At 52.2% G+C, this 102,204-nt stretch overlaps 1 protein-coding gene across 2 annotated transcripts; it reads right to left on the reverse strand.

Annotated features, from left to right (window-relative positions):
* Positions 1-8,109: 8,109 nt before the first annotated feature.
* Positions 8,110-50,580, reverse strand: L1CAM (L1 cell adhesion molecule). Of its 2 annotated transcripts, XM_038747840.1 has the most exons (28): positions 50,309-50,579; positions 34,839-34,853; positions 33,291-33,396; positions 32,324-32,520; positions 30,876-30,998; positions 30,197-30,367; positions 29,187-29,298; positions 28,337-28,521; positions 27,534-27,665; positions 27,286-27,429; positions 26,810-26,921; positions 25,851-26,017; positions 25,467-25,623; positions 25,086-25,210; positions 24,682-24,783; positions 22,755-22,952; positions 22,472-22,542; positions 21,970-22,192; positions 19,843-19,958; positions 19,443-19,647; positions 19,209-19,331; positions 18,729-18,899; positions 17,099-17,209; positions 16,040-16,207; positions 11,397-11,531; positions 11,169-11,241; positions 10,912-10,923; positions 8,110-9,866 (listed from the first exon to the last, which is right to left on the reverse strand). In XM_038747840.1, exons 1-28 carry the CDS (start codon positions 50,397-50,399, stop codon positions 9,635-9,637), a joined length of 3,777 nt encoding a protein of 1,258 aa, XP_038603768.1. In that variant the 5' UTR covers positions 50,400-50,579; the 3' UTR covers positions 8,110-9,634. The 2 variants fall into 2 exon arrangements, with proteins under 2 accessions (XP_038603768.1, XP_038603769.1); XM_038747841.1 differs by lacking the exon at positions 10,912-10,923 and having other exon boundaries at positions 50,309-50,580.
* Between the last annotated feature and the right edge of the window lie 51,624 nt (positions 50,581-102,204).

Below are 102,204 nucleotides of genomic sequence, written 5' to 3' on the forward strand. Positions count from 1 at the left end.
GGAGGAAGGACGGGGAAGAAGGGAGAATGGAGGGAAAGGGGAGAGATGGGGGAAGGAGGAAAAGGGGAGAGACGAGGGGGAAGAAGGGAGGGGGAAGGAGGGAAAGGGGAGAGATGGGGAAGGAGGGAGGGGAGGAAAGGAGAGGGAAGAAGAAGGGAGGGGGAAGGAGGGAAAGAGGAGAGATGGGGGAGGAAGGACGGGGAAGAAGGGAGAAAGGAGGGAAAGGGGAGAGATGGGGAAGGAGGGAAAGGGGAGAGATGGGGAAGAAGGGAGGGGGAAGGAGGGAAAGGGGAGAGATGAGGGGGAAGAAGAGAGGGGGAAGGAGGGAAAGGGGAGAGATGGATGAAGGAGGGAGGGGGAGGAAAGGAGAGGGAAGAACGGAGGGGGAAGGAGGGAAAGGGCAGAGATGGGGAAGGAAGGATGGGGAAGAAGGGAGAGGGAAGGAGGGAAAGGGGAGAGATGGGGAAGAAGGGAGGGGGAAGGAGGGAAAGGGGAGAGATGGGGGAAAGCGAGTGGGGAGGAAAGGAGGGAAAGGGGAGAGAAGGAGGGAGGGGGAGGAAAGGAGAGGGAAGAAGGGAGGGGGAAGGAGGGAAAGGGGAGAAATCGGGGAAAGAGGGAGTGGGGAGGAAAGGAGGGGGGAGGAGGGAGAGGGGAGGGAGGGAGAAAAGGGAGGGGAGAAGGAAAGAGTGGGGAGGGATGGAAGGGGAAAAAGGGAGGGGCGGGGGAAGGAGGGAGGAGGCTCTTCAGCCGCCCTCTCCCACCCTTCCCCGCCCCTCAGGTCTCGGGCAGCCTCGAGGCGCCCTGTCCTGAGGGGAGAGGGACAATGGGAGCCCAGAAGTCCTGCTCCCGGCCCTGCTCTTCACCCTCTCTGTGATTTTCCCTCTTCTTCATCATCGCCCCTCTTCCCTTCCTTTCTTAATTGCCTCGCCTCCATCCCAAGTCTTTCTAGGCGGCCGTTCCCCTCCACCACTGCTCCCCTCTCGTCCTCAGCTGGCTGGCGCGGGAGGCCGGTGGAGCTGTCCAGCTTGAGACCCTCACAGCTATTGACATGTGCTGAGGGCGGCAATTTTTTTTTCCCCCTTTCACATCCAGAACCGGCCACCACACGTAAGGCAAGACCTGTAGCTGGGTGGGGTTGGGAAAAGGGATTTTCCGTGTGGAAAGGCAGCTCGGTCCTTCTCCCTCCTGTGAGAGTATTTGAGATTCACATTAGTCAAGCTACCTGCTGGCTAGGGACGTGGCCGCTTCCCAAGCTCGAGATGATGATTAACGTCCCATACATGCCCTCGAAGCGGCCGTTCTCCCTATTTTTCCTGCCTTTTTTCTCAATCCCCAGCCCCCTTCACCACCTCAGTTAATCTATTCCCCTTCCCTTTGTTGCCAGTGGTACGCTTGTGTTGCTTGGGGAAGGAAGGAGCGGGGAGATGGAGGGGAAATACCCCTGCGGGTGACCATAGCTTCTGATGGGAGATGGCCCTCCCTTGAGTTGTCCCGAGAGAGCCGAATGAATACTTGCCCCGCTCCGCCAGGATCACTTGATTAAATCGCTCCATGCTTCATTTCCAGGCTTTGGCAAGTGATGGAATCATTAACTGCACAAGGCAGAGACTGTTTAATTACATGGCAGTGGCTTTAATGAGCCTGTTCCTGCAGCCACCTCTTTTCTCATCTCCCTTCTCACATCTCCCTATCCCGGTTAGGCTCAGAAACAAGAGGGCAGTGGTCCTGAATCCCAGCTGCAGCTTTAGCCAAGCGACTGGTTATCCAGGCTGGGGTGATGGGGTATGTATGTGTGTCTGTGTCTGATGGGGATTTGGGGTTGTGGATCTGGGCATTCCTGGAAAAACTATGTACAGCAAAGAGTGGGTGTACTCTGAGACAAATCCATACAGACTGCCTTACCTACCTCTCCACCCTCTCAAGGGTCCAAGATGGTTCACTGCTTAGCTGAGAGCTCTCCCAATTCATTACATCCTCCAACAGAAACCCCTTATCTGGCACTCTGACGTGAATCCGTACAGACCATCTGACCTGCCTCTCCACCGTCTCAAGGTGCAAGATGGTTCACTGATTAGCTGAGATCACCTCCAATTCATTACATCCCCCACTCAAAGTCTTGACTTGGAAAAAAAGACACTAATTTTTGTTAAACAAATAACTCTCAAGGTAAGCTCAGCTTCCAACGCCTCGCGAAGTTGAAAAATCAGGGCTATATGTGAAATAGGGAGCAGGTCTGGGTGGTGGAGGGTTGAGGGAAAGATGGAGTAAGGGAGAGGAAGGAAGGGATCATCTGAGGATTCTGGGGAGAGAAGCTAAGAAAGAGAAAGAGGAGGGGCGGGGGAGCGAATGAAGAACTAAAATAATAACGGCATTTATTAAGCGCTTACTATGTGCAAAGCACTGGTCTAACCGCTGGGGAGGTTACAAGGTGATCAGATTGTCCCACGGGGGGCACACAGTCTTCACCCCCATTTTACAGATGAGGGAACTGAGGCACAGAGAAGTGAAGTGATTTGCCCAATGTCACACAGCTGACAAGTGGCAGAGCCGGGATTGGAACCCATGACCTCTGACTCCAAAGCCCGGGCTCTTTCCACTGAGCCGGCGGAGGTCAGATTCCTGAGGAAGTACAACCTCAGAGTTGTTTGACAATTCCAGACAGGTACCCGTGAGCTCAGGAGTTCCTTAAGAAGCCCGTTCCCAGGAAGCCAGTCTCAGAAAGTGGGATTAGTTGGAGCTGGGAAAGAGTGTGAGAAAAAAAAAATCAAAAGCATTAGGCGGTGCCTTGTCAGCCTGTATCTGTCAGCCTGGGGCACTTCTGCCTTCGCTGGAACGATCCAGCAGCAGCAAGTTGGAGGTGGAAACTGAGAACTGACCTTGTTTGTGCTGTAACGGCTCAGGGAGACGCAATTTTAGGGAGGGGAGGGGTGGAGATAGAAGAGGGAGAGTGACTTGACAGCTGTGACCTAGCTAGGGTGGGTGAGCAGGGCAGCTGTGTCAGATATAGCCTAGGAAAGGGCACAGAGATCAGACAACGACCGACCGTGCTGTGGCTTTACAGAAAAATGTGAGGGTTCTGACTGTGAAACTTGTCACAGGGTGAATCTCTTCTTACAGCCTCATGGCTTGAAACCCTTCAGTGCAGCTGACTAAAAATCAGGGGACCATATTAGGAAGAGGCCAAGTTGGGCCACCCACCCTGCCCCCTTTGTAGCCCAGTTACCAGAAGCCGTGGATTCCTCAGCAGGGGAGTGAACAGTGACGGGAGTGGGAGTTAGATGTGTGGGAAAGACCAGGTCATCTCATTCACTTTGGAAGGAGCCCAAAATCAGAGCAGGATGGCAGTGGCTTTCACAGGAAGGGTCTCTATGGTGGGGGCCTCGGTTCCTTCTTGTTCCCATCTTCTAGGAGCCCCCTGGGGACTTACAGGATATGTGAGATTAAGGGTTATGTGGGATCACTCCAGCACAGAGTGCTCCAGGCCTGATATAACAAAGCTATTCCCTGGTCACTCCTGGAGTTATTCTCCAGGCCCTGAACATAAAGGACTTAAAATGACTTCTCCTTAGCCCGGCAGTGAAGCAATGAGCAGTGCCCATAGGTTATATCTTTTTAGAGAGTAAATTGTAAGCTCATTAGGCGCAGATAAAAGGTGTTTGGCCTTTGTCATACTCTCTCTCCCCAGCACTGTACAGTGCTTTGCACTGGTAGGTGCTCAATACATTTCACTTATTGATCGATCTTTTATTAGGTGAAGCATCGTTATTGCATATTATCCACCGTCAAGTGGGGAGGAACTAGGAGATCTCTGACTGCTCCAGTTAGTTCCTTCACAAGCCGTGAGTAAGTATCTGGACCAGCCTCTAAGGGCTCTTGTAAAGATGAGGAGTCATCCAGAGGAGTGTATAAGGGCTGAACCACTTCTCAAAGAGAGTTGAGAAATGTTTGCTCAGCCGCAGTATACAGAGAAGCATTAAAGAGGACCTAACCAAACGGAAATAGCCCTACCATTTCAGGATTATGAACTTCACAACGGACAGGGAACGTGTTTAATTTCCACTTCTGTATTTTCTTTCAGCACTTAGTACAGTGTTCTGCACAAAGTGTTTAATAAATACTATTATTACTACCATCGGTCCAGTGGAAAGAGTACAGCCCTAGGAATTAGATCAATCCATCAATCAGCTGTATTCATTGAGCACTTATGGTGCACAGAGCCCTGTACTAAGCGCTTGGGTGAGTGCAATGCAACAGATTTTGTAGTCACATTCCCCGCTTACAAGGCTCTGGGCCCTATTCCCAGATGTGCCAGGAGGAGAATTTCTGATGGGGATATGCCAATAGTGGTCAAGGTGTCTGACTAAAAGACCACTTAGGGTGTTCTGTGAGGTGGACAGGCCCAACAGAAATCCTGAATTACAGCTGGCTACAGTGGGAGATAAAAACTTCCAGAGAAGCAGCGTGACTCAGTGGAAAGAGCACGAGCTTTGGAGTCAAATCCCAGCTCCACCAATAATAATAATAATAATAATAATGGCATTTATTAAGCACTTACTATGTGCAAAGCACTGTTCTAAGCGCTGGGGGGATACAAGGTGATCAGGTTGCCCCACAGGGGGCTCACAGTCTTAATCCCCATTTTACAGATGAGGTAACTGAGGCACAGGGAAGTTAAGTGACTTGCCCAAAGTCACACAGCTGACAATTGGCGGAGCCGGGATTTGCACCCCTGACCTCTGACTCCAAAGCCCGTGCTCTTTCCACTGAGCCACATTGCTTCCCTTCTGTGTCAGCTGTGTGACTTTGGGCAAGTCACTTAACTTCTTGTGCCTCAGTTACCTCATCTGTAAAATGGGGATTAAGACTGTGAGCCTTCCCGTAGGACAACCTGATCACTTCGTAACCTCCCCAGCGCTTAGAACAGTGCTTTGCACATAGTAAGCACTTAATAAATGCCATTTTTTTAAAAAAAGACCGTAACGGCTACTGAGACACCACCAAGGCAGTACTTACTGCGCTCTCGGATAGTGTTTTCATTATGCTGCAGTCTCCAGCCAAAATTGTGTCAAAAACCTTTTCGGTGTGCAGTTCACAGCAGGCTGCATTCTTTTCCTCCTATTCGCTCATTGTATTCTGTGCCCCAGTGGGAACGCAATTGGCAGGGATGAGAGAGTTTGAGTGATGCCACACCAACTACTAGCTCTTTAATCAAGTCCTTGGTGTCAGCTTCCAAGGAATCCCCAGAAACAGGGTCCTCTCTTGCAGTTATCGCTTCTGAGTGCCGAGCATCTGGACGAGTCGAGCCGCATCCCGTGGCTAGTCCTGCTACTCCTGTTTCTTCCTGGATTGGAATTGTGGGCCCTCAATGAGGTCTTGTCCAGCCCCCAAAGCTTTTCATACCTTGTCTCTCTCACCCCAACCAAGGGAACTTGGTTGTATCCAAGAAGAAGACAGTGTTAGTCCTTGATCTCCTAAATAACCGGGATGTTTTCTGTGGCTTGGGCTTCTTACCCTTTGTAGGCCACAAGTACCTTGTGGGAAGGGATTGAGTCAACCAACTTTATTGTGTTGTAGTTTCCCAAGCACTTAAATGCAGTGGTCTGCACGTGGTACATGCTCAATAAATGCCATTGATTAATTAAGTTTTGCCCAGCCAGGTACTCTAATTGCCTCCAGCTGTTTAAATTATAAACTTGCACCATCTTGGCCCTGTCCCCACCACCACTTAGGGATGAACTAAGAAAGAAAATATGAAGGAGCCGGAGAGGATAGACATCTCTGTTTTTTGTTGTCTCTCTCTCCATTTAACCTTCCTGTCCTCCACCCTCAGGTCAGAGAGCCACCAGACAGGAGGCAATCTGAGATTGGAGAGAGAGGTACAGAAGTGAGTGATCTGGGAGAACAAGAGGTCATCAGACAAGATCTTAGATACTTATTTGGCATTCAGTTTAGGAGACTGGGTTAAGTGAAAGGGGCCTGGGACTGCCAGGCTGCCTCTGTAGCACTGATTGTGTTTACGGTTGCGTCAGCGAACTTTGAGCAACGAGGAGCCTGAAAGTCTGCTTCTTATTTTTTTTATAATGGCATTTAGTAAGTGCTTACTATGTGCAAAGCACTGTTCTAAGCACTGGGGAGGTTACAAGGTGATCAGGTTGTCCCACGGGGGGGCTCACAGTCTTAATCCCCATTTTACAGATGAGGTCACTGAGGCACAGAGAAGTTAAGTGACTTGCCCAAAGTCACACAGCTGACAAGTGGTGAAGCCGGGATTTGAACCCATAACCTCTGACTCCAAAACCCGTGCTCTTTCCACTGAGCCACGCTGCTTCTCTAGCAGCAGCACCTTAAAGATCTTCTTTTTTTGTCTTTATGTTGTCTTGGTGACTTTTTGTTTTTTAATACAGTGCTCTGCACACAGTAAGTGCTTAATAAATACGACTGAATGAATGTTACGTCCGTATTATGTATCAGGCACTAAGCACTGTGGAAAATACAGAATAACCAGGTGGACACAGTCCACATTCCACGTGGGGCTCACTGTCTGAACCCATTTTATAGATGAGGTAACTGAGCCCAAGAGATTAAGTAGCCCAAGGTCAAGCAGCAGACAAATAGCAGAGTTGGGATTAGAACCCAGATCCGCCAACTCCCAGGCCCGTGCTCTTTCCATTAGGCCATGCTTCTTCTCATCTTTCCTTATGTATTTCTCACTAGTCTCCTCTCCACATTTTAGTTTGTGAGCCCCGTAAGGGACAGAGAGAGTGATCAATTCCCACTTGTGGACTCTACCTCCCAGCGCTTATTTTAGCGCTCTGTACTCATTAAGCACTTATTAAATACTACTGCTACTTTTACTATTAAAAGAAGCAGCATGGCCTACTGGATAGAGCAAGGGCCTGTGAGTCAGAAGGATTTAGGTTCTAATCCTCGTTTCGCCACTTGTCTGCTGTGTGACCTTGAGCAAGTCACTTCACTTCTCTGTGCCTCAGTTACCTTATCCGTAAAATGAAGATTAGGGCTGCGAGCCCCATGTGGGACAGGGACTGATGACCTAGTATCTTCCCCAGCGTTTATAACAGTGCCTGGCACATAGTAAGGGCTTAACACATTTTTTTTTAAAAAAAGGTGAGAGCCATGAGGGTGGCTATTAGAGAACCGTTCCGGCCTTTTCTCTAATCCACTCCCACACATGCTTGTGAACTCTCGGAGCTGCAGAGCTGGGAGAGGAGTCCTGGAGCAGGCTGGAATTTTTTTTCATTTTCCTGGAATAGCGGGAAGGCATCCGTGGGGGGTCGGGGGGAAAAATCCATCTGCGTTGGAGTCAATCCGGCTGGGCTCAGGCTGCCCTCTGCTGGCAGACACGGGGTATGACCGAAGCCCGATAAGATACGCGATGGAAAAATCGATTAAGCAGGGAGGGAGCCAGGGGCAGAATCCCTCTCCTGTGGACCCCACTGCCAGCAGGACCTAACTAGTCTTGGGTCAGCTGGAAGGAGGGCGAACTTTCTCAGACTGTATCAAAACCTGGGGGCTCAGACCCGGCTCAGTTCCAGGACGCTGAGCTCCCAGGAGGCTGTGAACACCAAAGAGGATTGATGTGCTCAACGAGGGGAGCCTGGGTGCTCGGGTTCCGAATGCAACCCAGATTTAAGCCACCTTTTCTAGGACTCTAATCCCTGGGGGAGTTCAGGGAGGTGCTGATGTCCATCACCTCACAGCGCTCTCTGAGCAGATGTGGGGACAGGAGCAGAGGGGTGCGTAAATGAGGAGTGGGACTATGAGCCCACTGTTGGGTAGGGACTGTCTCTATATGTTGCCAACTTATACTTCCCAAACGCTTAGTACAGTGCTCTGCACACAGTAAGCGCTCAATAAATACGATTGATGATGAATACCAGTTTCCCAAAAGACCACTTGTCTTTCCCTCATGACTGACCGGCACTCCGGAATCAGACTCAGAGCTATGGAAGGATCCTCTCAGGGGGCCTCCAGAGATGCAAGAGGGCTGAATCCCTCTTCTCAGCTATCCTGCTCACCCCTGCAGACAAACCTTTCTGATACAGACCGTCCCTACGGAGCAGAAGCCAGGTTGGGGCAATTGTTGTCGTTTCCATGTCCAGGTTTTATTTACCTGTTATAATTCTGTTATATATACATATATATATATAAAAACAGAGCGTGTCGGAGTTATCGACAGACCAAACGGACACACGGGGAAGAGAGGGTGCAGCGGCGGAAGAGGGAGAGTCTATTTTTCTTTTTTCTTTTCTTCTTTTTCTGGTATGGGATCATCAAGCTAGTTGCTATAGAAACCTAGAAATCACCTAGAGACTCAGACATTGGCCTACATACTAGCGGGACGGGGATTACAAACTTTCAAAAATCACCAGGTATTTACATTCAGAAAGGGTGCACTGGGGGAGATGGGGAAGCCTGTGTGAGTGAGTGTGTGTGTGCGTGCGTGTGTGTATGTGTGTATATGCATGCGTGTTTCCTCCTCTACCCACCTCTGCCCGAGTCTGGAGCCCAAGAAGTGGAGGAAAGGGGAAAGACTGGGGCTTGGAAAGGGGGGGAGAATGTCAGACGCTCACGGACGTTTGACCGAGGCCACTTGAAGTGTTATCCAGCGTTGTGTGTGGAACAAAGGCAGCTTGTGTGTGAGATGCACCTGGAAGCAGTGTGGGACGTGGACTAGGGTTGTTTTGTAAGGGATGAAAAGTCTGGGGTGGGGGGAAGCGGTTTCCTTTGTTTTCCTGAGCCCCTTGGGCTCTCCGGATGGGCCAGACCAAGAGCATCACCTCCTCTCTGGTGAACGGCCCTTGGCTTCCCCACAATCCCAAGGAGCTGAGACAGGGAGGAGAGGGTAACTCAGAGGGGTGGGATAATGAGGCAGTGCCCCCAAGCCTGCCCTGTGAGAAAGTCTGATGGGGGAAGGGGGAAAGGGCTATGGGAGACTAGCAAAGTCAAACTGTACAAAGCCAAACCCTCCCTGGCCTGGAAGCAGGGTGGAGGGACAAGGCAACAGCCCCTGCTTTGGGAAGTCAGATATATCTGAACCTCCAAATCAGCCTGACAGGGGCCTCCAGCCACCCTTCCTGGGGTAGAGAGTGTGAGGGACTTGGAAATGTCCTCCGGGATGAGAGGCCTGTCTTCCCCTTCCCCCTCCCGCAACATGCTCTCTGGTTTATGGTGAAAGTGGGTGGTTGTGGGGTCGGGAGGGGGGGCAGACACAGCAGGGAGGGTCAGGCCAAGGTGGGAGGAGAACATTTTTAGGGGAGGCCTCTGGAAGGGAAAGGGACAGATGGGGGTCATGGGCGGACCAGGTTTTGGCAACTGAACGGGAATGGCCATGGTATCCAGAGCCACGGGGCCCAGCTCTGAGCCCATTTACCCGCCCCCCCCCCCCCAAATCTGTGTCTGCGGTTTCCCAGTCCCCTACAAGGGCTGAGAGAGGGGGTGACTTGGTGCTTTAGTCGCTCCCCCCAGGGGCAGAGGCAACGGGGAGGGAAGGAGTGGGGGAGACTCTGATTTTTGTCCTCCCTCGGCTGTCTCCGGGGGAGTGGTCCCCGTAGTCTAGAGGCGGGGAGGAGGGCAGGGGTGAGCTCCCCTGTCCCCCCTCCCAGCCGCTGTCCCTTTACTCCAGAGCTACAACTGGGTTGGTGGGAGAGGTAGCCCCTGAGCTGTCATTGCCCCCCGCGGCCTCCTTCTCCTTCTTGCCGCTGTACTGGCCGATGAAGGAGCCGTCCTCGTTGAACTGCACGTCCACGCTGCCCCCATAGTCAGCCAGACTGTCGTCGCTGCCCAGAGGCTTGATGTCTCCGTTGAGAGAGGGCTGGCTGCTCTCGAATGGCTTCTCCTCATTGTCACTGCAAAGAGGAGAAGGCGAGATCGAGTCCAACAGTGGCGGGAGGAGGGGGGGGGGGGGCGGTGGTGGTGATCAGCGGAGGGCAGATCCCAGCAGGAGGGGGAAAAGTGGTTCCCTTTATCCACGTTTCTGAGGAGCTTAGTTTCGTACCCATGCTGCCAATGGGGAGTGAATTGGGGCATTCCCATGCAGTGCAGCAGAGACTGCTGGAGCGGGACCTGGGATGGAGAGGCACGGCTACAAGGGGGTAATGTGCTTTAGTTGGCATAGACCGGGGAAATCAGTTTATGACTAGCATGTGGGCAGGTGTGTGTGCGGGCGTGTGTGTCTTTTTGTGATCACGTGTCCATGCCCGTGTGGTCATGGGCATCCATATGATCCCCGGGATCATACGATGGTGCGAACATGCTAATGGGATTGTGTGGGCATTCCCGTGTGATCACGTCCACAGTCACGGGAAATAGGACTGCAGGTTTATAACCAGAGGGCAGTGTCATCCCCCCGCGGTCACTTACCCCACTATCTAGAGAGAGGGACTTTGAACACATCGCGTGGGGAAGAAGGGCTGGGAGAGAGGAGTTGGGCCTGGCTTCAAGATGGTGGGGAACAACGGGACCGGGTGGGGAGCGGGAAAGCATGCAGACCCAGAAGCTCAGGTGCTGGGAGGGGAGGTGGCATCTCCTGAAGTCAAAGGGAAGCAGAGGCAGGAATCCCTCGCCTCTGCCTCCAACCCTCAGAGAGCCGTGCGAGGCAGCAGGGAGAGGCGGCCCCAGCGGCTGTTACCTATACTTAAGGATGGAGATGCTGCCGTGGGCGGAAGGAGAACGAGAAAGACACGTGTCAGAAAGAGCAGGAAGACCTAAGCCCATGAAGGCCACGTTGCTCGCTTGACTCTTGCCCTCCCGCGGAAGGAAGATCCCTCCTCTGCCAAACTCGTAGCCTCTCTCTATCCCAAGGAACTCCCAGGTGGGCAATGCCCACTGTAGCCAGGGGTCGACCCTCTCAATGTGCCCACCTGTGCCCACCATCCAGCTATATTACCTTACCTCTCAAGGGACCTGAAGGGCCCAGCAGCACAAGGAGGAGAGAAAGAGACAGACAGACAGGGTCAGTGGCACCCACCCCCATCCCCTCCCGTGCTCCGGATGTGGAGGGTCGAATTCTGACTGACCCACTCCGACCGGCTCCAGTTTTACCACACAGAAATGCTCCCTGTGATTACTCACTGGCCTCGTCAGCCTGGCTCCACGGCCTCTGAGAGCCGGAACTATTGTCCCACCGTCCTCTCTGCCCCACCAGTTACCTGTACTCCCCAAACGTCTCATCTTTCATGGGTCTGGCCTCTGAGTCCACCTGGGTGTCTTCCTTATCCTTTACTGTGGACACAGAGAGAGTGGCTTCAGCCCTGCCACCCTTCCATCTGTGCCCCCTCCCCTGCAGCTCTCCCGACCCCTCCCAGCACGTCCTCCAGTGGCCCTGTCACCCCGGGTCCCTTTCCCTCCTTCCCTGCCCCCAGGGAGAAGAGTGTTACCTGAATATTTGCCACCTTTGCTGCGCTTGATGAAGCAAAGGATGAGAAGGATGAGGATGAGGAGGACAATGGCGCTGATGAAGCCAATAAACCAGCCCTCTGTGGCAAAGTTCCCTTGTTTCACTGGCACAAGTCCTGAGTCGAAGAGAGTCAGAGAAGGAAAGAGACAGAGATAGATAGAGAGAGAGAGATCATGGCCTAGTGGAAAGAGCACGATCTAGGTGCCCAGTTTCTTGGGTTCTAACCCTGGCTCTGCCACTTGTCTGCTGTGTAGCCTGGGGCAAGTCATTTAACTTCTTGTTGCCTCAGTTCCCCTATCTACAAAATGGGGATCCACAACATGTTCTCCTTCCTACTTAGAATGTGAGCCCCTTGTGGGACCGGATTTTCTTGTATCTTGCATTGGTACAGTGCTTGGCACACAGTGCTTAAAAAATACCACAGTTATTATTACACTCAGTCAACCACACTAGAATGCTTACTGTGCACAAAGCACAGCACTAAACACTTGAGAGAGGACAATAAAGTAACTACACTTGATCCCTGTCCTCAAGGACCTTTCAATCTAACAGGGGAAATGTTCCTCAATAGAAGTATCGAGAGGCAGAGAGAGAAGACACCAGCCCCTAAGGGTTTATATAATATAGTACTGCTAACACAGCCAACTTGCAATTATCCACCCATGTAGGACAGGGATAGTATGGCTAACTATAATCTATAAGTAATCCCATACTTCATTTAAACTGTTAGTTTCCAACCTTTCCCCTATCAAACACCAATAAGCATATGGAATTTGTTAGCACAGAAAGTTGTGTAGGCTGAAAACAAGAATAGGTTTGCATTAAACTCATAAATGAGAGTTCCATAATGGGTTATTACAGGGAAAATTAAAGATGGTAGCTCATACAACCCCAGTCTCAAGGATAAATGTCCTTCCAAGAATACATTAATGTCACTATTGGAGACGGAGTCTGTGCTGGATGTACTCCTGGTCAGACCCAGAATAAAATTTTTACATTCAAATCTTTTGCCAGAGCTGTTCACAAAGAATAAAATGGGGCCCTGGCCCCTCACTCTGCCCAAGACCCTGTCAATCTGTTTTCTGATGGAAGTGCTATCGCACAGAAAACTCCCCACAAAACAGGGAGCAGCAGCAGCAGCAGCAGCAGCAAGAAGTCAAGGAAATCTCTAATTGATCAATCTGGCTTTCCCTAACTGAGAGTTGATGCCTGATTATTCAGGGTAGTGATTTGGCTCCTTCCAACTACAGACAAACCACCAAGTTGCTAAATATGGCACCCTTCATTGCATTCATTACCATTTCCCCATCTAGTCATTCAGCTGAATCTAGTAGTAAACACTCAAATCATCCCTTTTGTAAACAGCTTCACAAACCGTCTAGCACAGATGAAAACCCTACTAAGCAAACTTACCCTGACCAACAGGCAAGAGGGATTCTTCTTCCTACAGTTGGTCTGGAAAAGTTCAGGGTCATTAATGCCAGACTTACCTCTAAATAGCCTGGGCTACCCTTATGAATCCTTGGCCTGGCTAGTAATTGGATGGGACTGACAGTGTTGTTGAACTACTTTAAGTCAGTCAGTCAATCATATTTATTGAGCGCTTACCATGGGCAGAGACCCGTACTAAGCGCTGGGGAAAGTACAATATAACAGACACATTCCCCGCTTACAGTTCAGAGGGAAGTAGGGCACTGGGAAGCAGCGTGGCTCAGTGGAAAGAGCCCAGGCTTGGGAGTCAGAGGTCATGGGTTCAAATCCCTGCTCCACCGCTTGTCAGCTGTTTGACTTAGGGCAAGTCATTTCACTTTTCTGGGCCTCAGTTCCCTCATCTGTAAAATGGGGGTGAAGACTGTGAGCCCCACATGGGACAACCTGCTAACCTTGCATCCTCCCCAGTGCTTAGAACAGTGCTTTGCACATAGTAAGTGCTTAACAAATACCATTATTATTGTTATTATTATTATCTCCTGAGGCCCCTCCAGGATGGTCAGCGACTGGAGAGAAAGGTTCGGTTGTGAACAGAGTCTTGCTCTTTCACCCTTTTCATGGCACAGCCCCACGTCCCCATGTTTATCTTCCCTCCCCAGCCTTGCGACTGGGGAGAAGGGTTCGGTTGCGAACAGAGTCTTGCTCTTTCACCCTTTTCATGGCACAGCCCCACCTCACCCACAATCCTTCCACACTCCAGCCATGGATCTTTGGCCCCATAGGTCGCCTTGGTTATACTGCAGAAGGCCTGTAAACTCATTATGGGCAGGGAACGTGTTCACTGGTTCAGTTATATTGTACTCTCCCAAGCGCTTCGTACAGTGGTCTGTACATAATAAGCGGTCTGCACATAATAAGCGCTCAATAAATACCACCGATGAAGAAGAATGCCGCACAAAATGAAAAGGCTCCAGGCAGCGAAGTTGGGCCACCACTCAGCCCATGACCGGCCAGTTTATGACTCTGCTGGGCCCTGGACAACTGAGAAGTGAGAAGCAGCAGCTGCTGAGAACCTTTCCTTGTCCTCTAAACTACAAACCCATTGTGAGCAGGGTATTTATCTTCTAACTCTGTTGTTTTGTACCCTCCCAACCACTTAGTACGGTGTTCTGCACGAGAAGCAGCGTGGCTCAGTGGAAAGAGCACGGGCTTTGGAGTCAGAGGTCATGGGTTCAAATCCCGGCTCTGCCAATTGTCAGACTTTGGGCAAGTCACTTAACTTCTCTGTGCCTCTGTTCCCTCATCTGTAAAATGGGGATTAAGACTGCGAGCCCCCCGTGGGACAACCTGATCACCTTGTAACCTCCCCAGTGCTTAGAGGAGTGCTTTGCACATAGTAAGCGCTTAATAAATGCCATCATTATTATAGTAAGCGCTCAATAAATACCACTAATTGATTGATTGATCGATCGGGCTCAGAGACCAGTGAAAATCAATTAGGTGAAGCCACAATGTTTTCTCCTGCACTGTTCACAGGGACTCCTCCATTCATTTGCTTTTCCATTGCCGCAACCGCCCCACCCACCCCGGACTCCCGTGGGTAGTGAGGGTCACACCCCAACGTCCTTGCTAACGGTGGAGCTGTTGCCAGTTTATCCATTAACAGGAAGCGAACAAAGTGAAAATTGTTCCTTTTCCCGGGAGACAGCAGGGCCCGGTGGAAAGAGCAGGCAGTTGGGAGTCAGGTGATCCGGGATCTAGTCTCCGCTCTGCCACTTGCCTGTTTGAGAGCCTTGGACAATTCGTTTAGTGTCTTTATCCCTCACTTTCCTCATCCGTAAAGTGGGGGTAAGATACCTCCCCTGCTTCCGCTCTTAGACTGTGCGCTCTTTGTAGGACAGGGCCTGTGTCCCATCTGATAATCTTGACAATCTACCCATCAATCTAGGGCTTTTATTGAGCGCTATGTGCCGAGCAATGTACCAGCGCTTAGAACAGGTCTCCAGCGCTTAGAACAGTGCTTTGCACATAGTAAGCGCTTAATAAATGCCATTATTATTATTATTATTATTATTATTATTATTAACAAATACCATCGTTATTATTACTAAGCACTTGGGAGTGTACAGTACCACAGCCAGCCCAGAGTTTGAAATAACTGAGAGAACTCCTGGTGGAGAGTTTGTAACCTATTGTTACGAATGGCCAGAGGGCATCCAAGCACTGAGTACAGAGCTCTGAACGGAGTAAGCGCTCAATAAATACCACTGTTTGATTTGACTGGTGGGGTCCCTAACCGCTATAATCGCCATGTACACAGAGTGTTCCGAAGGGGATTTTAGGAATTATAGATTGGGAAGTCTCACTCCTTTCACTTGCCCACATCCTTCCAAAAATGTTGAGATACTAGATCTCCTCTGCAGTTTCTAGAGCGGTCTCTTTCCCCTTTTGCAATCTCAGCACCTCTCTCACCTAGGCCCCGGAGGCACAAACACTTAATTAGCCCTCATTATCAGCTGGGTACCGACGCCTCTGCCTCTGTTCGGCTGCAAGTGGCTCTGTCTGAGGCGGGCTGATTCCAACCTTCCCTGTCTATCTGGTCGGTGGCAGTGGACAGAGTGGTGTTTTAGCAATGTTGGCTGCAGAGTTGAGTAGGACTGGTTAAAGTCACTGGTCTGGTTGTTTCCTTGTTCTTTCTCCTGTTCCCATTATTTAGCTGCTTATCTTCTCCATTAAATCACTTCACACACTCACACACATTCACATATATCCGCAGTTGAATTGGACTGAAGACTATTAGCCCTTTGTGGGCATATCTACCAACTCTGTTATATTATACTCTCCCAAGCGCCTAGTAATAATAATAATTATGGTACTTGATAAGCACTGGGGATGATACAAGTTAATCATGTTGGACATAGTCCCTGTCCCATGTGGGGTTCACAGTCTTAATCCCCATTTTCCAGTGAGGCCCAAGGAAGTTAAGTGATTTGCCCAAGGTCACACAGCAGACATGTGGCGGAGTCGGGATTAGAACCCAGTACCTTCTGACTCCCAGCCCCGTGCTCTATCCACTAAACCACGCTGCTTCTCTGTGCAGATAAGCACTCGATAAATACGTTTGCCCCTCTGAAAGATAAAAGCTGGGCCATGCTTGATGGGAAGCCATAAAGAGGTCGAGGAGACACTCACCCATCCCATTGGTGTCCACCTCCATTTGGTGGAATTGCTTCATTTCCTCTGAGAAGTTGTGGCCCAGGAACTTGATGTAGTAATGGGTACTGGGCTGCAGGTTCCCCTGAGTGTGGAACATCTGACTGGAGTTGACTACTTGAGTAATCACATGATCCCTCTCGGGGGCTGGAAGGAGATAAACAAGGAGAGGAGAGTGAAGGATGGGAGCACTCGTGGGTGCACTTCGAAGACCAACTGAGCCGCCCTCTCCCTCACAGGTGGAGATGTTGGCCTGGGAATGCCCTCTCTCCACACATCCGCCAAACTAGTTCTCTTCCTCCCTTCAAAGCCCTACTGAGAGCTCACCTCCTCCAGGAGGCCTTTCCAGACTAAGCCCCCATTTTCCTCTCCTCCTCCGCTTTCCCCCTCTGCCCTACCTCCTTCCCTTCCCCACAGCACTTGTATATATTTGTACAGATTTATTACTCTATTTATTTTACTTGTACACATTTACTGTATTTATTTAGTTAATGATGTGCATATAGCCATAATTCTATTTATTCTGACAGTTTTGACACCTGTCTACATGTTTTGTTTTGTTGTCTGTCTCCCCCTTCTAGACTGGGAGCCCGTTGTTGGGTAGGGACTGTTGCTATATGTTGCCGACTTGTACTTCTCAAGCGCTCAGTACAGTGCTCTGCACACAGTAAGAGCTCAATCAATACGATTCAATGAATGAATGAATGGGTGGCCTGGAGCTAGAGAGAGAGAGCATCTGCACTGGCATCACGCTGGCTCTATGCCGGCAGCCAAGGGAGGCCTCCCGCCGTTGGGAAGGGACTGTCTCTATATGTTGCCAACTTGTACTTCCTAAGTGCTTAGTCCAGTGCTCTGCACACAGTAAGCGCTCAATAAATACGATTGGATGAATGAATGAATGACTCCAAGCCAATGTCCTACTGACCCTCTCCAAGTTCATAGTTGTCCCAGCAGTGCCAGCAGGCGGGGGCCGCACTCCTGTCTCTCCCCCTGGGGCCAGAGGGTCCCAGGGGCCGACAGACTCACAAACACTCTTACTTTCAAATAAGATCTTGAACTCGACATTGCGCTGCCCCTCCTGTGGGACCCAGGAGACGACGGTGAAATTCTTCCCCACTTCGGTATTGAACTGTTTCAAACGTGGGAATCCTGAAAGGGCGAGGGGTGAGGGGGCATAGGTCATGGAGAAATGTCAGCCATCAAACAACGGCGCCCACCCTCCAACGTGGACCGGCCGTTCCCGCCAACCTCAAGTAATGGAGAGCAGAACTGCCCTGAGCCCCCAGGAGGGCCCCTCCATAAGCCGGCTTTGGGGGACAGGCGAGCCCCCCGGCTCACAGAGGCAGAGCGGAGAATGCCCAAGTCATCCCCACTTATGTATGGATTTATATTTATGTCTGTCTCCCCCTCTAGACTCTAAGCTCCTTGTGGGCAGGTAACGTATCTACCAACTCTCCCAAACGCTTAGCACAGTGTTCCAATAATAATATAATAGTATATTATTACTATATTAATTATAATATATAATATAACAACATACAATACATAATATAACATAATTATACTACATTAATAATTAATATATTATCATTAATATATAATATAATAATAGGCACTGGAGTGGATACAAGCAAACCAGGTTGGATACAGTCCCTTTCCCACATGGGGCCCACATCTGAATTCCCATTTTACCCATGAGGTAACTGAGGCACAGAGAAGTGAAGTAACTTGCCCAAGGTCACACAGCAAACAAGTGGCCGAGCCGGGATTAGAACCCATGACCTTCTGCTCTATCCACTGTGCCATACACTGTATAAATACCACTGATCGATTGACTGATGATACGCACTCGGATCTATATGCTTTAAACACTTGATATTCACCCCGCCCCCTCAGCCCCAAAGCACTTATGTACATATCCATAATTTATTTTAATATCTGTCTCCTCCTCTAGACTGCTCCCATTTCCTGTGGGCAAGGAATGTATTTCCCAACTCTGTTGTACTGTACTCTTCCAAGTGCTTAATACAGTGCCCTGCACACAGTAAGCGCTCAATAAATACCATTGGTTAATTAATTGTAAGCCTGTTGTGGTCAGGGAACATATCTCCTAACTCTGTTATATTATATTCTCCTAAGTGCTTAGTACAATGTTCTTCACACTGTAATCACTCAATAAATACCACTGATTGATTGATGATATGCACTCGGATCCGTACCCTTCAAGCCACCGATAGTCACCCCACCCTAAGCCCCACAGAACTTAGGTTCATATCCCTAACTTATTTTAATGTCTGTCTCCCCCATCTATACTGCGAGCTCCTTGTGTCCAGGGAATGTCTCTACCAACTCTATTATATTACACTCTCCCGAGCTCTTAGTACGGTGCTGTGCACACTGTAAGTGCTCAATAAATGCCACTGATTGATTGACGTGGACACCAACTGGACCCAACCTCCCGGTTCCCTTTGTCCTCAGCCCCCATCCTGGGGCTAGAGCCAGGGGTTCGGTGGAAGTGGTGAGAGGGTCTGCCCCCACTCCTCAGGGAGGGCTGACTTGGTGAAAGGGGACATCCCTCCCCCCTCCTCCATGCCCTGGTGGCAAGGGACCAAGGAGAAGGCTTCTTGGGCTCCCCCGACCCTAGGCCGAGCCCTGCCCCAACACTCACCTAAATGCAGAATGGTGCTGCCTTCCTTGAGGATGGCTTCGCCCTCCCCCTGACTGGTGGTAGCTCGCAGGGAGAAGCGGTAATGTGTCCGGGCTTGGAGGCTGCTCAAGTTGTACTGCAGGGCCTCGGGGTCCTTGAGCTCGATTTTGGGTGACTTTTCCCTGCTCACAACTGGGAGAAGCAGAGTACAGGTCTCAGCAGGAGTCTCCCCGCTCTCCCGGCAGCCCCCCAAGGGGCCAACATTTCCCATTCCTGAGCAGAGCCTATGGCCTGGTCCAAAATCCTGGGATTTTCCTCCCCACCGGCGCTCCAGGGGGAGCCGGCTTGATGCTGTCCCAGAAATGGGAACCCCAGTAAAGTGCCCAGGGAGAACAAGTGATCTCCAAGGAGTTAGGGTGGTCCCGGGACTCTGATCAGGCTGGCCAAGAGGCAGGTTGGTCCCGTGACTGGGGCAAGGGAAGGAGGGCAGTGGGCTCTTACCTTGTTCATGTTCAATCACATAGCCAGTGAGGATGCCGTTGGGTCTCAAGGGTGGCTGCCAGGTGAGCTTCAGTTCCGATTCTGACAGGACTTCTAGGCTCAGAGACTCTGGGGGGCCAGGCACTAGGGGAAGAAAAGTGGGCCCATGGAATGAGAAGTAGAGCAGGGAGATGAGGGAGACGGGGTCAGAGAGGGAAAGAGGACAGAAGATGAGAGGCATGGCAGGGGGCTCACCTCCCTCGGGGGTTTGGAAGGCTATCTTCTCGCTGAAAGGCCCCGGGCCCTTCCCGTTGAAGACACGCACTACGAAGCTGTAGTTACTGTAGGGCCACAGGTTGCCCACGACGGCCTCAGTTCTATCTCCGGGCACTGTTAGGTGGCTCTCGTGGATATGCCTCTTGCCACGCCTCCATGAGGCCTTCTCCCGCCAGTAGGAGACCTGGGGAGGAAACCGAGGGGCGTTAATCAAACATACCCACTCTCCTCTCCCCTGACTCCCAGGACACATGACCCCTGGGCTTCCACAGCCAGCTGGGCTCTGGGGATACTCCTTTCTGGCTCCTGCAGCTCCCCCCTCACCCGCTTTCTCTCAACCCTACCTCGGCCCCTCCCCACCGGCCCCCTTGACCCTCACATTGTAGCCTCGTAAGTGTCCGTTGAGCCCCGTCCGGTTCACAGGCCGCCAGCTGATCTTCACCGCGCTGCGGTTCACACTGTTTATCTCTTTGATCTGGGGGGCCACCTGGGGGACTGGCACACAAATGGTGGGTTAATACACTGCCTCTCCCACAATGCCCCCACCATTCCTGCTGTTCCCCAAGCACGCTCCCATGCTGGGCCGCAGTGCTCCGTGAGGGAGCTCCCAAAGCCCAGCAGCCCTGGCAGCTCGTACTCCAAGAAGCAGCATGGCCCAGTGGGAAGAGCACGGGCCTGAGAAACAAAAGTCCTGCGTTCTAGTCTCTGCTCCACCACTGGTCTACTGTGTGACCTTGGGTAAGTCATGTCACATCTCTGACAAGCAGCCACATCTCTGAGAAGCAGTGTGGCCAGTGGAAAGAGCGTAAGTCATGTCACATCTCTGACAAGCAGCCACATCTCTGAGAAGCAGTGTGGCTCAGTGGAAAGAGCACGGGCTTTGGAGTCAGAGGTCATGGGTTCAAATCCCGGCTCCGCCAACTGTCAGCTGTGTGATTTTGGGCTCGTCACTTCACTTCTCTGTGCCTCAGTTACCTCCTCTGCAAAATGGGGATTAAAACTGTAAGCCCCCCGTGGGACAACCTGATCACCTTGTAACCTCCCCAGCGCTTTGAACAGTGCTTTGCACATAGTAAGCGCTTAACAAATACCATCATTATTATTATCTCTGGGCCTCAATTTACTCATCTGTAAAATGGGAATTAAATGCCTGTTCTCCCTCCTACTTAAACTGTGAGTCCATGTGGGTCAGGAGTTGTGCCCAACCTGCTTATTTCCTGTCTACACCAGGGCTTAGCACACGGTAAGTGCTAACAAATTCCACAGTTATTATTGGGAGAGAAGGAGCAGAAGCTATTGCTGGAACTTCTAATCTTCCATGCTGAGCCCATTGTCCTATGTCGCCCTGTGCAGGACCCTGCCCGCCCAGTCCAAGACAGCCTGCCAGTCTGCCTAACTCATCAATGTTTCAGGGCCCTGCAGGAACCGGTATAAGGCTTGGGGCAGAGCTGGATGGGATCTGAGCAGGGGAATGTGGGCAAAACAAGGCTGAGGCCAAAGACTCCCTGAGGGATCGCTCCCCTCCCTACTTCCTGCAATCTCTTCTTCTCCTCCTCCCTCCCTCCTTCCCTCACTTGCTCCTTCTCTCCCTCTCTCCCTTCTTCTTCCTTCCCTCCAACCCTCCTCATCCCAGTCCACTGGGGTTGCTGTCAATGGGTGCCACTGCCTGGGCTAGAAATTTATCTTGGGATTTGAGACAGAAGCTCAATTGAGAACCAAAAGGACTCACTCTCTCTCTCTCTCTCTCTCTCTCTCTCTCTCTCTCTCTCTCTCTCATCTGTGAAGTGCTTATATGTGCCAGGCCCTGTACTAAGCACCAGAGTAGATAAAAAATAATCAGGTTGGACAGAGGCCATGTCCCACATGGAGTTTACAGTCTTAATCCCCATTTAGCAGATGAGGTAACTGAGACACAGAGAAGCTAAGTGACTCACCCAAGGTGACAAACTAGTGGCAGAGTTGGGATTAGAACCCTGCTCCTCTGTCCCCCAGGCCCGTGCTCTTTCCACTAGGCTAGGTTGCTGCTCTCTCAGTCTCCATTCATTCATTCAATCATATTTATTGAGCGCTTACTGTGTGCAGAGCACTGTACTAAGTGATTGGGAAGTACAAGTTGGCAACATATAGAGACGGTCTCTACCCAACAGTGGGCTCACAGTCTAGAAGTCCATTCTGACCTTCTGTCTGAAATAGCCTGAACAGAGATGCCTGGATATAGACACAGACATGCCCTCACCCTCACTCGGTCACACCACACGCCACACCCTCCTCAACACCCCCCTGCACACGCACTAGGAACAACATTCTCCAACACAATCACACCCACCCACATCTTGCCTCCTTCCCTCCTCCCGCCCAGACTGTAAGCTCTTCAGGGGCAGGGACGATCTCCATTGCAGGCTTCCAAGTACCCAGGACTGTGCTCTGCCCACGGTGTGTGCTCGGGCAAATCTGATGACGATGACGACGACAACAAGAGGGTGAAGAGCGGAGATGAGATACTCACAGTCCTCCCCAGAATAGCCGATGATGACGTGGGGCTCCGGCCCCTTGCCCACTTTGTTGACCGCCTGGACCTTGATTTCGTAGGGCACAAAGGTGGGTGTGTGGGGCACAACCAGCTCTAGGCCGCTCACCGTCTGCTCCTGCCAGCGCTCTGCCTTACCCTTCTCCCGCCACTGCACCCTGTAGCTCAGCTCGGGGGCATTCCAGTCGATCCATTTAAGAGGCTGGAGAGGTGGACGGTAGAGTCAAGGCCCAGAGGACCCAAAATAGTAGTCATATACATATTAAGGGCTTAGTGCATTTAGTGCACTGCACTAAGCGCTACGGTGACAGGAGAACGTCGTCCCCTCCCTCCTAGAGCAGTATGGTTGCTTGGAGACCACGTCACCCCAGCCTCCTCTGCCTGACCTCTTTCCAGTGAGACCAGTCCTGGTCGGACCCCCTGTTTAATCCTTGGGAGTGAGGATTAAGGAAAGAAGTTCCCCCTTCCCCAGCCCAATTACCTTCCAACTGATTATCATGTTGTTGGTCTCATTCCCTTCCCCCTTGACATCTTTCGGGTTCTTCTCTGGCACTGGAACATAAAGGGTTCACAGCCTCAGTGGGCCACCGGGCAGCTACCGTAGAGGGAGGGGTCCCACAGGCCAAGGTGGTCGCCGCCTCCCCGGGGAAGCCCCCGGTTTCTCTCCTCCTGCCCGAACCATCCACCCATGAGGCCCGTTTAGATGGAGGCAGTGAGATCTGTGTGAGGTCCCTTACGGGGTCTCGGGGAGGGTGTGGACTCACCCGCCTCGGGGGTGAGCAGAGTGTCCGAGCGCTGGCTGGGCTCACTGGAGCCGTATTTGTTGGTGGCTTTGACCCGGAAGTTGTAATGGACATAGGGGGAGAGCTGCAGTTTGGTGGAGGTCTGATTGCCTGGCACTGAGGAGAGGAAATGCCAGTGGCCGGGCTCCATGGTCTCATCTTCAAATTCAATGATGTACTCTGCAAGAGATGGCCAGAGCTGACCCCGCTCTGAAGGCCAGCCCCTCCCCCTGGCATCCCCAATCCGAATCATCTGGGCTCTCAGTCTTGTCCTAATAATAATAATAACAACACATTTCACTTCTCTGAGCCTCAGTTACCTGAGTGCTCTGCACACAGTAAGCGCTCAATAAATATGATTGATTGATTGATTGATTGATTACCTCATCTGTAAAATGGGGATTGAGACTGCGAGCCCCATGTGGGACAGGGACAGTGTCCAACCCAATTTGCTGGTATTCCCCCCAGTGCTTAGTACAGTGCCTGGCACATAGTAAGCACTTATCAAATGCCATAATATTAATAATAATAGTGGTACTTTTTAAGTACTTTTTTATGGTTCTTGTTAAGCACTTACTATGTGTCAAGCACTGTTCTAAGGGCTGTGGTAGATATAAGTTAATTAGGCCAGGTGCAGTCCCTGTCCCCGGGGGGCTCACAAGTTTAAGTACAAGGGAGAACAGGTATTGAATCCCTCTTGTGCAGTTAAGGAAACTGAGGCACAGAGAAGTGTAACCATGGGCAAGTCTCTTCATTTCTCTGTGTCTCAGTTCTGTAAAATGGAGATTCAATACCTGTTCTCCCTCCGACTTAGCTGTGAGCCCAATGTGGGACCTGATCAGCTTGTGTCTTCCCCAGCTCGTAGTTCAGTGCTTGGCACGTAGTAATTGCTCAACAAATACCATAAAAATTATGATGCTGATGAGAAGTAACAGAGGAAAATTGGACGGGGTTGCAGCAGGACCTGGGAGAGGTATAGGAAATTATAATAATTCTTATCATAATAATTCCTTGAGAGGGTAAAGTGCTTTTATTTTACCGAAGCACTTTTCACAATAATGACTTCATATTATCCTCACCCTGTGAGGTCAGGAGGCGGGTATCATTATCCCCATTTTACAGGTGAGGAAACTGAGGCCCAGTGAGGTAAAGTGACTTTTTACCTGAGGCCACACTGCAGAAATAAGTAGGCATAAGACCATGAACTTCCTCTGTTTTTTAAGATCGGGGCAGACGACCAACCATCTCAGTAGATGAGGCATAGCGCAGTTGCTCAGGGCTAGGGGTGGGTAAGGATGACCCTCTGAAGGCTAAGGATTCTGGGGGGGCTCTAAGACTCCTGCCTCAGTGAAAGCTTTGCCATGAGCAGTTGAAGTCCCTGGCTCCTTGCTAGGGAGCAGAGTGGGAGCTCCCCGTGGGTTTGGCTTGGAAGTCCATCTCATCATCATCATCATCATTATTGTTATTATTATTACTTGTTAAGTGCTTACTATGTGTCCAACACTGTTCTAAGCACTGGGGTAGATATAAGCTTATCAGGTTGGACACACTCCCCGTCCCAAATGGGGCTCATAGTCTTAATCCCCATTTTACAGATAACTGAGGCATAGAGAAGTTAAGTGACTTGCCCCAGGTCTCCCAGCAGGCTAATGGCAGAGCTGGGATTGGAACCCACATCTTTCTAACTCTCAGGTCCATGTTCTACCCACTAGGCCTTACTGCTTCGTAGTGGCTGGCCCTGGCCAGGCTCCACCATGAGGGCTCCCACTGCAAGCCCTGCTCTATGTCAGAGGGAGCCCCTGTTACCCCACCCCACCCCCCACTGTCTGGAATGGGCCCGGGCTGGGCCCTGAGGCCTGTCTGGTGAGGGGAGGAAGAGGGCGGGGAGGAGGGAGGAAGTGGGCCTTACTCTCGATGGGACTGTTGTGGTCCTCTGCTGGGTCCCAGGAGAGCTGAACCTTCCAGTTCCGCTGTTCGGACAGCTCCAGTTGGCTCACAGGACCAGGGCTCCCTGCAGAAGAGGGGCGGGATGTGGGCACGGGCTCTGGAGTCGACTGATGCCCCCTCCCCCAGCCTCATCCCAGTGCCTCACCCTCCCCCAGGTGGCAACCGTTGCCCCGGCTCACAGAGGTGCCACCCCCAGTGGAGGTTGGGAGGGGCTGTGGGGTCTATCCCAGTTCTGGGATCAGCTTCTCCATTGCCCCCCACATCCTCACGGGGCACGGTGGCAAGATGAACCACTCCTCCCTACCCACTCCCCCGGATCTAGGCCACTAGCTCCACCCCCTCATTTCTCCTGTCCCAGGGACTTGCCAACCACCAGCAGCTCAGCAGTCTTCTCCACCAAATCCACTTCTGTCAGGGCCACACAGCTGTAGTTGCCCTGATCTGAGTAGTCCAGGTTGGTGATAGTCAGCCTCCCAGACTCCAAGAAGAACCTGGCATGGAGGGGATGGCGGATGGGGAGGGCAAGGAGAGTGGAATAGGATGGCACCTGTCTGCCTCGGCTCCCACCCAGAGCCAAGTCCTAGAGGTGGGCTTCCATCCTTCGGCTTTGGCACCAGAAGCCAACAGGTATGGTGTAACCCGGGTGAGCCTCTTCTCCTAGAAGTCATCCTACAGTCCACCCCTCCCCACCACCTGAATGATGTCCACTCCCCCCCCCCCCCCCCCAATGGTGCCCAGCCCTCTCACTTGTCACTGTCTGGGAGCTCCTGGATCTTGTGGCCATCCCTGAGCCAGGAGATGGTGCCATTGAGGGATGGGTCAAACCAGGCTTGGCACTGGAAGGTCACATTGGACAGCTTCTTTACCGTCTCATTCCGGGGTCCCCGCTCGATTCGCGTGGCACCTGGGGACAAAGGGAGAAACTTAACTCTGGAACCCTCAGGCCCCACCCAAGTACCCTTGAATCTTGCCCTAGCTGTGGCAGATTGCCAGTGAGCTGCCCTGGGCATCTTCTGTCTCTGGGGCTTGGATCCACTCTCCCAGTATGCACCAGGTCTGGCTACAGGATGGCCAAGAAAGGGTCTGGACACCAAGCCTGCTGGGGAAAAAAAGCCTCTCCGGGCATCAGACCTTTGACCTCAAGGTTGGCAAAGATGGTGACATTGTTCTGGTCATTGGCTGCCAGGCAGAAGTAGGAACCCGTGTCATTGTGTCGCACATCGCGGATCTGTAGGGTCCCGTTGGTGAAGGGAAAGAAGCGGTCATCCTGAAGGACTGTCACCCCACTCTCGGCCAACCTGAAGAGTATCCACAAGAGAAAAAGTGGGCCAGGGAGAGAGAAAGAGAGAGCTCCACTTAAGAGAGAATTGTTAAGCTCTTACTATGTGCCAGACACTGTACTAAGAGCAGGAGTAGATACAAAATTATCAGGTTGGACACCATCCCAATCCCATAGAACTCCTAGGCTAAGTAAGAGGAAGAACAGGTATTCAATCTTCAATCAATCAATCAATCGTATTTATTGAGCACTTACTGTGTGCAGAGCACTGTACTAAGCGCTTAGGAAGTACAAGTTGGCAACATATAGAGACAGTCCCTACCCAACAGTGGGCTCACAGTCTAAAAGGGGGAGACAGAGAACAAAACCAAACGTACTAACAAAATAAAATAAATAGAATAGATATTCTATTTATCTATTCTTAGGTACAAGTAAAATAAATAGAATAATAAATATGTACAAACATATATACATATATACAGGTGCTGTGGGGAAGGGAATGGATGAGGAAACTGAAGCCCAGAAAAGTTAAGTGACTTGCCCAAGGTCATTAAGAAGACAAGTAGTAGAGCTGGGATTAGAACCCAGGTCTTCTCCCTCCCAGGCCTGTGCTCTGCCCATTACCACTCTGCTCCTATGTCTCAGCCAACTGCTTCCACCCGCATCGCCTTCAGGAAGCCCCCAGCCTGTTGTCCCCATCCTACCCAGGCTCCCCCAGCCCTGGAATCCCCAGCAGAAGCCCGGCAATCCCTAAGGACAGGGGTCCAGTGGGTGAATTAGTGCCCAGCCAACTCCCGGATGCCACTCTCACCACTGCACGCTGGGTACGGGAGCTCCAAAGGCCTTGCACTCCAGATGCACAGTGCTTCCCTCCACCGTCTTGTAGGTCTTACCATCCTTGGTCAGAATCTTAGTGGGCAGCTCTGTGGGGGCGGGGAAGATGGGCACCAGGAGGCGAGAACCGTTAGGGAGGCCAGAAAGGACGGGGGCACTGGAAGGGTTGCAGGGACATGGGGAAGCAGAGGCCCAAAGGGCCAAAGATGAGAGATTTTTGGAGGTGAGAAGCTTGGGGTGGGGTGGAGGAGCCTGAGGTGGGGATAGAGGAAGAGTGTTGGAGCAGGGGAGAAGAGAGAGAGGGTTGGCTGGAGCAGAGGAGACCACCTAGAGGACCAAGGGTGAGGTGGCCCCTGGAGAGATTGTTCCCAGCCAGGACGGAGAACTGGGAATTGGTGGGATGACGGTGGGGGATGGTGCGGGCGTCGGGGGGGGGGGAGAGTCGCCACTCACTGATTACATAGACGAAGGCATTGGCCAGCAGCTGCCCATGGGTGTTACGGGCTTCGCACTGGGTCACCATGGTGTCATTGGGCTGCACGTTGCTGAGGATCAAGGCGCCACCCTGCACCTTCCGGTTCTTGTCCTTTGTCAAGTCTGCAGGCACAAGGGCCGGGGTCAGTGGGCGTGAGGCTGGATGGCGGAGCAGACCCAGCAAAGCCTCCCCAGGGCCAACCCCCCCCCCCTCCACCGCTGCTCACCATCTAAGGGGACCCCATTTATCTTCCAGGTGACCTCGGGCCGGGGTTTGCCTTGCACCTGGCAGTCAAGACGGACGGTCTCTCCGGGGCCGTAACATCGGCTCTCTGGTTTCTGGGACCAGTATGGGGCAGCTGGAGAGTGGGGAAGGAGGAACAGTCTTTAAGTGCGTGTGGATCCTTTTTGGACAGAGAGTGCAGCCCCCTTCCAGTTCCCACCAGTTACCAAAACGCAGAGCACGGGCCTGGGAATCAGAAGGACCTGGGTTCTAATTCTGGCTCTGCCACCTGTCTGCTGCGTGACCTTGGGCAAGTCACTTCACTCTTCTGTACCTCAGTTACCTCATCTGGAAAATGGGGATTAAGAATGCGAGCCTCACGTGGGACAGGGACTGTGTCTACCCTGATTAGCTCATATCTACCCCTACACTAAGAACAGTGCTTGACCCATAGTAAGTGCTTAACAAAAGCTATTATTATTATTACTATTCTTATCATTATTATTATCTTGTCTGATCCCCCGGATGATGCTTTAAAAAGCCAGGATGGGCTGACAGGGCTGGGCCTCAGAGGCACAGGTTGAGCCAGTCACATCCTGTGACCCACGATTCCCTTGACCCTGGGCTTCTCCAAGCAACCAGGGCTGGAAACAACCTGCTCAGAATCAAGGATGAGGGAAGAAACTCACCCAAGCCTTCTGCCACCACGTGAAGGGGTCGCCCAGCCTTACTCTGAGCTGAGTCCTGTCCCCTCCTTGCCCCCACCACCCCGGGTTGGGTTGGGGCAGGGCTGGGCCGGGCACCTACCCTCGACGGAGACATAATAGGTGTGCTGCGTGCTGCCCTCCGTGTTCTTGGCCAGGCAACGGTACTCCCCGTCGTCCTCTTCCTCCACCTTCTCCAGCCACAGGGTCTTATTGAAGTTCTCAAAGGTCACACGGCCCTTCTGCAGCTGGGCGCTCGGCCGGGACCACGTGATGCTGGGAGTGGGCCTGGCCAGGGAGAGGGGGTGGGGGACACACTAGCCCGGGGACCATTTAATCAAGGGGCGTCAGACGAGTGGGCATCCTGCCCCCGTCCTAGGCTCACCCCCACCACCCTCCATTGGTCCTTCAGCCCTGGTAAGTGTCAAAACAGAAGGACCCAGAGGAGAGGCCATTTCCCCTCATTCTGACAGTGTCCCCTCAGAACAGGGTCAAGACGGCAGGGGAGCACTGTATCAAGGTGACTCAAAGATCAGCGTCCTTGCCTGGAGAGGGAGAGTCCGTTACCCAGTCTTTCATTCTGGAATAGGGCTGCCTCCATTCAAGGTTCCAAGACCACAGGCAGAGCCCTAGCCAAGATGGTCCCTAAACTTCCAGTCCTCCTGTAGACTTTCTTGCACTGGGAGAGTCAGGAGTACCCCCAGCTCTCTCTCCGGGAGGCCTGGGGGTAGGCTAGGCAGCCCCCAAGGCTATCGATCAATCAATCAATCAATCAATCGTATCTCAGTGTTTACTGTTTGCAGAGCACTGAGTGCTTGGGAGAGTACAGACGCATTTTCTGCCCATAACGGTCCAGTCCAGAGCAGGAGACAAACATTAATTGAATCAATTTATAATCAATTATTTATAATACTACTCCCTTCCTCCCTCTCATCCCCCTCCCTGGGACTCACAAGCCCTCAGCGATACACTCCAGGGCCAGCCTTTGGCCCCGCAGGGCAACCAGCCGGGTGCTCGGCTCCGAAGGCAGGAGCAGATGTGGCTTCCGGAACTTCACTGAGTTGGCTGCGGCGGGACAGGAGAGAGCGGGGGGCGGAGGTCAGTGGCACTGGCAGAGAACCCCCTTCTCCCCCTCCCCAAGTCTCCAGAGGCCATGCCGGGTTGGGACCAGTGGAGGAGGGCCGAAGGACTAGACATCAGGATGCCTAGGTTCTGGAATCCAGGAAACACGTCCCTCCCCAATGCCAGGGGCCAAATGGGAGGCGGTGCTACCGCCTTGGGAGAAACAGCGTGGCTCAGTGGAAAGAGCACAGGCTTTGGAGTCAGAGGTCATGGGTTCAAATTCCTGCTCCGCCAACTGTCAGCTGTGTGACTCTGGGCAAGTCACTTCACTTCTCTTAGTTACCTCATCTGTAAAATGGGGATGAAGATTGTGAGCCCCCCGTGGGAGAACCTGATCACCTTGTAACCTCCCCAGCGCTTAGAACAGTGCTTTGCACATAGTAAGCGCTTAACAAATGCCATCATCATTATTATTATATTAGTGGACAGCGCACTGGGCTGGGATAATGGGAACCCATGTCCAGTTCCAGCTCTGCCCCTGGCCAACTGGGGAACCTTGGGAAATCACCTCACAGTTCTGGCCTCAGCTTTCTCATTTGTAAAATGGGAATAAAATACCTCTTCTCCCCATCTCTTAGATTATGAGCCCTGCGGGACTGGGTCTGATCCGATGTTCTTGTATCTACCCCAGGGCTTGGCAGGCAGCAGCTCGTTAATAAATGCGAAAACTAACGGACTAACATGCCCGATTGAGGTTCTGTGGCCTCAAGGGCTTCCCAAAGGGCAGAATCCCCCTCGTCTCCTGTTCCTCCTTCCCAACCTCAGGCCTCCTCTGACAGCCCCAGGGAGTCTATATTCAGGAAGGAAGGGGCTGGCACGCTCGGGGCCCCCCGCATCTTACTTGGTTTGACTCTGAGCTCGATGGGACGCTTCTGCATGATTGTGCGGGCGCCCAGGAAGTGGGCGTGACAGATGTAGTCGGCGTGGTCGTCCGAGGTAAGCACGTTGGCGAAGTAGAGGTTCCCATTGTGCCCCATGGTCACCCGCTCATCCTGCATGATGTGCAGGAGTTCTGGCAGGAGAGATGGGCATGTGGGGAGAGGAGGATGACGGAGAGGGGGGCCTGGGCCGGGGAGGGGGGGGCACACACACCTGTCCCGGGGTACCCCCTCTAAAATGACGCCAGCATGGATAGCTGAAACCCTCAGACATAGTGCTGGACAGTGCCAGCGCTTAGAACAGTGCTTGGCACACTGGCTTAGCAAATACCATCATCATCACCTGAAGCTGAGCCAAAGCCAAAGCCTGAGGCTGGGCCAAAGTTGGGTTGCCCCTTTAGGTTAAAGGACATCATCGGGCAGGAAACAAATGCAGAGGAACGGTGCCTAGTCCCCAGGTCTCCATGTCTCCATGTCTCATCCTGAAATGCTGGCTCTCTCTAATCCATCCCCCTGCCTCCAAGCCAGATGCTACCAGCTAGTCCGAGTGGCCTCCATGCCCAGAGAAGATCCTTTCCCTGGGAAACAGGAGAGTGAGGTGCTCTTACAGGTGAGCAAGGAGCCAGGCGCGCACACACTCACTGCTGTTCATCCAGTAGATGCGGGGCGGCACCACGCTGGAGGGCGGGTGGCATGGCAGGATCACCGACTTGCCTTCCTCCACTTCGAAGGGCTGGACCTTCTCTTTGGGCCACTTGGGGGTACCTGGGTACAGGTGGGTTCGGGAGGGAGAGGACCAGAGAGATGGTCGGTTTGGGGTCACGACGTGGGGAAGAGGGTGGACACAGAAGCCCACGGTCCCGGTTTCTTCCTGATGACCCGAGCGGGTGGCAAACCCTGAGGGGCCCAAACTGATCCAGGGAAAGTTTGGGGCTGGAATGATCACCACCGCCATCAACAACACTGTTTATCAAGGCTTGTGTGCACAATCCTGTGCTCTACCAGAAGTAGAAATCGTGATTCCAGTCTCTAAGGGACCTCTAAGCAAAAGGGGAGACCGTAGATAGAAATGAACAAGAGGCCATAGTTAAGACTGAGAGACTATAAATAGACCACAGACACAAGAGAATGGCAAAGAAACCGGTAAGATTGTAAGTGGAAGGTTGTGTGGAGTTCATCAGCGGTTGCTGCCTGACAGGTGACTTTTTGGGATAGCTCTGAGGGAGAGGGGTGAGAGGTTTAACAAACCTGTAGGAGCCTGCAGGACAGTGGTGCCTAGCTGGGCTAGGGGGTGGTGGCATTTGGTGATATGGTGCCTGCCCTGCCCGACTTGGGGAAAGGGCAGCTTCTATACCCAAGGTGGGAGGGAAACAGGGGAAACAAAAGGAAAGGGGGAGGGGTGGAGAAAGTGTGTGTGTGTTTTGGGAAACATGATCCTGCAAAGGATTAGCTTCTGTCTTCCCACAACCCATCTTCTCCCCATCCCAGCTCCCAATAATTTCCAGGCCACTGTTCCAGGAGCCTTTCCAAGATTGATTTCCTGTAGTGCTGGGGCATTGTGGGCTATTATCCAGGGTGGGGATCAATAACTCTTTCCTCCCCTCTAGCCCTGGGCTCATTGTTCCTGGCTGGGGACTCAGGGAGAAGGGTGAGAGAAAGGTAGGGAGGCCGGGCTAGATGGGGCAGTGGGTGGAAGCGTCTCACTTGATGTCATCCTGACATCAAAACCGTGACAACTGTTCCCATGGAAACTAGAGGGAAGGCGGGCGGCCTCTAGGGAACCGAGCAGGTAACAGGGTTCAAAGAGGATGGAGAAACCAGGTAGAGAGAAGGACGGTGATGGAGAAATGGACAGAGATAGCCACAGAGGCAGAAAGGGAGAAAGAAAGAGAGAGACTGTGGAAAAGCAAAGAGAGGCAGAAAAGAGGAAGTGGACCTGTGCTGAAAGGGAGACTAACCCACCTAGGAATCCCTTCTGCCTAACACTTTCTTGACAGTCCTTGGCGGTCCCTCCAGGGGTACGCCCCCCACCCATATATTCCTCAGTCAGCCACCCCCCCGCCCCCCGCCAACCTCTCCCAGGCACTTACTCTCAGCCACGACATGGATCTCGTTGGACATGGCAGTGCCCAGGACGTTGCTGGCATAGCAGCGGTAGACGCCCGTGTAGCGATGGGCGAAGTTGCTGTTGTTGCCAGTGATGGTGAAGGAGCCTGAGCCGTTGTGGGTGGTCACTCCCTGCTCCTCCTCCGGGCGGAACAACACGTGATTCCGGGTCCAGCGGAACCTGCGGCAGGGGCAGGCTGGAGGTTGGAGCTGAAGGAGGGCCTTCAGGGTTCCCTTGAGGGCCAGGGTTGTGTTGGGGAGGGGGAAGGAAACTGCCTTCCTGCTTCCTGGAGCACCATGTGGAGGGCAGGGAGGCCCAGCAGTGACCCCCATCCCTTCCCCAGCTGCATAAAGTCTTTCCTGCAAAGCCCAGGGTGGGGAAGAGATTTGGGAGCAAGGAGACCACTGTGGAGATGGACGGAGAAGGATTCAGGGAGCTGAGAAGGGTTATAGACTGCAAGCTCCTTGTGGACAGGGAATGTGTCTACCAGCTCTGTTGGTACTGCACTCTCCCAAAAACTCAGTAATAATAATAATAATGATAGCATTTATTAAGCGCTTACTACGTGCAAAGCACTGTTCTAAGAGCTGGGGAGGTTACAAGGTGATCAGGTTGTCCCACGGGGGGCTCACAGTCTTAATCCCCATTTTACAGATGAGGTAACTGAGGCCCAGAAAAGTTAAGTGACTTGCCCAAAGTCACACAGCTGACAATTGGCGGTTCCGGGATTTGAACCCGTGGCCTCTGACTCCAAATCCCGTGCTCTTTCCACTGAGCCACGCTGCTTCTTTCAGTGATCTGTACTAAGCGCTCAATAAATACTATCGATTGATTACAGTTCACCTCAGGGACAGGGAGCCAGTGGGGGCTGTGGAGTCGGGGTCTGGGGAGTTTGGGGGGGGGCAGGGATGAGGGCTGGGGAGCTGAAGGAAGAGGGGCCGAGTGCTCACATAACGTTGGGCTTGCCAGTTGCCTCACACTTGAGGACTACGTCATCGGTGGGGTAGACCACGATGCGTTCTTGGGACTGGTTTGTGATCACGGGAGGCTGATTCACTGGGAGAGTCCGGAGACGAGAGGCAAAGGGGAAAGGAGAATTAGTTGGTTGGGGGTCTGGGAACAGTTTCCCTCTCCGTTCCCTGATTCCATCTCCCCCATCCCTCACCCCTCACCCTGAGGAGCCTCAGAACCAGAACTTGGCAGTCCCATCTCTCTACAGAACCCAGTGGTTTGCTCTGTGTCTGGGTAGAGCTCTGGGCACACAATGAGGCTGAATGTGAGGGAAAGACCATGCATGTGTGGGCATGTCTGTGTGTCTGTGTGTGTGTATAGTCTGTGTGTGAGCACCTATGAGTATGTGTATATTCTTTATTGTATTTGCTGAGTGCTTACAATGTGCCAGACACTGTACTAAGCTCTGGAGTGGCACAAACTAATCAAGTTGGACATAGTCCATGGCCCACCATAGGGCTCTCAGTCTTAATCCCCATTTTATAGATGAGGTAACTGAGGCCCAAGAAGTTAAATAATTTTCCCAAAGTCACATAACCCAGCGCTTTGAACAGTGCCCCAGCGCTTAGAATAGTGTTTTGCACCTAGTAAGCGCTTAATAAATGCCATCATTATTATTATTGTTATTATAACAGACCAGTAGCGGAGTTGGGATTAGAACCTGATTGATTCCCAGGCCCATGCTCTATCCACTAGGCCATGCTACTTCTCATGTATGTATGCATGTGTGTGTTGGGTTGAAAGTGAAAATACTAGTCCTGTCAGCCAAGAGAAGGAGTGGCAGGGGGCTGGCCGGCTCTCTCCTGGGCCCATCTGCTCCACTCCATTCCAACAGTTCTGAGCGGAACAGGATATCCAGTTTTTATACTGCTTTATCACTGCTCCATTCCAAACTGTTCCCACTTACTTCTATCCCCTGACGTGCCTGCAAGAGCATATACATTTGTGTGCATGTGTGTGTGTGTGTGTGTGTACATTGTGGTATACTCTGGTGAGTGCCTGAAAATGCATGCTTTCTTGGATAAATGCTGCACGATGATGATTGAGAACTGGGCAGCATGTCTTCTCAGCAGTGGCAGATCCAGGGTTGGGGAATGGAATGAAAGAGGGGAGAAGAGCGGTTGTGTGTGTGTGTTGCGGGGCAGGCGGGTTGATTATTGGCTCCCCACTCCCCTGGCTTGAGAATCCTGAAAGCCATAAGCACACACCGCCCCGCCTCAGGCCCGGAGACCAATGTTCTGATTTCTATTCCCACAGGAGTCTTCTACTACCAGAGAACAAAAGAAAACAGTCCCCCAAGAGCCCGCTCCCTCCAGAGTCTGAAAGGAGAAAGAGGAGAAGAGGGAAAAGGAGAAAGCAGAAGGTGAACTATCCCTTCCTCCTTAGCCCCCTCCTCAGTCTCCAGTCACCCCTCTCCTCCCTCTTACCCTGACTGCCACCCTCCCTGGCCAACCTCGCTGATCCCACTGATCCCACGGTCTACTTACGGTCTTGCATTTGGTCTGTAAAATCCCAGCAGGCAAAGGAGAGAACAAGAATTAGAGTTAGACTCAGCAACCGCCCAAACCTGGCCACTTCTCCAGAATGGGAGAGGAGCATGCGGGACCTCAAAAGAGCACGGAATCCTAACAGACTGCATAGGAAAATGTGCAGGGGGAGAGCATACCGGAGGTCTGTAGGAGCCAAAAGTGGGGGCCATCAAGCCCGAGCAGCATTCGGGCCCTGCCCAATTCTCAAATGTTTCACTTGGTCTGGTTTGGACCCAGTGTCTCCCTTCCTTCTCCCATCTCTTTCCTCCAGGGCTGTTTCTGAATTTATTTTATTTATTTTATTTATTTATTTATTTATTTTATTTTGTTAGTATGTTTGGTTTTGTTCTCTGTCTCCCCTTTTAGATTGTGAGCCCACTGTTGGGTAGGGACTGTCTCTATATGTTGCCAACTTGTACTTCCCAAGCACTCAGTACAGTGCTCTGCACACAGTAAGCATTCAATAAATATGATTGATTGATCCCCCTCCTGAGGAGTGGCTTGTGGTGAATCTTGGTGCTCGGCCATTCCTTCTGCCCCCTCCCTGCTACACCCCACCCCTGCCACCTTTTGTGGCATCGGCACACAACCTCTCCCCCTCCATCTTGGTGGGTGACACAAGGAGGCCCCAAAGAAGATGATCAGAGGCACCTCCCCAGGGCCCGAGTCCGGCCTGCCCCGTGCCAGCTGGGCCCAAGACCAGGCACACATCTAACATGAAGGGAAGGCAGAGTAGAGTGAAACCCGCAAGCAGGTGAATCTGCTTGTGGGAGCAGAGCAGGCCGATGTCTGTGGAAGCACGAGGACAGCAGGGACACACCAGAGCAAGCTGGAACTTGTCATGGCACAAAGAACTTATCCAAGCACGTAGAAACCCCCTGTGCGGGTCTGGCAGGGTCATTCCATGCAGAGAGCACTAGGGCCCCCTGAGAGGAGGAAGATTGAGGACAAAGACTAGGGCCCCATGAGAGGAGGAGGAAGAGAAGGATCATTGCGGGTGAGCATGGTGGGCTTGGCTCCAGCTCCCCAGAACCCTGGCTTGGGGGGCTGCGACTCGCCCTGAGGAACCTAGAGGAGTCCTCAAGCAGTACAGCACAGGCCTGAGAGTCAGAAGGACCTGGGTTCTAACCCCGACTCTGCCACTTGTTCGCTATGTGACCTTGGGCGAGTCACTTCACTTCTCGGGGCCTCAGTTCCCTCATCGGTCAAATGGGGATTGAGACTGTAAACCCCACGTGGGACAAGGACTGTGTCCAACCCGATTTGCTTGTATCCACCCTAGCGCTTAGTACAGGTGTAGGTGCTTAACAAATTCCACAATTATTATTATTATTATTATTACTATTAAAGAACACGGGCTCTAATTCCAACTCCACCACTTTCCTGCTGTATGACCTTGGGCAAGTCACTTAGCTTCTCTGAGCCTCAGTTCCCTCATCTGTAAAATGGGGATTAAATATCTGTCCTCCCTACCCACCCTAGACTGTGAGCCCTGTGTGAGTCCCATCTGCTTATGCTGTGTCCATCCCAGTGCTTAGTACAATGTTTGGCACATAGTAAAAGCTTAACGAATTCCACAACTCCCATCATTATTATAATAGATCAGCCCGGAGCGGGGACCATGAGGCCCATTGTCCCAAACACAAAGGATCAAGCGCTTAGTACAGTGGTTTGCACATAGTAAGCGCTCAATAAATACGATTGAATGATTTATTGACTGCTTACCGTGTGCATAGCACTGTACTAAGCGCTTGGGAGAGAACAATACACCCAACCATCATCTCGCCCCTGCCTGGGCAGAGACCAGGGCTGACAGGGTACCATTCCGAGGCCTCTTTGAGCCCCTTGATTCTACCAAAGGACACTAACCACCGGAGCAATCTCTCACAGCCTCACGAAGAGATAACCCAAACCTCACAGGCCCCTCCATGAAAGCACACAGACACACAAAGTGGCCGAATGTGATCACAAACGCAAACGCAGACACTCAAACACCCAGGCGGATAGGCTTGGCATCAGATGGGGAGGGGGGCACATCTAGTGGTCAACGCTTAGAACAGTGCTTGGCACATAGTAAGCGCTTAACAAAATCCATCATCATCACCATTTCCGAGAAGCCTGCTCCCTCCAACCTTCCCACTCTGCATAGGATCGAGAACCCCCCGGATCCTCCAGCTTTTGTCCTTATTTCTTCGCCGGGCAGGAGCGCAATTCTTCCCGCTCTGTTTCTGTTCCGTTTCTTCTCTGCTTCTTTGCCTTGTTGCCAGCCCTGGGTTGGTAGGTGGGTTTTTTTTTTTCGTGCCCCAGACCCTGCCCCTCCCGACTCCGCCCCGCATCCCGGCCCCGCACGCCCAGACAAAGGAAGGACTCAACGGCCGACAGGCTGCGGGAGCCGGACAGAAGGGGAGGCGGAGGCTGGAGGAGTTTGCGGGGAGGGAGAGGAGGAGGGATGGGAGGAAGGAGGAGGGAGAGGGGCGGGGAAATAACGGTGCATTCATCCCTCCAGCCCCATTCTTCTTAATCCAATTAGCGCCTCCTCTCCCCGCGCCCCTCACGCTCATTGTCTTCAATTAGGGCGGTCCAGACGTCTTGGGGAGGGGGAAGAGAGAAGGGAAAAGGGTCGGGGGCTTCGGGGGAAGGGGAGGGGGAGCCTCCTTTACAGCAGCAGAGGAGGCGGCTGGGTTGGCGGGGCAATCCGTTTCCGGCTCGTTAACAGCCAAAGAGAATAATAATAATAATAATAATAATAATAGCATTTATTAAGCGCTTACTATGTGCCAAGCACTGTTCTGAGCGCTAGAGAAGTTACAAGGTGATCAGGTTGTCCCACGGGGGGGCTCACAGTCTTTACCCCCATTTTACAGATGAGGTAATTGAGGCACAGAGAAGTGATGTGACTTGCCCAAAGTCAGGACGAAGGATGGGCGGGAGCCGGTGGGCCTCCGGGGTGCGAAGGAGAATAAGGCCAGAGGAAAAGTGAAACGTCCTGGCTTCCCCAACAACAGATGTACAACCCCGCTGTAACCGACCGGAGAGAGAAGGCGGAGCTGGGAGTTAGGGGACCTGAGTTCTAATCCCGCTCCGCCACCTGTCTGCTATGTGTAACCCTGGCAAGTCACGTCACAGGCTCCTCATCTGTTAAGTGGAGGCCTGTTTTCCCTCCTACTTACACTGGGAGCTCCGTGTAGGATAGGGGCAGTATCCGATCTAATTATCTTCTATCTACCCCAGCGCTTAGTGCAGTGCTAGGCACGTAGTAAGTGAGTCCGTTGGTGGGTAGGGATCGTCTCTGTTGCCTAATTGTCACAGGCTCCTCACCCGTAAAGTGGAGACCTGTTTTCCCTCCTACTTATATTGGGAGCTCCGTGTAGGACAGGGACAGTATCCGATCTAATTATCTTCTATCTACCCCAGCGCTTAGTGCAGTGCTAGGCACGTAGTAAGTCAGTTGGTGGGTAGGGATCGTCTCTGTTGCCGAGTTGTACTTTCCAAGCTCTTTGTACAGTGCTCTGCATACAGTAAGTGCTCAATAAATACGATTGAATGAATGAATGCTTAACAAATACCACCGACATTCATTCATTCACTCAAATCGTATTTATTGAGCGCCTACTGTGTGCAGAACACTGCTAAACGCTTGAGAAGTACAATTATTATTATTTGGTATTTGTTCCGTGCTTGCTATGGGCCGGGCACTGTACTATGCTCTGGGGTAGACACAAATTAATCTGGCTAGACTCAGTTCCTGCCCCCACATAAGGCTCGCAGTCTTAATCCCCATTTTACAGATGAGGTAACTGAGACACAGAGAAGTGAAGTGACTTCACCTATTGTTGTTATTCTTATGTTGTAGTTATGAGTGAGTCTACAATAATAGACGGAGGGAGTCATATTTTTTAATGGTTTTTGTTAAGTGCTTACTATGTGCCAGGCACTGTACTGTCAGTGCTAGGGTAGATGCAAGCTAATCATCTTGGACACAGTCCCTGGGGCTCACAACCTTAATTTCTATTTTACAGATGAGGTAAATGGGCACAAAGAAGTGAAGCGACTTGCCCAAGGTCATACAGTAATAACAATAATAATAGCATTTATTAAGCGCTTACTATGTGCAAAGCACTTTTCTAAGTGCTGCGGAGGTTACAAGGTGATGAGGTTGTCCCACGGGGGGCTCACAGTCTTCATCCCCATTTTACAGATGAGGGAACTGAGGCCCAGAGAAGTTAAGCGACTTGCCCAAAGTCACACAGCTGACAATTGGTGGAGCCGGAATTTGAACCCAAGACCTCTGACTCCAAAGCCCGGGCTCTTTCCACTGAGCCACGCTGCTTCTCAGACAGCCTTATGTGGGGGCAGGAACTGAGTCTAGCCAGATTAATTTGTGTCTACCCCAGAGCATAGTACAGTGCCCGGCCCATAGCAAGCACGGAACAAATACCAAATAAAAATAATTGTACTTCTCAAGCGTTTAGTAGTGCTTTGCACACAGTAAGCGCTCAATAAATATGATTTGAATGAATGAATGAATGTCCGTGGTATTTGTTAAGCATTCATTCATTCAATCGTATTTATTGAGCGCTTACTGTATGCAGAGCACTGTACTAAGCGCTTGGAAATCCAGGTCCTTTTGAGTCCCAGGCCCAGGGCTGAAGTCCCTAGGCCACGGCATTTCTCTATTGTGACCCTATAACAATTGAAGGGGGACGGGGTTTGTAAACGACGGGCGTTGATCAGATAAGGAGGACAGCTCTCTAACCCTGCAGATCTCAGCCACCTAACACGGAACAAGCCCTGGGGAGCAAACGGACAAAAACCCTGCCGAGGGTCTTACCTCGATCTAATACTAATGATAGCATTTATTAAGCGCTTACTACGAGCAAAGCACTGTTCTAAGCGCTGGGGAGGTTACAAGGTGATCAGGTTGTCCCACGGGGGGCTCACAGTCTTCGTCCCCATTTTACAGATGAGGGAACTGAGGCATAGAGAAGTGAAGTGACTTGCCCAGAGTCACACAGCTGTCAAGTGGCGGAGCCGGGATTTGAACCCATGACCTCTGACTCCAAAGCCCGGGCTCTTTCCACTGAGCCACGCTGCTTTCTGACCTGCCCGGGGTGGGGGTGGGGCAGCTCAGCCCCTGTAACCAAGAGAGGTAGCGTGGGTGAAAAGAGCCCGAGCTTGGGAGTCACAGGTCGTGGGTTCAAATCCTGCCTCTGCCACTTGTCAGTTGGGTGACTTTGGGCAAGCCCCTTAATTTCTCTGGGCCTCATCTGTAAAATGGGGATTAAGACTGGTGAGCCCCACGTGGGACAACCTGATCTACCCCACCCCTTAGAACAGTGTGTGGCACATAGTAAGCGCTTAATAAATACTATTATTATTATTAGTAGTAGTAGTATTAGTATGAGCCATCAGGGCGCCAAGCTGAAGCTTCATCAGCGACCCTACAATAACAAAGCAGTGGGCCCTGCTTCGGAGCGTGTAAGGTTGTAACAACAGGCGTGCAGAGGAGGGAGGGAGCCAGGAGCCCAGAGACACAGAACTGAAACCTACAGCTTTGGGGAAGAGGAGGAGAGGAGGGACAGAAGAAGGCAGGGGATGGGAAGAGGCAGAGAGGCGGAGAATCCACTTGCCTGCTGTGTGACCTTGGGCAAGTCACTTAACTTCTCTGTGTTTCAGTTCCATTATCTGCAAAACGGTGCCAATACCTGTTCTCCTTCCAGCTTAAAATGTGAGCCCATGTGGGATGTGATAATCTTGTATCTGCCCCAGCACTTAGTGCAGTGCTAAGCACACAGTAAGTACTCGATAAATACTGGGAGTCAGAGGACCTGATTATAATAATAATAATCAATACGATGTAAACCCCATGCTGGATAGGGACTGTGTCCAAGCTAATGAACTTGAATATACACCAGCTCTTAGAACAGTGTTTGACACATAGTAAGCACTTAACGAAGATCATTAAAAAATCCATCGCATTTATTGAGCGCTTACGGCATGCAGAACAATGTACAAAGCACCTGGGTGTACAATATAACAGAGTTGATAAACGCGTTCCCTACCCACAAAGAGCTTAGAGTCTAGAGGGGGAAATGGCTAGGTGGCCTCCAAGCAACTCCTCTTAGGGGCGAGAGAAGGAGGGAAGGAGCGTGGGAGGGAGGGAGGGAAGGGGTTTGGGAAGGGGCTTGGGAGGGACGGAGGGGAGCTTCTCCATTCCCGGGGTGGGGGTGGGGGCAAGAGAGGCAGAGTCAGGGACAGAGCAAAGGGCTACGAGGGAGAGAGGGGCTCGCAGAGAGGGAAAAGAAGATAGAAAGGGATAGAAAAGGAAAGGAAATCAGGAACTCAGAAGGGAGAAGTGGAAGGGAGAAAATCCGAGAGAAGAAATCAGAGTCAGAGCAAGCGGGGAGGTAAAGGAATGAGAAGGGGACAGAGAAGATATAAGCGGGAGAGACGGAGGAGAGGAGAGACAAAGGGGGAAGGAAAGGGTTGGGGGAGGGCTAGGGCGAGGAGCAGGAAGAGGAGAGAGAGGGAGAGGCCAGGAGGAGGGAGGGAAGGAAGGAGACTCAGGGCTGGGAGATATCAAGTGCTATTTGGAGGCTGTCAGTAGAGCGGAAGAGCAGAGAGAAGGGCGGGTTAACGACATTCCCTAGGGCTGGGCAGTCCTGAGGACTGGAGGGGGGGGGGAAGGGGCAGTCTGTTCTGGTTCTCACTGGGGTCTGGGCCTGCCCAGGGACTTCTCCATGCTGCAAAATTGGATGGGGGGAGGGTGGATTGCAGCCAGCAGCACCCTCCTGGCCCAGCTTCATGCCCCCAAGATGGCAGTGCCCACGCTGCCCAGATGGAGCTGTGCAGGCCCCGAGATAGGAGACCGGAGATGCCACTTCCCCACCCAGGGCCAGAGCGGGATGGACACACTTTCTTCACCCCAATCCCAGTGCCAACCTTTTCTCCTGAAAATCCCTCCTCCATCTCCTTGTTTCTGCAGCCAGACTGTGGCCCGGAGTCGCCGGCTCCGGCAGCTCAGCTCCCTGGCTCTGGATTTTTCTGTCTCCCATCTCCCCTCTCGGTTCCCAGCCAGCAGAATTCAGCCCGAGCCAGGCCAGGAGAGGGGAGCCATCCAGTCAGGGGGTTCACGCAGAGGTAAGGGGATTTGTGGGGAGGGTGGACCAGATCTGCCCCCCACCCAGCTCCCGAGACACTCCAGAATTCCTCTCCTCCAGCCCAGAGCTCAGACCCCTCATTAAGCTCAAGGAAAGACGGAGAGAGAGAGAGAGAAAGAAGCAGTGTGGCCAAGTGGATTGATTTACTTAGCTTCTCTGTGTCTCGGTTATCCCATCTGGAAAATGGGAATTAAGACTATGAGCCCCACGTGGGACAGTGACTGTGTCCAACTTGATTAGCTTGTATCTACCCCAGCGCTTAGAGCAGTGCCTGACACACGGTAAGCACGTAACAAATACGAGAGAAAGAGAGAGAGATGGGGGAAAGAGAGCCAGAAATAGAGATGAAGCCTTCCTGCTCCATTTTCCCTCAGCACTCTTGACCCAACTCTCCCGTCTCCCCTGGTCCTCCTCTCTGGGAGCAAGATGAAGAGCAGACATTTTCCCGCCTCCCCCACCCCACTGTTCTGTCCCAAGGAGATTAATTCCCCCTATCTCCTCCTCGTCCTGGGATGCTTCTTCCTGCCGTCCTCATCCCCCGGGGCCAGGGCAGGGTGAGTCTCTCTCCCACGCTGGCAGAAGGAAGAGCTGAAGGAGGAGAGACCAGACTGGGCATAACCATCTTCACCAGGCCCTCTCCTTCTCTCCCTCACGCCTCCCACCCTTGCGAAGGCAAAACCAGAGTCTTCCGGGAGCTCTCCAAAAACGCCACGGGTGCCCATGGGCCTGGCATCTACTCCACTCCCCAGCTCCTGTCCTCCACCCAGCTGAAAGCCCCTCCCTTCCCTTCCTTCCTGACAAAGACCCAGCCCCAGCCTGGGCAAGCTGCCCCAGGATAATACGATAATGGCCTGGCGAGGTAAGGATCTAACAATAGTAATTAATGATGATGATAATAATAATCACTGTAACACGACAGCACCTTCATCTATTCATTCCTCTCTTCAGGGGAACTCAAGCTGCTTTCTCTTTCTTCCTTCTTCTACCCTCTCACCTTTCCCCTCCCTCCAGAAGAGCTGAGGCCCCGAGAAGAAGCAGAGTGGCCTTAGCAGAAAGAGCATGGGGCTAGGAGTCAAAGGACCTGGGTTCTAATCATGGCCTTTCCACTTGCCAGCTGTGTGACCTGGGTCAAGCCCTTTAACTTCTCTGGGCCTCAATTTCCTCATCTGTAAAATGGGAATTCGACACCTGTTCTCCCTCCTACTTAGACTACGAGCCACATGTGGGAGAGGGACAGTGTCCAACCTGGCTATCTTGTAGCTACCCCAGCGCTTAGTACCGTGCTTGACACACAGTAAGTGCTTACCAAATGATAATAATAATAACGCAGTCACCCAAGGACGCATAGCAAATCCACAGTGGAGTGGGAACTGCTGCCTCGTTCTCTTGTCAGTGGACTGACCACAGCCTTCCTTCAGAGTCTGGGGAAACAAGATGCCGTGTGTGCGTGCGTGTGTGTATGGGTGGGTGGGTGTCAGGGTGCTCGGGGGCATCACCATCATCATCATTCAACAGTATTTATTGAGCACCTACTCCGTGCAGAGAAGTGTAGCAGATGATTGAGAACACCTTTATTTTTTAATGGCATTCGTTAAACACTTACTATATGTCAGGCACTGTACTAAGTGCTGGGGTAAATACAGACTAATCAGGTTGGACACAGTCCATGACCCACATGGGGCTCAAAGTATTAATCCCCAATCAATTCCCATTACGAGAAGCAGCGTGGCTTAGTGGCAAGAGCCTGGATTTAGGAGTCAGAGGTCATGGGTTCTAATCCCGGCCCCGCCACTTGTCAGCTGTGTGACCCTGGGCAAGTCACTTAACTTCTCTGGGCCTCAGTTACCTCATCTGTCAAATGGGGATTAATAATGTGAGCCCCACGTGGGACAACCTGCTTAGAACAGTGCTCGGCACCTAGTAAGCGCTTAACAAATACCATCACCATCATTATTATTTAATAGATAGGGTACCTGAGGTGCAGAAATATGAAGTGACTTGCCCAAGATCACACAACGGACAAGTGGCCTAGCTGGGATTAGAACCCAAGTCCTTCTGGCTTCCAGGCCTAGGCTCTATCCCCTAAGCCATGCTGCTTCTCAGTGTTGTGTGTGTGTGTGTGTGTGTGTGTGTGTGTGCGTTTGACCATGGATGTCAGTGTGCTCAGGGGGTATCATCATTAAGCAGTATTTCTTGAGCACCAACTGTGTGCTGAGAAGTGTAGCAAGCACTTGAGGACACCTACAATAGAAGTCGAAGATGAGATCCCTGCACTTAAGGAGTTTCCATTCTCCTGTTGCCTGCTCTCTTCCTCCCTTCAAAGCCCTACTGAGAGCTCACCTCCTCCAGGAGGCCTTCCCAGACTGAGCCCCTTCCTTCCTCTCCCCCTCGTCCCCCTCTCCATTCCCCCATCTTACCTCCTTCCCTTCCTCACAGCACCTGTATATATGTATATATGTTTGTACATATTTATTACTCTATTTATTTATTTATTTTACTTGTACATATCTATTCTATTTATTTTATTTTGTTAGTATGTTTGGTTTTGTTCTCTGTCTCCCCCTTTCAGACTGTGAGCCCACTGTTGGGTAGGGACTGTCTCTATATGTTGCCAACTTGTACTTCCCAAGCGCTTAGTACAGTGCTCTGCACACAGTAAGCGCTCAATAAATACGATTGATTGATTGTCGGGTGCCGCTGAGACATCTTGCCTCCTTCTCCCAATCCCAGCAGGTTTAGAGGCAGAAGGGGACTACCCATGAAGCCCCACTGAACAGAAATAGGAGGGCCCCAGATCCCTTTCAAGCGAACAAGCCCCTGTAAGCCCACCTATCTGCCCAAACCGTATTCGCTCGCCCCCGACTCTGAGTGGGGGTGAGAAGGAGCAGCAGGGGCACCTTACATAACCCACGATCGCACCTCCCCCAGCACCTAGAACCACCCTCGGCTCATCATAAAAGCACTAAACAAATGCCGCAAGCATCATCAGCACCCACACATCTAGTCGTCATAGTAATAGCACACTTTGAGCACTCCCACTAGTACGGCTGTTCTGGCCTAAGCGCTTGACAAATACACAGGTCTCTGAGCACATAGGAAGCTACAACCTCACAAGTGAAGACACACAGAGGCATAGGTGGTAGATGCATAGGCATGACCATGTTCACACATGTGCACACAAATGGATCCTTGTTCATTCAGTGAAGCTGGTGGTGTCTGTGGGGTTTCTGCTCTCCAACTCTACTAAGTCTCCAAATTTTCAGCGGGCTCTGCTGCTTATGTCCTGGGGGAGAAGCAGGGAGCTCCCAGAACACGCTGAACTCAAGCTGCTCGTCACCCAGATAAACCAGACTCCAAATGGTTCTGATTGTACCCTTCCGCGTCCATTGTAAATCTAGTGTGTTTGTTTGTGTGTCTTTGTTCCCATCTAGCAATGTGTTGTGCATTCTGTAGGTGCCTTTTCTGCATAGGGTTTATGAGTGTGGGGGAGGTTGTCTGTGTATTTGTTGACATGATATTTCCGTGATGTATGTCTATGTGGTGGGAATCTCAAAGTCCCATTGTATGTGCATATAATAATAATAATAATAACTATTATTATTATGGTACTTGCTAAGTGCTTACTATGTGCCATGCATTGTACTACACTCTGGGGTAGATACAAGCTAATCAGGTTGAACACAGTCCTTGTCCCACATGGGGCTCACAGTCTAAATAGGAGGGAGTAGGATTGAATCCCTATTTTACAGATGAGGAAACTGAGCCCCAGAAAAGTAAAGTGATCTGCCCAAGGTCTCACAGCAGGCCAGTGGCAGAACAGGGACTAGAACCCAGGTTCCCTAACTCCCGGGCCCATGTTTTTCCCATTAGGCCACGCTACTATACCCCATGTGTCTAAATATGCTTTTGGGTGTGTCGCGGGTGTCAGGGGGTGGTTTGCAAGTGTGTAGGAGTATCTCTGGGAAAGTAGAGTGTGGGTTTATGTATCACTATGCCTGAGGACATTTGGGTGGCCCCGTAGGAAGAGCACAGGACTGGGAGTCAGGAAACCTGGGATCTAATCCCAAATCTTCCATTTGCCTACTGTGTGATCAAGGAAAGTCACTTATCTGATCTGCCCCTCAGTTTCCTCATTTCTAAAATGGGAATAAAAATGCTTATTCCCCTTCCCTCTTAGACTGTGAGCCCTGTTTAGGTCAGAGACTGACTGCCACCCAGTGCTTAGCGCACTGCTTGGTACAAAGTGAGTGCTTAATACATTTTATTCTTATTATTAATCATCAGAATAATTAAAAAATAATAAAAATGTATGGTGTCTGTGTCTGGTTGTATGGAAGTGTGTGTTAGCATCCGTGAGCACTGGACAGTACCCACTATTTTGGGGAGGCTTTTGAATGGCATTTGTTAAGCACATACTATATGCCAGGCACTGTTCTAAGTGCTGGGGTAGATATAGGGTAATCAGGTTGGACATAGTCCATGTCCCACATGGGGTTCACAGTCATAATCCCCATTTTACAGGTGAAATAACTGAGGCACAGAGAAGTTAACTGATTTGTCACACAGCAGACAAGAGGCCGACCCGGGGCTAGAACCCGGGTTCTTCTTACTCCCGGGCCTGTGCTCTAACCACTAGACAACTTTGCTTCTCTGTGTGAAACCTTACCTCCAAACCTGACCGATGTGGGAAGCAGAGGGGACTAGTGGATAAAGCACAGGCTTGGGAGCCACTTACCTGCTTTGTGACCCTGGGAAAGTCACTTAACTTCTCTGTGTCTCAGTTTCCTCAACTGAAAAATGGGGAATCAGTACCTGTTCCCCCTCTTACTTAGAATGTGAGCCCCAGATGGGACAGGCACTGTGTCCAGCACTAGAACGGTGTTTGACACATAGTAAGCACTTAACAAATACCTTTTTTATAAAAAAAAAAAAGATGGTCCAGTCAAGTGAAGATGCAAGGGAAAAGAAGACAGGAAATGAAGCTGTTGACTGTAAATTCGTTGTGGACAGGGAACACAAGAGCACAGTACAGTCGGAGAAGCAGCATGGCTCAGTGGAAAGAGCACGGGCTTTGGAGTCAGAGGTCATGGGCTCAAATCCCGGCTCCACCAATTGTCAGCTGTGTGACTTTGGGCAAGTCACTTCACTTCTCTGTGCCTCAGTTACCTCATCGGGAAAATGGGGATTAAGACTGTGAGCTCCCCGTGGGTCAACCTGATCACCTTGTAACCTCCCCAGGGCTTTGAACAGTGCTTTGCACATAGTAAGCGCTTAATAAATGCCATCATTATTATTATGATGATTATAGTCCTCTGCACACAGTAAGTGATCGATAAATACCATTGATTGATTGATTGATTAAATGAATGATTGACTGTAGAGCGCCTTTTGGATTACCAAGGTGGTCCTGGGAAAATAGTAGGCTTGCCTAATGTGTGTGTGTGTGTGTGTGTGTGTGTGTGTGTGCGCGCACATTCCCCAGCCTCTGATTTGACAGCTGCCATCTGATCCTTTCTCTGCTGCCCCTTTTCCAGTAGAGTCTCTCTCCCAGAGGACCACGGAGCCCGGATCCTGATCAGATGCTGAGGACCCAGCCCTCCCCCAGCTCCTGGCTCCATTCGGCAGCCTGACACCACTGCCCCACCCTTTGGTCCGTGACTCTGGCCAGGCTGCAGTCCCCTGCTGCAGCTCTCTCACCCAAACTCCCCAGAGGACTGCCCGTCCCCCGCCCCCCACCCCCATACCACCCTCAATTTCCAAAGCTAGCAGGGAGAGCCTCAGGGGCCCAGAAACCATGGGGTTGAGGATGTCTGTGGAGGGGAGAAGTCAGGGAAGGCGAAAGAACCAAGGAATGCGGTTTGGTTTAGATGTCAGTTTGCACAATGTCACAAATCTGGTGACTTAGATACACAAACTGGTAAATTCAGACAAATGAGATCACATTTGGCTTTATATAGACGCACCTACCCACATCCACACATGAAATTCCCTCTTTAGCACCCCCATACGCTGAAAATGCAAGCAGGTACCCCATCTGCCTCACAGCCTCATTTACACATGCACAGTCACAAACATAAACACACACCCACAAACCACAACTGCAGCCATTCAAGTTGCAGTAGGGTTCTTCCTGCCCAGCTAGCTTGCATTCGGGAGGAGTCGACCCCGAGTTCTGATCCCTCCGGCCCTGTGTGACTTCATCAGCAGGGCCCCAGGGAGGGGCCTGGTCATGTTTGTCATATGTTGCTGGACCACGCCTGAGCCCTTGATCTGTAGGTCCCGAGCCCTGCAACTGCTCTCCCGACCCCTGCGCCAGACACCAGGTCAACATGTGGCTCTGGACTTACTTCTGCTTCTCCTACAGTCCCATCCCGGCCCAAGCCTCACTCCATCCATAGGCCTGGACCACAACCCCCATGCTTTCCCTCGCCCCTGCCAACCCAAACTGCAGAGATCATTGGGATTCTGAGTTGGGACCATATCCCCTTGCTATTCTCCTCTGGGGGGATGCACTGACCTTGCACTGGTCCTCCACCCAGCTCTGCCATCTCATTCTAAGATGAGAATGAGCAGGTTGAGAATGAGATGAGAATGAGCTTACCTAGTGGAAAGAGCAAGACCCAAGAGTCAGGGGACATCAGTTCAAATCCCAGCTCGGCGACTTTGGGCAAGCCATTTAACTGCTCTGGGCCTCAGTTTCCTCACCTCTAAATGGGCTTAGACTCCCCCTTAGACCCACGTGGGACAAAAACTATGCGTCTGACCTGATTGGTCTCTATCCCAGCGTTTTGTACAGTGCTAGTAAGCGCTGAGCAGATCCCATCATTATTATCCCGATCCTGTCAGGACTCTGAAGTTATCCGTCGGGGTTAGTCATTCAGTCAATCGTATTTATTGAGCGCTTACTGTGTGCAGAGCACTGTACTAAGCGCTCGGGAAGTACAAGTTGGCAACATATAGAGACGGTCCCTACCCAACAGTGGGCTCACGGTCTAGAAGAATAATGGCATTTATTAAGCGCTTACTATGTGCAAAGCACTGTTCTAAGCGCTGGGGAGGCTACAAGATTATCAGGTTGTCCCTCATGGGGCTCACAGTCTCAATCCCCATTTTACAGATGAGGTAACTGAGGCACAGATAAGTGAAGTGACTTGCCCAAAGTCACACAGCTGACAATTGGCGGAGCTGGGATTTGAACCCATGACCTCTGACTCCAAAGCCCGGGCTCTTTCCTACTGAGCCACGCTCATCTGTTAGGACGGCGCTGTGCACACAATAAGTGCTCAATAAATACCATGGATTGATCTGTGATTGGGGTGCTGGCTCTAGGGCCGTTGGGTGGTGTGTTTGATTTTGTTCTCTGTCTCCCCCTTCTAGACTGTGAGCCCACTGTTGGGTAGGGACCGTCTCTATATGTTACCAACTTGTACTTCCCAAGCGCTTAGTACAGTGCTCTGCACACAGTAAGCGCTCAATAAATACGATTGATTTATTGATTGATTTTGGGGGCTCTCCGTGGGGCTACTGGAGGAGGAATAGCGGGGCCCTATCTCTGGTCCTGAAGGATTCCCGGCTTCTTCCTCCCCTGTCCTTAGTCCTGTAGAGCGGCCGCCTCCCCTCTTCCCTCTCTTAACACTGTCCGTGGTGCTGGACCAAAGACTTCCCTCGCCCCTTTTCCCTTTCCCTCTTCTTCCCTTTCCCTCCTTTTCCCACCCACGATTTCCACAGATAGATTCCCCAGACTCGGAACAACCTTAGTAGAGAAGTGTCGAAGCCCCAGCATAGAGAGATGCAAAGAAGGCCACTGGGGGCCTGACAAGGAAAGGAATCCAGAAGTCCTGGGTCATCGTTCCCTTTCCCTTTCACATCTTGGCCTCTGCAACAGAGAGGATCCTACCTGGGGCCTCAGCGGTCTCCGGCATAGGATCCCATAACTGAAGATCCCACTCTGACCCCCCAAAAATGCCTCCACTATCTCTCTCCCAGCCAATGGAGCCCCAGGGGAAGACAGGTGGGCTCAGCCTCTTCTCCTTTCCGGAGACATGATCAGGGAAAATTCAGGATTGGCCGTGACAGGAACCTCTCCCTCACTTCCTCTAAATCATAGGACTCTCAAGTGAGCGGGGATGGGGAAAGGGGAAAAGCAGCCAAGAGAAATGGGGGGACGGGGGGAAGGGGGATGGTCCCAAGCCAAGGGAGGGAAAGGGGGGAGAGGCGAGAGAGAGAGAGAGAGCGATGACCTAGAGAAGATGGAATTTGTGTACTCACATTCCTCAGGGATCTTGATCACCAGCGCTGGCCGACAGAGGAGGAGAATCCACAGCGACGGCAGCAACGAATACCTCAGCGTCGCAGCCATCTTCCCCGGCGCCAGGATGGACTCTTGTCAATAAATCCAGGCAACCTCCCGGGGCGGGGGGAGGGGGGAATCGGGGATCAGGGAGGAAGGGCAGGAGGGAGGGAGAAGAAGGTGAAGGCAGGAGAGTAGCCCCTACCGGCTCAAAGCTGGGGGGCTGGGGGATGGGGAGGGGGGAGAGAGGGAGAGGGAGAGAGGTGGTCTGGGAGGTGGGGAGCGGGGAGACCGTACAGGGGTGGGGAGAGAGAAAATGGGCTGTTAAGTGACAAACATCTGTGTGAGCCTAGTGGCTGGCCCCTCCGCCTCTCCTTTCCATCCCCGCAGCAGCCACTCCCACTCCTGCTCTCTGAGGAATTGCAGAGGCAGAGAGGCAGCCGCGGGCTCGCTCCTTTTCTCTCTTCCCTTATTTATTCATGTGTCAACCCCCTCTCCTCAACCTCCCCATCCCCAGACACCAACTTGTTGTCTCCGAGATCCACAGGCCGATGCGTGTGTGTCTGCGTGTGTGCGTGTGAGTCTCGGAGGGTGTGTGTGTGTGTCTATGTGTGTGTGTGTGTGTGTCCCTTGACCTTTCCCCTCTTCCTCCCTGCTTTATTATTATGGATTTGATTGAAAACTGACCCCTCGGTGCCCTGTGCCTCCAAGAAAACATGGGTCAGAGGGAAGGCGGAGGAGGCGTGGTAGGGACAATGGAAGCAGAAATCAGGGTGTGAATCGGGAAAAGAGGAGAAAACGGGCCCAGCCCGGATATGGGAGAGGGATTTTGGCCAGGCAGAAAGAGAGAAAAGAGCCCGAGCTGATTATTCTGGGTTGCCAAGGGGCCGGAAGCTGCTCATTCTGGGGTTAGCCGCTTCACCTCCCAGGGATGCTGGGACCCTAGCTCATGGCATGATGTCACTTTCAGCACATCTGCCAGGAGCAGATGGGACTCCGGGCATGGACCCAAGGGGGTCTTTCTGTGGAAGGATGGGGAGAGCCTCTCTGTCATCTGGGGGCTCCTTCTCCGTCGGGCCAAGGGTGATTTCGGTGGAGCGAAGGGATTCGGGTGCCCCCCCCCAACACACACACACCCCGCCCACCTCTCCCTTGCTCTATCCTACCCTGCCAACCATTACGTCAGGGTACCCATCCACCGTGAGTCCCACATAGTGCCAGTTTTGAGAGAGCAGGGGGCAGATCTTTGTCATCCTGCCCAGTGCACCTCACTGAGACCAAGTCACACGTCCTGGAGCCCAGGCCCATTGGTTATTACCAGGTCCCTCCTTCACTCACTGTACCAGCGCCTCTCTTCCCTGAGTTGGCTCTGGGTGGCGGGCAGGGTGACAACCACCAGCCCAATCCCTGCCCTCCAGGAACTCCAAGCCCAAGTCTCTTTTCAGCCGCCAAGGTTCAAGGGAGAAGCAAAGAGAGCTGGGGCCTGGGGCCCCAGGGATGCTCTTTGAGCAGGGAGGCAGAGTCCTCTTCCATACTCCCGTCCTGCCCCTCAGCTCAGCCCTTTTCTCTGAGCCCTTTTCCTCATCCCTCCCCCAGGCAGAGGAAGCAGGATCGAGAAGGTGCTCAGTGGGCTGGGTCATGCTTGGACAGGGAGGTCAAAGTCTCGCTGGGGTCAGGACCACCCAAGGGAAATTCCAGATCACTTAGTCTGCTTCTTTCAGGCTCTAAACATACTCCCTCCAAGTATACCCCTTCCCCTGCACATTCTGCCTCTTAGCCCAGGCTTGCCCGCCGCCCTCCTCGGAGCCGCCCAAGCAAAGAGGAGAAGGGGGCAGGTAGAGGAAGGACTTGGAAAAGAGGGCTGCATAGAAGAGGGTCAGACAAAGGAGGGAGGGCAGGAGATGGGCGGGAAAGAATGGAGACCCAGGGAAAGAGCAGGAAGGGAAAAGAGCATTGAGCCTGGGAGTCCAGGGACATGGGTTCTAATCCTGGCTCTGCCAATTTCTTGCTGTGTGACCTTGGGCAGGTCACTTGGCTTCTCTATACCTCAGTTTCCTCAGCTGTAAAATATGGATAAACTATCTGTTCTTCCTCCTACTGAGCCCCATGTGAGACAGAGACTGTAACCAACCTGATATTAACTTGTATCTACCCCAGTGCTTAGAACAGTACTTGCCATGTAGTAAATACTTAACAAATATACTACTACAACTATGACTACTACTACTAGTAATAATATAAGCAGGGAAGGGGCAGACATGGGAGGGGAGGGTTGGGGTGGGGCAAGCAGAGGAGGGGCAGGCCCTAGCACCCTTATTCCTTTTCCCTGTGACTGGGTGAGGAGCGGGTTTCAGGATTGCTGCAAAGAGGTCCAGTTGCCTCTTCCCCCAGATTAATTTCTCTCCTGCTGAGGGCAGATCAGAGGGAAAAGGTAAGATGGAAGCTCTGGGAGTCCCCATCCATCCTTCGTTTCCTGCCTCCTGTTCATTTATCTATCCCAGGAGCCGGCACAGGAGCCGAACCAGAAACCGAACCAGGAATGGGCCCTGGACGTCGCTCAGAAGCCGGCCCAGGTGGAGGGAGGCGGGTAGGGCAGCTGCCTCGGAGCTGTGTCCTGCCAGGCTACTTCTCTTGCTGAGGCAGCAGAAGAAGAAAGACTCAACACCTCTCTGTCTGCCGAAAGCTGCTGATTGGGTTTGGGCGGGGGAGGAGGGCGCTTCTGTGAGTGACAGGAACAAACATTCTCCTAATCAAGCCAGAGGCATCTTAGCCCTCCCCATCCCTCCGCCCTCCTTCCCCCGACCCCCGGGACCTTCTCTGGGCCAGAATAACCTAATCACCACCGGCAAGTCTATGAAGGGCTATAATTCAGGCCGGGGTGAGCAGCCGGGCTCCACCTCCACCGCCCACAGGACGCGAGGAAACGGGGCGCGACTGCAGCTGGACAAATGGCCAATAGACCCTGGGCGAACTTCCTGAACAGGAAGGGGGGTGATTAGACAGCCAGGAGAGGATGTGGCGGGGGTAGGGAGAGGCAGGAGGGCGGGGGGAGGAAGGGATCTCCTTTGCAAGGATTTCAAAACTCGAACAGTCTCTCATCAGCGTATGGCCTCGCCTGAGGGCAGGGGGATGGACGAGTTGACCTCAGGAAAGCCTTGTCCTTCAGCAGGAGCAGAGCGCGGAGCTGCTCGCTTCCTGGGGGGAGGGGACGGGATGGAGGGACAGGAGGAGGGGAGAAGAGAAGGACAGGCAGGGAGAGGTCAGGTTCAGGTCGCCAGCCGGGGGTGGCTATCTCGGGCCCGGACTTGAAGGAGGCCTCTGCGGGAGGCCTAGGGAGGCGGAGGATCAGAGAGGCTGGGATCAAACGCGGTGTGTCCGCAGCAGCGTCAGGAGCTCTGGCAGGAGGGCTGTCGAGTCGGGGGCTGTCGGGCCACCACGGGGGCTACCTCCTCGCTGACCCACATCCCTCCACACACACACACACACACCCGCACTCTGACACAAAGCGTGGTTTAGTGGAAAGAGCACGGGTTTGGAGGTCAGAGGCCGAGGGTTCAAATCCCAGCTCTGCCACTTGTCTGTTGTGTGACCTCGGCAAGTCACTTCACTTCTCTGTGCTTCATCTGTCTAATGGGGATTGACTGTGAGCCCCACGTGGGACAACCTGATTACTTTGTGTCTACCCCAGCGCTTGGCATATAGTAAGTGCTTAACAAATACCATAATTATTATTATTACCCCTGGGCATGGAGTCCCGGACTGGTTGTCTCTCTCAAAAGAGGCGGCATTGACCGTATCCTCCCTCCCTTCACGCCTGCTCCTGTTCTCTGGGGATGTCGCTGGCCGCCCTGGCATGGGATGTGCCTTCTTTATCAAGGGAAATGTAGAGAACATCTTATCCTGTTCTCCATCCCGGGGGCCGGGGCCCGGGCCAGTCCAAGAGGGCCCATCCAGGGCCCCATGGCCTGTCCAGGCCAGGTCGTCTGGTTGTTTGTCATGGCAGGCTCCCTTCGTCCCCTAAGGGGAAGAGGCGGGGCCGGGCGGGGGGCCGGGGGAGGTGCTTTCAAGAATAATAATAATAATTCTGGTATTTGTTAAATGCCAGGCACTGTACTGAGTGCTGGGGTGGATGCCAGCAAATCGGGTTGGACTCAGTCCCTGTCCCACGTGGGGCTCATAGTCTCAATCTCCATTTTACGGATGAGGTAACTGAGGCTCAGAGAAGGGAAGTGATTTGCCCAAGGTCGCACAGCAGTCAAGTGGCTGGGCTGGGATTAGAGCCTTCTGATTCCCAGACCCGTGCTCTATCCACTACGCCATGCTGCTTCCAGGAACGGGGATCTGGAGTGGCACCTGGAGAGGAAAAGGTTTTTCCCTACGTTGCTCTTCCCCACAACCTCCTGGCCCCTGCTCCAACCCCTCTTTGCCCAATTCCCCAGCCCCTGCTCCTCCTCCCCAGCGCCGTGCCCCCCGCCCCTCCCGACCGGCTCTTGGCCTCTTCCCTAAACCAGCCCCTCACACGCAAACTGTCAGGCCTAATCCCTGGCTGACAACCGCATCTTCCTCCGTATCTCTTGGCGTTTGCCACCCAACACGTTCCAGCCTCGGGGCTTTCAGAGACAGACGCCAACCAGGAGGTGGAGAGACCCGTGACAGCCCCCAGGGGCTTCTTTCCCCAACCCTGCTTCCCCCATTCCTTCCCCTCTACCTCCCTATTCCCCCTCACCTCCCCACCCCAAGCCTCCGATCGCCACCAACCCCACCTCTTTCTCCTCTCCCCATCTCGGCCGTTGCCTCCTGGTTTTCACTATTCATCAGGCAATTACTGAGCAAGGGGCTTATGTTGTCGGCTCAGCAGGTTCTCCTCAGCCCCAAGCCCCCCGCCCAGGCCGGGGAGGGGGGGCGGGGAGGGAGGGTTGGGGCTCTCAGCACAACCTGGTGAGCAGATGGAGCCCAGCGCCTTTCATGCAGACGAGAGCCACAAGGACAGGGGAAGAGGAGAGCGGGAAGCCAGCTAATTATGGAGGGGAGAGCCCTTGGAGGAGGGGGAGAAGAAAGGAGAGAGAAATAAATGAGGAAAAGAAAGAGAAACCCAGAGAAAGGGAGACTAAGACACATTGACACAGCGACAGAGAACAAGGCAGAGAAAGAGATGTGGGGGGAGTCAGGGGGCTGGGCAGGGGGAAGGCATTTTCTGAGGTTCTGGACTGGGATTTGGATCTCTTCTCAACTCTTCTCAAAAGAGGAAAGGGACAAGGGACAGAGTTCATTCATTCAGTCAATCGTATTTATTGAGTGCTTACTGTTTGCAGAGCACTGTACTAAGCGCTTGGGAAGTACAAGTTGGCAACATTTAGGGACGGTCCCTACCCAACAATGGGCTTACTGTCTAGAAGGGGGAGACAGACAACAAGACAAAACATGTGGACAGGTGTCAAGTCATCAGAATAAATAGAAAGAAAGCTAGATGCACATTAACACAATAAATAGAATAGTAAATATGTACGTAAAATAAATAGAGTAATAAATCTGTACAAACATATATACAGGTGCTGTGTGCGGGGGGAAAGAGGTAGGGCGGGGGGATGGGGATGGGAACAGGAACATTTGGAAAATAGAGGCATAGGGAGGGAGGGAATGTGAAAAACATTAGTGTGTGTGTGTGTGTGTGTGTGTGTATGTATGTGTGTGCATGCCTTTGCCCTGTCCTTGTCCCCATTCTGGGTACGCAGGCTGGGAGAGGAGATGGCTGGGGAATGAATGAGTGACACGTGTGTCTTCGTAGGTGAGGCAAGAGAGGGGTAATTATGCACAGCCAGGGAAAAGGGGCACCCAAGGATGGGGAGGGGGTTCTGAAGGGTAATGGGAGGTAGGGGGTGGCGAGCAGGGGAAGAAGGGAGACAGGGGTTGGACCGTGTATGGATGAGCAGAGGGAGGATGCACTTGTGGAGTTGGGGATGGATGGTCTGTAATCATGGGCATGACTGACAGGTGACAGCTGTGTGTGTATGTGTGCGTGACAGAGAGATCTAGGTCTGTGGGAAAAGAAAGTACATGTGATTCGAAACACCACGGCCCCATCTGCCTCTCTCGAGAGCCTCAAGGGAAGGGCGAGGGAGTGACATTTTGTCAGGTTCCCTCTGCTTGCTCCTCTCCCTGGGGAGAGTTTGCCCGGAGCCGGAGGGGGACAAAGCTGGGAGATGCTATCGGATGGGAAAGCGGGGAGGCGAGGAGAAGGAGATGAGGGCTGGGAGATTTATCCTGAGCAACTAAATAAATCTCTAAATAATTAGAATGGAATGGCAGGTCCAACCTGCCACCCGCAGCCCTCGGAAAAGACCTGCAGCATCCCCAACCCCTGCAACTCGCTCCCTCAGTTGGGGCTGAAAGGGTGTGTGTGTGTGTGTGTGTGTGTGTGTGTGTGTGTGTGTGTGTGTGTGTGTGTGTGTGTGTGTGTGTGTGTGTGTGTGTGTGTGTGTGAATGAAGTTGGGAAGCTGAGAACTGATGGTGTTGTTGTGTGTTCCTGCATCCCAAGGCCACCCTCACCGACAAGGAGCTTCCCACCATTTGTCCATGGGCCCCGTCACCCTCAAGAAAAGAAAGCTCTTTCTTGGCTCTAGCCTCACTCCCTCCTGTTGCGTCAGATCATTTCTTCTCGATCTGTCCCCAGTGGAGACAGACCCCAGCTGGTCACCATGTCTCATGCCATGACCCCTCAGAGATCTGAAGGTTTCGCTCTTAAGGTCAATCAATCAATCAATCGTATTTATTGAGTGCTTACTGTGTGCAGAGCACTGTACTAAGCGCTTGGGAAGTATAAGTTGTCAACATATAGAAACGGCCCCTACCCAACAGTGGGCTCATAGTCTAGAAGGTCCTCACCCTTCTGGCAGAAACAATCCCAACTCTGTTCCCCTTCTCTCCCAGGTCCTTAGTCCTGCCTCCTGCAGATATGAGAGTACTGGGGGCCCATCCTTAGAGATGGGGAAATGGGGCAGGGAGGCTAAGCTCTAGAAGACACCCTAGAGTCCCTCATTTCCTCTTCTCCCACTCCTTTCTGCATCGCCTTTGCCCTTGGATTTTCACCCTTTAATAATAATAATAACAGTATTTATTAAGCACTTACTATATGCAGAACACTGTACTAAGCACTAAGAGAGAATACACAATTAGGCCATTTTGACCTCTCTGTGGTCAAGATGTTCCTGAGTCTACCCCCAGGCCTTCCCACTGCAATCATAGCCCATTTCCTATCATCTGCTCCTTCTTATTGATGAAATCCAGCCTTGACTCCAAGCCACTAGCAGAGACATTTTTTTGGCCAAAAAAGAATGATCCAACCTTGTTTCCAGTCACTCTCCTGAAGCTCACCCTGCTAAAACCCAGTCTCACACAGCCAAAGGCTGAGAGGCTGGCCCTGCAGCTGGGTTTTCAATCACTCAATCAATCATATTTGTTGAGCGCTTACTGAGTGCAGGGCACTATACTAAGCCCTCAGGAGAATACAACAGCATCGGTAGACCCATTCCCTGACCACAAGGAGCTTACAGCCTAGTTTAGGGCTTTGGGCCTCCACTCTGCACTGGATAGGGGTATATGAAGTGGACATTGCTGAATGAGAAAGAGGTGTCTGCAACTCACTGTGCCCAACTGGTGGCCAGAGCTCTCCTTCCAGTGCCAGTCTGCGCCCCACTCTGCTAATTATCTGTCCATAGGAGCATTAAGCACCCCCCTCTAGACTGTAAGCACGTTTGTGGGCAGGGAATGTGTTCATTATATTGTTATATTGTACTCTCCCAAGCGCTTAGTACAATGGTCTGCACACAGGAACCACTCAATAAATATGATTGACTGCTTAACTGACTACAATCTAATATGCAGCCAAAGTCACTAAAATCAGAAGACGATTGCAATTGCCTCAAGGTGGGAGAAGATTGAAAATCTAGGTAGGGCTAGAAAGGACCATGGGGCAAGAAGGCAGGTACCAGGCCTCCTCCATTCAATCAGCAATCAAGGGTATTTCTAGAGCATTAACTCTGGGCCGGGCACTATATTAAATGCTTGGGAGAAAATAATAGTAGGCATGATCCCTGCTCTCCAGGAACTTGCAATGCTGGGAGTGGGGTGGGAAGGAGAATGGGGAAACTGTTTTCTGGAGACACCTCCCCCCTCGGCCCCACAGTGGGAGGATCCTGAGATCCAACTTTCACCTGGCACTGCTATTGGAAGCTCCCATGGCCTGAGGCAGGTGGAGGCTGGTGTTAGGTATTAGCTTGCTCCTTCCCAGAAATCACCTAGATCCCCACCTGGGAACATGGTATGATCTGTAAGGATGGTGATGTCAATGGAACGTGCCTACCCGGGTGCTGTAGAGACAATGACACCAGGAAATGCCAGGGGCGGGTGCCAGTTTATAATATGTATGAGGGAGCACCTGCAAATGTGTGTGTGTGTAGTGTGTGAGTGTGAAAGAGAGAGAGAAAGAGAGTGTAAATGCTATGCATGTTCCAGAATGGTAGGCCAGACCTTGGTAGGAAAGAAGATGGGGAAAGGTGACTGGTATGAGGAAGAGCAGAAAATTTGGGACCTAGTGAGGTATGGGCAGGTGGGGGGAAGTGCGTGAAAGAAGATGAAATGGGAGCAGAATATGGTCTCTTATTCATTCATTCAATCATATTTATTGAGCGCTTACTGTGTGCAGAGCACTGTACTAAGTGCTTCGGAAGTACAAGTTGGCAACATATAGAGACATATATATACCCAACAGTGGGCTCACAGTCTCTTATGATCTTCCCGTCTCTAGACTGTAAGCTCTTTGTGGGCAGGGAATATGTTTGTTATATTGTACTCTCTCAAGAGCTTAGTACAGGACTCTGCACACAGTAAGCACTCAATAAATACGAATGAATGAATGAATGAATGGGACCCTGAGTTGGGAGTCAAGAAGTGTGGCTATAACACTTGGAAGGAGATGATAGAAGCCCGGAAAAAGGTCTTGTAGGAATGGTATCCCGAGTTGGGCGTCAAGAAACGTAGCTATTGACAAGACAAGAAACAGCTCCGGTTTTCCTACTGCTTCAGTGGGGACGGATCCCCTTCCACGTGGGAGGGGGCAAACGATATCATAGATGTGAATGTCATCTGAGATCCTTCCAAGAAAGCGGCTGTGTCAGAAAAGGTGATGGATTATCGACCACATTGATCCCACACACATGCTGACGGGGATTTGCAAGAGGCTTGAGAGAGGCGGCTCTGGATACTTTCAGGCTGTGGGCAGCAGGGTGTATTTCACTGTCTAGGAATAGGTTGGCAGTTGCATATTGGTCTTTGCAGCCACAGGCATCGATGTCAGAAGTGTTATCTTTGATCACAAAGGACAGCTATGTGTGCCGATACGTGTGTGTTTGTGTGTCTTCACGCATACATGGGGAGGAGAGAGAGGAGTCTGTGCTTTGTGTGACTCTGTTGTGAGGGGTATCCATTCAGGTAAGCGTGCGGTATAAAGGTCTACTAGGGGTTCAAAGACAGAGGGCTGGGCCGGGGGCGGGGGGGGGGGGGGGGGGGCCTGGAAAGAGAAGGATGTTCGAGGAGCGAGGGGTGTGAATTCAAGCCCTGGGTAGAGGCAGTGGAAGGATGCTGAGACTGAGTGGGTGTGGCGTGCCTCTCTCTGCGTCTGAGCCTCTTTATACAAGATGTAATAAAGAGAGAGAGAGAGAGAGAGAGAGAGAGAGAGAGAGAGAACGAGTGAGAGTGAGAGAAAGAGCGAGGGAGGGTGAGCGTGAGAGCGCCGTGTGCCTTTAAGGCCCCCCCCCCTCCATCCTACCCCCAGAGAGGTTAGCTGAGAGGCTGCGGAAGGCAAGTTTCCATGGCAACGGTGCAGGGCTGTACAGAAAAGAGATCTTTAAGCACTTTTCCCAGTTATTTAAATAATACATAAAGAAGCTGCACGGTGGGGGGGCGGCGGGGCGGGGGTGCCTCCCCCAGGTAACTGCGGCGCGGGCCGCGGCGGTGGCCCTGGTGACAGAGCAGCCTATGACTCTTAAAGGGTCCGCATACTTAGAGAAGGAGGAGTCCCCTCAGGGCGATGGAAGGGACACCTGTGCTCAGGGCGTTCCCGGTAGAGCCGTGGGCTCCCGAACGCAGCCTGTCAGCCTCTTATTAATCAACGGTATTTATTGAGCGCTTACTGTGCGCAGGCATTGTGCTAAGCTCTTGGGAGAGAAAGACATAACAGCTTGGATAGACACGTTCCCTGCCCACAAGGAGCTTACAGCCTAGAGGGAGACCCGCAAAAGCCTTCCCTCACCTCCCTCTCCCCATCCTGCCAGTCTCACCGTCTCCAGTGTTCTTCCTCCTGGCCTACTTCTAGGGTTCTCTTGGGCCCTCGCCTCCAATCAATCAATTGTATTTATTGAGTACTTACTATGTGCCGAGCCCTGTACTAAGCTCTTGGGAGAACACAATATAACAGAGTTGGTGGACATGTTCCCTGCCCACAACGAGTTTAGGGAATTTCAGGAATCACCAGATCTCTGGATTTTTGGTCCCTCCCTCCCTTCTGTTTCTTATTGGGGTCAGCAGTCGGGACAGGGTGAGTTGGCTGGGAGCAGGAGATGGGGTGAGAGCAAGATGGGGGCTAGCAATCAGAGCTCCTGGGCCAAGGCGGGGAGGGGGCATAGGAAAGGAGGGGGGGATGCCTTTTTGGCCCAATTTCATCCCCAGTCAAAATCCTTGTCACCCAGCTCCTCCTTTCATCCTCCTGCCCCGTGCTGCCGAGGCTGCCGTCTCCATGGCAACGCAGGTTCACCTGCTAGGCCAGGCTGATGGACTCCTCTCAGTACCAGGCTGCTGGGTGGCGAGGACCTGGGTCTAAAAGGTGGCCAGAGCTTAACCCTGAATGACCAGAGGGGCAACAGAATCCCACCTCCTGCTCCAGCCCGAGAGGTGAAGCTGGCAACGGGGGGAGGGGGCAACTTTGGGGCTTCCATATCATGGAAAGGTGACCTCACACAACCCTGCTCCCCTCTCCACCACCACCCGGCTTGTGCTGCTGCTGATCTAGGCTGAAAATAACTACAGCAATACCGGGGGTGGGGGCGGAAAGCTGGGATGCAGGTAAGAGGAGAGAAAGAGAGAGCAAACCAAGCTGTACTTTAAATTGGCTTCGGGGATCCCTACAGCTTGGACAGGCCAGGATGGTCTTGATCTGGCTGGGCCGGGTTCTCTGGACCCTGCTTAAGTGAGCCCAGGCAAGATATCCAGAGGGGGCAGTTGCCCCTTGACCACCATGCTTGGGGGGGGGGTTGCTCCCATAGCCTCTGGAGGCCCACAGAGGCTGGCCCATAGCCCTCATCGGCCATGGCCACAGCTGAAGTGGCACAAGCTAGTCCCAGCAGGCCAGAACAGGGTGGGCACATTTTCTGGGGATGCTGAGTAAGCAGAACTTGGGCCTGTGGCAGGGGGCCAGCAGAGTCATAAACTGGTCAATTAATCACGCACTAGTATTAACTGAGCACTTACTATGCGCAAAGCACTGTACTAAGCCCTTGGAAGAGTAGGAAGGGAGGGACGAATTGTGGGGAAAAGTGGAGGATTTGTAGCCTGGAGTAAAAAGTCCTCTGATTGGCCTGCCCAGAGACCCTAACATGCCAGTGGAAAAATGTGGGAGAGAGAGGGAAAGAAAGGGGCAGGCCAATCAATCAATAGCATGTATTGAGCGCTTACTGTGTGCAGAGCACTGTACTAAGCGCTTGGGAAGTACAAGAGGCCAAGGGTAGGGGGCCCAGGGATCTGGCAGGATGGGGGTCTGCAGGCTCTGCACCAGATTGTCTGGATGTGGGGTCATGTGGAGGGATGACCAGGTGGTTCTAACCCCCGCAGCATAGCAGCCTGGCCTAGTGGAAAGTGAAGGAACCTGGGAGTCGGAGGACATGGGTTCTAATCCTGTCTCCACCACTTGTCTGCTATGTGACCTTGGACAACTCACTTCACTTCTCTGTGCCTCGGTTCCCTCAGCTGTAAAATGGGGATTAAAACTGTAAGCCCAACATGAGACAGGGACTGTGTCCAACCTGATTAGCTTATATCTACCCCAGTGCTTAGTACAGTGTCTGGAACATAGTAAGTGCTTCACTAAAATCATTTAAAAAGAAAAACAACATCAACAAAAAAACCAATTTGCCTGGCGGAGTTCAGGGAAATAAAGGCAGCCAGGAAAATTTCTCACCGGGGCAATGCAAATGCCTGGCAAGCAAGGGAGGGGCCAGACCTGACCTGCTGCATCCTTGGGGTCCAGGATGACTCCCCCAGCTCGGGATGCCGGGGGTGCAGGCTGGGGGTGCGGGGCGCATCCAGATGGCCCACGAGGGACCCTCCTTGCCCACGGACCAATCACTCTCCTCACCCAAATCCTTGAGTATTCACTGCAGCACGGCAGGAGTCCCTTGGGGTCCCTGGCCTCCCTAAGGGAGTTGGGGCGCCGTGCCCAATTAAGTTCCCCTTAGCATTCAGTGTATTCTTTACCTACATTAGTTTCATTAATTTACATTTTTTAATCTATTTGTTCAACTAGACTTTTGCTCTCCACAGTTAGGAAGCATGGCCTAATGGAAAGAGCACAGGACTTACTGCTGTGGGACCTTGGGCAAGTCACTTCACTTCTCTTTGCCTCGATTTCATCATCTGTAAAATAAGAATTTAATACCTGTTCTCTCTCCTCCTTAGTCTGTGAGCCCCATATGGGACTGAGACTGCATCTGACCTGATTAACTTGTATCTACCCCAGCAATTAGTACGTTGCCTGCACATATATTTTTTAACAGTATTCGTTAAGCACTTACTATGTGTTAAACACCGTTCTAGGGGCTAGGGTAGATAGAAGTTAATTAGGTCAGACACAGTCCATGTCCTACATGGAGCTCCAGTCTAAATAGGAGGGATAATAATTTGATTCCCATTTTACAGATGTGGAAACAGGCACTGAGAAGTTAAGTGACTTGATCGAGGTCACACAGCTGGCAAATGGTAGAGACGAGTTTAGAACCCAGATCCTCTGTCTCTCAGGCCCATGTTAGTTCCACTAAGCCAAGGTACCCCTCATGGTTAGTACTTAACAAATATTATTATTGTTATTATTATCATCATCATCATTGTGGGGAGTGTTTTGTGCCTGCCAGCTCCCCCAGTAGATTTGTAAGCTCCCTGAGGATGTAATCGGTGTCTCTTACTCGGTTGTACTCTCCGAAGCACTTAGTACAGTCTTCTGCACAGGGTAGGCACTCAATAAATAGAGAAGCAGCGTGGCTCAGTGGAAAGAGCACGGGCTGACTCCGGCTCCACCAAAGTCAGCTGTGTGACTTTGGGCGTCACGTAACTTCTCTGTGCCTCAGTTACCTCAACTGTAAAATGAGGATTAAGACTGTTAGCCCCCCGTGGGACAACCTGATCACATTGTAACCTCCCCAGCGCTTAGAACAGTGCTTTGCACGTAGTAAGCACTTAATTAATGCCATTATTAATAATAATAATAATAATAAATGCTCCCAACTGATTGTAAGTTCATCCACTTGGGTCTGGTTGTGTCTGTGTTTGTGTGCTTTGATATTATGGTATTATGCTGATATTATACTTGATTTTATACTGTGGTTATGCTTGGCTCTGTCTTGACTTCCTCACTTGACTGGAAATTCCCTGAGGGCAGGGACCAGGACACCCCTTTCTCCCCTTCCTTCCCACCAGCATCCAAGGGCTACTCCATATCCTGCGCTGGTGGGCTGAAGGGCAGATTTACTGAGCGCCCAGTGGGGGCAATGCACTATGCTAAGCATGTGGGAAGTTCAAAACATGCCCTGTCCACAAAAAGCTTCCACCCTAATAGTAAGCAGCCTATTAGGCAACTCCTGTTTTTCTTTTTGCCATTTCCTCTGAACTGTTGTTATGTTGGGCTTCACCCGAAAGGGTGGGAGGATATCGGACGGTCATCGGGTCAGCTCACCCGGCCTTTCTGCAACTCTACTGGAATGATAGCTGCAGCCTCGTCCCATTAACCACTTCATGAGCAGAACGGGCTCGGGCCCAGCTATCTTCTGTCTCAGTCCCCCAACCGTGGCTTGGGTTCCTGACATAATTTGGTGACATAATCTCCCCTCCTGGCAATCGGGAGCCCTCCAGCACCCCCAGATATTTTCTGCCCCAAAACTTGGCCCCTCCCATCTCTCAGCCTCTTCCCCCACCCAATCATCCTCTTTGGCAGGTTAAGAGGGAAGCTGTCATGCTCTCACACGTGTAATTGTGGGTGTCACTCTCCAAGCCCCTGGCAGGGAAGATGGAATTGGGAGTCAGGGGACCTGCGTTCTAATCCAGGCTCTGCCACTTCTTTACTGTGTGACCTCGGGCAAGTCACCTAAAGTGTCTGGGTCTCGGTTTCTTCATCTGTAAAATGGGGATCAAATACCTGTCCTCCCTCCCCCTTAGACTGTGAGCCCTGGGTGGGAAATGGAATGCAGCAGATCCGCTTACATTATATCAGTGCCAGTGCTTAAGACAGTGCTTGGCATATAGTAAGCTCTTAACAAACATCACAGTTATCATTCATTATGACCACAGGTGCCACCCTCACGTCTCTCCGCTTCAGGATGGCCAACCTCTCCATTTTCTGCTTCTTCTCTTGGCTCCTTTCTGTCTGCCACCTGCTCTTCACGGGAAGCACCTTCCCACTGCCCTGGTTACTGCCCAGTCCCCACCCCTAACTCTGCCCCCTCACCCCCTCCCCCTTTCCCTCCTCCATCCCCCTCTCTACTCCCCTCCATCTGTCACTCCTCTAGCCCTCTCCATCTCTCTCTCCCTGTACCTGGGACCTATCTCCCACATCCCAACACCCTCTCTCTCCCCTTACACCTCCCCTGGACCCCCTCCCCTAGTCCCTGATCTTGACTTTGATTACAATCGTACTCATAGGGAGCAAGTTGGGTCTTGGGGGACAGAGATACTTTCCCCTGTCAGTCCAGGGGCTTGTTGTCTCCCAACCCCAATAGTTACCACCTCCCCCGACCCCTCCATTGAGCCCTGGAGTGGTGTCCTGTCCCTCAGCCAGCACCCGGGGACTGTGCCAAACCTTCGAGTGTCTCCCCCACCCCCGCAACAAGCTCTAAGCCCCAGGACCAGACGGCAGCAGATGCCGCAGACTCTGCCTGGGAAGGGGGAGGTGGGGAAGGGTAAGAATCAGGACAGCAACTCAGGGCTGGGAGTCAACATAGCCGGGCTTCCCTCCCACAAATCAATCAATCAATCAGTGGTATTTACTGAGTGCTTATTGTGTGCAGAGCACTGTACTAAGGTCTTGGAATACGATAGGAGAATGACCTAGTGTAAAGAGCCCAGGCCTGAGAGTCAGAGGACCTGGATTCTAACCCTGGTTCAGCCACTTACTGCTGTAAAACCTTGGGCAAGTAACTTCACTTCTCTGGACCTCAGTTTCCTCATTTGCAGAGCAGGGATTAAGACTGTGAGACACACGTAGGACAGGGATTGTGTTCAAACCGATCATCTTGAATCTACCCCAGCATTTCGTACAATGCTTGGCACATAGTAAACACTTAAAGAGCCATTTTTAAAAATAGAGTTGGTAGACAGGATCCATGCCCACAAGGAGCTTACAGTCTGCAGCTGGGAGACAGCCAATAAAATGAATTACAGCTAGGGGAAGCAGCAGAGTATAAAAGAAAAAGATAAATGTTCAGGAGGTGGGTGGAGAGAATACCAAAGTGCTTCGTTGTTGAGACACAAGTGTATAGGTAAGGCAGAAGGGAGGGAGAATAGGGTGGGGAGAGGAGAGGTTAGGGATCTCCAGATACCTAATCGCTCCAGGATCATTAAAGGGAAAGAATGTCATCATTTGAATGCCCAGGAGCAGGGGCCCCTCTCCGCTCACCCATGAGTAAGCAGACTGCCTAAGCCCCACAAAGGTCCCCTACTTTTGGCCTAGCCTTGTGCATCTCCCCCTACACACTGTATCTGGGAGGGGACATATCCAAGCCCAGGCTCGGCTCTGCCCTCTCCCCAGGTCTGCCTCCACCCCAGGTGGACACAGGAAGAGCAGTACTCACAGATGCAGCCCCTCCAGGGATGGGGGCAGTTGATGTGGGCACCTGGCAGGGGAAGATGGAGGGGATGTGGTGGGCACTGAGCCCTGGCTTCTCACAGACATGGCCAGGGTTCATTCACTCATTCATTCAGTTCTATTTATTGAGAGCTTACTCTGTGCAGTGCACTGTACTAATTGCTTGGGAGAGGACAATACAACAATAAACAGACACATTCCCTGCCTACTGTGAGTTTACAGTCCAGAGGGGGAGACAGACATTAACAGAAATAAATTGGCCTGGAGCTACAGTTAGGAAGAGGGCAGAGGCTAGGACTCAGGCTGAGGCCCTAGGCTGGCCTGAGAGACTGTCTTCCCCAGCCATCCAGTTGGGCAGCTGACACCCTTTGAGATGGCACATGGAGGAGGAAAGAATAGGTAGAGAGGAATGACCACATCAGGAGGAGCCCTAGAATCCCGACAGGAATGAATCATCCTGTGTCCTCCAGAGAAGGAATGGAGAACAAGTGGAAGAGAGAAACATCAAGAGAGATAGAGAGAGAGAGAGAGAGAGAGAGAGAGAGAGAGAGAGAGAGAGATGTGGGCAGAGATCATAGGGAACAACAGGAGCTTGTAGACTGCAAAGAGAAACAGATAAGGAGGCCCTGATTAGCAGCACAAAGAGGGGAGAGGGACACTGAGAAAGAGATAGGTTTGCAGAGGGTGAAAGATGGAAAAGAAGGAATAACTCAAGGAAGAGAGGGAGCAAGGAAATGGGAGGAGTGGGGAAGAGAGATCTGAAGCTGAGGCTGGAGTGCCCAGGATTCGGAGTGGATTTCCCCCCAGGGTACTGAAAACCATGACTACTCTGGTCTTTGAAGGGTTAAGCAACCAGGGTCCCCTCTTCTCCTCCTTCCCCACTATGGGGTCAGTGCTCCCTTGTGGAGGGAGGGGGGGACGGAAATGTGGGGGTGGCTGAGCAGAGACCCCAACAATGCAGCCTCTGTCCAGCCCAACCAAACGGATTCCTGAGGAATGAGGCCAGAGGGCAGCTAACCGGCTGGAGGGAGTTTGAAGATGGAAGGAGGGGGCATACTTTGCCAGGGGTCAAGGGTCAAACACCACCCCTCCTCTGGAAGTTTCTCCATTCACCCTCCTTTCCTCCTTCCCTGCCCATTGTTAGGGGTGTCTGGCCCCCTCTGGGGCTCCGTGTGTCAGACCTGAGGCCTGAGCCCTGAAGTCAGCCAGGCATCAGGGGTGGAGAGGAAACACAGGGTTCCAGAATGGGCAGCCCAGCAGTAACCTGGGCAGTGCTCACCAGGTGCCCAGGATGTCATACATGCAACTGGAGACACAGGCTTCCTATGGAAGCAGGGTTGGGCTGGAGATGGGTACCGGTGGGGAGTTGGGGGTGGAAAGGGGATGTTGCTCTCCAGAATTCTGGCCCAGAAACAAATCTTTTGAAAGCCAGGGGGGAGGACTGTGGGTGGGGCCCGGGAGTTTCCCTGAGATAGAAGAGACCCAGGGGTCCGGGCAAGTGGCCAGACTCAGAGCAGACTCAGCAGGTGGAGAAAGACCAGCTCACCCAACCAGGTTAGGCCAAGGAGATGCCGAGGAGCCTGGGAGCCCACAGCAGAGTCTGGGGTGCCCCGGGGGAGGGGTGGGGCTGGGGGGGATTACCCCCCCAGTACCCCTTCACCTGCTCCAGGGAGGGTCAATTACTGGCTGAAGGCTCCACCGGGCCCTGGGGTGTCTTGGTTCAGCTAGCAGCTCTCCCCCACTCTCTGACCCAGTTTCCTGCAGGCGTCTGCTCCAACCACGCACCCGGGATGCCAACTTTCCAAGTTACCGAGCTGCCAAGTGGGAGGGCCTGCATGGCTAATTATTATCATTACTTCATTATTATTATTGCAGCTAATTGGTTGTCAGTCCATGGGGTATGTCGAGGCAGCCTAAGTGGTGGCGGGCCCGGAAGGATAACCCACTGTCCAGACTGCCACCCTGCTCCCCAGGAGAGTGCTGGCAGGCACAAGTTGGCAACCTGGGGCAAGAAGGGGGTTTCATGCCAGCGCACGCCAACACAAGGGGCTCTGGTTGGTACCGCAGACTGCTGGCAGGCACACAAGGGCCCAGTGAATACCACTGCCCGCTCTGGGGAGGGGCAGAGGACTGGGGCTTGGCAGGGCAGGGAATAGCTCAACTGAAAGATCTAGGTGCCCAGCACAGAAGGGGAAGGACAGAGCTAGGCATGGAGCCTGGCTATCCAGACTCAAGGCCAGGCCAAAAATTACCCAGCCTTGGTCCCATCCATCCAACTCTGCTCCTCTCCCTGGCTGTGAGCCCCACATTGGACAACCTGATTACCTTCTATCTTCCCCAGTGCTTAGAACAGTGCTTGGCACATAGTAAGCACTTAACACATACCATCATCATCATCATTGTCCAAACTTAAAGAGAAGGCAAGTAGAGGGGCTGAAAATAGAACCCAAGACCTCTGCCCAATCCACTAGGCCGAGCCACCTAGTGCCTGAGCTGCCTGAGTGGCTCGGCGGCTCAGGCTGAGGTTCTCCAGAACCTCGGGGGAAATAGAGGATCTGGGGAAGGATGAAAATCCAGCTTCCTTTTAACAATCAATCAAGCAACAGTACTTATGGAGCGCTTACAGTCTCCCAGCCTAGGGGAGACTCTACATCCTGGAGTGGGGGAATTGTTACAAAAATAGAGCACCTGAAGCTCATTGTGGGCAGGGAACAGGTCTACCAACTCTACTATATTGTATTCTCCTGAGCAGTTAGTACAGGGGTCTGTGTATGGTAAGTGCTCAATAAATATGATTGGTTGATTGATTGATCTGAAGCTGAGAGAGAGAGAGGGAGGGAGGGAAGGAGGGTAATGAGTCTTCCAGGGCCCTAAGTTGGGGGGGTGGGGTGAGGGAAAGGCTCTGTGGAACTTTCTGATCTTTCTGATATTCAGGAGATAGGGCTACCAAGTCCAGACTTGCTGTTTCTGGGGAGAGGCCCTACTCCCCACCCTGACCCTAACAGTAGTGGAGGAGGGAGGCAGGCAGGGGAAGGGAGGAGACAGGGGTAGGGAGAAGACTGGGAGGAAGAACTGACCTTCTCCCCCCTCCTCCCTGCCCCGGCTAGCTGGAGATCTGGCCCCACCTCCTTGAAATGGAGCAGGCCCCACCCACACGAGACCCCAGTGGGTGTGGTGGTGAAAGGGAGAAGCTACTGGGCTTCAGAGTGGGGGCTTGTGGGGCGGGGGGTGCAGACGCAGACCCCCACCAGCTCTCAACCCAGCTAGATAATGGGTCTTTTGAGAGGGACCAGGTCTGCCGGGGCCCCCCCACCCAACAGTTCCCTGTTCCCGCCATGGCCAGGGGCCTCTGATGGAGGCAACAAAGACCCTGTTGATGTCTGCCCGAGGCTGGGGGGGTGGGGAGGGGAGAGTAGTGCCGGGGGTGGGGGGGGAGGGGGCGGTGAAGAGGCATGGAAGGGGGCATCCTTTTCCAGAATCCCCCAGGCTATCCAGTTCCCAGACTTCTCCTTTGCCTACTAGACTCCTTTTTCCTGCAACCTGGGGTGGGGCTGGAGGAGGAGACTCGAGGGATGGAGGAAGGTGGGAGGGAGGGAGAGAAGAGGGATGAGGGGGAGGTATGTAAAAGAAGGTTTAGGGGGAGGTATGTAAAAGAAGGTTTAGTGGTGGGACCATGGGATTTTTTTGGGGGGGGGGGCGTCTAGGTGAGGGAATTTAGTGGACCGCGGCAGAACAAGGAAGAGATTGGAGTGGGGGTGGGGGGAATTAGGGTAGGTGCCGGTTAGGGGCTGGGGCAGAGACCATGGCGGGGTGGGGGATGTTAGGGAAAGGGCTTGGGAGGAGTGATGCAAAAATTGCTGAGGGGAGCTGAGAATACCTAGACAAGGTGAAGTGTTGGGGGGAACAGGGCTTGGAGGATGCTCCAGGGGTCCAGGAACATGCCTCCTCAACTCTGTCTCCTCCAGACTCCCTGTGGTTTGACGAACCCCAGCGTCCAGGGAGCCTGGCTCTAAGGCCCCACCCTTCCTATCGACCATGGCTGCAAAGTGGCAATGGAGAGGACATTGGACCCGGTCTGGTTGCTAAGCAACTTCTTCTCCATTTCAACCTTTCCCCCTCCCTCTCTCCTCCCTCCTGCCCCCACTCCCCCCACCACTTGCTGCTTGTAAATCAATGTGCTCCAGAAGGCCTTGGGGAGGGCCTGTCTGAGAGCCGGGACAGGGTGCAGGAGGGCAGACAGAGAGGGATGGGGTCACCCTCAATCTGAGCGCTCCTAAGCTAGGTTGGAAAGATGTCCGGGCAAGACGGGAGGCTGTAACTCCAGGACACCGAGGGGACTCTACACACACACAGGCCAGTGCCCATCTGAGCCAGGAGAGACAGCGTACGCACCTCTCTTGCCCTGACCTACCTCCAACTCCTCGGGGCCCCGTTCCCCTAAGACTGAGGGCCAAAGGTCAGGCCAGACCAGACCAGATCGGGACAGACCCCGATCCTCTCCCTCCCCACCAAGACAGCCCAGGCTTTGCTGGAGATAATCACCTCGTCCTGGTACATCATTTCCTCATCAGCACAAGAGATAACTGAATCAGAAATCAGCAGCGGCTCCCAGCCAGAACTGGTGAACAGAGAGGCAGGTGGGGGTTGGGGGAGAACTACAGCAGGGAAGGAGAGGGCTAGTCCCCCCCCCACACCAGATTGGATTGGACCCTCTTGCTCTCTGCCTCAGTTTCCCCTCCTTCATCTGAGAGCCAGAAAGTGCCGTGAGGCCGGCCCAGAGGTCCTCAGGCCTCCTGGGAACCTTTCTATCTTCTGCTCTATGGGTTGTCCGATGGTAGGGCTGACTGGGGCGGCACTGCCCTGTTCCCTGCCTCTGTGGCCCTGGTCTGAGCAGGGCAGGAAGGGAGGGGCAGGTGGGGAGAAGACAGTGTAGAGAGGGAAGGGGAGGCAGGAGGGAGGAGGGAAGGAAAGAAAGAAAGCGAGGAGTTGGGGGTGAGAACTTCAATAGGGGAAGAGTGGGGTAGTGAGGGGGGAGAAGGCACGTCAGCCCGTCCTCACCACTGCTAACGTGCTCACCACCCTCCTCACCTCTGCTCACCTCAGCAACCAATGTTGGGAACCCCCACCACTTCCCCACCCCCAGCCGTGGGGCCGGGACCCTGAGGAGGAAGGAGGGAGGCAGAGGTGGGGAGTTCAGAAGGAGATTCCCATTCAGGCCTCAGCCACCCTCCCCAGGGGTTCTCCGGGCCCGCCCTGCCCCATCCCCTCTCCACACTGGGCGGAGGCCTCCTCTCGCCTCCTCGGCCCCAGATCTGGGTGCCCCGTGAGGCTTTGCTGGGGAAATTTGGGAGGATGATAGGGGCTGGAAGATGGTGGAAATCTCTGAAAATCTCCAGTGGCTACCAATCAATCTGCGCATTAGGCAGAAACTCCTCACCCTGGGCTTCAAGGCTCTCCATAACCTTGCCCCCTCCTACCTCACCTCCCTTCTCTCCTTCTATAGCCCAGCCTGCACCCTCCGCTCCTCTGCTGCTAATCTCCTCACCGTACCTCATTCTCGCCTGTCCCACCATCGACCCCCGGCCCACGTCATCCCCCGGGCCTGGAATGCCCTCCCTCTGCCCATCCGCCAAGCTAGCTCTCTTCCTCCCTTCAAGGCCCTACTGAGAGCTCACCTCCTCCAGGAGGCCTTCCCAGACTGAGCCCCTTCCCTCCTCTCCCCTTAGTCCCCTTCTCCATCCCCCCATCTTACCTCCTTCCCTTCCCCACAGCACCTGTATATATGTATATATGTTTGTACATATTTATTACTCTATTTATTTATTTATTTATTTTACTTGTACATATCTATTCTATTTATTTTATTTTGTTAGTATGTTTGGTTTTGTTCTCTGTCTCCCCCTTTTAGACTGTGAGCCCACTGTTGGGCAGGGACTTTCTCTATATGTTGCCAATTTGTACTTCCCAAGCGCTTAGTACAGTGCTCTGCACACAGTAAGCGCTCAATAAATACGATTGATGATGATGATGGTGGAGCGGCAGCGGGGCAGTGAGGCGACGGCAGAAATGTGCTGGGCCTGGAGGTCCAGAGAGGGGGAGAAATCCAAAAGGGTGGAGGGAGCAGCAGGCTTTTAAAGCCCTGGTGAAAGCATAGCCAGAACAGGAACGTCCCCCTACCCCCCGCCCCTCCCGGCCACTCCCTCTTTTCGCCTTCTCCATTTGTCCAAGCGCTGCCAACTTCTCAGCCTCCTGAAGACCCCCAGACTGCCCCCCCAGCCCCCCAACCTTTCCTCCATCCCCTCAGTTCCTCCCCGGACCCGCAGCCTCTTTCACAGTCCCTCGGTTCCTCCCCGGACTCCCAGCTTCTCCCCAAGACCCCCAGTCTCTTCCCCAGTTCCTGCCGGCGGCTCAGCCTCCTGAACCTCGAGCTCCTTCCTCAGACCCCCAGCCTTCCGTCCCGGTGTCTCTGTGGCACTCTTAACTCATTTGAAAAATGCATTTCCCTGAAGCTTTCAAAATGAGAGCAAAATGAATAAATGAAAGTCAGGAGACGAGTCACTGGGGAAGCAGATCCTAGAGGGATACCAGAAGGTCGAGGGTGAGCCGGGGGCGGGGGAGATGTGGGGGAGGTATTGGAGAGGGGTTGTGTGTGTTTGGGGGTGGTGTGTGTGTTGGGGGGGATGATTGGGAGGGGTTGGAGAGGGGTGGGGGGTTAGAGGGGCTGCCGGGCAGCTGACCAACCTGGGATTGAACCTGGACTAAATGCAGGGATGATCCTGGCCAGAGCTGCAGGCTGGAACAGGGAAGCTCTCCCTTCCCTAGCTGTGCAATCCTACCATCCCGTGCCCACACTCCCACTCCTTACTGAAAGGAATATCTCCCAAGGCAGCATCAGATGTCCCACCCACATTACTCCTTACCGCCCCCCAAACTCCATTACAGAAGAAATAGTGGCTCGATGGAAAGAGCACGGGCTTGGGAGTCAGAGGTCATGGGTTCTAATCCCACTGCACCACATGTCTGCTGTGTGACCTTGGACAAGTCACAACTTCTCTGAGACTCAGTTACCTCATCTGTAAAATGGGGATTAAGACTGTGAGCCCCACGTGGGACAACCTGATCACCTTGTATCCCCCCCAACCCCAGCGCTTATAAAACAGTGCCTTGCACATAATAAGCGCTTGACAAATGCCATCATTATTATTATTAGAGGGGGCTAGAATAACGCAAGGGTTAAGGAGGTGGCACCATTGCCCTTCCTCCTGTAGAGTTAACAGCGTTGAATGCCCTGGACTGCTGGAGGCTGAAACAAGGCAAGAAGTGATGGCATGGGCCCTGGCTACCACGCCCCCTTCTTCCTCCTCCTCCTTTTTGTGGAAAGCTCGAGGAAAAGGCTGGAAACGGGGAGAAAAAACCCAGAGCCAAAAAGTGTGCTAGGAGGGAAAGAAGGCGGTCAGAAGCGCCTGGCTGGAATCCTTCCTGTGTTTCCCGATCCCTGGGCCGCTGACTGTTTAGGGGCCACCTGCCACATTCATTCATTCATTCAATCGTATTTATTGAGCGCTTACTGTGTGCAGAGCACTGGACTAAGCGCTTGGGAAGTACAAGTCGGCAACATAGAGAGACGGTCCCTACCCAACAACGGGCTCACAGTCTAGAAGGGGGAGACAGACAACAAAACAAAACATGTGGAGAGGTGTCAAGTCATCAGAATAAATAGAAATAAAGCTAGGTGCACATCATTAACAAAATAAATAGAATAGTAAATATGTACTAGTCAAATAGAGTAATAAATCTGTACAAAGATATATACAGGTGCTGAGGGGAGGGGAAGGAGGTAGGGCGGGGGGGATGGGGAGGAGGAGAGGAAAAAGGGGGCTCAGTCTCCAAGGATGGAGTGATTAGGAGGGGCTTCAAAGCAACTAAGAAGCCAGAGTGGGGCCCTCCTTTCTGGAATCCTGGCAGGTGGGCTCCCAACCGGGGGGCCTGGACCCCCGGATCCGTGGAGGGTGGGGCAATTTCCGCTCAGCAAGTCTCCCCTAAAATCAGTGCTTTGCACATAGTAAGCGCTTAATAAATGTCATTATTATTATTATTATTATTATCTAAGCAACGGTGTGGGGGGCGGAGGGGAGGAAAGCAGAGATTTTTCTGCAGGGACTACAGTAGCAGAGATACCCACACAAAGCAGCAAACAAACCTTCCAGGCCAGGTGGGGCTGGGGGCTGGGGGCTGGGGACCAGGCCGGGAACAGGGAGGAGGAGTCGGGAGAGACGTGACGAGACGGTCAGTGGCGGGGGCAGACACAAGGATGGGCAGAAGGATGGACGGACCTGTGGACAGGCAGACTCGGAGAGGGAGAAGACGGAGCCAGAGAGGGTCAGCCTGGGCCCGGAGGGCGCGCCTCGGGAGGTGGTCGCGGGCGGACAGATTGATGGACGGACACTGCGGTGAGGCAGAGGGGTGGACACGCAGACCCAGCCACGCCCCGAGGCCGTCAGAGAGAGGTGGGGGATGCCCGCCCCTCCCGTCTGACAAACAGTAGGCGAGCGGGGGTGGGGAGGGGCGGGAAGAAGAGGGAGAGTGATTGAGTGACTGATTGATTGGGATACCCTCCCCGCGCCCCTTCCCCAGCGTGGGCAGGGAGACCACGACACACCATTTGCGCCAGAGAGGGTGAGCCCGTTAGTGGGTAGGGACCGTCTCTATATGTTGCCGATTCGCACTTCCCAAGCGCTTGGGACAGTGCTCTGCACACAGTAAGCGCTCAATAAATACGATCGAATGAATGAAAGGGAGAAGCGAAGAATAATCCAGAGCGTCCCCCTCCCCGGGAGACTGGAGGAGGGATGGGTCCCCAGGTCCCCACCTAGGGCAGCTGGACCTGGGGGAGGAGGAGGAGGCTTCTCGAACCCCAGCTGTGGAGGGGTTCAAGGAGGGGGTGTCCTGAGAGGGGGGCTCGGCGATGGCGGATGGGGCTCTTGGTGGGAGGAGACGGGGAACCCCGAGCCTCCAGAGGAAGCGAGATAGGGAGGGGAAAAAGAGGTCCAGCCTTTCTGCGCGTGGATAAATCCTGCCCCAGCCCGCCCCCTCCCCAGCACCCCACGTCACCCACACCCCCTGCCCCTCCAGAAGCCCCCGACCCCCGAGGAGCTCCCCCACCCCAGAGGGAATAGGAGGGAGGAGGTCTCGGGGGGCCGCTGCTGCTCTCCCCCCACCCAATCCCCGCAGTTCCCAGAAACCAGCTCCTGCCACACCCAGGCGTCACACCCCGCACAAACACACACACACACACACACACACGCACTCACACGCGGGCATGCAAACCCAGACATTCAAATACCCCATCACCGCGCCCACGCCCACGCCCGCCCTCCCACCCGCCACCCAAACCCGTCGGTGCCCAGTGACACAAGCACTGATGCAAACCCGAAGGAAAGCCCCCAGCCTGCAGGCTCCCAGCCTTCCTGCCGCCCCCAGCTACACACCCCAACCCGCTTACAGCCCGGTCTCAAATCTGCCCCCGACCCCCGACCCGAAATCTCTCACCGCCCCCGACTTCACGCCCCGCCTCGGCCCCGCAGCCTAAATCCCGCTCACCGCGCCTCTCTTTCCCTCCTCCCCAGCCGACCCCCTCGAGCTCCCCCCTTGGCCCCCCAGCCGTCGCTCCCCAGGGCGGTGGTTCTCCCCCTCCCACGCCCGCCCCAGTTTCCTACCTGTCCTGCCACTCCCCACGCTTTGTGCCCGGGCCCCAGTTCCCGAGAGGTAGAGTGAGGCTGCGGGGGTAACCTAGTAACGGCCCTTACCTGTGTGACTGGTCCTTCCCTCCTCCTCCTCCTCCTCCTCCTCCGCCTCCTCCTCCTGCGCCCGTGCTCGGGGAGGCTTCAGAAGCCCCCGGACTGCGGCTGCTGCGGCGACAGTGAGATCATCTCACAGGCAACCGAGGCAGCTTCTCTTCCCTCCCTCCTCCTCCTCCTCCTCTTCTTCCTCCTCCTCCTAACGCGCTGTAGAGCTGCTGGTCCCTCCCCTGTCCCCGCCTTTCCCCGTTCCTGCTGCTTCTGGATCGCCCCTCCTCCTCTCCTAGCCCTGTGCCCTCGCCCCCCACCCCAGCGCCAACTGCGTTTACATCTAGAACACCGAGGCCTCGCCCGCCTCTCATCACGTCTTGCCTTTTCCCCCCTCTGTATCTGCCCCCACCTCTATTTCTCCCTGTGCCCCAGCTGGCCCGCTTGGGCAGCTCCCACCCTCTCCACCCCAACCTTTCCCCGCCGCCATCCCGTCTTGGGTCGAGCCAGGGGATACCGAGTTGGAAATGCTTCTTACATTCCCTGGCCTCCCTCCCGGTGTTTTCCCCGATCCCCTTCCGGCCCTTTCCCTCCGGTGAGGGAGATGGGTCGATGGGCCCAGGGCATCTCTAAACCCCCACAACAGGCAACCAAGTTCTAATCTCAGCTCCGCCACTTGTCTACTGTGTGACCTTGGGGAATTCATTTCACTTCTCTGTGCCTCGGTTCCCTCATCTGTAAAATGGGGATTGAGACGGTAAGCCCCCATGTGGGACAGGGCCCATGTCCAACCCGATTTGATGGTATCCAGCTCAGCGCTTAGTACGGTGTCTGGCCCATAGTAAGCGCTTAGCAAATACCATTATTATTATTATTATTAAGTCTCATAGAGCCAAGGTCACATGCACATATACATTCTCGCTCTCTCTGTCTCCCTCTCTCTCCCTCCCTTGCTCTCTCGGCCTTCGTTGCTCTCTCACGTCAGGGTCATGGTTCTGCCATGATTGAGGCAGGTTATCCAAGGCCCTTTTTACCCTAGAAACCCCCTCCCCCATGCCCATGTCCCCGGCTATGAGACAAATGGGTGGGGATGGCAGAGGAAAGAGAGATCTGCTTTCTGAAATCCACCTGCCCAGGCCGGGAACGGGAGGGGGCAGGGGGGATCCGGGGCAGGGGTATCCTGGGCAGGGGACCCACTAGGTCTCAGGAGGAGGAGAAGGTGGAGGAGGAAACCAGTTGGCCCTAAGGCCACCACCTGGGCAGGCATTAGCTCTCCTCCTTGCCCCTTGTTTTCCACCCTCAGAGGTGGGAAGGCTGCTGGGGAAGAGGGACGAGGGGGCTTGGAGGAGCCAGATCCTATAAGAGGCAGTGAGGACTGGCCTCTCTTAGGGGCTATTGTGCAGAAGCGTCGTACAGGGGGCGGGGGGGGGGGTGAAGGAGAGCCACGGAGGAGAAGATGGGGGATGAGGTCAACCCTTCCCTGGAGCTGCGAGGGTTAACTCTCCCTCCATTTCCCCTCAGTCTGGGCTGGGGCTCCTGCCCTCTCCTTTCCATTTCCAGTTCACCCCCAGAGTAACCTCCCCAACCCCAGCACCCCTCGTCTCCACTCCTTACCCACCACCACCTCAGGGCCGCCCAGTCCCTGAGCATCCTCAAGCACGTGTCCTAAATTATCTCTGCACCGGACATCAGCTGACCAGCCCTACCCCACCCACCCTTGATGGGAAAAGTGACTCAGCCACAGAGGCTGGAGAGGCAGCATGGAGGAAGGAGATGGAGGAGAAAAGAGGAGAAAGCCCCTCCTTGGCCAGGCTCAAGGCTGGATAAATAATTCACCGCTGCCCAGGGCTGGACTCGTGGCGGGACCAGCCTTGTCCAGGGACTCGCCACTGAAAGAGCTAGGCCAGGCAGCAGGGAAGCGCAGGGGCTTTCCCCTCCTCGCCGCCCACCAGGGCTGGGGGGGCCTATGCTCTCTCTGGATGGCTTGGCCTGTATGTCCTGTGGCCGCAGAGGGAGATGCCAGCCCAGATCAGGGTGTGGGAGGGTGGCCAGAGAAGCTGGGGACACTTGCAGTCAGTGAGTGTGTTGAGGTCAGGGGGAGAAGGGGAATAAGGAACCGCTCTCCTTCAGAGCCCAAAGGTTGGATTGACTACACTGTTGTAAGACCTCTAGACTGTAAGATCGTTGTGGGCTGGGAATGTGTCTGTTGTACTCTCCCCAGCGCCTAGTACAGTGTTTTGCACTGTACTCTATTGAGTAAGCGCTCAATAGAGTTGATTGATTCACTCTATTCTGGTGTCGGCCCCTTCCCTCTCTCCTGGAACCACTGACCCCGCCCTCCTCTGCTGGAAAGAAAGGTGGGCCTGTGGGAAACGGGAAAGGGCAGTAGCCTGTCAGTCAATTGTATTTATTATTAATAATAATAATAATGGCATTTATTAAGCACTTACTATGTGCAAAGCACTGTTCTAAGAGCACTTCCTGTGTGCAGAGTACTGTACTGAGCGCTTGGGTATGTACAATATTATAATAATGGTATTTGTTAAGTGTCTACTATGTGCAAAGCACCGTTCTAAGCGCTGGGGAGGCTACAAGGTGATCAGGTTGTCCCACAGGGGGGGTTCACAGTTTTCATCCCCATTTTACAGATGAGGGAACTGAGGCACAGAGAAGTTAAGTGACTTGCCCAAAGTCACACAGCTGACAGTTGGCGGAGCCGAGATTTGAACTCATGACCTCTGACTCCAAAGCCCGTGCTCTTTCCACTGAGCCACGCTGCTTCAACAATGAACAGATACATTCTCAGCCTACAGCGAGCTGACAGGCTAGAGGGAATGGTAACTAGGCTGGCCTACTCAGAGTATAAGAAGGGCTGACCCTCCCCGGGGGTTAGGTGTCGGATTTAGGGGGAGAAGTCTAGGATCAGATGGGGAGCCCGTAGGGTGATAGTGATGGGCTGAAGGGCTCCTTCTAAAACCCACCCCCAACTCTAACCTAGCTACCACCACCACCAACCCCAGGGGGAATGAAGCCCAGAGGGTTCCAATTCAGCCCCCGGGAGGAAGGTGTAAGTGGAGTGTGGCACATCAGAAATTCACCGTTTGTCTGCTGTGTGACCTCCGGCAAGTCGCTTCACTTCTCTGTGCCTCATCTGTAAAATGGGAAATAAGACTGCGGGCCCCATGTGGGACGTGGACTGTGTCCAACCTGATTATCTTGTATCTACCCCTGCGCGTAGAACAGTGCTTGATACATAGTAAGCGCTTAATAAATACCATCACCACCACCAGGCTCTGTGCCAGTGTTAAGTGGCTTCACTCGAGAAGAACCCTGCCGCCCTGCTCCCAGCTCGGCCGAGCACTGGGGAGAGGAATACACTCTGTCAGACTCAACTGGATGGAAAACATGTTGCAGCTGCGGGGGGGCACGGGACCAGGTTGCGGGGTCGGAAGGCGGGTGGCTCCCGAATTGGTTTTTCCCGTAGTCACAACGAGGAAGACTGGAGGAGTCGCCCAGAAGCAGCTGCGGTAATAATTGTGATCTCCGTTCAGCCCTCACTCTGTGCCAGACACTGTCCTGATTATACAAGGCAATCAAACTGGGCACGATCCCTGTCCAACCTGGGGCTCCCTGTCTAAAGGGGGAGGAATAACGGGGGGAGGAAACTGAGGCAGAGCAAAGGAAGGGAAGCAGGGCGGTTTAGTGGAAAGAGCAGTGCCCTGGGAATAAGAGGAGATCCTAGGTTCTAATTCCGGCTCCACTCCTTGCCGACTGGGTGATCTGGGGCAAGTCATTTCACTTTTCTGTGCCTGTTCCCTCATCTGTAAAATGCGGGGTTCAAGACCGGATCGCGGGGGGGGGGGGGCTGGGCTGAGAACCTCTTCAAGACCTGCCGGAAGTGAAATACGGGGAGTCCAGCCCCCAAAACTGTGGCCAAAAATACCTGTTCTCCCTCCCCTTAAGGTGTGAACCCTATGTGGAACAGGGATTGCTGATTATTTTGTATCTACACAGCACTTAGCATAGTGCTTGGCGCATAAGTGCTTAACAAGTACCACAATTATTATTTATCACTGATATTGTTGTTCATTCAATCGTATTTATTGAGGGCTTACTGTGTGCAGAGCACTGTACTAAGCGCTTGGGAAGTACTAGTTGGCAACATATAGAGACGGTCCCTAACCAACAACAGGCTCACAGTCTAGAAGGGGGGGGACAGACAACAAAACAAAACATGTGGACAGGTGTCAAGTCGTCAGAACAAATAGAATTAAAGCTAGACCCATATCATTAACAAAATAAATAGAATAGTAAATACGTACAAGTAAAATAGAGTAATACATCTGCACAAACATATATGCAGGTGCTGTGGGGAGGGGAAGGAGGTAGGGCGGGGGAGATGGGGAGGAGGAGAGGAAAAGGGGGCTCCGTTGTTATTATCAGCATTATTATTATTAATCAATCAATCGTATTTATTGAGCGCTTACTGTGTGCAGAGCACTGTACTAAGCGCTTGGGAAGTACAAGTTGGCAACATATAGAGACGGTCCCTACCCAACAGTGGGCTCACAGTCTAGAAGGGGGAGAAGGAAGAAGAAGGAGGAAGGAGCCTGAGTTTTCCTTCCATGTACCTTCCATGTACTTCCCGGAGCAGGGAGCCAAAAGGGGAAGAGGAATAAAGGGTCCCATTCCCTCCTCTCCCAGGGGAGTGTCTGGCCTAGATAGCCCCCCCTTTCCCTCTCCCGATTCCAACTCCTGCCTCTACCAGCCCTCACTTCCTGGTGAGATTGGGGAGTGTCATTCCGGGATCCCGGACAGAAGCTGGGCAGACGGGCTAGATTTCCAGGACGCCGACCCTCAAGGCGGACAGGGGGAGGAGAAGAGGGAGAGGGCCCTGACGAGGAGGAGAAGGAGGAAATGCGAAAGGCGAAGAGAAAAAAGAAGGAGGCAGCTTCTAGGGTCCATTAAACGAAGGCAGTTGCTGATTCACCCATCTCCACAGGAGCCTCCCATCTGAGCTCCGAGGCCCCGCCCCCCACCCCTCCCAGGCCTGGCAAAGGGGCAGAAGAGCCTTCATTGGTGCCAACCTCTCCTTTCGAGTGAGGGGGGCTCTCGGGGTAGGAGAGCCGCCGGGCGGAATTTGGGTGTGGCTGGCAGACGGACTTCAAAGAGCAAAAATGTCCGAAAAACCGGACTGGGGGCGGCGGGGAGGTCTCTACAGCTCGGCTGAGAAGCTCCCCAAGACCTGCCGGAATCGAAATTTGGGGAGTTCAGCCCCCCGCCCCCAACGTGGCCAGAAACAATGACTTCGGAACTTCCAGACGCAACAACATCCCTACCCCTCGCAGAGAGAATCCCGTTTTGACATGCACCACATCCTTGCCATCATCATTATTAGTATTATTATTATTTGACACCTGTCTACATGTTTTTTTGTCTGTCTCCATCTTCTAGACTGTGAGCCCGTTGTTGGGTAGAGACCGTCTCTCTATGTTGCCGACTTGTACTTCCCAAGCGCTTAGTACAGTGCTCTGCACACAGTAAGTGCTCAATAAATACGATTGAATGAATAAGTGAATTATTATTATTATTGACCTCTGCCCCCTCACCACCCCCACACCAGCTGTGCTCCCCCTCGCCCACTCCTGCTCTGCCCCCTCTCACCCCTAATTTGGCAGAACTGACCACCAGCAGGTCTGATTAAGTTGTCTCTACCCCAGTGCTTAGAACAGTGCTTGGCAAATAGTAAGTGACTGAGCCCCCTCCTTCCTCTCAATCAATCAATCGTATTTATTGAGCGCTTACTGTGTGCAGAGCACTGTACTAAGCGCTTGGGAAGTACAAGTTGTCAACATATACAGTCCCTACCCAACAGTGGGCTCTCCCCCTCCTCTCCCTCCCCCTCCCCCCCGCCTTACCTCCTTCCCCTCCCCACAGCACCTGTATATATATATGTCAGTACATATTTATTACTCCATTTATTTTACTTGTACATATTTACTATTCTATTTATTTTATTTTGTTAATATGTTTTGTTTTGTAGTCTGCCTCCCCCTTCTAGACTGTGAGCCCGCTGTTGGGGAGGGACCGTCTTTCTATGTTGCCAACTTGGTACTTCCCAAGAGCTTAGTCCAGTGCTCTGCACACAGTAAGCGCTCAATAAATACGACTGAATGAATGAATGAATGTACCATAATAATAATAATAGTTTCTGAAGCGGAGCTGAGCACCTGTTAGTTCGGGCCCTAGGGTTGGTCTGTGCCGAGCTCAGTTCGCAAAATCCCACCCCGCCTGACCGATTCTCCCTTCTCCTCCTTCTCCTCCTCCTCCTCCCCCCTTTGCTTCCCCCCTCAGAGATGTCCGCTGAGCCACAACCGGGAAAGGCTCCGTGTCTCTATCCTTTCTCCTGGAAAACGGCTGCTTTTTCTCCTGGGAGGGAGGAGACGGGGGCAGCCGGCTTGGGAGAGGGGAGATGCCACCCAAAGCCCAGCTTTGTGAGAGACCATGTCCCCTCCCCCAGAGCTGTGGCAGCCCAGAGCCCCACCTTCCCATGCCCTTCGATGGTGACACCACATCTTGACAATCGTCACTTCCAGAACATTTGCTGCCCTCAGCTCCCAGTCTTCCTGGCTCTGCCCTGCTAGGAGGATGCCAACTGGATGGGGTTGGGGGCTGGCGGGACGGACAGGGGGAGGGGACAACGGAGAAACAGAGATGCCCGGGGAGGGGGGTATCAGCCAGCAGGGAGGGGGGCTCTGGAGAAGTGTGATGAGATGGGATGTTTTGTTTTGTTGTCTGTCTCCCCCTTCTAGAGTGTGAGCCCGTTGTTGGGTAGGGACCGTCTCTATATGTTGCCGGCTTGTACTTCCCAAGCGCTTAGTACAGTGCTCTGCACACAGTAAACGCTCAATAAATATGATTGAATGAATGAATGGGAAGTTTGGGGGTCCTCCCTCCCAAGAAGCTTCCTGTGGAGCTGGAAGTGACCGGTGAGAAACTGAGAGTAATAATAATTATTATTATGATGATGGTATTTGTTAAGCTCTTATTATGTGCCAAGCAGCATTGTTCTAAGCACTGGGGTAGATACAAGATAGGTTGTCCCACTTGGGGCTCACAGTCTTAATCCCCATTTTGCAGATGAGGCAACCGAAGCACAGAGAAGTGAAGTGGCCCGCCCAAGGTCACACAGCAGACAAGTGGCGGAGCCGGGAATGGAACCCACGTCCTCCGACTCCCAAGCCCGGGCTCTTTCCACTAAGACCCGCTGCTTTGTGGGTCTGAAGGCCTTCGTGGGGTCGGGTGAGGAGGGATCAGAGTCGGGAAGGAGAAGGGTCTAAGGGAGCCCAGACTAGACGGGGAGGAGAGTCTCCCATGGGTGTCTGGAGACACAGGGTATCTAGGAGAGAGACATTCCCTCCCCAACCAAAGAGCTGCGCGCAGATCCCTCGGGATGAGGAGGGGAGGAGAGAGGAGGATTGCAAGGACGGGGCCCCTGTGCCAAGATTCAGGGGCAGCGGGCACTACCAGCAGGATAGGGAGGAGGGAACGAAGGAGATGGCACAGGGGTAGCCCCTCTGTGCCCACCCCTGCCCCAGCACCCTGGTGATAACTCTATTTGTTCTGACGATTTTTGACACCTGTCTCCAGGTTTTGTTTTGTTGTCTGTCTCCCCTTCCTAGACTGTGAGTCCGTTGTTGGGTAGGGACCGTCTCTATATGTTGCCGACTTGTACTTACCAAGCCCTTAGTACAGTGCTCTGCACACAGTAAGCGCTCCATAAATACAGTTGAATGAATGTACATATTTACTATTCTATTTATTTTGTCAATGATGTGCATCTAGCTTTACCTCTATTTATTCTGCTGACTTGACACCTGACCACATGTTTTGTTTTGTTGTCTGTCTCCCCCTTCTAGACTGTGAGCCCGTTGTTGGGTAGGGACCGTCTCTAGATGTTGCCAACTTGTACTTCCCAAATGCCTAGTACAGTGCTCTGCACACAGTAAGCCCTCAATAAATGCAGTTGAATGAATGTACATATTTACTATTCTACTTATTTTGTCAATGATGTGCATCTAGTTTTGTTGTCTGCCTCCCCCTTCTAGACTGTGAACCCGTTGTTGGGAAGGGACCGTCTCTATATGTTGCCGACTTGTACTTCCCAAGCGCTTAGTACAGTGCTCTGCACACAGTAAGCGCTCAATAAATACAGTTGAATGAATGTACATATTTACTATTCTGTTTATTTTGTCAATGATGTGTATCTAGCTTTACCTCTATTCTGATGACTTGACACCTGACCACATGTTTTGTTTTGTTGTCTGTCTCCCCCTTCTAGACTGTGAACCTGCTGTTGGGTAGGGACCATCTATATATGTTGCCGACTTGCACTCACCAAGCGCTTAGTATAGTGCTCTGCACACAGTAAGTGCTCAATAAATACAGTTGAATGAATGTACATATTTACTATTCTATTTATTTTGTCAATGATGTGCAGCTAGTTTTGTTGTCTGTCTCCCCCTTCTAGACTGTGAGCCCGTGTTGGGTAGGGACCGTCTCTATACGTTGCCGACTTGCACTCACGAAGCGCTTAGTACAGTGCTCTGCACACAGTAAGCACTCAATAAATACAGTTGAATGAATGTACATATTTACTATTCTATTTATTTTGTCAATGATGTGCATCTAGCTTTACCTCTATTTATCCTGATGACACTGTCCACATGTTTTATTTTGTTGTCTGTTTCCCCCTTCTAGGCTGTGAGCCCGTTGTTGGGTAGGGACCGTCTCAATATGTTGCCAACTTGTACTCACCAAGCACTTAGTACAGTGCTCTGCACACAGTAAGTGCTCAATAAATACAGTTGAATGATTGTACACTTTTACTATTCTATTTATTTTATCAATGATGTGCATCTAGCTTTACCTCTATTTATTCTGATGACTTGACACCTGACCACATGTTTTGTTTTGTTGTCTGTCTCCCCATTCTAGACTGTGAGCCCGTTGTTGGGTAGGGACCATCTCTATATATTGCCGACTTGTACTTCCCAAGCGCTTAGTACAGTGCTCTGCACACAGTAAGCGCTCAATAAATACAGCTGAATGAATGTGCATATTTACTATTCTATTTATTTTGTCAATGATGTGCATCTAGTTTTGTTGTCTGTCTCCCCCTTCTAGACTGTGAGCCCGTTGTTGGGTAGGGACCATCTCTATATGTTGCCGCCTTGTACTTACCAAGCACTTAGTACAGTGCTCGGCACACAGTAAGTGCTCAATATATACAGTTGAATGAATGTACATATTTACTATTCTATTTATTTTGTCAATGATGTGCATCTAGCTTTACCTCTATTTATTCTGATGACACTGTCCACATGTTTTATTTTGTTATCTGTTTCCCCCTTCTAGGCTGTGAGCCCGTTGTTGGGTAGGGACCGTCTCTATATGTTGCCGACTTGTACTCACCAAGCACTTAGTACAGTGCTCTGCACACAGTAAGTACTCAATAAATACAGTTGAATGAATGTACATTTTTACTATTCTATTTATTTTGTCAATGATGTGCATCTAGCTTTACCTCTATTTATTCTGATGACTTGACACCTGACCACATGTTTTGTTTTGTTGTCTGTCTCCCCCTTCTAGACTGTGAGCCCGTTGTTGGGAAGGGAGCGTCTCTATATGTTGCCGACTTGTACTTCCCCAGCGCTTAGTACAGTGCTCTGCACACAGTAAGCGCTCAATAAATACAGTTGAATGAAGGCACATATTTACTATTCTATTTATTTTGTCAATGATGTGCATCTAGCTTTACCTCTATTTATTCTGATGACTTGACACCTGACCACATTTTGTTTTGTTGTCTGTCTCCCCCTCCTAGACTGTGAGCCCGTTGTTGGGAAGGGACCGTCTCTCTATGTTGCCAACTTGTACTCACCAAGCGCTTAGTACAGTGCTCTGCACACAGTAAGCGCTCAATAAATACAGTTGAATGAATGTACATATTTACTATTCTGTTTATTTTGTCAATGATGTGCATCTAGCTTTACCTCTATTTATTCTGATGACACCTGTCCACATGTTTTGTTCTGTTGTCTGTTTCAACCTTCTAGACTGTGAGCCCGTTGTTGGGTAGGGACCGTCGCTATATGTTGCCTACTTGTACTCACCAAGCGCTTAGTACAGTGCTCTGCACACAGTAAGCGCTCAATAAATACAGTTGAATGAATGTACGTATTTACTATTCTGTTTATTTTGTCAATGATGTGCATCTAGCTTTACCTCTACTGATGACTTGACACCTGTCTCCATGTTTTGTTTTGTTGTCTGTTTCCTCCTTCTAGACTGTGAGCCCGTTGTTGGGTAGGGACCGTCGCTATATGTTGCCGACTTGTACTCACCAAGCGCTTAGTACAGTGCTCTGTACACAGTGAGCGCTCAATAAACACGATTGAATGAATGAATGAATAACTCCCGGGCATGACAGCAGCCGACCACCTGCGAGGACAACCAGAAAAGCTTCGTTCATCTCCTTCCCACCGCCCCTCCATTCCCCCCTCGCCCCTCCCTGCTTCCCGGCTCCTCCTTCCCCTGGGAGCACGGCCCTGAGATGAACGTCATAAATTCTAATCCCGCCTCTGCCACTTGTCTGCTGTGGGACTTTGGGCAAGCCGCTTCACATCTCTGTGCCTCAGTTGCCTCATCTGTAAAAGGGATTGAGACTGTGAGCCCCAAGTGGGACACAGACTGTGTCCAACCTGATTTGCTTGTATCAGCCCCAGCGCTTAGAACAGTGCCTGCCACATAGTAAGCGTTTAACAAATACCATAATTATTTATTCATTCATTCAATCGTATTTAAGAGCGCTTACTGTGTGCAAAGCACTGTACTAAACGTTGGGAGAGTACAGCGTGGCTCAGTGGAAAAAGCACGGGCTTTGGAGTCAGAGGTCATTTGTTCAAATCCCGGCTCCACCAATTGTCAGCTGTGTGACTTTGGACAAGTCACTTAACTTCTCTGGGCCTCAGTTACCTCATCTGTAGAATGGGGATGAAGACTGTGAGCCCCCCATGGGACAACCTGATCACCTTGTAACCTCCCTAGCTCTTAGAACAGTGCTTTGCACGTAGTAAGCGCTTAATAAATGCCATCATCATTATTATTATTAGACTATAACAACAAACAGATGCATTCCTGCCCACAACGAGTTCCCAGTCTAGAGGGGGAGACAGACATTAAATAAATAAATAAATAAATAAACGTATATATATATGCACACACACATATTCATTCATTCAATCGTATTTATTGAGCACTTACTGTGTGCAGAGCACTGTACAAGTGCTTGGGAAGTACAAGTCGGCAAAATATAGAGACATATATATATATATATATATATATATATATATATATATATATATATATATATATATATACATACGTGCTGCGGGGATAGGATGTGGCTCAGAGAAGCAGCGTGGCTCAGTAGAAAGAGCCCGGGCTTGGGAGTCAGATGTCATGGGTTCTAATTCTGGCTCTGCCATTTGTCAGCTGTGTGACTTTGGGCAAATCACTTCACTTCTCTGTGCCTCAGTGACCTCATCTGTAAAATGGGGATTAAGACTGTGAGCCCCACGTGGGACAACCTGATTACCTTGTATCCCCTCCAGCGCTTAGAACAGTGCTTGGTACATAGTAAGCACTTAACAAATGCCATCATTAAAGGAGGGAGGATGAATCGCTTAGATCAGTGCTTTGCATATAGTAAGCGCTTAGTAAATTCATTCATTCATTCATTCAATCGTGTTTATTGAGCGCTTACTGTGTGCAGAGCACTGTACTAAGCGCTTGGGAAGTATAAGTTGGCAACATATAGAGATGGTCCCTACCCAACAGCGGGCTCACAGTCTAGAAGGGGGAGACAGACAACAAGACAGGGCGTGTTAACAAAATAAAATAAATAGAATAAATATGTACAAATAAAATAAATAAATAAATAGAGTAATAAATACGTACAAACATATATACATATACACAGGTGCTGTGGGGAGGGGAAGGAAGTAAGGCGGGGGGGATGGGGAGGGGGAGCCATTATTCATTCATTCATTCCATCGTATTTATTGAGCGCTTACTCTGTTCAGAGCACTGTACTAAGCGCTTGTGAAGTACAGGTTGGCAACATATAGAGACGGTCCCTACACAACAACGGGCTCACAGTCTAGAAGGGGGAGACAGACAAAAAAACAAAACACATAGGTTTTGGTGGACAGGTGTCAAGTTAGCAGAATAAATAGAAGTAAAGCTAGATGCACAGCATTAACAAAATAAACAGAATATTGAATATGTACAGGTAGAATAAACAGAGTAATAAATCTGTACAAACATATATACAGGTGCTGTGGGGAGGGGAAGGAGGTAGGGTGGGGGGATGGGGAGGGGGAGCCATTAATAAAATGCCATTATTATTATTCTTATCAATCAATCAATCGTATTTATTGAGCGCTTACTGTGTGCAGAGCACTGTACTAAGCGCTTGGGAAGTACAAGTTGGCAACATATAGAGACAGTCCCTACCCAGCAGTGGGCTCACAGTCTACAAGGTGGGAGACAGAGAACAAAACCAAAAATACTAACAAAATAAAATAAATAGAATAGATATGTACAAGCGAAATAAATAAATAGAGTAATAAATCTGTACAAACATATATACATATATACAGGTGCTGTGGGGAAGGGAAGGAGGTAAGATGGGGGGTGGAGAGGGGGATGAGGGGGAGGGGCAAGTAAGAGCGGCGCAGAAGGGAGTGGGAGAAGAGGAGAGGAGGGCTTGGTAATAATAATAATAATGGCATTTATTAAGGGCTTACTATGTGCAAAGCACTGTTCTAAGCGCTGGTCAGGGAAGGCTTCTTGGAGGAGAAGGCTTCAATAAGGCTTCTAGACTGTGAGCCCATTGTTGGGTAGGGACCGTCTCTCTATGTTGCCAACTTGTCATTCCCAAGCGCTTAGTCCAGTGCTCTGCACACAGTAAGCGCTCAATAAATACGATTGAATAAATAAGGTTTTCTCGTCTCTTTATTCGATCGGGCCTTCCCGCCGAGCCCCAGCAGGGGGCGGCAGGGAGTCAGGGAGCCCTGCCTGGCGACAACCGACGGCGCGGCCCGCATCCCTCCTTAATTCACTCAATCAATCAATCAATCGTATTTATTGAGCGCTTACTGTGTGCAGAGCACTCACCTCCCCCAGACACCCACCCACACAATCCCCCTCGTTCCCTGCCCCTTCCCACTCCCCCGGCCTAGCCCTCTGCGGATCAGGGAGGGAAAGATTCATTCATTCAATCATGTTGATTGAGCGCTTACTGTGTGCGGAGCACTGTACTAAGCGCTTGGGAAGTACAAGCTGACAACATCTAGGGACGGTCGCTACCCAACAGCGGGCTCACAGTCTAGAAGGGGGAGACAGGCAACAAAACAAAACATATTAACAAAATAAAATAAATAGAATTGTTTTGTTGTCTGTCTCCCCCTTCTAGACTGTGAGCCCGTTGTTGGGTAGGGACCGTCTCTATATGTTGTACTTCCCAAGCGCTTAGTACAGTGCTCTGCACACAGTAAGCGCTCAATAAATACAATTGAATGAATGAATAGTAAATGTGTACAAGTAAAATAGAGTAATAAATATGACGATGATGATGACATTTGTTAAGCGCTTACTATGTGCAAAGCACTGTTCTAAGCTCTGGGGGGTATACAAGGTGATCAGGTTGTCCCACGGGGGGCTCACAGTCTTCATCCCCATTTTACAGATGAGGTAACTGAGGCTCAGAGAAGTGAAGTGACTTGCCCAAGGTCACACAGCTGACAATTGGCAGAGCCGGGGTTAGAACCCATGACCTCTGACTCCCAAGCCCGTGCTCTTTCCACTGAGCCATGTACAAACATATATACATATATACAGGTGCTGTGGGGAGGGGAAGGAGGTAAGGCGGGGGGCGATGGGGAGGGGGAGGAGGGGGAGAGGAAGGAGGGGGCTCAGTGTGGGAAGGCCTTCTGGAGGAGGTGAGCTCTCAGTAGGGCTTTGAAGGGAGAAAGAGAGCTAGCTTGGTGGATGTGCGGAGGGAGGCATTCCGGGCCAGGGGGAGGATGTGAGCCGGGAGTCGACGGCGGAACAGGCGAGAATGAGGCCCAGTGAGGAGGTTAGCGGTGGCAGAGGAGCAGAGGGTGCGGGCTGGGCTGGAGAAGGAAAGAAGGGAGGTGAGGGAGGAGGGGGCGAGGTGATGGAGAGCATTGAAGCCTAGAGTGAGGAGTTTTTGCCTGATAGATGAGAGATAGTGGCGTACCTTTACCACCTATGCTTTTTGCCTCCCAGGAGATAGCTGCATTCCACAGGGAGGGGAGCCCAGGCTCAGTCGGGGTCCATTAACCCTCCTGAGGTGCAGGTGGGGGCAAGAGTGAAGGGAAATGTCCCCACTGTGGCAGAGAGGGAGCAGGAGCCCCTGGAGAAAGTCATCTGGGGACAGGCCCTGCCCGGCCCTCAGCCCAATCTCCCCGATCTCCCAACTCCGGGCCTGCAGCTGGTCAACTTCTCCCGGCGGGCCAGGCCATTGAGCAGGTCACTGCCCCCGGGGCTTGGGAGGCTGCAGGGAGAGATCAAGATTGAGCGTGGAGGCAAGGCGAGCAGGCGAGGAGGTATTTTTATGGGGATGCCTGGTGCCCAGTGGAGCTGGGCAGGGCCTTCAGTCCAGCCTAGCCTTGGGCTTTGGAGGGGAGTGGGGCTGCCTGGGCAAACCAAAGGCCCTGGGTGAAGGAAGAAGGGGTTAAAAGTGGCAGGGTCTCTCCCCACAGGGCATAGCTCTCCACCTTCATTTTACCCAATTCTCCAATCCCCAATCCTCTTCCTTCTTCTTCCCCGTCTCCCAGGCTCCCCCTACCCCATCACCCATCCGAGGCCCCCAGTTCTTCCAGCTCCATCCAGTCCCTGCAGCCCTAAGGCTCAAGACTGGGGGTGACAGGAAGAGGTGGGTGGCCGGCCTTTTATCTCTCCCCTCAGCTGGTAGGATGGTAGGGGAGGAGGGGAGGAATGAATGCCTGGAGGCAGTAAGGTCAGGCCCCTTTCCACAGGAAGCAGTAGACTTGCAATCCCTTTTGCCTTGGTCAAGAGCAGGTTGGTAGGAGTCCCCCAGGTCCCCTCACACACAGCTGCTAACTTTTTTTTATGGCATTTATTAAGTGCTTACTACGTGCAAAGCACTGCTCTAAATGCTGGGGAGGTTACAAGGTGATCAGGTTGTCCCACGGGGGGCTCATAGTCTTAATCCCCATTTTACAGATGAGGTAACTGAGGCACAGAGAAGTTAAGTGACTCGCCCAAAGTCACACAGCTGACAAGTGGCAGAGCTGGGATTTGAACCCATGACCTCTGACTCCAAAGCCCGGGCTCTTTCCACTGAGCCATGCTGCTTCCAGCACCAACAGAAGCGGGATGGCTTCTCTCAGTCTCAAACCCCTCCTCCATGCGGCCTCCGACCCCCACAGCTGCCCGACTTCACTTTGGGCTGCTGGTGTCTGGGAAACGGAAGGATGGGGCCTGTTGGGAGTGACGGTGATGTAGACCCTCGTCCAGTGAAAGACGGGCCTCGGTCCTGCACCCACCCACCTCACTCCTGGTGCTCTGTGAGAGGTGAATAGAAGCCAAGGCCTTAGGACACAATGACAGCATAGGCCTGCCCAATAGCCTGCCCCACTTCCTCTCTGAAGAGCACGACGTCCCTGTCCTTGAGAGTGCCCCGGGGGTCCCCAGCCTCACTTGCCTGCCGGTCCCAACGGCCAATGGAGCAGAATGGCTGCACCAAGATCCTCTTATCTCCTCGGCCAGCTGGGACTGCCCGAGGCTGGTCCAGTCTGGGGCCTGAGGCTGCTCACAGTCCAGCCTGGGGCAGGCGTGGTCCCTGACCCCCCCACCCAACAGCCTGCCTGGGTACTGGCTGTTCTGGAGTGGGTCCGTTTGTCTGGCTGTCTGCTCACCCTGGTTCCTCTTCAAGACTATGGGGTCCTGGTGGACTGGGGCCAGGTCTGCTCATCTCTCCTGCTTGAATTCCCAGTGATTCCCAGTGCAGGGTATGGGGCAATGCCCCTGCATCCCATAGTCAGAGAAGGCTGAACTTGAATTCCTGAGACCCTGGCTCCCAAGATTCCTGCCCCTGAAAACCCTGCCCCTGGAACCCCAGCCCCTGAGACCCCTGTTGAGTCCCCAGCTCCTGGGACCTTGGCTCCTGTGTTCCCTGCCAGACACCTGAGTTCCCTGCCAGACACCCCTGTCCCTTAGAAACCTGTCCCTGAGACCCCTACCCCTGAATCCCCGGGCCCCGAGACCCCAGCTCCTGACACTCCAGCCCCTGAGACCCCTGTCCCTCCGACCCCAATTCCTGAGTCCCTGGCTCCTAGCTTGGTAATGATCATTGGACTCCAACTCTGGCGTCTCCCTCCTAAACCTTCAAGGCCCTACTGAAAGCTCACCTCCTCCAGGAGGCCTTCCCAGACTGAGCCCCTTCCTTCCTCTCCCCCTCCTCCCCCTCTCCACCCCCCCGCCTTACCTCCTTCCCTTCCCCACAGCACCTGTATATATGTATATATGTTTGTACGTCTTTATTACTCTATTTATTTATTTTACTTGTACATATTCTATTTATTTTATTCTGTTAATATGTTTTGTTTTATTTTCTGTCTCCCCCTTCTAGACCGTGAGCCCACTGTTGGGTAGGGACCGTCTCTATATGTTGCCAACTTGTACTTCCCAAGCGTTTAGTACAGTGCTCTGCACACAGTAAGCGCTCAATAAATACGACTGAATGAATGAATGAATGAATGTTTTGTTTTGTTCTCTGTCTCCCCCTTCTAGACTGTGAGCCCACTAATGGGTAGGGACCGTCTCTATATGTTGCCAACTTGTACTTTCCAAGTGCTTAGTCCAGTGTTCTGCACACGGTAAGCGCTCAATAAATATGATTGATTGATTAATTGTTGATTGATTGATTGATTAAACCTACCGCCCTGACCTCTGCCCTTCTACGAGTTTCCTCCTGACCCGTAGGTCAGAAGGGATGCTTAGAGGACAAAAGCTCTTTAGATTTTTCCCAATTGGTGACCAAGTCCCCTCATCCTTCCCCGCCCCTTCCCACCTGGTGGGGGGCCGCTCCGAAGGGAGCTCCGGCAGAGCCAGGCTGGAGCCCAGGTGTAGGGAGCACTCACAGCGGGCCTTTTGCTCTCTCTGCCTGGGGAATCTGGGAAGGCTCCAAGCCTGGAGAGCGCTCAGCGCTGCCCAAGCCCACGCAGGGCCTCTAGGACAGCCCCATCTGCTCCAATCCTTGAAGCCAGGCAGCCTAACCCCTTCCTGGGCCTGGGACTTCCCATGAGGTGAAAGCCACCAATCTGGGCCCTCCCTAGCCTAAAGCTCCTCTCTTCCACCCAGCTGGAGAAAGCAAGGGCTGGGGTTATTACTCTATTTATTTATTTATTTATTTTACTTGTACATATCTATTCTATTTATTTTATTTTGTTAGTATGTTTGGTTTTGTTCTCTGTGTCCCCCTTTTAGACTGTGAGCCCACTGTTGGGTAGGGACTGTCTCTATATGTTGCCAACTTGTACTTCCCAAGCGCTTAGTACAGTGCTCTGCACACAGTAAGCGCTCAATAAATATGATTGATTGATTGATTGATCGGGGTTATTCTCCTCTGGTGTCAGTCAGGAAACTAATACATCGAAAAGGAAGGGAACTTGACCATTGTGCAAGACAGTGACTGGGTCAGGAGGGGCTGGATCCAGAGAAGCAGCGGAAAGAACCTGAGTGTCAGAGGACTTGGGTTCTAATGCCAACTCTGCCACTTTGCTGTGGGAGCTTGGGTAAGTCACTTAACTTCTCTGTGCCTCAGTTACCTCATTTGTAAAATGGGGATTAAGACTGTGAGCTCCATGTGGGACATGGACTCAAGTCCAACTGATTATCTTGCATCTACCCCAGCACTTAATACAGCGCCTAGCACATAGTAAGTGTTTAGACTGTAAACTGTAGACAGCATAACGGTCTAGACCATAAGCTCATTATGGGCAAAGAACGTGTCTTCTAATTCTGTTGTACTGTATACTCCCAAGCACTTAGTACCGTGCTATGCACATAGTAAGCACCCCATAAATACCATCGATTGATCGATTAATTAACAAATACCACAAAAAATTCAGGTGTCTTGGCTCCCAGCCCTTGTCTTGAGACTCCTCACACTCACCCTCCCGCAGTCTGAGGCATTTTGTATCTACCCCAGCGCTCAATTCAGTGCCTAGCACGAAGTAAGTGCTTTGACTGTGAACTGTAGACAGCGTAAACGCTCTAGATGGTAAACTCATTATGGGCAAGAAGCGTGTCTTCTAATTCTGATTTATCATACACTCCCAAGCAGGAGTCTCTTCTGACCCCCGCCCCCCACCCTCTGTCTCTTCTTTCCTTCTACATCCTCTCCACTCTCTCTCTCTCTTCTTCTCTATGCCCCTTTCCTCCCTCTATCCTTTATCTCCCCTCCCTTCTCTTTTCTCTTTTTCCCTCTCCCCCAACCCACATTTACCCTCCAACTTTCCTCCGAGGCCTCTTCCCTAGCCTCTCCTAACAACACCATAAGCATCCATCCAGGTTTCTGGACTTGTGCCATTTTAGATACAGAGGAGAGGCCCAGAGTCACGTAGCACATTAGTGGTCATGCTAGATTGGTACCAAATCCCCAGCTTGGCCCACAAAACCCCATTTGCACGCAAACGAGGGCGAGTCAGACTAATGGTAACAGACACATAGCCCCCCCCAGCCTCCGCCCCTGGAAACTCACATTGCCTTGGGACTATAGCTCATACAGCAGTCTGTGAACTCTTTCTGGTGAACGTGGAGAGCCTCATAAATCAGACTTAAGAGATGGCACGTTCTGCTGGAGATGGAGTAGAATCCCTTTGGAACCTGACACAGCCTTTTCTTGGAGAGATTCAGGGAGGCAATCAGGCATCTGACTCTTCTCTGACCTCTCTCCACTCCTTCCACTCCGGGTACCAAGAGCGAGACCCCCTCGAGCCAGTCTGACCACTGCCTAGCCCAGTCCCAGTGGTATTCAGTGACCTTGGATGTGACTTTTTTATGGTATTTGGTAAGCCCTTACTCTGTGCCGGGTACTGTATTAAGTGCTGGATTAGATACTAGCTAATCACGATGGAACACAGTCCGTCCCACATAGGGCTCATAGTCTTAATCCCCATTTCACAGATGAGGTAACTGAAGCACAAAGAAGTGAAATGACTTCTCCAAGGTCACACAGCAGTCAAGTGGAGGAGCAGGGATTAGAATCCAGGTCCTTCTGACTCCTGGATCCGTGCTGTATCCACTAGGCTAGGCTGTGTCAGGTTCCAAAAGGAGTTTACTCCATCTCCAGCAGAACACGCCATCTCTTATCTCTGAGAATGCTTGTTGTGAAAAGATGAGCAAGTCACTGAGCAAATGCATTGATCCGAGGCCAACTAGAGGAACCACTGCTTATAAAAATAATAATAATAATAATAAGGTGGTATTTGTTAAGCACTTACTATGTGCCAGGCACTGTACTAAGCGCTGGGGTGGATGTAAAGTGGGGATGAAGACTGTGAGCCCCCCATGGGACAACCTGATCACCTTGTAACCTCCCCAGTTCTTAGAACAGTGCTTTGCACATAGTAAGTGCTTAATAAATGTCAATATTATTATTATTATTAGAAGCAAATCAACACAGTCCCTATCCCACGTGGGGCTCGCAGTCTCAACCCCATTTTACAGATTCATTCATTCATTCAATCGTATTTATTGAGTGCTTACTGTGTGCAGCGCACTGTACTAAGCACTTGGGAAGTCCAAGTTGGCAATGTATCAATCAATCAATCAATCAATCAATCGTATTTATTGAGTGCTTAATGTGTGCAGAGCACTGTACTAAGCGCTTGGGAAGTCCAAGTTGGCAACATATAGAGACGGTTCCTGCCCAACAGTGGGCTCACAGACTAGAAGGGGGAGACAGAGAACAAAACAAAACGTATTAACAAAATAAAATGAGTAGAATAAATATGTACAAGTAAAATAAATAAATAAATAGAGTAATAAACATGTACAAACATATATACAGGTGCTGTGAGGAAGGGAAGGAGGTAAGGTGGTGGGGGGATGGAGAGGGGGAGGAAGGGGAGAGGGATGAGGTAACTGAGACCCAGAGAAGTGAAGTGACTTGCTCAAAGTCACACGGCAGACAAGTGGCAGAGTCAGGATTAGAACCCATGATCTTCTAAGTCCCAGGCCCGCGGTCTATCCGCAATGCCATGCTTATGCCCGGCTACCAGATATATTGTACCCTCCCAAGCACTTGGTATAGTGCTCTACATACAGAAAGTGCTCAGTAAATATAATCGACTGACTTACTACCAGCTGAGCCTCATCTCCAGGAAGGACAGGCAGAACTAACCCCATCGGGTGTATCCGGGGTGCCTCTTCTCTTCTTAGAGTTGTCCAGGAAAGGAAATGCCTCGTCCACGGGGGTCCCAGGGACCAGAGGCCCTGCCATCTGCTCCTCTAGTTGCAGCCTGTTTTCTCTCATTCTGTCCTCTCCAGAGGCAGAGCCAGCAGGCTGGGTCACAAGCAGACAGAACCAGAGAGTCAGTCAGTCAGTCAATCCTATTTATTGAGCGCTTACTGTGTGCAGAGCACTGTGCTAAACGCTGGGAGAGTACAATATAACAATATCACAGAGACATTCCCTGCCCGCAACGAGCTTACAGTCTAGAAGAAGCTGATACGCTCTCAGTCACTAGTCAGGGGTGGATCGAAGGCCCAGGGGCCCGAGGTCAACTGTAAGCCCCTCTGTGGCCCTGCCCAAGGATGCCGTCTGCTGAGAATGATTTTTACAAACTTCATGAATAGAAATGACTTGATTTTCCAGAGCTTTTAGCTGACAGGTCCAAAGCGGAGGAGAACGGGTGTGGCTGGGCTGGGTGCGGGATGGTGCAGGGGGTATTGGGGGTGTCTGTTTGGGAGATGTCGGCCAAACTTATGACTGAGTCCTCAGCCAGGCCCCGCTGCTTTAAACGAGGTGGTGGTGTTAGCGGCGGAGCGGGGAAGTGGAGAAGCATCATTCATTCATTCATTCAATTGTATTTATTGAGCGCTAACTGTGTGCAGAGCACTGTACTAAGCGCTTGGGAAGTACAAGATGGCAACATATAGAGACGGTCCCTACCCAACAGTGGGCTCACGGTCTAGAAGGGGGAGACGGAGAACAAAATAAAACATATTAATAAAATAAAATAAATAGAATAGATATGTACAAGTAAAATAAATAAATAAATAGAGTAATGAATATGTACAAACATATATACAGGTACTGTGGGGAAGGGAAGGAGGTAAGGCGGGGGATGGAGGGGGGAGGAGGGGGAGAGGAAGGAGGGCGCTCAGTGATTTGCTCATCTTTTCACAACTACTGTTCTCAGAGGTAAGAGACGGCTTGGTCTGCTGGAGATGGAGTAAACGTGGCCTAGTGGATAGAGCATAGGACTGGGATTCAAAAGGATCTGGGTTCCAATCCCAGCTCTGCCCCTTGTCTGCTGTGGGACCTTGGGCAAGTCAGTTCACTTCTCTGTGCTCTAGTTACTTCATCCATAAAATGAATATGAAAAGTGTGAGCCCCATGTGGGACTTGGACTGTGTCCAACCGGATTAGCTTTCATCTACCCCAGCACTTAGTACAGTGCCTGGCAAATAATAAGCACTTAAAAAATGCCATTAAAAAAAAAAGTGGTGGGCGGCAGGTTTCCTCCCAGGTTTCCTCCTGCCTCTACCTCAGGAATGCTACTGCCCAAATTCACAAACATTGAAATATTTTTAAGGACTTTACAGACCTAACCAATTTTAGTTCATTCTTATCCCCCCTGCCCCTTGTCCACACCTGAAGCCTCCATTTTTATCTTTGGTGAGACACAGAGAATGGGCTGTGCCCCCCCAAACACACCTTTATTTAAATGGTATTCATTAAGCGCTTACTGTGTGCCAGGCACTGTACTAAGCCCTGAGGTAGATACAAGCTAATCAGGTTGGACACAGTCCTTGACCCCTGACATCTTCCTCACCCCCCTCCCAGGCTCCCCATAAAGGCCTCTCCCTCCCATCTGCTCCGCTGAGGAGCCCTCCATCCCCTCTCAGGCCTCTTCTCCTCGGTCCCTCCCTGCTCAACCGGCTCCCTCTCCGCAGCCCAGAGTATCAATCAATCAATCAATCAATCAATCGTATTTATTGAGTGCTTACTCTGTGCAGAGCACTGTACTAAGCGCTTGGGAAGTACAAGTTGGCAACATATAGAGACAGTCCCTACCCAACAGTGGCTCACAGTCTAGAAGGGGGAGACAGAGAACAAAACCAAATATACTAACAAAATAAAATAAATAGAATAGATATGTACAAGTAAAATAAATAAATAAATAGAGTAATAAATATGTACAAACATATATACATATATACAGGTGCTGTGGGGAAGGGAAGGAGGTAAGATGGGGGGATGGAGAGGGGGACGAGGGGAAGAGGAAGGAAGGGGCTCAGTCTGGGAAGGCCTCCTGGAGAAGGAAAATAATGATGGCATTTATTAAGCGCTTACTATGTGCAAAGCACTGTTCTAAGCGCTGGGGAGGTTACAAGGTGATGAGGTAGTCCCACGTGGGGCTCACAGTCTTAATCCCCATTTTACAGATGAGGTAACTGAGGCCCAGAGAAGTGAAGTGACTTGCCCAAAGTCACACAGCTGACAAGTGGCAGAGCTGGGATTTGAACCTATGACCTCTGACTCCAAAGCCCGTGATCTTTCCGCTGAGCCACACTGCTTACAGAGTAGAAAGCCTCTCACTCTCCTGCTGCCATCTGGATAACCCATCAAGACCCAACATCCCCTGGGCCTCTCTCTGAGAGGAAATGACCATTTCCCAGTGAGAGACTTCTCGCTCCTGTGCCTATCCCAAATCCAAGGCCGGGCCCTTTCCCGCCTCTCCACTTGGCTCCACAGCCTCTGGAAATACCCAGATCCCCAAATGGCCACATTCACCATCCCTCACTATTTCTCTCCTGACAGGGCGGGGCTGGTGGGGGCCTGCACCAGACCCACCCTCCCCACCTTCAAAGCCTTATTGAAGGCACATCTCTCCAAGAGGCCTTCCCTGACTATGCCCTCCATTCCTCTTCTCCCACTCTCTTCTACGTCGTCCCTTTATTCATCTCCCCTCCCAGCCCCACAGTACTTAGGTACATATTTCTCATTTCTTTCTTTCTATTAATGTCTTTTCTCTCCCTCTAGACTGTAAGCTCATTGTGGGCAGGGAATGTGTCAGTTTATTGTTGTATTGTATTCTTCTGCTTAGAGAAGCAGTGTGGCTCAGTGGAAAGAGCCTGGGCTTTGGAGTCACAGGTCATGGGTTCAAATCCCGGCTCCGCCACTTGTCAGCTGTGTGACTTTGGGCAAGTCACTTAACTTCTCTGTGCCTCAGTTACCTCATCTGTAAAATGGAGATTGACTGTGAGCCCCACGTGGGACAACCTGATCACCTTGTGACCTCCCCAGCGTTTAGAACAGTGCTTTGCACATAGTAAGTGCTTAATAAATGCCATTATTATTATTATTATTATTCCAAGTGCTCTGCACATAGTAAGCACTCAATAAATACGATTGACTGGCTGACTGATTGACTGACTGACAGCCTCCACCTCTCCTCCCAGGAGGCCTCCTTAGGGCCAGGTGGAGGGTCTCTCACCTCAGACACGGGGTGGGGAGGGGGGGCATGTGGTCAGCAATAGCCCTCTCAAACCTCCATCGAAGAGAAAACACCCAGAGAGAGAAAAAGGGTGGGCCCTGGACCCTTAGCAGTGTGGCTCAGTGGAAAGAGCACGGGCTTTGGAGTCAGAGATCATGGGTTCAAATCCCGGCTCTGCCAATTGTAAGCTGTGTGGCTTTGGGCAAGTCACTTCACTTCTCTGGGCCTCAGTTACCTCATCTGTAAAATGGGGATTAAGACTGTGAGCCCCACGTGGGACTACCTCATCACCTTGTAACCTCCCCAGCGCTTAGAACAGTGCTTTGCACATAGTAAGCGCTTAATAAATGCCATTATTATTATTATTATTATTATTAGCAGAAGACAGGCTAGGGTCCCTGACCCCTGACCCTGACCCTCAGTTGCTGCTGTGGCTGCTCACGGCAATAGAACCAAGCCACGAGCAACTCTCAGGGATGAAAATGAACAGATGTTTGGGGAGTTGCAGCCTGGTTCCTGCCTCCTGGCTCTCAGGGTGCTGGCAGATGTGGCTTGCTGGCTGGCAGATGGCTTCTCCCCTCTGGACCCCCTCCACTCCTTGGCTCCCCGAGGCCCAGGCCGGGGACCCTGCTAAGGCTGGCCATAGGGGAGAGGATGGCTCAGGTCAAAGGGCATTCCTCCGGGCTAAATCACTGCTTGGGCCCCTGCAGCTCAGGGTCTCAAGGTCCTTTGAGCAGGGCAGCCTACAGTCTGCCCTCTCCTAATTTAGCTAGTCCTCAGGAAGGAGAGGAGCCACGATGGGGGAGGGAGAGAGGCTCAGGGGTGGGGGCAGCCGTAGGAGGGCTGATGGCCAAATGGAAGAACCATTATGGTGGCGGTCGGGGGGAGACAGAGAGAGACAGTTTGAGAGACTTAGCAGCAAAGAGGGATTGGCAAAAAGCCATAGAGAGAGTCATGGAAAAAGGAGCGATACAGAGGCAAGAGGGCAGAGAGACAGAAAGAAACAAGGAGGCTTACAGAAAGATACAGTAATCAAGTGATACGTGACATTGAGGCTGAAACGTGCAGGGAGACAGAGTTACTGAGAGAGACACAGAGATTTTCCTGATCATAGGGTGTGGCTCTCCTTTGCATCCCCGGTGCTCCCTGCTGGACTGGGCAGTGTTCCCTGGGAACTAGGGGGAGGGATGAGGGCCAAAGGGGCCCAGCCCCAGAATTTCATCTGCTGCAAGCAGCGGCAGCCTTCCGCCCTCCTCCCTCCGCTTACAGGGCCTCTAACTGGGGTTTCTATCAGCTGTGGGCAGGAAATCACAGCTCACTGCCTCAGACCTTATGGAAATCCTTGGCCTCCCCTTTCACTCCCCATCGCATCAGCTAGGCCACCCTATTTGCCCCTGCCCCTTGTGCCCCAGGGGCTTCCCAACAACCCAGGAACACAGACAGACCTGGTTGGGAGAGAGCAGCCTGGCCCACCGGGGCATCTGAAAGAGGCCAACCTCCCCAGAGCTAGCATCCTGGTCAGGGACCACTCTGGGTCCCAAAGGAGGAAGGGTTACCTCAAAGGGGCAACTTCAGGTTGGGAGCTACCGAAGGCTTTGGATGAGGAGTCTCCCATCAAGGGGCAGAGGGGGAATCCTTTACCTTCCACTGCCTTCACAGCTGTTGCCCTTCTCAGTCCCCAAGGAGTTGCCCAGTCCAATGGCCGATCCTCTGCCCTCAGCAGCAGCAGATGCCACCGTTCTAACTTAACCCTGTCAGTCACCACCCAATTGCCGTCAGGAGGAGAGGGGAATGTGCTAAGATCTCCCCCCAGACTCCCCAGTCCCTAGCTCAGGGATCCACTTCGGGAAGCAGCATGGCATAATGGACAGAGCACAGATGGACCTGGGGCTCAGAAGGTCATGGGTTCTAATCCCGAATCTGCCACTCATGTGTCATGTGACCTTGGGCAAGTCACTTCACTTCTTTTGTCCTCCGTTACCTCATCTGTAAAATGGGGATTGAGACTGTGAGCCCCTTGTAGGGCAAGGACTGTGTCCAACCCGATTTGCTTGAATCTGCCTCAGCACTTAATTCAGTGCCTGGGACACCGAAAGTGCTCAACAAATACCACAATTATTATTCA

This window comes from Tachyglossus aculeatus, chromosome 6 (assembly GCF_015852505.1).
Source record: "Tachyglossus aculeatus isolate mTacAcu1 chromosome 6, mTacAcu1.pri, whole genome shotgun sequence".
NCBI classification, from domain to species: Eukaryota; Metazoa; Chordata; class Mammalia; order Monotremata; family Tachyglossidae; genus Tachyglossus; species Tachyglossus aculeatus.

Excerpts from the sequence above, each read along its gene's own strand:
- L1CAM (XM_038747840.1), bottom strand. The coding sequence starts at position 50,399 with ATGGCTGCGACGCTGAGGTATTCGTTGCTGCCGTCGCTGTGGATTCTC. Across the intron at positions 22,193-22,471 it reads ACATGATAATCAGTTGGAAG|CCTCTTAAATGGATCGACTG; the intron begins GTAATTGGGCTG and ends CCACCTCTCCAG. Across the intron at positions 16,208-17,098 it reads GTTCAAGATCTTATTTGAAA|CCCCCGAGAGGGATCATGTG; the intron begins GTAAGAGTGTTT and ends ATCTCCTTCCAG.